Source organism: Perna viridis, chromosome 14 (genome assembly GCF_037379345.1).
Source record: "Perna viridis isolate PV_CMFRI_1.1 ecotype Kerala chromosome 14, ASM3737934v1, whole genome shotgun sequence".
Taxonomy (NCBI): Eukaryota; Metazoa; Mollusca; class Bivalvia; order Mytilida; family Mytilidae; genus Perna; species Perna viridis.
Window position 1 is genome coordinate 19,133,542 of NC_142458.1, and position 144,179 is coordinate 19,277,720.

A 144,179-nucleotide genomic window follows, 5' to 3' on the forward strand; every position below is an offset into this window, starting at 1 on the left:
AAATGATATACCACCTTGATCAATTAGTTGCAAACGGTTTCAATATCTTAGTTTACCTCCATCTTTCTTAGTACCTATCAGATCTACACCAGATTTAAAGTTGACATCATAAGTTGCATCAGGTTCCATATAATGGCTTGAGGAAGAGTGAAAAAATTAGTAAATTTTCTTGAAATTTGATATGGAAGTGATATAATGTGAGTATTTTTGCACAATGAAAGATAATGAGAACTAGGGGAGATAATCCGACACTTAATACCTTTTAAAATCATGAATCATAAACTCATTTTTTAAGGACAATTTTTTTGAACAATTAATTTTTTGTTTTGATTTAAACTAAAATCATTTTTAAGATTGAAGAAATGAAACTTTTTTAACCAGTTTTCACTGTAGAGATTTTTTTTTTATAAATGCACCAGGGGCCAGTGAGGTAAAGTTCTGTTTCAGTGATGCCTTTGTGCATTTTGTTTTTATTTTGAATGAAATGATGATCCTGTCCTGCTGTGAACTGTGCTAAAAGTAATCCCAGTTTTCAGTTGCCATTCTAAATTATTTCAAGGAATAGAATGCAATCATTTAACATTTTAAACAAATACCTTCTGCCACTGTATAATTCATCAATTTAGGCAAGACCATTAAGGCCATACTAAAAAAATAAATCTTGCAGTTTTGAAATAAGTTAGAATTCTTCAGGCTTGTCCTTGACCTTTATGGAATCTCATGTGTAGTATAAGTTTCATATACAGGGATGCAAATATGGAAGAAAATTTCCAATGATAATATTACATAATAGCTGCTCGCGAAGGAAAATTTATTTATTTTGTTTTCTGCCAACAAATTTCAAAGATATGAGGGTGTGCATTTAACATATTTTTAAAAATATTTTGTGAGATTTTATATCATATAAGTCATATTTTGATTAGTAACTACTAGAAACATACATTTTATGGTTTTCGATTATCAATGCTAATGGATGGAGAAGTATTCAAGGACAACATGTACGATTGAGTGAAGTTGAGCAGTTGTAATGTTGTAATTGAGCAGTAAGAAATACTATCCGTACGTGTTTCTATGCCACATGCCAAGATTGAACACTGTGACTACACCATGAATACTCACAGGGTCAAATTGGAAGCTGTGGTAATGTAATAATCTAGGTGAACATTTTACAATGCTTGACTCTACCAATATACCTCAATTTCTCCATACATTACCATGATTTTTTAAAATCTTGTATCAGCAGTGCAAGATTTTTTAAATTTCTGTAGTTGCCATTCAGAATAACGACTCGTATGATCTGAAATCTGCAGAAAGTATTTCATAAAATATGCATAAAACCTGCTCAACTACATGTAAAGAAGTACTGTTAAAAATGATATACCACCTTGATCAATTAGATACAGATATTTTGAATATCTTTAACCTCCATCTTTCTCAGTAAGCATCAGATCTGCATAAGATTTAAAGTTGGCTTCATTCATTTTAAGTTGCATCAAATTCCATATATTGGCTTAAGGAAGAGTGAAAAAAATAGAAAATTTTGTTAAAATTTGATACTAAAGTGACATGTGTATTTTTACATTCAGAAAAAAGTGATGAGAACCAGGGGAGATAGTCTGACAAGAACAGTAGAGTCCATTTAATCACATACATGTTAATAATTTCATAGAAACTCGAAGAACAAAAGCATTTCCCAGAATATAACGAAAGACCAAATGTTCGTTGATTATTTTACACAACATTTTCTCTTTCTTTTGAGTAGACACTACAGGAATTAATCTAATTAGACGTTATATATTTATATATGGTATTATCCCTTTTAATGAATTTTTGTTAATTTATTGGTTTTTTTTCTGACAAAAAGGCTATGTCATTAACAGAAATCCACTGTACATGTTTTAGAATATGTATTATATAAAACATCTGTTTTACCTTTTAGATTCATGACAAATGAGCACACTTTTTTTTTAAGCATAAATATTTTTGGCTTTTGATTTTTGTTTTTATTAAAATTAGAATTGTTATAATTAAAGGCAGAAGCAATAACACTACACAGGGAAATATTTTTATAAGGATTGACATACCAGTGACTAATGTATTATATTTCAAGTGTCATGGTCAGCATCTGTGTTAAAATTTTCATGTTAAGTTGTTTTATTTAAGGCCAGATCAATATGAACCACTTGTGGGAGGTCCAAACCATTTGGTACACAGTTGTATTAACATCATACTATCAAAATTATCTTACCATTTTATGCGTATAGCCCCACAGTTACTTCAATGTATCGACTCCAATTTTTTTAAATTTCATGCTAAAAATTCTAATGCTCATTACTTTTTCTGATTAGGTCAGTTTAAAATGAATCCTCTTATGCTAGCTCCATTATATATGGTATGAAGTAGCACTCTGATTCTGTGTGTGTTTCATGCATAAACCCCCTTCAGTCACGGTCTATTTATTTTAAAATTTCTACTTTCAGGTTAAGAATTTATGTCCAGTTTTCTGATTTTTGATTTCAACCACTTATGCTAGGTAGGTCTATACTGCAATTGTCTTGTCTGTCTGTCAGTCTGTTAGTTACACTGTTCTGTAGCAGATATGTCCACTCCTTTTGGTGTATTGATTTTGCATGATAACTTGTACTGGGTCTCTATTTTTCAGGTTCATCACTTATCCACTTCCTATTTTACCGATCAAATTAGCAATTTTAGAAGGTGCATAATGGAAATTTTCAGAACAGAAATAATTTTTTTCAGCTTCTAATGAAGAGAATCCTTCGCTGTATGGTGTATTGCTTGTACTGGTACTGCCATTTTCAGGTTCATTGCTCAGCTTTTTCCTGTTTACAGAATTTTAAATAACTATATAAACTTATCTGAAGGATTTAAAAATGCTGGAATTCCTAAACCATGCCTCTACGTGGAGGACGTAGAAGTACTGGTGTCTTTGTGTCTGTCCAAGACACTCAAGTTTGGGGACACAACTCAAATTTGTTCAAATTTTTATTACCGTATAAAGATGACCATATCACACTGCCGTTTTGATTGGACAGATTTTACAGCAGTAATAGGATTGAAAGTTAAATTTGTACCATTTACACTATAGGCATTCTTTGGACGCAACTTTTTGGAAGCCACTCGACAGATTTTGTCATAAATTTGCAAGATGGTTATTCACCATATGTAGTTGATCCTATTGCACGACTATTTTGATTTGATGAATAGTACAGGAGTTATGGGACTTACTTGAACTTGTACATACTACACTACAGGAACTCTCATTGGCTACAACTCGTCACAGACCGCTGTCGGGATTTTGCTCAAACTTTGCAGGATTTTTAGTCGCAATATGTAGTTGTGCAGAAGGTTGCATATGTCAACACATAAGCCTTGTTTACAATGTACAATGTGCATACATTTATTCAAAAATAACTCTTGTATGGGATAGATTATTCAGCAGAAATGTCAAACACTACAAAAATTGGCTGGTCTTAAAATTTGTGTCAGAATATTGAATAGATTTTCAGATAACATCACAGCTGAGTGAACTTTTTACACCAGGTATAGGCTTGTTGTTTAATTGTATTTGAAATCAGGAATAATCTATTTTAATCTTTTCTTGTTTTGTTTTTTGTTTTTGTTTTTTTTTTTGTTTGTTTTTTTTTTTGTAATTTTATTTATTTTCATCTTTGAGAATAATTGGGATAATCTGGGCAAAAAAAGTTTGATCTGAGATGTAAGCATATGGATTTTTGGCAGGAAAAAGATTTCTTTGGATTTTCCATAGGTTTTGTATTAGTAGGTTTTATCTATTTTAAAAGCCAAAAGAAATAAAAATATAAAAAAAAAACATTTTGAGGTATGTTTAAAGGAAGATGATTTTTTAAATTTTTGATTTAATATATACAATTAAAACACCTCTTACAGTCTCATTTGTCTTAACTGGAGACAAATTGGTTCAAACGTGCTGATGACCCGAGCCATACAAATTTTAATTACCCATGTAATTATGAAAAGATAAGTGGGTGCACTGAGCGAAAGCAAGAAATATCTATGCTATTAAAGAGATAAAACCAGAGGATTTTGAAAATCTGACATAAATGACTGACATAAGCAGTGACCATCTTTAAATGAGATGTAATAAAACACAACTTTTAATAACATCTAAATTTTTTAAGTCAAATTATAACAAATATTCTTCTTTTTATTTTTCAGGAAAAATATTGCTTTCTTAAGAAGGTAATTACAAGTACTGTGGAAATCAGATAAAATGTCATGATTTCAAACCATCATGAGGTACATGTATTACACTGTGCCAAATTAGTGTTTTTGTCCCCGGTCACAACAGGGAAGGCTCATACGGTGATTGAAGGATGAGGGGGAGGGGTATACTGTTTTACCCTTGTCCATATTTCAGTGTGTCTGTGTTTCCTTTCAGTCACATTTTTTTCTGAAACTACTTATCACAGCAAATTTAAAAAAGCAGTACGTTCTTTCTGTAAGTAGGTCATATGGTGGGATTCTTTTTCAGAAAAAAAAATTAAAAAAACCTCCTGTTTACTGAGGACTTTGTTTATTTTTTACATTTTGAGATTTGAAATGTTTTTCCTAGCAACTATTCATCGCAGCAATTAGATATTTTAATTTTTTTTTCTGTAGGTGTGCTATATGGTGGGATTTTTTTTTTTTAAATTCGAGATCCGCTTCCTGTTTACAGAGGATTTTGTTTAAATTCCTGATTGGTGATTGAAAGCTCACAGATTTCTTGCCATACATGTTGAATTTTAAAAGTTTTATCAAATTAACCAATAGTTATGTTTATTTTCAAAAAAGGACTGGTTGACCAACAACCCATTTACAAGAAGACACAGGTTGGTATGGTTTGCTTAATTTTCATAATTTTTTATATGACCGTGTTAACTTTTTATCTATTTACAATAATTTATCCAATCCTTTTATTTTTGGTTTGGTTTTGAAACTTTAGCTAACAATTGTCTCCAAACCTTTTAATTGCAACAAAAATAATGAAGGAGTCCATTTTTAGGGGGGACACAGTGAATAATCAGCAAATCTTATTGCCTGGATAACACCTCTATTTTTTTTGGGGGGAGGGGGCAGATTTCTTTCAAACTTTAGTGTAGGACTAGTTCCAATAAAATCGTGAATGGGTCTGATTTTCACAGAAAATTGGTTAAGGTGTGCCACTCTTTATTGTGAAATTTTACAAAAATATTGCAAATGGTTGCATTTGGGGTATTGTAAGCATGCTCTCCAAGGTTCCTTAGTTGATCATATTGTGCTGCAGTTTTGATTCGACAAATTTTACAGGAATTAAAGGGTCATTGTTGAATTTGTACATTACACACTTTCGGAACACTTGGTGGACACAATGGCCTTGAACACCACTGGTTCAATGTCATCCATTAGTGTATTGTAGAGACTTTGCTAAGCAGCTCAGGTACTTGTTACTCCTGCTCTGGAGGAGATACGTAACAAGAGTCATAATGACAAAGTACACTGTATAGGTAAGTAACAGAAGTGTTGCTGACACTGTACACTATAAGTAAGTAACAGGAATGGTGGCGACCCAGTACACTATAAGTAAGTAACAGGAGTAGTGCTGACACAGTACACTAAGTAAGTAACAGGAGTGATGCTGATACAGTACACTATAAGTAAGTAACAGTAGTGGTGAAGACCCAGTACACTATAGATACGTAACAGGAATGGTGGAGACCCAGTACACTATAGATAAGTAACAGGAGTGGTGCTGACACAGTACATATAGGTAAGTAACAGGAGGAATGGTGCTGACACAGTACATATAGGTAAGTAACAGGAGGAATGGTGAAGACACAGTGCACTATAAGTAAGTAACAGGAGGAATGATGCTGACACAGTTAACTATAGGTAAGTGACAAGTGGTGCTGACACGGTAAACTATATAGGTAACAGTAAGTTGACAAAGTACACTCTGTATATAAGTAACTGGAAAGGTGCTGACACAGTACACTAGGTAAGTGACAGGAGTCATACTGACAAAGTACATTGTATAGTTAAGTAACAGAAGTGTTGCTGACACTGTACATTATACAGGTAAGTGACTAGTGGTGCTGACACCGTACACTATAGATAAGTAACAGGAGTGGTGTTGACAAAGTACACACTGTAGGTAAGTAACTGACAACAAAGTACACTTAATAGGTAAATAACAGGAGTAATGCAGACACAGCATATTGTATAGGTAAATGACAAGAATGGTGCAGACACAGTACACTATAGGTAAGGTACAGAAGGAATGGTGCTGACACAGTACACTATAGGTAAATAACAGGAGTGGTCCTGACACAGTACACTATACGTAAGTAACAGGAGGAATGGTGCTGACACAGTCAACTATATAGGTAAGTAACAGTAGTGGGGATGACACAGTATACTATATAGGTAACTAACAGGAGTCATACTGACAAAGTGCACTATATAGGTAAGTGACGAGTGGTGCTGACACGGTAAACTATATAGGTAACAGTAGTGGTGTTGACAAAGCACACTGGAAAGATGCTGACACAGTACACTAGATAAGTGATAAGAGTCATACTGACAATGTACACTGTATAGTTAAGTAACGGGAGTGGTTTTGACACGGTAAACTATAAAGGTAACGGTAGTGATGTTCACAAAGTACACTACATAGGTAAGTAACTGAAAACACAATACACTATATGTAAGTAACTGCAGTGGTGATGACACAGTACACTACATAATTAAGTAACGGAAGTGTTGTTGACACTGTACATTATGCAGGTAAGTGACGAGTGGTGCTGACACCGTACACTATAGATAAGTAACATGAGCGCTGTTGACAAAGTACACTCTGTAGGTAAGTAACTGACAACACAGTACACTTAATAGATAAGTAACAGGAGTAATGCAGACACAGCATATTATATAGTTAAATGACAGGAATGGTGCAGACACAGTACACTATAGGTAAGTAACAGGAGGAATGGTGCTGACACAGTACACTATAGATAAATAAGAGTAGTGGTGATGATACAGTACACTATAGGTAAGTAACAGTAGTGGTGCTGACACAGTCAACTATATAGGTAAATAACAGTAGTGGTGCTGACACAGTACACTATATAGGTAAGTAACAGGAGTCATACTGACTAAGTACACTATATAGGTAAGTGACGAGTGGTGTTAAAACGGTAAACTATATAGGTAACGGTAGTGGTGTTGACAAAGTACACGCTGATTGTAAGTAACTGGAGAGGTGCTGACACAGTACAATACATAGGTAAGTAACAGACGTGTTGCTGACACTGTACACTATACAGGTAAGTGACGAGTGGTGCTGACACCGTACACTATAGATAAGTAACAGGAGTGGTGTTGACTAAGTACACTCTGTAGGTAAGTAACTGACAACATAGTACACTTAATAGGTAAGTAATAGGAGTACTGCATACGCAGCATATTATATAGTTAAATGACAGGAATGGTGCAGACACAGTACACTGTAGGTAAGTAACAGGAATGGTGGAGAGACAGTACATTATAGATAAGTAACAGGAGGAATGGTGCTGACCCAGTACCCTAAGTAAGTAACAGAAGTGGTGATAACAAAGTACACTATAGATAAGTAACAGGAGGAATGGTGCTGACACAGTTAACTATAAAGATAAGTAACAGGAGTGGTTCTTACACTGTAAACTATATAGGTAAGTAACAGAACTGGTGCTGACACTGGACAACACATGGGCAAGTAACAGAAGTTCTGCTGACGCTGTACACTATATAGGTAAGTGACGAGTGGTGCTGACACGGTAAACTATATAGGTAACAGTAGTGGTGTTGACAAAATACACTTTGAAGGTAAGTTAATGATGACACAGAACACTATAAAGGTAAGTAAAAGGAGTGGTGCTGACACAGTACACTTTAAGAAAGTAACACGAAGAAATCCATCTTGAGGGTGCTTTGCATGTTAAACACCATTCCATGTAAAATTTACAAAATATGTAGCAGATGATTGGATATCCTATTATTGTAAGTTTTATTAGTAATTTGTTTACATTTCTATACACAGAATTTGAAGTTGTTTTGACACACTTCCTTTTAACAACTTGGCATGCACTAGACGTAAAGGAGATAACTCGTGTCAGATCTATACTTTTGACACATGTTTGGTTTTATGGGGCCTTATGCAATCTTTTCTCATAATGAATTTTAAAACTTTATTTTTAGGCATTGACCACCCCTTTTTCGAATAGTTAGACTCTATTAATGAAAAGCAACTTTACAAGTGATACAACTATTGAAGATGGGGATGCACCAATACAAATATTTGTTCTGCGAACTCTTGTCAGCAAGTACAGATAGCTGTACCCAAACCTGGCAAACATGCGAAGATTCATTTGCAGATAACAAGATATCAGACAATCATCTACTTTATCTGACACAACCAAAGAGATGGCAATGTCATTACAAGGCATGCGAAACTAGCCCAAACCTAATATTGTGTTATGATGAAGGAGGAATGACAGCCTTGGGTTAGCGAAGAATATTCATACAGTACAGTGTTCATGGTGTCACAATGTGATCTCCCAGTTGGTTTCCAGGTAAATATTTCAACAAATACCACACGTTTTTTTTTTATTTTGTATATAATTCTGTCAGTCATTATTTACAAATACTTAAATTTATGGGTTTTTTTTATAGGATGCTGGCCTAATTTGTTCAGCCATACGAGGACAAGTTCAGCTCACAGATGATTCCCAGCATAGAGAACAATTACCAGGTAGATTATAGAATGCTAAACCAAAATTACAAGACTTCAGTGTCAGATTGAAAGGAATTGGTCATATAGATGTATTAAAATGCAAGATAATATTATACACACACTGCCTGTAGTTATGCTGTAGTATAACCCGAGACGAAGTCGAATATGATATATTTACAGAGTGTGATACGATGCGTAACACCCTCTACTACAGGCAATATGTGGTATATTATACTGAATACGAGAGTGTGATATATCATGACGTCGAGGGTGATATATTATAGAGGAGAGTGATATATCATGATGTCGAGGGTGATAAATATAAATAATATAGGTTACCAATCTCATAATTGCGATGGTTGAAGCTAAAAAAAACCACTTTTTTTCAATATTTAATAAGATTCTGTGAGGTATATAAAATTTCTTCAAAATTTGCATGATAAACACTTACATGACATTCTGTCAAGTTTCAATAAGAAATTCCTGTCACCAATCTCCTCTTCGAATGAATTTTCCCATCAACCATCTCCCCTTGGAAGAGGCTTTTTCAAATTAATGCATATAATTGTAACATACAAATTTTAATGACCAAAATTATTTTAAAATGATTTAGCAATATTATGTTTACATCATTTAAAATACTATTCGTTAAATGAAAATACAATGTCTGTACAATTTTGCTAGATGACACAAAAGAGTGCTCTGTGTGATAGGTATTGTCTAGCTTAAAAATATAAATATAATTTATATGTCTTTTGTTTCAGGTTGATGAAAATTTTATCTCAGCTCACATTGGCAGCATCACTAAAAGATTGCCTGCTGACACAGCCATAATTTCTGTTCATCATGTTATGATCCTAGGGTCTGAAGAGTTTTGAGGCATTTGATCTTGAATTCTTCATCATTTACAGAATCCAGGTAATGCAATAATATTTAATTAATCCCAAACATTATACACATTATACACTTTTGGAAGACTTGGGGGACACAATGATCTTGAACACCACTGGTTCGATGTCATTTATTAGTGTATTGTAAAGAATTTGCTAAGCAGCTCAGGAAATTGTTACTCCTGCTCTGAAGAAGATAAGAAATAGGAGTACACTATATAGGTAAGTAACAGGAGTTGGGATGACACAGTATACTATATAGGTAACCAACAGGAGTCATACTGACAAAGTGCACTATATAGGTACGTGACGAGTGGTGCTGACACTGTAAACTATATAGGTAAGTAACAAACTGGTGATGACACTGTACAATACATGGGCAAGTAACAGAAGTTCTGCTGACGCTGTACACTATAAAGGTAAGTAACGAGTGGTGCTGACACGGTAAACTATGCAGGTAACAGTAGTGGTGTTGACAAAGTACACTTTGAAGGTAAGTTGTTACTGACAATACAGAACACTATAAAGGTAAGTAACTGCAGTGGTGCTTACGCAGTACACTAGATAAGTAACAGGAATGGTGCTGACACAGTACACTATAAGTAAGTAACAGTAGTGGTGCTGACACAGTACACTATAAGTAAGTAACAGTAGTGGTGCTGACACAGTACACTATAGATAAGTAACAGGAATGGTGGAGACCCAGTACACTATAGATAAGTAACAGGAGTGGTGCTGACACAGCACACTATACGTAATTAACAGTAGTGGTGCTGACACGGTCAACAATGGATAAGTAACAGGAGTAGTGCTGACAAAGTACACTAATGTATCTACTGTCCACATTTGTTGTTAGTGCTCCTAAATTGCTCAAAAGGTTTTGATGACATTTTTTGCAGTAGTTTGTATTGGGTGTTCGTATATAGATGTACAAAAAGAACAAATACTTTGTTAGGAATTCACAGGAAGAAATCCATCTTGAGGTGCTTTGAATGTTAAACGCCATTCCATGTAAAATTAACAAAATATGTAGCAGATGATTGGATATCCTATTATTGTAAGTTTTATTAGTAATTTGTTTACATTTCTATACACAGAATTTGAAGTTTACTGGTTTTGACACACTTCCTTTTAACAACTTGGCATGCATAAGACGTAAAGGAGATAACTCATGTAAGATCTCCACTTTTGATACATTTTTGGTTTCACTATAGAGTGAAGAAAACTTTAGAATCATAGATTAACTATGGTGGAATTTTGCTTCCTGACTTGGAAATCCCAGAAAAGTTTGGGGCCTTATGCAATCTTTTCTCAACATAAATTTTAAAACTTTATTTTTAGGCAATGACCACCCCTTTTTCGAAGAGTTAGACTTTATTGATGAAAAGCAACTTTACAAGTGATACAACTATTGAAGATAGGGATGCACCAACACAAATATTTGTTCTGCGAACTCTTGTCAGGAAGTACAGATAGCTGTACCCAAACCTGGCAAACATGCGAAGGTTCATTTGCAGATAACAAGATATCAGACAATCATCTACTTTATCTGACACCATCAAAGAGATGGCAATGTCATTACAAGGCATGTGAAACTAATCCAAACCTAATCTTGTGTTATGATTAAAGAGGAATAACAGCCTTGGGTTAGCGAAAATATTCATACAGTACAGTGTTCATGGTGTTACAATGTGATCTCCCAGTTGGTTTCCAGGTAAATATTTCAACAAACACCACACTTTTTTTATATATAATTCTGTCAGTCATTATTTACAAATACTTAAATTTATTTTTTATAGGATGCTGGCCTAATTTGTTCAGCCATACGAGGACATGTTCAGCTCACAGATGATTCCCAGCCTAAACCAAAATTACAAGACTTCAGGGTCAGACTGAAAGGAATTGGTCATATAAATGTATTAAAATGCAAGTTAATATCATACACACACTGCCTGTAGTTACGCTGTAGTATAACCCGAAACGAAGTTGAAGGTGATATATTTACAGTGTGATACGATGCGTAACACCCTCTACTACAGGCAGTATGTGCTACATCATACTGAATACAAGAGTGTGATATATCGTGACGTTGAGGGTGATATGTTATAGAGGAGAGTGAAATATCATGATGTCGAGGGTGATAAATATAAATAATATAGGTTACCAATCTCATAATTGGGATGGTTGTAGCTAACAAAAACCACTTCTTTCTATATTTAATAAGATTCTGTGAGGTATATAAAATTTCTTCAAAATTTGCATGATACACGAAACAAAAATTATAATTATCTTAAAATTAGGCCTGTTGTATGTTGAAATGGTAGTTCAGTGTCTTTTACGATTAGAATCTATGATTAATGTGGTTTTTGTGAAAATAAAAAAATACTGATGTTTAAATAAACGAAGCGTTAAATGATCATTGACAGGTTATTTCACAGATGAATACTATATCATACACTCCCTTTAAATAATTGGGTAATTATTCCAAAAGAATACCCCCTTCCTCATTTGAAAAAAAAATGTATAACTGATTTGTTCAAAAAGAAGTCTTTGTAACTTCTTCATATAATTTATATATATTTTGTTTCAGGTTGATGAAAATTTTATCTCTGCTCGCATTGACAGCATCACTAAAAGGTTGCCTGCCGACACAGCCATAATTTCTGCTATCATGTTATGACCCTAGGGGCTGAAGATGTTTTGAGGCATTTGATCTCGAATTCTTCACCATTTACAGAATTCAGGTAATTCAATAATATTTTATTAATCCCAAATATATATAATTTTTAAGAAATTGTTTCTTAATCATTTTTTCAGACATTGACAACCCATTTCAAAGAATAATCAAGGGAGACAAGATTCTGGCAGAAGTCCGGGACAAAGACCAGGCAAGGAAAACGGACACTCAAAACAAAGAACATAACATAACCAACATATCACGTACAAAGCAACAAAAGCATATGTGCAACTTGGACTCCACTACAGATTTGAGCATGGACCAGTTGCACTGATAGGGTAAGTGCCCTATGTTACACTATATCGATGAACAGGCAACTTTACAAGAGTAACAATTATTGACAATGGTGATGCAATAACACAAAGACAAGAATTGTAAATTTGTACTGTGTAAACTTTCATCAAAACTGCCAGATATTATGAAACACCAATTTCATATTTAATCCACATTTAAGATATCTAATAAGATATATCAGATATCTTATAAAATTATGTTAGATATCTTTATTAATGTGACATTTCTTTACTGCAAAAGACATCTCGTATACTAAATAAATTACACAGATGAATGAGTCACATATAATAATTAACATATGATTCACAATATCTTGTGAAAGAATAATCAAAGGAATCCAGGTATATAGCGGTAATCAAAATAATGTAATCCAGGGTTATTCAAGACCAGACATGGAAAACAGACACAACAAAGAACATAAAGTAACTAAAATTATGCATACAAAGCAAATGAGCAGACTCCATTAAAAACTGAGAGCATTGACCAGGTCCACCGGTAGGGTAAGCGTCCTATGCTTTTCTAGAAACACCCGCCGAGTTGCTCATAAAAAAGTCTTAGTCCAGGGTAAACAAACTATATGACTATTATATATCAAATATAATAAATAACATATCTCAATTAGTATATAAGATATCTTAAATACTTTATAAGTTTCATTTTTAATAATAAATAATCTTGTATAGTAAATAAGATATCTGATATTTGTGAATAAATATATAAACTGCATGCCACAGAAATATTGTTGATTAAATTGCAAGTAGTTATGCGTATTTGTCAGGTCGTTTTAATTTGAATAAAATGGTTTCATTGAAATGATTTGATATATAAAATGTAACATCACCTTTTTTCAGATTTTGAGAGTGGTTTTTCAGTGGATCAGCTTAAATCAGAAGACTTGGAGTATAACAAAGTGGTTGACTTGTGGAATAGCCAAAATCAGAAGACTTGAAGTATAACAGAGTGGTTGACTTGTGGAACACTTAAATCAGAAGACTTGGAGTATAACAGAGTGGTTGACTTGTGGAATAGCTAAAATCAGAAGACTTGAAGTATAACAGAGTGGTTGACTTGTGGAACACTTAAATCAGAAGACTTGGAGTATAACAGAGTGGTTGACTTGTGGAACACTTAAATCAGAAGACTTGAAGTATAACAGAGTGGTTGACTTGTGGAACACTTAAATCAGAAGACTTGGAGTATAACAGAGTGGTTGACTTGTGGAACACTTAAATCAGAAGACTTGGAGTACAACAGAGTGGTTGACTTGTGGAATAGCTAAAATCAGAAGACTTGAAGTATAACAGAGTGGTTGACTTGTGGAACACTTAAATCAGAAGACTTGGAGTATAACAGAGTGGTTGACTTGTGGAACACTTAAATCAGAAGACTTGGAGTATAACAGAGTGGTTGACTTGTGGAACACTTAAATCAGAAGACTTGAAGTATAACAGAGTGGTTGACTTGTGGAACACTTAAATCAGAAGACTTGAAGTATAACAGAGTGGTTGACTTGTGGAACACTTAAATCAGAAGACTTGGAGTATAACAGAGTGGTTGACTTGTGGAACACTTAAATCAGAAGACTTGGAGTACAACAGAGTGGTTGACTTGTGGAATAGCTAAAATCAGAAGACTTGAAGTATAACAGAGTAGTTGACTTGTGGAACACTTAAATCAGAAGACTTGGAGTATAACAGAGTGGTTGACTTGTGGAACACTTAAATCAGAAGACTTGAAGTATAACAGAGTGGTTGACTTGTGGATCACTTAAATCAGAAGACTTGAAGTATAACAGAGTGGTTGACTTGTGGAACACTTAAATCAGAAGACTTGGAGTATAACAGAGTGGTTGACTTGTGGAACACTTAAATCAGAAGACTTGGAGTACAACAGAGTGGTTGACTTGTGGAATAGCTAAAATCAGAAGACTTGAAGTACAACAGAGTGGTTGACTTGTGGAACACTTAAATCAGAAGACTTGGAGTATAACAGAGTGGTTGACTTGTGGAACACTTAAATCAGAAGACTTGGAGTATAACAGAGTGGTTGACTTGTGGAATAGCTAAAATCAGAAGACTTGAAGTATAACAGAGTGGTTGACTTGTGGATCACTTAAATCAGAAGACTTGGAGTATAACAGAGTGGTTGACTTGTGGAACACTTAAATCAGAAGACTTGGAGTATAACAGAGTGGTTGACTTGTGGAACACTTAAATCAGAAGACTTGGAGTATAACAGAGTGGTTGACTTGTGGAACACTTAAATCAGAAGACTTGGAGTATAACAGAGTGGTTGACTTGTGGATCAGCTTAAATCAGAAGACTTGGAGTATAACAGAGTGGTTGACTTGTAGAACACTTAAACCAGAAGACTTGGAGTATAACAGAGTGGTTGACTTGTGGAATAGCTAAAATCAGAGGATTGGGAGTTCTACAGAGTGGTTGACTTGTGGAATAGCTAAAATCAGAGGATTTGGAGTTTAACAGAGTGGTTGACATGTGGAACAACTAAAATCAGAATAAGCTGGACATTTGCACTGTTGTTGACAAAGGGTTTCAAAGCTTGTGATATTAATTGATATGCATGTTATCAAAATCATTTGACTGAAAAAAATGTTCAAATATATTTACTGTCAGCAAGTATTTCCTTCATGTATAAATATCAGCCATGTATGACCCTGACGATGAGTGTTCATGGCCTAGATGCATCACATGAGCTTCTATTAGCTCTTTTGTTGCGAATATAATTCAAAAATGCATGGCAAGCTGTTTTCATAATAATTTAACTTTTAAGATATCTATGAATATTACTTGAAGTATCTTTTATATTTAAGATGAGATATCTTACATTTTATGTCAGATGTTTTGAGATATAACATATCTTATATGGTAAAGGAAATATCTTGTGATGTATAATATTAGATTATTTATTATTTTTTCAACTAGATGAGCATGAGAAATTCCCGCAAGTTGAAAAAAAAGTGTAAGATATTAGTTTTATTTTTATTTTCCTGACCTAAATATGTAAGTTTTGTAAGCGCTGCAAAGTTTCCTTTCAGGACTATTTTTCGGCGACATGCTACGTGACATCATGTATGTTTTGCAGCTGTGATACACAGCATTTGAAAAATCGGTTAACTATGACGGTCGCGTTTAGGGATTTATTCATTCTTATTGGGTAAGTTACTGTATTTCATCATTTTCCATAATAGACTAGAAAATAATGTTACAAGTTAGCCATTATTTCATACACAGTAAACAAATAGATGGTTATTTAGGTCGTCAAATATTCCTACGCTGTTGCTTGTATGTCAGGCGAGGACATAGAAATTAGCGATAATTTTCATTTTACTCGACTGGTGTGAGATTGAAAATTATCTTATAGTGAGATCAAAGGGATTTTAAACAAAATAGTGGGAAAATATATGAGCTGGGATTCATAAAAAATTTCAAATTGAGATTTTCCTCAAATCTTTCCTTAACTCTAAATTTCAACCAATGCAATCTGCTTGTTTTAAATTTTAGAATCATTGGATTGAGGAAATGTAAATTTGAGACTTCTTTTATGAAACTGGGTCCCTATATTTTATGAGGTATCTTACATGTTGAATTGATATTGGTATAATCATGCTTGCCATATTTATTGACATATTAGATAGTTGTATTCCAGTATAAATAAGAAAAATTCAATGGTGGAAGGATGAGTTTACATGTAGATAAAATTACATGTAGTAGTGGATTATCTGGGTTTGCACACATCTATTTTATTGGAAAAAATGGCGAATAATGTCCTAGCAAAGTATCTGGAGCCACCCCTGTGATGATAAAAGTTATACATGTTTAATTTTCCTTTTTGTTTGATTTCCACCCATGAGGGAATGTGAAAATTAGTGTACAAATGTGACCAAACAGAGAAACTTAGCTTTTTCTGTATATTTAAAAGGGATGGGAATTACAATGAAACAGGTACAACGAAATTAGAAAAACTATTGTAGTAGACTGGATAGTAATGTTATAATAATATTGGTCTAGTAGGAAATGGTTGGTAAATAAGTCAAAAAGACTAAACTACAATTATAATAATGACTACGCATGCAAATGTGCCACACATGAGAATCATATTGTTTGCATCATATGAATCTAGCACCAAATGTTAATCATGTTTCAGTTTACATATAATTGTGGAATGATTATCACATTTGGCTATGTACATATGTTGGAGAAATTTCCAATGAAGATACTAGTTTATGTAGCCAAACTTTTGCAAATGTAACCTAAGTAAACATTTTACAGGCCACCATTTGTATACATTGCTTATGAAAATTGACGACTGAAGTTACCAATGCTCTAAGTTATCTAAAAACTTTGACTATAGCCAGTAATGCAATAAAGCCTTAATTCTACCCTAACTTCCGCGTGCTATATCAGATATGCAAAACATGTCCCAGCCATGGAGTTGTTGAGTTGATTCATAGCATGGCTGCAGGTTGGAAGTGACCCTTCATTTAAAGGGCTTAAAATTTTGAAAAAAATTATTGATTGAAAACAAATATCAATAAGCGATTCACATGAAATTGTACGATCATCTGAAGGTGGATTTTACCATAACCATAAGACAGGTCACTAGGCTTGAAAATCCTATTACCAATGGACTTTTAGAATGCTTATAACATAATTGTATAATTAGGTATAGACACTTATAACGATACGTAGAAAAGGGATGATATTAACGAGTGATGGCAAGGTGATAAATGAAAATATAAATGCCAAACCTATGTTAAAATGAGTTCAAATCTACCCCAGGAAAGAAGTATTTATTGTCTACTATGACAAATATGGTAATTTTTGTGATAAAAGTTTCCCTATGAGTAGCCAAAATAACGGCTGTTCCGTTTAACCTGCCTCGTATGGAAGTTGGAAAAAATTTGTATATTTATGTCATATGTATTAAATATGTGTATTTATAGAATTGATTTCAATTAGATAATCTCTCGGCCATTAAATCAATGCTTAAACGTTTTTAAATGAGTGTTGTGTCTCAAAGCAACAGCGAGAGAAAAGAGACAGTGTGCAGATGCTAAAGGTGGGGGTTGTACTGACCTATATTGTTTGACAGTATGAATAATCATATTAGAATTATGCTTAGTGTACTTTACAACATATTATACTGTATGCATCCCATATGAGCCCAAACCACTTATTATAGTTGACTATTAAAACTATTTGAATTTGTATTTGGTGTGTACACAGTGATGCTCAGGATTTGCATGTTATTGCATAAAATGATTCACCTTGAGCTTAGGTGTTACATATGGTGTTATTCTTGGTTATCTATCATGTACACAGCCAAATGTGCCACACGAGAAGCATATGGCTTTAAACATGTGATTATCATATGATTATCATATACTCTTCACAAACATGATAATCATTTTGTGTTCAATTTATATGATTATCATATGAATCGAGTATCATATGAATAATGATTATCTGTGGTAACTTTTATCTGTGTATATCAAGGATATTTTATTAAAATCTACATCCCCCATTTGTCTGCTCACCTGTATCAAAGGTTGAAGTGATTTTTGTTCATTATTTTTAAACAGCTACCAGTTATCAGAAACTTGTTTAATTTAAATGTTAGTAATTTAAGTAACTAGATCAAATAGTGCAATAATATTACTATCTTTAATAGTAATATTATGTATACTGTAAATTACTGTCATGTAATTTCCAGAATACAACACTTTGAAATATTGTGCTCATTTGAGGGTACTCCTACAATGTAGGAGGTTGGAATTCCGTTCCTCCATTCCAAGTTAGAAGATAGCTTGCTAGACAACCTTTAGAATACTGGAGTAATTTAAGGCAATGTTATGTGCTAGTTGTTATAGAAACTGAGAGTATTAAGGGTTATGTCAATTCCTCGGTTTTGTGTGATTTTTATTTCCACTCGGGGAAAATGTCATAAAGATGCTGAAAATGAATTCATATTTCTGTGCAAGACAAAAATACTATGTACTCAACAAATTATTAGATTTGGTTCATTTTATTTTTTTTCCCAACAGGAATACTTTTACCCTGAATATTAACATGCTTTTTGTATATATGTAGCACTGATGTATAAACCCTTTATGAAAAAACTGTTGAACTTAACACTTGGTACATTTTTGTATCCCATGAAGAAAATTTGTGTTGGCTAACTTCCGGTACACATTTACTGATGTAAGTGCTTTCCAGTGCCAGAGTACTATAAATTGTTCTTATTGCTGTCAACAACCATTACATCACTAAAGAGCTTTATTGTGGTTATTATTGATAATTTCAGAAATAGATAAACATAGGAAGATGACACTCTAGACAACGTTGATTAGGTGTGAAACCAATTATCTGCCCTTTGCTTTTTGTTAAATATGAATATATTTCCTTTTAAGGGTATTTTTTCTTTTCTTTTTTTTTTAAAGAAACGCTTCCTTTTGGACTTTTGTACTGAATTGAAGAATAAATTCCTTTATTTAATGTATTGAAATGAGGAATTTGACTTTTTTGACTTTTAGGTTGATGATCACCAATTTAAATATCTGAGTACAACTTAACTATTATCTGGTCACACACTGACAGTTTACCCACTTAACTCTGTTCACGATACAAGCACCCAATTTTCTGTAAACCTTTCTGTGTCTGCTTTCAGGAACAGTGGTTGCGGTATTATACTGGAATTATTCACAGAAGTCCCATCATCTTTCACCGCCTGTAAACAACCTATGATGGAATATGGTGTCAGCTTTGGTGCCGTCTTGTTAGTGATCTTGTAGATTCAATTGGATGCAAGTTTTTTTTTAATCTTCTTCATCTAATGAAACTGCTTTCTCAAAAACAAGACTTTCAACCATGGAGTATGACCTTTTTTGAACTGTCTGGCTTGACCTTGTGGCTTCTTGTTGCCTTCGTTGTGTGGAATATACAGCAAACATCTTGGAACTGTTCTTGTTTTATGGTTGGTATAATTGTAGTCTGCTACCATTTGGTTTAGTACAGTCTTTCATGGTGCTAGTAGGACAGTAAAACCAATGTATGATAGTGGTGAAGCCAAGCTTTCAGGATACCTGACCAAAGACCTGTGGGTGTTGAACCCAGACTGGAAGCTAGTAAAATTTATGTCCCTTTTTTCAATAAATTTCAATGCTTTCTATGTATTTTATTTCTCTTCAATTGTTGCAGTAATTAAAAACTAATATTTAGCTCTGAGAAATGATACATTTGTGGTATTCAATTAATGATTTTTTTGGTAAACAAACCATGTCCTGGTTTTTGCATGGACAACCTCTTAAAAACTACTGGTTATTTGATAAAAGAAACTAATTCTAACACAATATTATCGAGGAAAATTTTTTTTGAAAATATCTTTTAAGGAGGTAGACCAAGGGTTAGGGACATAACTCTTGAAATCAGCGATATGTTTGTATCATATTCAATTTCACCAAAGCCTCTCAAGCTTTCATTTGAAGCAGAATGAAATCAATCCCAAGTTACTTAAATGAGTACATGTAATTGGAGTAAATTTGTGAATACAAACATTCCAGTGATTTTAAAGAGTTGTGTCACTTACCCTAGGTCTACCTGCTTAAAAACCAAAAATATTGTTCCAGTAGTAAGAAAAGTGGTCATGCCAAATATTTTGAATTTTTCAGTTAAGGAAGAGCTGGCAATGGGTTTGGGTAGCTTAATTTTAAGGTTGATTTGTGAACACAATAAAGGGCTGATTATATTGAAACTTTGCTGAATAAATGAATATATAATGAAATACCATAATAAATTCAGAAATCAATTGTTATGTTGTTTGTTTTGCAAAAATGTGATTAAATAAAAAATCACAATAATTAAAACTGCATTATGAATTTTTTAACTCTCTTACAATCACAAAAATTGTTTAAAATGACAAAATCACAATAATTCATGCACACAATAATATTTGAATATACAGCAACAGAAAATAAAAATATTGCAACTGTGGTTTTGAACAAGACCACAAATATCTGCCCTTAGATTTGCATTGTATACTAATATAGTTCTTAATATGAGGGGTATTTTTTCATGATTTTTTATAGAAACACTTTCTTTCAGATTTTCTACCACTTTTTGTGCTGAAATAGAAGAGGGATAATGAAATCATTTTTTTTAAAAGACGTGTTAACATTAGAAATGTAATTTGAGGTAAAAAAAAAGAAGCCACTTCGGGTCAGTTTTTAGGGTAACACATTCCAAAATGAGAATATGATATTAAATTTTATATTTTTTTATTATTATTTTGGGTTATTAGTGGAATTCTTTTTAATAACCAAAAGGCTGTAATGAAATGATAGTGGGAAACTTGAATAGAGAAAGTGAGTACCGGTGTATGTAATATGAAACAAACACTTCCTTCAAATCATTACAAGTGTTTTTGATGATTTAAAATCTTTAGAATGGTTGGCAAATAAATTGATATAATAAAATACATCTTTGTACTAGAGTTATTATTTTAGTGGTTCTTTAATCTTAAAATATTTAATTATTGTGTGTGGCTTACAGCATCAATGATGTGGGTGTTATTCCCTTTTGTAATTCAGCAAGTTGAGCACCATATTTCAATATGTTATGCAATATTAAGTTTTGGCCTCATCTGTTGTCATTTAGGTGCCATAAGTTTCTTTCATGACTGTATGCGTGTTTGTTTGCCACATGTTGAGTACTAGTCCACATGAAATTAAGACACTGCCAACAGTTCATGGTGTAAAAAAAACACCCAAAAACAAACAATGCTTTTTCATTTTTTTTTTTACATTTTTATGTAATGATAGCCCTTACTGTATTAAGATTTTGTATTTATGAGAAAATCATACATCCCACTTTTAATCAACTAAATCTAACCAAATCAAGAACCATAAATCTTGCAAAGTTCCAATTTCATACACTTTTTTTTCCAACAGCATATCAACCAATGAAAAAGTACGACTAAGTATACGATCAGTAACTGTTTCCGAAGTGAGTTCTATGGGTTTTGACATGCATGAATTGCCTCATATCTGATTTTAATATAGACTGCTTATTAAAATATTTCTTCACAAAACTTTTGGAATCTGTTTTTTACTTGGTTTGCAGATTTAGCTTAATGGGTTGTACTGTGATAAAAATTTCAGACTCGATTGCCAAAACTTTAGTTGCTTTAGGGTTTCACAACTTTTTGGTCCCAATCATCACAACAATCCTCCGAATATTTGTTTTAAGTGTAAGCTTAAGAAGGTGACATAAGATCATAATCATAATCCGAGGACCAAGACAAGACAAATTAACAGAACACCTGAAAAAAAAACCACACACACTCGAGGAGCAATACAGTTTATCTGGACATACAAACCAGGTGGTGCACTGGCCATCAGGATCAACATCCTCTTGCTCTTCTAGAGTGCAAGACTCATGGTCATACATGTAAATTGCCTCATTCAGGTACTTAAGACTTTAATATTGGTAGTTACAGCTTCACCACTAAGGAAGCTGCATATATATAAAATCATTACACCTGGTAAACTCAGAATATTGTGGCTGAGTATGCATGTCTATGAGCAGTTTGTTGCCTGTGTACAACTTATCATAATCTGGCTAAGTGTGTTTAGTCTGAGTCATACATAAAATATTTGAAATTACAGCAATAGAACGTTAAAACTACAATCAAAATTGCTCCAATGATGTCAAATCAAGTGTCATACTATATTTTGACCCCATGAATATTGACCAAAGGTCCATCATAGGAAAGGTTTGACCCCTCTTATAATTAATACTTCCCTTGCATATTTCAAACCCCTATTCACTACAAATTGAATAAACATGGGGAGATTATAATGTTAACCACACTGCTCTGATATTAAACTTCACGTCCTTATGACAAACACCCCTGCAACAATAAATTAGCCCCCATAAATTGGGGGAGTATGTATTTATGAATGTCGGGGTCAAAATATCATGTGACACCAAGTTAGAAGGAAACTAAGCGAACATATACACAGACAAGAAAACAGTGGACTCCCTTTTCTACAGAGCTTAGGAAAAAGGATCTGAAATCCATAAAAAAAACAATGCAGCAGAGCAAACTCAGTATTTCCAGGCATTTAAAATACTGTTAAGGTTCAGCTAAAGTCAATATCTAGGACATTCCTTAATGAAATGTTTCATTCATGGTTTTAATAATACATTAAATTTAGCACTGAAACATTGCTAAATGCATCTTTATATGTATATGACACACAAGCACAAGTCAAACTTAGGAACACGTTTTGTAACTTCTATACAACTTTACAACAAAAATGTATACAACATATTTTAGAATAAATCTACAGCGGTCAAAAACAAGAATTGATGTCTGAAATTCATATAGTTCTGTTCCTAAATGAATAATGCAGTGCAAGCTAGCAATAATTTATGACATATTGCCAGATTTGAATGAAAACTTAAATAATTTATGTTCATTGGTGTTGGTATTTAGCTGGATCATGGTATAAAATATCTCAATTCATCTAAATTTAAATTTTAATGCTAGCTTGCCCTGCATTAAACATATAGGAACAGAACAATATGAATTTCTGACTTCAAATCTTGTTTTCGACAGTTGTAGATTTATTCTAAAATATGTTGTTTACATTTTTGTTGTTAATGTTATATAGAAGTTACAAAACATTTGTTCCTAAGTTTGACTTGTGTTTGTGTGTTATATACATATAAAGATGCATTTAGCAGTGCTTAATTTAAAGTATTCTAAGAACTATGAATGAAAACATTTCATTAAGGAATGTCCTAGATATTGACTTCAGCAAAATTGAAGGTTTTGCTGGAGTTGCTCATTTACTTTTGTTACTTTGTATGTATGATTTTAGTTACTTTGTTCTTTGTTGTGTATTTCTGTTTTCCATGTCTGGTCTTTGTCCCTGGATTACATTCTTTTGATTACCGCTATAACCTTGGTTCCCTTGATTACTCTTTCAAAAAACAAATAACTAGAACAAAATTATATCTGGATCTCATCAATATGCACCAGCATACAAAAAATCGCCTTTGGAGCAGGAGAATATAACAGCTTGTGGACCACAATATTACCTTTTAATCATCCATGAAAGCTGTTTGGTACCAAATAAATGTAAACTTAAAGAAATCAAGTAAGCACTGTCAGAATATGCCATATGCCCTCATATGTAAACTTCGGAAAAGTCAAGCCCTATAATACAAAATAAAGCACAAAATAAGAAATTAAAGGAGAGCGAGAAGTACTCCCCCACCCTTGCAAAAAAAAAAATGAAGTGCAAAAGTCTAATAATTCCTGTAAAATTTTACCTACAGTAATTGAAATGGCAGCACAATATGATCACCACATATGGTGCCAAACAGTCCTACAAAATTCAAACAAAATACTTTCATGGTATGGGAGGAGTTGCATCCATAGTGGTCCTATAGTGCATCATGTACAAATTCCATAACTCCTGTAAAATTTGTTGATTTGAAAGATCAACTACATGATGACTTACAATCCTACAAAATTTGAACAAAATCCAAGCGGCTTCCAAGAAGTTTTGTCAAGGCACAGAGAGACGCGTATTTTTCTGACCCCTTCCATGTGCCCCTTATAACTCAAACACCATAACGTAGGGGTTATCTGAAATTTCAAAGCCAACAAAACGTGACTGTAGGAGCAAATGCATGAAACAGTGATATAGATTTGTGATGCAATGATACTAAAACAGGTTGACCAAGCAAAATGGGTTGTCTTAAAATGACATTATAAATGCGTACAGTACAGCTGAATATAAAGTTTATTTCACCAATAATTTATCTGAAAATAAGGAAAATGCCTGTTTCTGTCCCCTAATTCCTAAACAGTGCAAGTATATCATCAATCCAAGCCTTTATATTGTGATTTTGGTACAACTTCAATGAGACGAATCCACTTTTACTCCACCAAAATCAGTTTTTCAGTGCAAAAGAAGTCACTCTCCTAAAAACTTAAATTTAATCAGCTCTCTAACAGTTGCATGTTGATAATCTTGATATCTGCACCATGAAAACTGATTTGTTCATGGTGTCATAGTTTTCCCTTCCTCTTTTGTCTACCCTGAACTAGACTTTTTACAAGCAACTCAGCAGATGTTTCTAGAAAGCAGAGGATGCCTATCCTACCGGTGCTCCTGGCAAATGCTCCCAGTTTTGTGTTTGTCTGTTTTCCATGTCTGGTCTTTGTCTCTGGATTACATTCCTTTAATTTCTACTATAATCTTGGTTCCCTTGGTTACTCTTTCATCATCTCCAAAGAAATAATTTAAACCAGTCATAACTGAGAGAAAAATCTATATGTACACATGTATGGAAATGTGCTTTGATTATTCTGTAAATCAGAAGAGGGTTAAGGGGGTTGGCACCCCTCCTTTTTGTGTAAAAATGGCAAATAATGTCCTAGTATCCCCCTTTACTGAGGAACCTTTTCGAAGTGCCTTGATTCACACCTGGTAATTGAGTTTGCCTTTACCAATACAGTGACACAATGTGATACATGCAGGTAACGAGGATCCAAGCAATCATACCACTTGCAGGTAACGAGGATCCAAGCAATCATACCACTTGCAGGTAATGAGGATCCAAGCAATCATACCACTTGCAGGTAACGAGGATCCAAGCAATCATACCACTTTCATAAAGTACATTTTATTACAAATATACAATTATAAAAAAAGAAGTTTAAAAAAAAACACATATGTACAGGATGTGAACAGGCCTTCAAGGTCTAAAAAATTAGTCATTTGAAATACTTACTTTTTTTTGCAAGATTCAAATACTTGTTTGGGGGGGTGTGTGTGTGTGTGTTGGGGTGTTAGCCAACGAAAAAAAAGATGAATATTTATAATAAGTCATAATGATAATTAATAATATGAAGAAAAGTGATTTTTTCAGGGGAATAGTAAGAAATATGGGAAATAGAGGACTGCTTGAAGGCCTGTGTACAATACAATTCCAAAATATAATTCCAAAACAAAAATATAAATTAAAATATATTTACAATAGAAAATTATAAATTCACCCTATGACAGTCTGTCACAGATAATAATTCAAAGAGGTGTAAAACTGACTGTTACGTTTATTACAAGGGTAAAGCGAGGACAAAACACGAACTGATATGCTTCAGAATTCCCAGCCACCCCCAACCCACTGCTAAATTACTGCTGCATTCCAGGGGACCTTTCCAACCTACATGTATAGACAATATCACCAAAGCCTAGCTATCACCAATTTCAAGAATTATGTCCCCTAACCTAGGTCTATCTCCTTAAATACGTACATAAAAAAGGTGGGTGCAGGCACTAAATGTGCAGCAATTCAAAATCTCATGGAAATTCTTTCATTTACACTTCATTTTTTCTACCAATGCCCCTGCATACAATGGCTGGTACAATAAATTCAACCCCCCGTCACCTTAGTTTGTTATGCTAGTCTAGCTCCTACAGGTCAACTGTGCCTATGTAAACTTGTTCAGAAACTATGATTTTGGCTAGTAGGCTGATACAGAAACTAGGATTTAGGCTAGTAAGCTGATACAGAAACTATAATTTAGGCTAGTAGGCTGATACAGAAACTAGGATTTAGGCTAGTAGACTGATACACAAACTATAATTTAGGCTAGTAGGCTGATACAGAAACTAGGATTTAGGCTAGTAAGCTGATACAGAAACTATAATTTAGGCTAGTAGGCTGATACAGAAACTAAGATTTAGGCTAGTAGACTGATACACAAACTATAATTTAGGCTAGTAGACTGATACACAAACTAGGATTTAGGCTAGTAAACTGATACAGGAACTATAATTTAGGCTAGTAGACTGATACAGAAACTATAATGTAGGCTAGTAGACTGATAAGGTACAATGTTAGAGTAAAGACTAACTGTTTTATCCGCTTTGACAGGATTGAAAAGTTAACTATGCATGTATGACTAAGCTTTTCTGCGGAGGGCAATTTTTCAAAGAAATAAAAAGATAATATTGAAATTGTTCATGGAACAGTACAAACACAAGTTAGCGAAGATTTTGCCTTAACTTTTGGCTCAATGCATTACATGTCAAAATTAAGAGATCCTATCATTGTCACATAAAATCCTATTATATAACTTATTCCAAAACTCATCTACTTCCAACTTCAAGCCATAAAATTAAGATTTTGAGCAGATTTATTTGGATAAAGGGGTACACAACACATTGGGGAAATAACACTACGAGTTATTTTACATAGTGACATTCTGATATCAAACATAAAGCATCTTAGTGATCCAAAGTTTTTTTTTCCAAGTAGCTTTTACATGCTCATTGAAATTATTCCTATGAACCATGTGGTAAAAAGTTCTAGTTATTTGTAGCTTCTTTTATCAAAAATAAAGCACTGAATAAAATTTCAAGAAGTTTTATTTACTATACCGAAACAATAATTACACTGGTACTAGGTTTTCATAATGCTGTCTGTATGTCTGTTTGAAATATGAATATTCATATGGAAGTTATAAATGCATTACTATCTAGGATTACTATCAATAAAACAAGAAAAACTGAGAAAGTCCCCTTCCCAACTTCAAATGGCCATCTCTGTAAAATTTTGCAGGATTATCTCCCTTTGGCATCATCCAACAGTAATTATTGTGCTGTATCACTTAAGGAAAGATAACTATCATAACTATGTATAGTATCATCATCATTATCTCCCTTGTATCAACAGGAAATATAGAATATACATGTCTACCTTCAATGGTTTTGTTTATTTTGGGTTTAATCCCGAGTTTCCCCGAGGAAATTATGGGAGGATTTAAAACGTCAACGAATAAACTGTAAGTCAAGGATGTCTTCCAAAAAAATTTATGTGCATGGCAGCGATAAGCCATTAACTGTTGCTGGTAGTTTTACTACAGATATGCATATAAATGACCATTCATTAAACGCTGAATTTTTTGTAATTGAGGAAAACGAACAGGCTTTGCTTGGACATAAGACAGCTGTACAGTTGGGTATTGTACAAATTCATCCCAATCAGGCCTTTACATAAATTAATGCTGTACATGAGAATGACTTTAACGGGGCAATGGTCCACAAGTTTCCAAATGTTTTTCAGGGAATTGGAAAATTGAAGGATTTTCAGCTGAAAATTCCAATCAAAGAATCTGTATAACCAGTTATCCAGCCACTACATCGTGTGCCATACAATTTACGAAACAAATTAGACGAAAAACTAGTCGAGCTTGAGAAACTGGACATTATAGAGAAAGTCAAGACCAAGTAAACAGGTTTTGCCAATTGTTGTAGTACCAAAGAAAAATAACGAAATACGCATTTGCGTCGATATGCACCGTGCAAATACAGCAGTCATTCGTGAAAGGTACCCCATAGCAACTGTAGACGAGTTGTACATGGCTCATCTGAAGTAGAACACAAGCAAAATTTAGAAGCTGTGTCAAGTCACCTGCAGTCTGAAGGAATGACACTTAATGCAGACACATGCCACTTTAACATGGAGAAAATAGAATTTATGGGATACGTCTTATCAGAGCATGGAATTGGTGTGGTGGAAACCAAAGTACAGGCTATTCGTAATGCAAGAGTACCACAGTCTGTAGCTGAAGTCCGTAGTTTTTTTGGACTTGTGAATTTTACAGGCCGATTTATTCCTAACATGGCAACCATTGCAGAACCGTTGACTCTTGCGTAAAGATCAGTCATTTGTCTGGAACAAGGACCAAAATGACGCGTTCAAGAAACTGAAAGACTGCCTAGCAAATGCATCAACTTTGGCTTACTTTGATGTGAATGCCAAGACTCAAGTTATAGCAGATGCCAGCCCAGTCGCTTTAGGATCTGTACAAGAACAACAAAGGAAAAACAGGATCATTAATTATGTAAGTAGGTCTCTCACGGACATAGAAAGGAGATATGCACAAACCAAGAAGGAAGCACTGAGCTTAGTATGGGCATGCAAAAGATTTCACATGTATCTGATGGGCAAGACTTTCGAACTTTTGACTGATAATAAGCCATTGAGTTTATCTTTTCGCCTAAGTCAAAACTGTGTGCCGGAGTGGAAAGATGGCTATTCCGAATGCAAAATTACAATTTTACTGTCAGACATATCCCTGGAAAAGAAAACATAGCAGATGAATTATCAAGAATGTTATCGCTTGAGAAATCAAACAAAACGTCTAATGACACCAAGGAGTACTTGCACATGATTGCAAATGAGGCTGCACCAGTAGCCATAAGAATCAGTGACATCGAGGAAGCCTCGATTGAGGATGACGATTTCAAGGACATTTGTCAGTGCCTTGTATCAGGAAAATGGTATACTTTGAACAACAAGGACTATTTGACAGTTAAGTCAGAATTGAGTGCAGTTGGAAATTTAATTCTGCATGGAACATGAATCATTATACAGAAAGAATTGTGTCAACAGATATTGGCACTTGGACATGAGTGGCATCCCGGTATAGTCGTCATGAAACAACGTTTGTGTTCAAAAGTTTGGTGGCCAAAAATAGACACCAATATCGAACAGTGGTGTAAATCATGTTATGGCTGTCAAATGGTTTCACTGTCTGAGAAACCCGAACCGATGTGTAGGACAAAATTACCATCCCGTCCGTGGGAACATTTATCAGCTGACTTTTTAGGACCATTACCGTCTAGTGATTATATTTTTGCACTAGTGGATTATTATTCCAGGTGGACTGAACTAGCTATACTCAGATCAATTACTTCAGAGAAAGCAATTGAAACTATGAACAAGATATTCACAACACATGGACTCTCTATTTCTGTGACAACAGACAATGGACCCCAGTTCATTAGTGAACAATTCAAACAGTACTGTAACAACAATGGAATTATGCACTGTTGTGGCCGCAAGCCAATGGTGAAATGGAAAGACGAAACCAATCGATATTGAAACGTCTAAGAATCGCAAGTTGAGAAGACTGGAAATCCGAAATTCAGATATATTTGTTGATGTACAAATCGACTCTGCATTCAACAACAGGAAAAAGCCCTGTGGAACTTCTATTCGGTCGAACAATTAGAACCAAAATACTTGATATTCAGAAATACACTGATGATCATCATGAAATCCGTGACAAAGACACCGAGAAAAAAGAAAAGGAGAAAGTGTATGCTGACAGTAAACGTAGAGCTGCATCAAATGATATTACACCAGGAGATCGTGTGTTGATGAAGAGGAATAAAGAAAACAAGTTATCTGCGAATTATCATCCGAATCCGTTGAAAGTTCTGGAGAAAAATGGAAATAGTATTCTCTTAGAATCACAAGATGGTGTGCGTTACAAAAGGAATATCACTCATGTGAAGAAATTTGTAGAATCGAAAGAAAGTTCAAATGTGTCAAATGAAAAATTAGTTGATGATTGTGAATATAAGCAAAATAAAAGTCAAAGTGTGTCAAATGAAAATTCAGTTGTATATGAAAATAATGTACCTAATGAGGAATTAGAAGCAAATAATGAAAATGTCGAAATCGAAAATTTTAGTGTTCAGGATAGCAACGATTCACAAAACGCGACCGAAACACCAGAAAGATCCAACCGTCCTATTAGACGAGTCATGCCGGCCAAGTTCAAGGACTACATTATGTCATAAATTTTCAATTTTGTACAGTTGAGTTGTTTTGAAATTAAAAATGACAGTATTTTGAACACAGACAGTAAAATTAATTTTTCTAGTCAATTTAGTCATTCTAGTCAAATTTGTTTAATCGTTCTAGTTCAGAAAGATTTTTTTTTTATTAATAAGTTTATTCTAAGATACATTTTGTTTAAATTTGAATTTGGAAATTTTATAACTTTAATTTGGAAATAGGGAAGGGATGTACTGTATCACTTGAAGAAAAAGAACTCTATCATAACTATGTATAGTAACATCATTGTTATCTCCCTTGTATCAACCGAAAATATAGAATATATATGTATACCTTCAACGGTTTTGTTTACTTTGGGTTTAATCCCGAGTTTCCCCTAGCATAGACATTACAATTATACTAGTTTAGGCACATCTACATGACACCCAACTCCTCTGAAGTTTCATTAAAGTGCCTAGAGCAGTTTAGGAGGAGTTGCACTTACATCCTTAATTTGGATTATCTCCAAAAAACAGCTTTTAAATAAAAGTTTGATTAAAAAAAAAAACAATAGTGAAAAAAAATCTTTAAAAGACCATTGAATCATTTGTACCCCAAAGTCTTAAGGTATCAAAACTAGTGGGATATATATATATATACCAATGAGTTCACAATAATAAGAGAGTTTCGTAGGAATTATCCTAGATTTCATCTTGGCTCAAATCTTGACATTTATAGATACCAAAAAAAGGGGTCAAGAAAAAAAAGAAAAGACACATAAAAATGAAGCTTTTAATTTTGTATTCTGGTTTTTAAACTTTTTCCATTAAAATATCAATTTTTTTTTTACAAAAGTCCAGAAGGAAGGCTTATTTCTTTTTAACATGAAGAGGTATTGACAAAATTTAGAAACATTGAAAATTGCCTGCCAACATAGAGAGGGTTATAAAAATAAAAGATAGACATATGAAGAGGGCTTCAAATTTTGTATTTTTTTTCTTTTTTTGGAAGAAGGTACCGTATTAATATTTGTTTTTCAAAATCAAAGATCAAAAGGGGGAGATAATTTTTATCACATTGTGGAAGAACGGTCTTATTGTTTAATTTTAATAGTAGATGAACACAAGGCAAGATAAAAGGAGTTGCTTTCAAAGATAGATAGGAATCTAACAACCCTAATCAGTTAGCCTTGGTGTACCAGGTGATCACAGAGTGGCAGTACTTAAAGCTAACTGAGCAATAGGTATCTACTGTGATAACCTGGTAACCCAAAGGGCTATCAGCAGATCAGACTGGTGTTTTTGGATTCCCGAATTCCATCAGCACCACCTTCTTTCGACCTTGTTTCATGCCAACTAAACTTCAAAGTGATATTTGCCCCATAACTCGAAATGTAACAGATATCTGAAATTTGAATGAAAAACGCTGGCAGGGATTTTCATGAAGAATCTGAGAAAAAATACATAAAATTAGACCAAAAATATACTAGAAAAACGAGTTAGTGATAACCCCCAATTCCCTTGAAAGAGGCCAAAGCAAACAAAAGAATTCAAATGGAAAAACAAAAGAGAATGTGCACAACGAATGGTACCATGTGATAGAAACTGAATATTTCATCAAATTCCATTCATCCAATATATAAAAAAGTTGGGAATTAGAATAGAGTAGGTGACATTATCATATGTTTCATTTTGGCTCAAAATCTGTTGTTAGGAACCAGTTATTTATTGTGAAAAGTAGGGTCTTTCTGGGGTAAAAATATCAGGCACATAAAGGGGGCTTTTAATTTTGTATTCTTGTTTTTAAACTATTTCCAATTTAAAGATTTAAAGGAAGGGATGAAATTCTATAAAAGTCAAAAAGAAGAGCTTGTTTTTTTTTTTTCGCATGGAGGGGTGTTGAGAATTGAGAACACTGAAAATTGCCTGCCAACAAAGAGGGGTTATAAAAGGGTAAAATATATAAAGTGGGGCTTTGAATTTTGTTTCCTAATTTTTATAGGAGGCATAATTTTTTTTTTTTTCAAAATTAAAGATAAAAAGGGGGAGATAAATTTCATCAATATCTGGAAGAAAGGTCTTATTGGTTAAACCTTAAAAGTAGATGTGCACGAGGGCAAGATAAAAGAGATGCTTTCAAAAATAGACAGGAATCTAACAACACTAATCTGTTAGCCTTGGTGTACCAAGTGCATATAGAGTGATAGTGCTTATGAAGCCAACTGAGCAATAGGTATCTACCAATGTGATAACCTGGTACCCCAAGGGCTATCAGCAGATCAGACTAGTGTTTTTGGATTCCTGACTTCCATGAATACCATCTCCTTATGACCTTGTTTCATGCCAAGTAACTGTAATATTTGGCCCTTGCTAACTGGAAATGTAAGAGTTATCTGAAATTTGAATGAAAAATGCTGGTAGGGATTTTCATAAAGAATCAAAGAAAAATACATAAAAATTAGACCAAAAATAAACTAGAAAAGCTTTGATTTAGTGATATCTACAATCCCTTGAAAGAGGCCACAGAAAATAAAAATTCAAATGGAATAACAAAATAGAAAGTGCACAATGGCACCATGTGATAACAAAAATGTAAAAATATCATCAAATTTCATTCATCAATTATATAAAAGTTGTGGATTAGAGGAGACTAGGGAAAATATCCTAGATTTAATTTTGGCTAAGATTTGTCGTTTATAAGGGACCAGTTATTTTCAGGGGGAAATAGGGTCTTGATATTTTGGGTAACCAAAAGACAGGAAGAGGGGTCTAGAAAAAATCAGGCACATAAAGGGGGCTTTTAATTATGTTTTCTGGTTTTTCAAATTTTTTCCAATTAAAACATTAAAAAGGAGGGATGAAATTTTATAGAAGTCCAGAAGGAGGGTTTGTTTTTTAATTGAGGGCTGTTGAAAAACTTGAGAACATTGAAAACTGCCTGCCAACAAAGAGGGATATAAACAAAAGTAAGATATACACAGGGGGCTTTGAAATTTGTTTTCTTTTTTAATAAGTATTTTTTTTTTAAATCAAAGATCAAAAGGGGGAGATAATTTTTTTTTCAAATTCTGTAAGGAAGGCCTATTGGTTAAGCCTTAAAAGTAGATGCGCACAAGGCATGATAAAATGAGATGCTTTCAAAGGTAGACAGGAATCTGACAAGCCTAATCTGTTAGCCTTGGTGTACCATATGATCATAAAGTCACAAAACATTGGTGTGGTTATTGAAGAGTTGATCTTGGAAAATTGAAAACTGAATGATTAGATAAACAATGATGGCCAATTTGTTAAATCAAATGAACCAGAAAGGTATCAATTGTAGAAGATTTTACAAACATCACTCCTATAAACTATGATACAAATCACTCAAGGAGTTAATAAAAAATGTTAAAATATTACAGACAACAGATGCCAAAAGCATGATCAACTTAACAAGTCATCCAAGCAAATAGAAATGATAAATAAATGTTGATGTTAGAAGTTTGGCAACAATTCACTTCAAGCCAAAATTATACCAATTTTTCTAAAATAGTGAAGTAAAACAGTGTTAAAAGGTTGTAATTGAATCGGCCACACCGAACCCACATCAGACCCTGCAACTACATTACCGGTATTAGTAATCCAAGGGTAAAATATGAGCTGTGGCAGATCTCTAGGTGAACCTCGCGCTGCATGACTTCACTTAATTGGAACCAAAGAGCTCCAATTCTTTTGAGGTACAAGCTTCAAATCAGTTGTTGTCAAACCTCAACAATCATCAATATTTACCACCTTCCATTTTAAAAAAATCATTTGACTGTTTCTTTTCATATATTCTTTCTGCCTCGGTGAAGTACTCAAAATTTGTATCCATACCCTAGTATGGCCCCAAAAATACCAATTAGAAAAGATGTACAATCTCAAAAATACCACAATATGTAGGTTCCCTAAAAAATACCTTTTCCCCCACACCAAAAATATATCTTTTCACAACCTCCAATAGAAAACAAAAGATTGACCAAAAAATTAGTCCTAGCTTATATATGGCAAAAAATCTGAGCAAAAAAGATGTGCAAACCTACAGACTACAGCATGTCAGCAGAATTAAATGCTAGTATTGGTTTTTCTTTACCCTACTTAAAAACCTCTAAACTGACTTTATCATACAGTTTCATGAATAATGTAATTTAGAGCTTATGTTTGTATGAACCCTTGATATCAAAGGTGCCAATGTTTTGAAACTCTAGAGATGGTTACCTCCATGCCACCTCAAAAAGGACCATGCATGTTTGATGTGGCTCAGTTATCAATATGTTTCTACCACTATTATTTTCTAGTATCCAATGGCTACCAGCAGATCAGACTAGTATTGTAGGATTCCTGCCTTCTATCAAGACCACCTCCCTGTGACCTTGTATCATGCCAATTTACCTAGGCTCATTTGACCCCCTTATAACTCAAAACTGTAAAGAGACATCTGATGAATCTTAGAAAAAATATAATAAAATTAGAAAACTAGAAAAAAACTGAGTTATTTATATCCCCATTCCCCTCCAAAGAGACTACAGAAAACAAAATAATTCTGATAGAAAAAGAAAATGGATACCATCCCCCTGCTCCAGTTGAATGTAGAAAATTCCATGTTTTGCACCAGGATAAGGATTTCCAATGAAACTCTCACTATTATGGCACTCTACTTAATATGGAGATGTACATTATCACAAAAATTTCATCAAAATTAACTTTTTCTCAACTTTTAAAATGAATAATTCAACTTACGTAATATATGTATCTGAATAATAAGTATTTTAATGCTTAACAACTGAAATTCAATGTTTTGACCCAAAAGAAATCTTCAAAGCCAACTCCTCTCCTCATCCCCTTAAATAGTCTAGTCATAAGAACGATTCAAAAATCAATGCTGGCGTCCTGCCTTTATTTTACAATATTCCTAATACTAAATCAAATGGGTATTTTAGGAGGTAAAAAATCACTCCTCTATTAAATCTATAATCAATGAAAGTCTGAACTTTAATTTTCACAAGATTAACATACAGATGTTTATCAATCAGATCAGAACAATTTTTTGAAGTGACAGAAAGAATTACTTGTAAAACATCAGGAAATAAAAACATAGAAAAAAAGAAAGACAGTACATGTGTTTATAACCAAGGTGATTGATGGGTCGATCAGGATATGGTAAAAAAAAACTTCATTTCACAGTAAACAACAAATCAGCTCAACATTTATATACACTATAGAACCTTTACTTCAAATTTTTTACTATTTTTCTTTTAATTCTTAAATTTTTATTTAATTTATATTTTTTCTAATTTTTTTTTATTGTTTTTTTTTTTATTTTTATTTAATTTATATTTTTTCTAATTTTTTTTTAATGTTTTTTTAAAATTTTTATTAATTTTTTAAAAAATCTTCCGATTTTTTTTTTTTTTTTTTTTTTTTTAATTTTAAATTTTTTTTTTTCTTATTTTCTAATTTTTTTAATTTTTTTTTTCTAATTTTCTAAATTTTTTTTTAAAGAAAATTAATGAATTCCAAAGTACTTGTCTATATTTTCTTTATAGCAGTACCTAACAAGAACTTATCTGTGACCATACACTACATCTGTTAGCATTTAGAAATAAAAAAAAATAAAAACTAAATATCATTGTTCAACAGCCTTAAGTCAAAATCCACTTACAACAAATAGAAATAGTGCCATCGTACTGATTGCCTAGGTTACCAGGTAGTTAAAATGCCACTCTAGGAAGAAATGCATCCTATATTAAACCAATGTGTTCAACTTTATTACCAAAGAACACCTGGAATCTTTTGGACACAGTCTTTGAAGTTTGAATAGCTCAGTCAAATATGACAAGATTATCATAGTGCCTATTTCTACTTAGAAGGCTTGTGGTTTGTATCTCAGTCCATTGCCAGAAATGATCATACCTGGAGTGCTGAATTTTTTTACCTGTGGACCTGAAGCATGTGAACTAGCATACCAGAAAGTATATCTGACATAAAATTACATTATGGGTCTAGGTATACTCTCATCCTTACAGGAAGTAGATATTGGACAGAACCCTAAATTGCCTACAATTTATTTAATCCTATCTGAAAATAGCCACACACCAAATTTGAAATAAATCCATCAAATGTAACTGCGATAATACCTGCTATGTTACAAGTCCAGTACAGGTGTGACAGATAGACAGACAGACAGTATCAGGATATGGTAAAAAACTTCATTTCACAGTAAACAACAAATCAGCTCAACATTTATATACACTATAAAACTTCCACTTCTAATTTTAAAATTTTTTTTGATTTTTGATTTTTGATTTTTTTTATTATTATTATTTTGAATTTTTTATTTAATTTTTTGTTTTTTCTAATTTTTTTTTTATTTCTTAATTTTTTTAATGTTTTTTTAAATTTTTTATTAATTTTTTGAAAAATTCTTATTTTTTTTTTTTTTTTTTTATTTTTTTTCTAATTTTCTAATTTTTTTTTAAAGGAAATTAATGAACTCCAAAGTACTTGTCTACTTTTGGACTTTAAAAGTCTTTTCATTGAGACAGGTGTTTGATTACCCAAGATTCAAAATACATCATGTAGACATGATTTTACTAAGTCAACAAAACATTCAGAAATTGACAAAATTGATTTGAATAAAAAGTAAGAAAAGAAATGTTGCAGTAAAATCCAAATTGGAGAAAAAAATCATGTCTGTTGATGTAAAGGGACTTCATTAAGTTTACATTTACAGGTTTTGGGATTATTCAGGGTTCAGTTTATACGGGAACATCAAGTTTCCTGGGGCAGTCGCTGCAATGTAGCTGATTATGGTCAGTTCTGTGATATAATAAAATGGCTAAACAATATATAGCCATAAATCAAAGAACTTACAATACAGCGTACAAATACATACACAATAAATCTAATAATCAAAAATAAATATAGTACAAATACGAAACACAAGAGAAAAATACAAAATATGCATAAATGCAAATTATTAATATCTTTGAGCACATAAAGTACATTGAACTTACTGTAAACATATGCTTCCGCTGTTTTCTGAGAGCAATGGAATAGCCAGCATAGCAAAATGTTTAAAGAGTCGTGGAGACAAGTACATTATTACAGCTACAACCAAAAGGAGCACAAGCAGCTGCTAAGTCAATGTCATATCCTGAATTTCTTTTCATGTCAGTTTTTCACTATCAAACATGTACTTCCAACCATGATCTTGATATTGTCTGAGCAGTTCCATAGGTGGCTGAAAGCTATGAGCATGACTTGCTTCAGAAGGTTCCAGTCATCAACGAGAATAATAATCCTCTTATCATGATGCACCCCTGTTAAAAGAATAGTTTAAGTCTAAATCAAATAGTACATATTCATATTTCCAAACAACAGACACAAAACACCAATAACCATGAATATAAATTATAGTAAGTCAGATTTTGTATAAATTTCAAATTAAAATAAAAACAAAACATGTCTAAATGGAGATCAAATGTCATTGATAAGGCAAGTTGTTGAAATACCTAGCTTGAAAATATGCAGTATGAGTTTCTAAAAAGCCTGAATTGTTCACCTGGCTTGATGCCCAACATTTTTTATTTTGTAAAAGTGGTCATGTTTTTTCTCATGGATAAAAATTTCTAACACTCATATCTAAGGAACAATCGTAACAACTGTCATTAAAGTCTGTCTATTAGTTTCTGAGGAGAAAAACTTTTAAAGAATAACATTAAAAATAACAAAAATATGAGACAGTGATAGATATTTTGTAGATATGTGAAAAAAACTGATGTCTGACCCCTACCATCTACATCTAGTAATGGTTGCCACTGTTTTCAAGGATAAAAAATCCTGCCTTATTTGTATGCAAAATAACCTACAGATCATTCAGACAAATTTTGGTTCAATTTGGCCTTATAGTGCCATAGTAAGCATGATAGGAGAAGATCTAGAACCTTTTTAACGTTACAATTAAAATAGTAAAAAAATTAACTCCAACATGGCTAAACAGATTAACATGAAAGTTTGACCATAGATATATCTTATCATGCTTAAGGGTTTTGAAGATAAATGTAAAAAAAGCTTCTGTTCATGAAGTAAACGTCCAACCTCACATCACAATACCTCAAGGTACATTCAAACAAAGTTTAATTCTAATTGGTCTGGTAGCGTCGGCAAAAGTATTGAAACATGGCTCTCCAGGCCAGCTAAAAAGAGGACTAACTATATTCAAATACAAAATACACAACTGTTGAACGCAAAATTACATCAGTTCAATTGTTCTACTGATAATCACCAGAGACTATTGTCTTAATTGTGGGTTGTTGGTAAGAATTTGTGACATACATTTCCACAAAAAAGGCTTGGGATAGTGTATATATGTCATGCAAAAATGCTCAAATTTAAGGCAAAAAGGTCTATGACTCCAAATTTACATATTCTGCCAATGTTTATTCAATTAAATTGTCAGTTTCTTAATGTCTATCTTAAATAACTTTCTTGTGTGTTGTTTTCTTTCTATTTCATATCATTGATTTCATCGACTCGGATGCTTTTATTTTACTGGAAACGGACATAATTCATGCATGACATAAAAATCTACTACTAAAGTTACCTTGGCATCTCTGGTCATTTAGAAGTACATGTGTATAATATTCCTGCAGTCTTTCAAAAAACAAACATTTTGCACGAGAAGGAGGGGGAGGAGCTTTACTGGGTCCTGGTTAAAACTGGACTGGTTACTCCTCATGTTAAAAAAACAGGAGTGATTTCAGCTGCATACAACCAAGTGAAGTAACTTTACTGATCTAAACCTAAAAAAAGATAAGAATTGAAAAGTACATGTAGCATATTGCAGGTAGTTGTTAAGCATTTGTGACAAAGTTTGAAAAATAAACTTATAAGAATTTTTCAAGGATTTATAAAACACAGACTACACCTATTGAAGCTATGACATAATTCAAAACACTGTCTAGAAATGTTTCAAGGACCTGTTTGTTATTTCATTGGTGGAAATATATGTCACATGGCAGGTCTTTGAAACATTTATCAACTTCATTGAGCATAAAACAAATACACTGAACTTACCGTAAGCATATGCTTCCCACTGTTTTCTGAGGGCAGTGTTCTAGGATTCCCATTTCCCATTACCCCGGGCAAGTGAAATTTGTGTCAGGGAAAGTTAGGTACTTAGTTACACTTTCCCATGGCAAGTTGAAAACTTCATATGCTGTAAGGATTTGTTTTGTTAGGAAAGCAGTCATTGACTGTGGGAAAGTTGATTTTATATGGATTTTTCCCGAGGAAACCTCAATTTCTGAAAAATCCTAGAACACTGGAGGGTAAAGCAATTTAGTGTAAATTTCATATAAAATCAAAAAATGTATAATTGATGACCAAATGTTATTGATATGCCAAGTTGTTGATATACAAAGCTTGAAAACATGTACCTCAAGGTTCTCAAAAGCTTGAACTGTTCACCTGGCTTGATGAGCAACATTCTTTATTTTGTGAAAGTGGTCATAGCTTTTTCATGGATGAAAATTACTAATTTTGCTAAACCTAACAGTTTTGTAGATATATGCAATAAAATGATGTCTGACCCCAACCATCAACTTATATAAATGGTGGACACCTTTTTCAACGGATCAAAAATCCCTCATTTTTACATTAACAACCTACAGACCATATGTGAAAATTTTGGTTAAAATTGACCATATTTTGTTATTCTGCCAATGATTATCAAAGAAATGCTGCCATGTCACTTCTTTGATTATAATTTTAACATTCTTGCCTAAGGATCAATTATATAAACTTTCATCGAATTCTGTCCAGAAGCTCAAAAGAGATGGAATGGCTCACCTGGCTTAATGAGCTAAATTCTATTTTTTCACAAGCTGTCCTACTTTTTTCTTGGATACAAAATCCAAGCACTAATACCCAAGGAACAATAACATAAAATTTCACTGAATTCTATCAAGAAGTTTCACAGAGAAGTCTTAAAAGGATTAAAAATAAAAACAAAATATAAAATTTAGCAATAACTCCAATATAGGTAATCAAATTTAACCACAAACAGATTTTGTCATGCAAAATACTTTTTATGTGTGAATGTGAAAACAATCAAATTATTTGAAGTGGTTCATAACTATTGTGAACCTCCATAATTCAACAACAGGAGATCCTCAATTATTTCAGGAGGTCCTTAAATATTTCTGGACCTCAGCAATTTGATTCTAGGACCTGTTCATTTCAGGACCACTATAATTATTTCTGGAGCTCAACTTTTTTTCATCTAGGCAACAAAACTACATCAACTTACTGTGAGTGGTGTGATGACAGTCTTGATAAGGCTTGAGGTACTCATATCTATACACGTGTAACAGACATTCTGACCATACAATTGTCCATCTCTACATTCCAGGAATATCACAGCTTATTGTACAATTCAAATGTTCTCCAAACTGGGGCTACCTGTTAATTAAATGGTTTATGTATAACAACATTGTAAGGCCATCTAATTAAAATTAGACCTATTAATTTTTCCACTGAGTCATGCACTGCATGTAGGATCTAACAACTCTCCATTCTAGTTTCAGTTTAGACCAAAGGTCTGGAAATTCTGAGAGGCCATGTCGGACATTTTATCAAATTTCAGCAGACGTTTGTGTCAGTCTTTTCCCTGCCTTTTATAAGGTCAAGAATTGACTTTAAAAAACCTTTTCTGTAGTAATTTAAAGATAAATATTGAACTTTGCGTTATTCCATCACTGTCTTTTACAAAATATCTGAATGAGTGAACAAGTTCAGTTCGACCACACAAGGATGTTCTGACATGTAAACAAAAACATAGTGTCTCTCAGACTTTTTCATCACATCAGCAAAAAGACGAAAACTTCCAAGTAATGAAAAAAATGTTGTTATTTGCAAAAAAAAAAGAAAAAAAAAAGCAAAACATCCTTGAACAAGCTGACACTATTATATTCTTATGTATCCTACCATGCTTATTACAAGTTTGACCTTTGACCCTTAATTAATATTTGACATTTACCTTAGACTTGACCATTCCTGTGTTCATGTCTGGACATCTGTTTCGACCAAGGCGAACAGGTTATATAGCTCTGGCTAGTTTAGGTATCACCTGTCTTACAATAACAGCCAACTCTGTCAAATCCTACAAAATTTACAAGACTGTCAAGTCCTAAATTAGCAAGAAAGTAAAATATTGGAAACAAATACATTCAGTACCGAGGTTTGATATCATATTCTAATCTATGTTAGACCTAATCAATTGCCACATTGCCAAATATTGTAGAAAATGACCAGTAGCCAATAAAAATTGTGTGCCGGTCCCAACTGTGGCAAAAGAATGCGTCGGTTATAATTTTGAAAGTAAAATAGTTTCTGGTATGGAGCATGTAAATTCTGAAAACAATGTAAAAAGATATCAAGATTGACTACCAAAACTTTTATACAATTTATTTTTCAATAAATCATTCTGTTTTCTCGCATTAAAATAAGAAAAATAATAATAATAAAAAAAAAAAAAGAAAACAAATAAAATTACATTAATAATGTCTAAATATGAAACTGCAATCTACAATACTAAAAAAGTTCCAACTAAGATTACATAAAACCTAAACAATTTTATCATGACACAATTGTGTTTCCTCAAGTTTAAGAAAAATTTGCTCTGGAAAATAGAATTTTATTTTCTCTATGACGACTTTGAAGACTATTAGAAATATTTTATGAATAGATTGTAAACACAGATGTGAGTGTTCTCTTGGCCTAAGTCTACATGTTTAATATTTGCAGGTTTAGATTTTATTGTATTTGAGTTTGGTGTTACATTTATTTAATTTCAAAATTCAAAAAAAATAATAATAATAATTTTTTTAAAAACCTACTGACCCTACAAAAGTTTTGAGGATTGATCAGAAACACAAAATTATATTTTTAGGCCTTATAATTATGAGAGAAATGTAGTTATTTCGAAAAAAAAATTAGGCAATTAGAAAAAAAATTCTAAAATTTTGCAAAAATTCGCAGAAAACTGGTCAAACTAAATTTTAAAACTTAAAGGGACACAACTCCTTCAAAAAAACAACAAACCAGAAAAAACTCGAACTTTATCTGCAACTCATCAATGTACACCTGACTACAAAAAATCATTTCAAAATCTCAAGGCATTTAGAGGAAAAGTCTGGAAAAGTGTTCAAACAGCAAAATTTTTAAAATTTAAAGGGCAACTCCTTCAAAGAACCAGAACAAAACTCAAACTTCATTTGTAACTCATCAGTATACACATGTACACCAAAAATCACTTCAATTCCAAGGCGTTTAGAAAAATCTGGAAAACTGGTTGTCATGGAAAGAGGAAATGCAGGATAAGGGTCCTAACAGCTTTGTGGCAGGGACATAAAAATAAAATAATCTTCCAACCTACCTAACATATTTCACTTTTCATAGCAGGGAATATAAGACTTAATTCTGTTTGGCCTAAACTAAAGAATGGATCTTACCATCTTTCCAAGCCTTTGCCAGTACAACAAACTACATTTCACCAATAGCATCAAAACATTTCTTTAGATAAGGCCGTACAGCCAAAGGATTACGTGTCTGGGTCAAGACCTCATGCAATTCTTCATTTGCTAGAAAGTTTAATCTGAAATAGAATGTATATATTTATTTACTCCATGGTTCCATACAAATTTCCAATTCTTTTGAAACTCTTCACTTATATAATTGAAATATCTCATTAATCAATATATACTGTATAGGTATAAGCCATATGTAGGAGTGGATTTCTGTGATCTAGCCCTGTGTCAAATATCAAAAACCTACATTGAAGGACAAAAATATTACAGCCTTGACAAGAGTTTGTAAACAAAAAAAAGGAATTTGACCTTGAGGTCAAAGGTCAAGGTTATAGACCACAATTCATGGTATGCAACACATTGTCTTTAGGTAATAATCACATGCTAAAGATCAAAATCTCACATCAAGACAAAAAAGTTCCTGCCAGGACACAAGTTTGCTACAGAAAAACCAAGATATGACCTTGAAGTCAAAGTTCAAAATTGTAAGCCACTATCCATAGTACGGGACACGTCATTTCTGCATGATCTACCCACATGCTAAATATCAAAAGCCATCATGGAAAGACAAAAGAGTTGCAGCCTGTACACCAGTTTGTAATGAAGAGCGATCAGTCACCCCTTTTTATGGCAGGGCCCTGACAAATATTAATAATCTGTGTTAAGTGCTTATTTGGTTGCATTCTAGTTTATTCAAGACTTTTAGGTTTTCATAAATTGCCCATGTGTTAAACTGATTTACTAATTTACCGATTCAGAGTTGCTCATTTACTTTTGTTGCTTTGTATTATTTTCGTTACTTTATGTCTTTTGTTGTGTATGTCAGTTTTCCATGTCTGGTCTTTGTCCATGGATTACATTCTTTTGATTTCCGCTAGAATCTTGGTTCCCTTGATTAATCTTACAATATTTTAAACAGGTTTCAAAAATTTAAAATGATAGATACATGTATATCTCGCCTGTAACACATGAATGCTGTTATTCAAAACCTGCTTCATGGTGACTGTTACTACATGTGTTTATATTATGGACAATACATAATAACAGTTCAACTATTTGACACCTCTGGTATAGTTAAATATTGTTTACAGAAATGATAATAAGTGACTAAGTAATAATCTCAAAGTCAATAGACCCTGACTGCTGGGGAATTTGCACAAAATGGGTACAGAATTGAGGTATAGAGATGCTAATGCAACTGAATTTTGTGTTTATATTCTTTTATCTTTTCTTGTGGAAACAGGTGCAACCATTACTAAAACTAAGAAACTATCCAAAAAAAAAATCATTAATGAGAAATTAAAAGAAATTGAAATCGACCTTACATCAATATAAATAAACAAATCACCAACTTTCATTAACATTACATAGCTGCATGGGCTTTTGAGTAGTAGTCCAAAAACAGAAATATTAACCAACTTTTGTATGCATAAAGTCCCTATAGTCAAGCCAAAGAAAATTCTAATTTTCTATATCAATGTTAAAGAAAAGGGAGCTCACTACACATCAATGGGATGAAACAATTTCAATAAAGTTTCAACAAAATTGGGGGCATACCTTTTTGGTGATTGTGCTGTGGAAAACTGTCACTGTGTGCAAATTGGTTCTCATGGCTCAGATGGTCACACCATTATAAATTATGTATCATCCTCACTATTTAACCTCCATATCTGTTTGGACCAAAATCTAAAATAGGTGATGTACAATGGGAACTAAATAAATATTAAAATCTGTGAAAGTTTCATTCAAGTCCATTCAAAGGTGTAGAGTAATGGATAAGAGATTATGGGTTGCCTGTGCAATGGAAGCAGGACAACCCTTCCACTATAAACCCCACACAGATCGTTTTAATAATGATAAAAAATTTGAACGTTTGGGGTTTCCATAGAATTTTGATTCATACATAGAATGACCCTTGCTTAATATTTGACCTTTACCTATTTTTTTTCATATACCATGACAGATTTTCCTAGCTTTTGTCTAATTTTTATCTTTATTTTTTATATGGATCATTTGTACTAGATACAAACAAACAAAAATTTCTATGATAAATCTAAGTTTCAGTTATAATTTTACAGACACGACAGTAACGATGTAAACAACATACTTCAGAATTTAATGTAAAAAGCATAGGTCACCAAACTAATGATTTTTAGATAACTGAGCCTTAATATAGTCATTTTTTATAAGACTTTATATGTATTCAGTAAAGAATTTTCACTATTTTGCTATCTATTAAAAACTTATACATACAAGTTTGTACATATATAGATTTTTTTTTAAATTGTGTACAAAAAACTTGTTTTTTCATATCAGAATATTTCAAAAAGAAAATTGAGGGTCATAGAACTCTTTTAAGTAATATCAAAACAAATAAAATTTCTATTACATTTTTATAAATATTTTTCTGCCAATTATCTCCCTTTGAAAAAAGGCTTTTTGAAATTAAAGTTTTTAATTGTTACCTCTCCCTAAAAAAAAAACAAAAAAACAAAAAAAAAACAATATACATTCAATGAATACTTTATTACCGGGTTAATCGTAAGTGAATTCTTGGTGAGTCTGCTGAATGTAGATTTGTCAACCATTTAACAAAATTTACCTTTCTCTGCAGTTTTGATTAAATGGTATACGCATGCATCTGCGACACCATTGTGGCATTGGTACAATTAAGTAATTTATAGTTAAGGCTACAGAATAATTTTTACTACGTTTTAAACAATTTTTATGTTATTACAACAGAGTTGGAATTTTTGTGCCATATATGAATATATACAAACTACTGCCCCTACACCTCTATTTTTTGAGGCAACCTAGTCAAATAGACTAACTATAATAAACCATTGATGAATTATATGGTAAGTTTGACACTTTACCAGTGGCCATGTGGTGGAAGTTTGATATTAAGTACCAGTGGCCCTCATGGTGTATCCAAAAATCAAATAGAGAGTAACATAAGGGGATGACTATTTGATTCTGAGGGGGCTGACATTTTTTTAAAATAAATATTCTGGCCCTGGCAAAAATTCTGATCTACATCCCTAGAAAATACATTTTTCTAACCTTAACCTGTACACTTTATACAGTAAAATGGAAAGAATCTAGTCCTAATGTGCTTGGAGAACAGTTTTTTCAAAAATAATTGTTCTGTCACCCCACAAAATTTTCCAGCCCCACCACAAAACAGAATCAAGTAGTCAACCACTTTGGTCATCAGGGGGGTCCAAGAGGACTAAAAATGTACACCACTGAAGCATTCTCAAACCCACCATTTTAATTTAGGTCTATCAGTGCAAACTCCTTTCCAGAATTTCTGGATCCACCGTTTTTTTTCTATGTAAAGACTTGCAAGGCCTACATTAATTATTATCTGTATATATTTTGTTAGTTTGCCCTTGAAATATAAACACACCCTTTAGAAGTCCCTGTATACAGTTTGTTTTTTGGGGGTTTAAAGCCCGAGCAGCAATATTTCAGCTATATCTAGGCGACCCTGTATACAGAGTTGGTAACTCACCTGTTTATTTTTAAAGGGAATTCAGGGAAAATGAGATTTTTCCGAGAAACAAAAAGTCATTAATTGAATTTTGTGTGCTACATTTGGGAATGTATACATGTATCAGGCGAGTTTTTGATATAATTTTACACAAAATGGATTAAACTTTCTCATATCTAGAGGATGCTATGCCTAAAAATTATAATTATAATTACCTTACTAAAACCTCCCCTTCAGCTCCATAGTTGTGTGGTGGCCGCATGGTTGACAAATAACATACATGTGGATCACGAGCCGACTTCAGATTAATGGCGCGAAATCGGGTATTGATTTGCTACAACATATGACTGGCGCGAACTCAGGTATTTACGGCAACTGCCATTTGAATTTTAGGGGTGACTAGGTTCAAAATCGGAACAAAGTTAACACAAGCTATAAGAAAAAGCAGGATCATAATATTATTAATATCATAATATTTTTTTTTGTCAATATAATATCATTAAAAATTTGATCCTAGCCCCAACCTATTGATCAATTGTTTCAGTTTTATGTTACGAAAAGGCCGTAAAATCCATTAAGCCGGAGGAGACAGTTGTATTTCCTTACTTCTGGGCATTTTTTTTTATTGGAGTGAAGAAAATGAAAGCAGGAGTTAAATATATATTTTACTCCTTGATGAAAGATACAAAAAAATCTACAATCCGAGTCATAACAAAAAACCTATGATCAATGCCGTAGCATGGACATATAACTATCTATTTCAAAGCGGTGAGCATTTGACTTATAAAAAATAAAACCTGAATGATTTGGCTTTTTGTGATTATGCTTTCAACATTTATTTTTTTCTTTCCATCTTTTTTTTTTCAAGGGGAGGGTCTTGTCTTGATAATCATGCGTCTTAGAAAAAAGGAAATGTGTACCAAATATGCAGTAAAGTGCATTCATTTTTATTTTTGTGTTGGAAGGCTTTATCTTCTCAAACACATTACACCAAACAAGATTAGCTCCTTCAATAATGCACATTCGTGTCTAGGCACTAGGCCGTCTATTTGATTACGCGTATCAGTAGATATACAGCAGAGTAATTTCTTGTAAGTGAAGTTTCTGTTAGTCGTCTTCTATGGATTTTATGATTTGGGCATTCACCCTATACGTTTTTTCCACTGTATGTCTCCTTGGTAACAAAAATGAAGCATTCTAGATTATCTTTATGGGAAAGTTAGAATTTACGTTCTCTCTGAGAATAAGATATTGTCTTTATTGCATAAGGGGGCTACCATTTAATTTTTATGGGGTGCTAGGATTAAATTTTAAAACAAAACACACAGGATTGATATTTTCAAGAAATAAAAAAAAAACCAAAAAAAACGGGACAGATTATAAGAAAAAAGTCAGAGTCTAATAGTATCTAATCACTGTATTGATATGTTTGTTTATACATGTATACCCTAAAGATTGCACCGTAGAGAAAAAGCCAGTACCCATATTTTTTTTTTCAAAATAAAAAGGCCGGATAGAAAATTTGATCATAGCCCCCCCCCCCCAAAAAAAAAAAAAAATCAAACGGATACCCCCTAAAGCTTAATAATCTATTGCCAACATAGTTGTAATTATGTATATGTATATGAGATACAATAGCGAATGAAAATTGCATTACATCATGCTTATGTTCATTGTATAAAACCAGGCGCGGATTCAAGGACGGGTGTGCCGAACGTAAGCCCGTAAGAATTGAAAAAAAATTCTATAAAATCTTGATTTTTCACAAATTTTAATTTACCCACAAATTTCTTTAGTTTTATTTACCCCCCCCTCCCCCCCAACAACAACCCGAGAACAGCATAATCTAATGGTAACAACTTATTTTCCCAGTGACGAATCGAGAGGGAAGGTGCATGCAGGGGGTCGGCGCACCCCCTCTTTTTTATTGCACAATTTGTCTTTTTCTTGTGTAAAAGTGACAACAATGGCAAATAATGCCCTAGGACAACCTTATTTCTGAGGAAACCCGGCTGGCACCCCTCCTTTTCAAGGTGTCTTGATTCACCCGTTTTTCCACTTATTGTATTGGATCTAAGCTTAAAATTTTATCTGATCTACGTAATAAGTTGTTTTTTTACAGCATCGTGATTCTGAAACTTTAATAATATATACAAATTATTAACACCAAGTCATCAATTATATTAAAAAAGGTTAATATTAAATTCTGAGTTGTCTATAAGCTGGACAAACCAGAATAAAGTAATTTACATTATCTACCGATTTTTTTAACAACATGTATGTATACTCTCTATCTAGCTATAGGTGTATAAGAGGACAACCATTTGATTCTGGGGGAAATTGCAAATTTTGTATGATCGGAAAATTTTATTTCTGAAATTTTGTGCACCAGAAAATTTATTTTTAATAACATTGGGGGAAGATTATTTATTTTCACTTCACTGTATAAACTATCTGCACTTGCTGAGGCCAGAAAATGTATTTATTTTCTAGGAGGTGTAGACCAGAATAGTTATTTCCAACTTTTTCAGAGACAGAATAATCTTTTCCACATTATACCAGCCACCTCCCTCATAATAAAATACTCGCTCCCATAGTATAACGTCCCTGTTTCATTATTCTGAATCTTGATTGCGACAATAAACCTACAGTTATATCGCTAAACAAGTGCTTTCAGTTCCAATTCATTTTTTACATTAAATGTAAAGTTTTTGTGAAACTTGGGCAAAAAGGAAGAAAAAATCAGAAACATGTATGTAAAAGAAAAAAAACACCGATCTGACAAAATATGCTTTCTGTAGAATGTTAAGAAGTTGAGGGGTTTGGCAGAGTAATCTGCCCCTTGAATTGTTTATTTTCAGTGCGTTTCAGAGCAAACATAACTCAATTTACCAAAATGATATGCAAAATCTTGTCTTTCTTCACTGATTTTTATGAAGCGAATAATCAAACTAAACTTTCAAAATGGTGTTTTTATACCATATTTCTCACCCACTGCCTGATTCTTACGGAGACTTACACTTAAAATATAGACTGAAAAGATACGTACGGTACCAGCTTTGATAAAATTGATCTAAAAAAGCGAACATTCAGAACCTCATAATTCACCACATTATAGTAGTTGTTACAGAGGGGCGGGCGGGGGATGTTTGTCCCCTAAAATTGAGTTGTTTCACCTGTTCTAACCCCAGCCCATAATTTTTTTGCTTTGGTTCGTCATTATCAGTTATGTTTACGCCCCCTCTAATCTTTATCTTGAGTCCGCCCCTTCTGATATTTTATTCTATTTAGGTGTTGTTACAATATTAACACAAAGCGCGGAGAATCTCAATTGGTACGACAAACGTAGTCACCGAGTAAAATCCCCTGGTTTTTATTTTTTTTTTTACAAAAATTTTAGGTATTGCATGACGTACCAACAAAAAGTATTGGTACTGCTCCAGCACCAGCTCAGCAACTACGCCACAGATACTTCAACAAACGTTACGTTCTTAAAATACATATTGGAAGAATAAAAATCGCGAATTTGCACTTTGCGCAAGCCCCGACAAAAAATCCTCGGTAATTAATGACAATTCTTACTAGTCAAGTGAAAAATAACACAAAGACAGGGGCGGACCCAGGACTTTCTCAGGGTATGTGTGCGTGTGTGTGTGTGTGTGTGTGTGTGTGTGTGGTGGCGGTTTGGGGGGTCCAAATTAAAAATATAAACTTTTATGTTCTTTAAATACATATACTGATGGTCATTTAATAAAAGTGACTCGAGCTCCTTCTTCCTTGTTTGGCGTCTGCCAAAACTGTCCACTATTCTGTCCATATCTATAAATGCATATCATCGTACGCATAATGGACGTGCTTTGCGCCAGAGCCATTATATCAGCGGTGGGGGTTAAACATCAGGCCATGTAAAATTGGGGCAGTAGGTGAAACATGGTTTAAAAAAAATGTTTTGATAGTGTAATTTGACTATTTGCATTATCCAAATCAAGGAAAGCGGACAAGATTTTCCATATGCTGGCTCATTGAGTTACAAATCACTGAAAGGCACTGAAAGAGTAATCAAGGGAACCAAGGCTACAGCGGCAATCAAAAGAATGCAATCCAGGGACAAAGACCAGACATGGAAAACAGACATACACAACAAAGAACATAAAGCAACTAAAATCATACATACAAAGTAACAAAAGTAAATGAGCAACTCGGACTCCACTAAAAACTGGGAGCATGGACCAGGTGCACCGGTAGGGTAAGCGTCCTCTGCTCAGAACTTGATAAGAGAAATTCGTTCTTTCAGTTTCCAAAGCATCATTATAATAAACAGAAAAGTCATACAAGAAAGTAGAAATACAGTTACTATCTGGATCCAGGAGGGGTTTTGAAATAAAAAAAAGTTATTCATGTCTTCAGCAAAGACAACTTAAATGAAATATGATAAGTTATTGGTAGCTCTACACAAACAGGTTTTATTTAAAATAAAGTATCAATCACTACAAAAAATACTTTATTTTGAATGCATTTGTCATTAACATGTTTATTATTTTTATTGAAGTATCTGAAAAATAAACTGCCGACGGGGAGTGTGGTCTGGCTCTACCAGACCAGGATAGGTTGTACCCCTTCCCTAGAGTGTGCATCCTCCACAATGGAGCTTAATACATGTATATAATTGTTGGTAAGAACATAGATATTAAATATATACCTGTGTCATTCTGTGAAAACAGATTTATGACCAATAAGTATGTAAGTCACAGTTACACCTTCAGTAACTTTCTTCAGGTTATATTCACGTGCATGTAACGTGAATGTGACAGAGTCTAGAAGTAGTTAAATATGATTATTATCCTTTGTACATATTGTTTTATAGTACAATATTTATTGTTTTATGGAGTTGTCATAGTTAATTCTTTTAAATCTGCAAATGACTCTTCTAATTGTAGATGATAGTTAAGTGCAAGATGTTTCTACTGGACATCCCGAAGGAGATGACGAGTGCCCTTGTCGGGATGGTATTCGGGATTATATCATTGTTGGTTAGCATCAAAGTTAGAACCCACAGGAGGAGACTGATTTAGAGGAGGATGAGAATGGAGACTCCTATCTCCATGCGTCAACTTACTCTCGCCGCATCAACCCCTAACTTATCATACATGGTTTAGTGGTTGATGTATTGTGTAATAATGTGCATGTTTTAGGTTTTACTCATAGATACAAATCCCTGGTTTTATGTTTCACTACTTGTATAAGTTATATTCCTACAATATTCATTTGAGAACATTATTTTTTTTATATTTTCAAAAAGGCTTTACTCATTATTTCTTAAGCTATTTTATTTCTAAATTTCATTTCCCAGTATATTTAAAAGTCAACATTCAGCATTCAGAGTAACGTAAAACTGAAACATGCATATTCTTTCACAAATGTATCTTTTTAATTGTTTTGATTTGTCAGGTAGACTGTATTTTATGTATTTTTTTTATCATGACTGTGTATTTGTTTTTTATATGTATAACAGATCCCTCCAATAGTACATGTTGTAAAAAGTATGTCAAAGGTTTTATTCAAAAGACTATTTCTGTTATAAAAGGATTCTGCTACCCAGGTTTCTGACATGAATATATCATAACATTTCAGATTTTAGTACTTTTTAATATATTTCAAAAAAATTATGCAGCATTTTAGAATTAGATAAAACCTTCAACCTGCATATTTTCTTTACTAAGTTTACTTTTCATTCTTCTTTTATATCTATTACACTCTATTTTTCTTATTTCTGTAACTGCTGCATGTGTTTTTATGCACATTTAATTATTTTATGCCTATCATTGTATTTATATTGAGGGAAAAAATGTATTTTTAAAGGTTCACCTATACTTTTGTTTCAATTAAAATGTCCACGAACACTTTTTTAAAAAGCATTTTATGGTTATTTACTGTAGAAATCTTACGTATACTTTAAATGTCAGTTATACATGAACAATCTATTGAAATACTCCTTTTTATGTAAAAATCCGCACTTTTACCTCAGAAATACATATTTCTGAATCAACTTTTATTGATTCTCATGTTTTTAATTATGTCTATGAGACTATGTTTTGGTACACACTTTTTATATACTGTTCATGTATATTCATGTATATCCATGTTACAAGTGCGACTAATTTTAATAATGTTTTTTTTTTATATTTTAAGTCTGTTAGAATTTTGATTTTCACTGTTTATACAATAGCTTATGAATTACTGTTTTAATTTTCGTCATCTCTTGTGTGTTGGGTATGACACCCTGTCATCTAATATGTAATGTTCGTTTGTTTGTTTGTTTTTTTTATTATTTTAATGATTTCCTAACTGTCTCACAGTTTAACAGATCTATATGTATGTTCCTTTTTCATATGAATGTTTTGAGTCCTTTTTATTTAGTTTTAGTTCAAGACAAAAAGAGGTGGAACTTCTTGATACGATTCCTGCTGATAAACCATTCCAACATGCAACCATTTTTTCCCTTAAGTTTATTTTACTTATAATTCTGTAAGTTTAGTCAACACGATAAATATGCAGCAAAAATGTAATAAAGATGGTAGTTTGTTTTTAACATTGTTTCTCTTGTTTTTCATGGTTTCTTATATTAATTATCTCTCTCTTTTTTCTTAATTTTTACATGTTTTTCTTTAAAAAAAACCCTGTTTTTAATATCACTTATCGTTGAACATTGATACCGTTTATATTTTGTATACCGCTATGCTATATAAAGTTATCTGAAATATTTAATTTTGAAATATTCGTTCGTTATCCAGCTTTGGACAGTTTAGTAATGTTTTTTCACTATCACTGAACTCTGAAACATGTTACGAAAGAAAGCTTGTATTAATAGCGACAACAACAAAACAAGATAAAACCGTTTAAAAATGACGATAACACTTCAAGTACAGATGACAAAGAATTTATTGTAAAACTAAACAGAACGAAAACAGGTAACACAGAAAAAAACCCAGTGGGAACCCCTTGTAAAAAGGAGTCGAAAACACAGAAGTTTCTTTCCTCTTTGCAAGATAGCCACTGTGTCCAACAGTCGAATAACATGGGTATTTCCTGCTTATGCTTTCTATTTTTGATACTTAAAACCTGCATTCCATTTCAACGTTTTCTTTCTACTTATACGATAGATTTGTGTTTGGACGATGTATTTTAAAAAGTACATTTGTAGTAGTAATATCAAATCCATAAATGCCCTTTTCTTATAAAATGCAAGTCAGTGTATGCTTTTGCCATCATTTCTCATAGTATTGTTTTTTTTTATTTTGTCATATTGATCTTGTATATAAAATAAACAACAGTCTTTCTAGTCGGTGAAACACATGAGGGAAAATAAACTATTTTAATTTTGGTCAGCAAGCCATCTTTCTTGTTGAATATATTAGAAGTTTCTGAGTAATTACAAATCTAAAACAACCAAATATGTGTATAAAAAACTGCTAAGCCACAGATATTAGACACACAATCACCCAATATTGATACTGAGAGAGTAATCTAGGGAACCAAGGTTATAGCGGTAATTAAAAGAATGTAATCCTGGGACAAAGACTAGACATGGAAAACAGACACACACAACAAAGAACATAAAGTAGCTAAAATCATACATACAAAATAACAAAAGCAGATGGGCAACTCGAACTCCACTAAGAACTGGGAGCATGGACCAGGTGCACGGTAGGGTAAACGTCCTCTGCATTTCTAGAAACACCCGCCGAGTTGCTCATAAAAAAGGCAAGTCCGGGGTAGACAAACGAAGAAAGGAAAACTATGACCCGTTGACTGAATCAGTTTTCATGGTGCAGATGGATACACCATAAAGATCCACGAGTTCATGATGACGACCATAAAACTTCTGTAGTGATGACTTCAATCTTGTAGCAACATAACCCTGTTCCAGAAGCCTATTTGTTAGAGTTCTAGCGCGATACAAAATATCATGATTAAACTTAAAGTAAACATTAAAAAACATCACAAAGGAAACGGGAATGACTTCAAGTGCTGGGGATGGCTTTAATACTTTAAGTTTAAGCATTCCTCCTTCTACTGTGGCTTTCGTAACACTTTGTAGGCAAATTCGTAGTGCAAGTCCAATAAAACAAGAAGTTTATACTAGACAGCAACCATGTTATATTTTAACGCAAGCCCATTCTATACTAATATAAAGCAGTATACCTGATTTGACATAGATACGTTTAGTGACAGCAAAGATGTCTCTGACGAAATCTTTCCCTATCACTCCGTATATAATAAATGTCTTAACCCTATAGATCAGGACAGCAACCAATGTATGCCTTATCTATATAAAGCCTTACACCAAATTTGATGTCAATCCATCCATTGGGTGGGGAAAACTGCAACCATATTTGGAGGAATTGACGGACGAACAAGGTGATACTAGTTAACCACCCTAACAATTATTACTCCCTGAAAGGTTCTTATAAGTATTTTTTTACTTCCTCTTCAAGTTTATACAATGCAAAGAAAAACAAATAGAAGTAGTCCCAGATGAGTACTGTTCACATGGAAATCTCAACCGAAACAAATAAGAATATAGTATTCAACAATCCCCTTATTTGAGGTTAAAACAAGTCCTTAATACATTCCAGCAATATGTCGTTTCCGGAAAAAGGAAAAATATATTTTCGAAAATGATTTTAATAAACCGGACATAAAGAAATAATGAAATTTTAATAAATGAAAAATACAATTTTCTTCTATTTAGTTGAAAACAAACATAAAATCTAGCAAAAATATATCACAGATGTTAGAAAAGAGTATCAATTAACAGCATTCATTGACATTGCATGGCAAATAAAAGTGCTAATAACAATTTTTTTCGGTATGAGTTTGCCCTTTTTCTCTTAATTTTGCTTCAACTTAATATCTTATACCGTAAAACTGTTCTTCGATATTAACGCTTGTTTCTAACTGAAATCAATCTACATATCATTAAAGTACTTTTTTACAATTGTTTCTTCAAGTAATAATTCGATACTATCAAAAACCTCGAAAATTAATACCCCCGAATAAAACAAATCCACAATAAATTTTCAATATGTCAAAAAAATCATTTTCTGTTTTTTTCTAATTCTGCAGTACTAAAAAGAAGAGCCACAGTGTTTCAAAGACAGAACTCGTCTAAATGAATGTGAGCTCATTGGAAAACATATAATTTGTAACAAGTCATGTCTTTAGTGATAAAAAAAACATTGAGAATATAAAAAAGTAAACATTTTACATTGTAATAGATTAAATCATACGATAGAACAAACACATCAGATTCAGTAAAAATTCAATTAAATTCATCACTGAAAAAGAAAAAAAGTGCATACATTTAAGTTATTAGCTGCCAAGTGATCGTCCATGATTATTCGGCTGGCTGTCGAAATAATCATAGACAGTTATGGAAGATTATTACATTTTTGCATGATTTTGCTTGACCACATGATAAGAAATAAATAATCTTTGTATCGAACTTTACTTTGGAAGTCATTCAGCTTATACTATGTTTGTCTTGGCGTCCAGGTCATATTATTGAAAGAACCAAGGACACCAAGGTTATAGCGGCATTCAAAAGAATGTAATCCAGGGACGACACATGGAAAACAGACATACACAACAAAGAACTTGAAATAGCCAAAATCGTACATACAAAGTAACAAAAGCGAATGACCAACTCGGACTCCAATAAAAACTAAAAGCATGGATCAGGTGCACCGGTAGGGTAAGCGTCCTCTGCCTTTCTAGAAACACCAGCCGAGCTGCTCATAAAAAGTCAAGTCCGGGGTAGACAAACGTGTGGAAAGGAAAACTGCGCATAATTGTTTACTTCCGGGTACTCGAATTGCTGTATAACAATGCAAAATCTTCTATTTTATGTTACACAAAAATATTTTTTATCCTCGACACTGAACGCAATGCTTTCTAAATGACAAATCTCCATGATTTTGAAATCATGAAATCACGAGGTCACATGACGAGAGTTACACACCCGATACACATTCACTTTGCGCACCATAATGCATTTTTGTCGTTTTGTGTCATTATGGCTCATTCTTGTTCATGGAAAGGAAACACTACTTTGATAATATTCTATAAATCGTTTTTCCATAAGAACAAATACGCATCTGACACTTTTAAAAATTGCATGCTTTTTATAACTATATGATATACATCTTTTTGTTTGAAGAATTAGACCATAGCTTATAGAGAAATACATTTACCCATTTCTGAACAGCACAGCATCATTTCTTTGTTTTCTTCGCTAAATAAACAAATAAGGAATATAAACATACATAATACCACTTTTCAAAGACTAATGACCGATATCTGTAATTAAATAAATACTAAGCATGCAGACATATTATTATTTATAAGCTCCCAAATTATCGTCTAAAATTAATTAGACATTCTGATAGAGAATGAGGCGCTAGCTGACTGTATAAGTGATCATAGACGGTACAGGAGCTTATAATATTTTTATACGATTTGGCGTAACTATATCATTAGGAAATAAAATGTGTTTTGTATCAAACTATACTATTTCAAAATTTATTTTGAAAGTTTTTTTTCAGCTGTTTCAATAATTGAAATTACTGACTGATTCTACAAATATTGTTTTTATTGGTTGGCGATTTTCCCTTTATGACTATTTTCACCAATGGTGGATGGATTTAATATGTATGGTCTTCATTTGTACATTACTGCTTCGGTTATTTGGTCGAATGGTCAAATCAACGCTATATCGTACAACCACATGTGCCCATTGAAAGTCTGTTCACCTCCTCGAGTTGGATGTATACGAAGTTTTAATTCTGTTATATTTATGGTATTGAAGACTTAAGTTAAGAACATTAATATAAGGAAGACGTCGTTCTTAAACTAGAATATGCAATTGTGCCTGCTTTTATCATTAAAACTCAAAGCTACAATATGAGACATAAAAAAGAAAATACATGAGAAGAGAAAATTAGTCAAAGTATAGGAAGCACTGTATCATAGTATAATATATCTTCAAGGAACATCAATTTTTGCCGTATTTTTAGTGGACAATAAGACCTTGGAGGTTTAATAACATGAACAACAATATTGTTTGACGGAACTTCACAGCATGTGAAGCCACTTATATTGCGTTGCTTTTATACTTGCAGTATTTGTGTAAATCATATCGATGGAATGATTTTGTAGTTCAAAAACTTTCTTTTAGTAATACAATTGGCTGCATAAACGGTGAATAGAAAAAGTATGTTGTGTTTAGGAACACATTTACTTACGCCTCAAGTCAATAGTTAAATGATCTGACATTAATCTGACTATTTAACTCTTTCCCTATCACTGAATTGTAACAGTAACTAAATAACAGTATCATTAAATGAGGTGTCTGACATAAGTTATACAAGATACCTGAACAAATTCTTGCCCATTGCATGTTTTCGAATATGACTTGACAAGGCATACTGGCGTTGGCTAAATAAAAATATCATCAAGTTATAAGTTAGTCCGCTGTCTTAATGATAAAAAGACAAAAAAATCCGTGTAAATGATAGTTCTATGTCATCTTGTTAGTAAATGTTTGACATGTATTCATATTTGAATAAAAAAGTGATCAAAATAAGCAGAAATGTCATAAAAATAATGGGTATGTTTTTCCCACATCTTAAAACTCATTAGATAGGTAAAATAAGCATTGAATATTCTATCATTTAGATTGAAAATATAGTTTAATATTTTATTTACATTACATAATTTGAGGACGGGGAATATCTTGAAGAATATGCATTTATTATGATTATGCAGTATTAAGTTTATATTTTGACCTACACTTAGAAATCGATGTTAAAAGAAAGCCATTGACCAAACTTTACAACAAAAGTGATGACTTTTCATTCAGAATTGTCAATTTTCCTTTCATCTAGGGCAACATCCCTTCAGCACCTGCGTATGGAGTGTTCATATCACAACTCATACGTTATGCCAGAGTATGCCGCAGACTTTTTTTATCGCGCTAGAATTCTAACAAATAGGCTTATGGAATAGGATTATGTTGCTACAAAATTGAAGTCATCACTACACACGTTTTATGATCGTCATCATGGACTCGTTGCTTGCTACGGTGTATCCATCTGCGCCATTAAAACTGATTTGTTCAATGTGTCATAGTTTTCCTTTCCTCTTTTGTCTACCCCGGGCTTGACTTTTTATGAACAACTCGGCGGGTGTTTACAGAAAAGCAGAGGACGCTTACCGTACCCGTGCACCTGTTCCATGCTCCCAGTTTTTAGTGGAGTCCGAGTTGCTCATTTGCTTTTGCTATTTTGCACGTATGGTTTTAGTTACTTTATATTCTTTGTTGTGTATGCCTGTTTTTCATGTCTGGTCTTTGTCCGTGGATTACATTCTTTTGATTACCACTATAACCTTGATTACTCTTTCAGTGTTGGATTTAACTAAACTGCATTGTTTATTTCCATTAACAGATTGGAAGAGTTTTTTGCAGTGTTTGTACATCCCTTTTATATTTTTATACATTGTACATCAGGTTCAACTTTACCATATATGATGATAAAATACTTTAAAGTCTGGTTTTCCTTATTACTGTTTTATTGAATCTTCTAGATGCAACTAGAGGCTGTTAGGGATAGGTAACACACGCATGTTTGTTATATCATTGGGACTGAACAATATGATTCTTATAAAAGAAAATATATGAAAACAGGAAACTATTTAAATTATAGGAAGCAATATACAGTTGTCAGGTATGTGATATAGGTCTAGGGGTGTGATATATAGGGTATGCAATATAGGTATGCAATACTTGGTTTAAACAAACACTTATAATGCATGTACAAAAAGTTATATTTTAATCTAAATATATAAAATTTCATAATATTAGATATCTTCTACAAAGATCAAATTGAATTATTTCTATATTTAGATCTTTTTTTTTAAATATAAGACGATAACGGTCAATAAGACATTGGAGGTCATATAACATTACCATCAATATTGTTTCACGGATCTTCACAGCTCTTGAAGCCTCTAATAATGAATTGCATTTTACTTGCAGTTATTTATGTGTAGCATAACTTACACACTCTTAAACAGAATAGAATAATTTTGTAGTTCTAACAAATTGAATGGAAGTTTTTTTTCTTTAAGTAACACTGTTTGACTGCATAAACGGTGAATAGAAAGTGTATGTTGTTTTTGCGAACACTTATATCAATGCCTCAAGTCAATATGCAATTGATTAAGGACATTTAAATGACTCTTTTTCTTCCCTTGAATTGTTAAGTTAATTAATAAACATAACATTAAATACGGCGTCTTACATAAGTTATACAAATTACCTGAACAAATTCATTCCCATTGTTTCTTCTGGAAGAAGACTTGCCAGGTGGTTGGAGCGTAGTCTAAATAAATGATAGTCAAGTCCAATATTTTAATGATAAAAATACCAAAATAATCTATGCGAAAGAAAGTTCTGTTTCCTTATGTCAGTAAATGTTTTACATGTATATTAACATGTTAGAAGTGTTGTTTTTTTGTTTTTTGTTTTTTTGTTTTTTGTATATCCCTTTTATATTTTCATACATAATAAATCAGGTTCAACTTTTATAAATATAATATACTTTATATTATGTTTTTCTTTATAACTGTTTTATTAAATTTTCAACTAGAGGCTTATGTGAATAGGTAAAATACGCATGTATGTCATTTTTAAAATATCTAAAACACCGAGGATTTATTCCTTGTATTAAACACGGTGCTACAATATTATTGCTCCTGTAAAATGCTTAGGTAGAAGTGGCTTGATTTGGCTTCTTATTTTAATATTTATTTTGGTTTTTAGTAATTCGTGTGTATAAAAGTAGTTCCAGCGTCATTCGCAATTTCCAGAAAATTGCGAATTATCTGTTAATTGTCCATTTGTGTATTCCAATGATCTTGAACATGCTAAATAAACTGCTTATAATGTTACTTTGTTCGAATTGTGATTTCATTTAAATCATCTGACAGACATTTGATTTTTGTAAAAGTTAAATGTGACTGTCACATTGGTTATGGACACTCAATATCAGTCATGTGACTACCTTAAAGTCTTGGAAATGATGATTTCCTATTGACTAAATATAAGCGTTTCTGTAGTTTATATTCCGAGCGCTAACCTCTAACTAAGAAATTGGCATATACGGCTATATGAAGAAAAGAGCTCGGGTAAAGAAACTAAATTTCCATACACTAGAAGGAATGGAATGTTACGAAAACGAAAGAAGTTAACAATGGGGAAACGATGTCATCGCGTTGTCACGAAATGTCAATGACTGTTTTCCCTTAAGACAATATGAAGTGGTATGTCACAGGCAGTTCAATATATGTCTGTTTGATCCTTGTATTTCAAGTTGTCTTAGGTAAATGTGATAATTACAGCAACTAATAGCGGTAAAAGATCATCTGTATTGGAAAGTATTTTAAGTTTGCATTATAGATGTACGGAAAATGGTATGCAAGTAGAGATCCATATCTAAAGCAATATATAATACATATTTTTCTGTAGATAAAATATAATCTACTAAAGTTGTGTTCTCTCACAAAATGCTTAAGATATTAACGGTTTCATCATAACATAATAATGACGGGTATCTGTAATTGACAGACCAGACATATATTAAGTTATTAGCTTCCAAATTATTGTCTATTGTTATTTAACATTTAGTAAATCCTGTTGGAGGTTGAGGCGTTAGCCGAATCCCTCCAACTTGTCTACTAGCCGTCGAAGCAATCATAGACGGTTATGGGAGCTTATAACATTTTTGTACGGTTTTGCTTATCCATTCTATGGGGAAATATGTTATTTTTTGTACCAAACTATATTTCTTTTTTTAAAGTCTCTCATCGGTTTCTATTTTTGTCTTTGCGCCCATGTTTAATTACTGCATAATAGACAGATTCTATAACTATTGATTTCATTGATGGGAGATTTTCCCTTTATGGTTTATTTCACATGAATGGGTGATGAATTTTATATGTTTGGTTTTCATTTGCTGCTCCGGTTATTTGGTCAAATAGTTTTATCCGATTAGTCCACTCAATGCAAAATTGTACAATCATAAAAGCCCCATAAAAGTCTGCAAACCACTTTCGAATTGAATGTATATGAAATTTTGATAATGTTTAAAGTGCTAAAGAATGAATATAGGAACATTAATGTAAGAAATCCAAAATCGTTCATTAGACTTACATAAACCTTTACATTATTTTACAAAACATTATTCTTAAACTAAAATATGAGCTTGCCTGCTTTTATCAATTAGTCCGAACACTTCTATATATATATGCGTATATATGTATGTGCGTCTTAATAAACGAGGGGAGAAAATTAGTCAAATTATAGGAAGCAATATATCATAGTATCAGATATCTTCAAGGAACATCGATTTGTTTTTTTTTTTTCTGTTTTTTTAGGGGTCATAAGACCTTGAAGGTCTTATAACATGACCATCAATATTGTTTGACGGAACTTCACAGCACGTGAAGTCACTAATATTGCATTGCTTTTTACTTGCAGTTATTTGTGGAAAGCATAACTTACACAATCTTAAAAACAATGGAATAATTTTTGTCCTGTTAACTTTTATTGAAATAAATTTTTACATAATAGACTGCATACACGGAGAATAGAAAGTGTATGTTGTTGTTAGGAAATCCTTTAATAATTGAATCGTGTAAGTATCATTAAATCATGTGTCTTACATATGTTATAAAAAATACCTGATAAAAATCATGCCCATTGTTCCGTTTGTACGACAACTTGGCAAGGCATCAGGAAGAGGTCTATATAAAAGATCATTAAGTTATAAGTTTGCCCAATATCTTAATGATAAAAAGACAAAATGAATCGTTTCTTGGTAAATGGGATTAATAAAGCAACTTAATATATGATTATTTAACGGTAAAATATCATTTACATCCTTTTGGATGAAGTCTGAATCAAAGAAATGCAGGAAAGGGTAAGCAAGTAGAGATTCACATCTAAATCAATGTTTGATACATACTTTCATTTTATAAAAAATAATAAACCAAATTTTAAAAGTATGTTTTCTAAAAAAAATGTTAAAATAGTAACAGTTTCGCCATCTTTATATTTGTTTATGCTGAGAATCACTATGCACAAGGTAAGCTGTCTTGGGCCAGTCACGGATAGTCGTACCTCAAGTGCCGGTGATTTGTAAAAAAGCCGTGCTGAAATATTGTTATTAGTATTTATTGAAGAAAAATGTAGAATAGTAGAATAAAGATTGCAGAAATAGAAAGCGTTCATACTACATCATAAAGAAAGCAATTATGATCTTCAACGCGATATAAGTTAATTTTTTCAAACTTAGGTAGCTTAGATAGAGGTTGATAAATGAACATGGTTGACCCTTTCGATGACCACACAGGTGCAATAATGGAAGATGGGAATCTTCGCTTTTCGTTGAAATGCCAACGGAAGAAAAGCTTCATTAGTTCATTATATAAATTAAACTGTTACTTTATATATTGGAATAGAATAGATCAAATATCTCACTCCTTACATTGATATTATATTGACCTTTATCCAATACTACTAAGAGGTATAAATGAGTTGCACTTATGAGGTTTCAACACATAAATCATCCCTGAAATTTGTTTAAATATATTTGAAGTCACATTTCTTCACGAACATCTTCATTTGATGTCCAACCATAACTTCAAGAAATATTACATACGAATTCCGGAAACGGTTAAGGAGTAGTTGCTTTAACAGTCACTGTGAATTGACGAACGGACTAACGGGAAGACAAACAAGCACGGTTATTCATACATACCACCAAACTTTGCTTCGAGGGGAAGTTTGATGAAATGGATACATGTATTAGAATATTGCCTTTCAATAATATTTGGGCACTATTTGATACTACGTAAAACAAACGCTGATTCGCTAACTCTGTTGACATGCTTGTTCAATATATAGGATTTTGGTTCTGTTGTTAATTAATTTGTATCGTATTGTGTCTTTCTTTTTTCTTTAACTATAATCAAAGATGCAAGTAATATTATTTTTACCTTTCATTTGCAAAAATTAATGCAAGAATGCGGTTATTAAAAAATTACTTACGCTATGTCAAATTCTGTTGCGCTTTAAAAAAATAAATAAATGTTAAATGTTAATAAGTAAAAAGTCTATGAGTTGATCATATCAAAATATGCCAAATGTACTCATCCCTACTAGAATTACCAAAAAAGCATTGTAGTTATAACAAGAAATGAACAAAGAGTAAGATTTATCAAACGACCCTTTAATCAGATATGGTAGCGGTTTCTTAATACAGCAGTGTTGTATAAAGAGTATAAAAGTCATAACTATCTATTGAATCATAGGACTCTTGAAAGATATGAAGCTGATTTATTACTTCAAATGAATATTTGATACTCCAAAAAATAGTTAACACCATTATATTCTTAACATTTATCGCAATAATTTATAACAAAGTTTTTAAAAATAGTTAAAGTAGAAGTTAATAATACATCAGTATTAGAACATTTCTTTGAAGATGAAATAAAACGTAATTTGAACGACTTTTCATGAAGTTTTTGTGTCCAGTATAGAGTCCGCGCAGTCATATGATCGGTGTAAATACACAAAAAGCAGCAGATTTATAATAATCCAGTTAAAAAAGTACATTGAAAATTTTATCATTTATATTGAGAAACAGTAAAATATTTAGTTTAATGAGTTGAACTTATGAGGTTTCAACACATAAATCATCCCTGAAATTTGTTTAAATATATTTGAAGTCACATTTCTTCACGAACATCTTCATTTGATGTCCAACCATAACTTCAAGAAATATTACATACGAATTCCGGAAACGGTTAAGGTGTAGTTGCTCTAACAGTCACTGTGAATTGACGAACGGACGGACTAACGGGAAGACAAACAAGCACGGTTATTCTTACTTACCACCAAACTTTGTTTCGAGGGGAAGTTTGATGAAATGGATACATGTATTATAATATTGCCTTTCAATAATATTTGGGCACTATTTGATACTATGTAAAACTCTGTTGACATGCTTGTTCAATATATAGGATTTTGGTTCTGTTGTTAATTAATTTGTATCGTATTGTGTCTTTCTTTTTTCTTTAACTATAATCAAAGATGCAAGTAATATTATTTTTACCTTTCATTTGCAAAAATTAATGCAAGAATGCGGTTATTAAAAAATTACTTACGCTATCTCAAATTCTGTTGCGCTTTAAAAAAATAAATAAATGTTAAATGTTAATATGTAAAAAGTCTATGAGTTGATCATATCAAAATATGCCAAATGTACTCATCCCTACTAGAATTACCAAAAAAGCATTGTAGTTATAACAAGAAATGAACGAAGAGTAAGATTTATCAAGCGACCCTTTAATCAGATATGATAGCGTTTTCTTACTACAGCAGTGTTGTATAAAGAGTATAAAAGTCATAATTATCTATTGAATCATAGGACTCTTGAAAGATATGAAGCTGATTTATTACTTCAAATGAATATTTGATACTCCAAAAAATAGTTAACACCATTATATTCTTAACATTTATCGCAATAATTTATAACAAAGTTTTTAAAAATAGTTAAAATAGAAGTTAATAATTCACCAGTATTAGAACATTTCTTTGAAGATGAAATAAAACGTAATTTGAACGACTTTTCATGAAGTTTTTGTGTCCAGCATAGAGTCCGCGCAGTCATATGATCGGTGTAAATACAAAAAAAGCAGCAGATTTATGATGTCCACTTCTGTATAATATTTACGTCATAGTATAACCAATTTGTTAGCTGCTTTATCCACCGGGCCAAAATTCTTTTCTAGCCTTTTTTTTTTTTGGATAGTTTTTCTCTTCTTATAGAGATGCGTGTCGAACGATACTTAATACTTTTCGTGATGTTTAATCATTTAATCAACAATGATAATAAGCGTATTTTTGAAATTCTCCAGGGTGTTTTTTCTGCTTTTCCCTTTCGAATCCATTGCTTGCAAACATCATTAAATGAATCTTCTATGGTTTTGCGACACTCCTTCCAGTCAATTTTAACTGGAGGACGATATTTGTGTTCTGTTTTTCAAATTTGATATTAATCGGTTTTCAACGATATTTAAGTTCTGTAATAATATGACCACTGGATGCATACTAAAACGTAAAGAGAACGGGCCCTATTGTTCATAATGAATGAATAAACGCATACGATTATCACATAAAGGGCTATTTTTAGGGATCATCATTTTCCTCAGACTATAGCGAAGGCTGTAAACAAGCAATGGGCGACACGAGTATGTAGTTTACTATAATTGTTATTGAAAAGATCACATGTAATCATTTTTTTTTCATTATAAAAACAACTTTTTAAAACGTTTATATATGTTGCAAAAGCGAAAGACACCATCAAATTGAAGGTAAAACATAACATAATCATACACAACAAAATGAAGCGCACTTCCGCATTGCATGTCCAGACAAACTTCGAACAACTACGTCCTTTTGCAGGTCCGAATCTAACTTGCTTTATCTTATATTAAATGCTTCAAATGATAACTCCCATTAGTTTGAAGAGCACAATTTATATGGATATCAACTATAAAAGAGCATATGAGTTTGTGTCTGATAAATTTCTTCCAGAAAAAGTATGTGTCAAAATCTTGACCATCATATTTCATTTGGTGATACATACATAATACAAAAGAAAAAAGGCAAAAATAAAAACATAAAAACATAAACGGTAAGAAACAAAGACATATTGTTGAACCAAATGAAATAATAAAAGATAATAAGCTGTTTACGTTTTTGAATAATTTTGACTGAAGTATATAAGTCGCAGTCATCCACTGTGCTTATGGTAGTAATATTACGTCAATATGTAAGTCACTAATTTTCTCATGGAAATCAAAAGTGCTCGAACTCATACATTTTGCAAGAATAAGATATTTTTAAGGAACATTGACTCAAATAAATGTGTCACAGCCACCGACATGATAGTTATATTGAAAAATATAAACACTTTAGTCATTAATTTTAGACCCTAATTGAAATTAAAAGTGTTTGCACTCATACATTTTGCAAGAATATGACATTTTTAAAGAATTTTGACTCAAATTAATATGTGGCAACCCCTATATGACAATTATAGTGAAATATTAAGCATTTTAGTCATTAATGTTAGACCCTCATGGAAATTGAAAGTGTTCGCACTCATACATTTTGCGAGAATATGATATTTTTATAGAATTTTGGCTCAAAATGATGTGTCGCAGACACCATATGATATTTATTTTGAATAATTTAGCATTTTAGTCATAAATTTTAGACCCTCATGGAAATAAAAACTGCTTGCACTTATACATTTTGGAAGAATATGACATTTTAAAAGAATTTTGGCTCAAATTAATCTGTCCCAGCCCCGATATGATAGTTATATTGACAAAACTAGCATTTCAGTCATTAATTTTAGACCCTCATAGAAATTAAAAGTGTGGGCAATCATACATATGATGGAATATGACATTTTTAAAGAATTTTGAAAGAAATATATGTGTCACAGTCACCCACTTGATAGTTATATTGAAAAAAAAGTATTTTAGTCAATAGTTTTAGACCATTATGAAAAATAAAACTGCTGGCACTCATACATTTTGCATAACTATTAGAATTTTTACTTGAATACATGTGAGACAGTCACTAATATGAAACTATACATTTTTAATTTCTACATTTTCTACATATAAGACCATATAGGTAAATTGGAAGTGTTCACACTCATATTCGTTGCTGAAAGTGGTATTTTGAAGAATTTTGACCGAAATATATAGGTATCAGTCACCCATTTAATGCTGCAATTGTCAATTCTAACATTTTTTTAGAATTATTTGTGACCCTTATGTTATTAAAGGTAAATTTCACTCAAAAAGTACTTTGTTAATCTTGAACTTCGTGAAAATTATCAAACATCTGAAAGTTACTTGTATCGGCTACCACTTTTACTCTTAGAACAGAAACATAGACATTTAATTATATAATTAAATAATTTAATTTAATTAAAATCACAGGTATATGACAGAATGTAAGAAAATTACACATGAAACAACGATAATTTTTAAACGATGAGTGACTGGACCGTGATCGACGAAAATTAGAACATGAACGAAGATCGAGTGATTGTTGGATGATGATCACATCGAGCTTTCTATATATAACTGAAAATTTAATGTAAATTTTGTGATCAAGATTTTTTTCCTTATCGGATTTGCTAATTTACATTAGTCACACAATTTCATTTATTAATCGCGGACTTCCTGTTCTAAATTACGTCACACAGAATAGAAAGATTTAGTGTCAGGAACTGTCCAGGGGTATGACAGTTTATAACAGCTTTTCGTATTTTCTTTGTCACGACCCAGGACAGTTTCTGTCAGGATCTGTCAGGGAATAGGGCAAAATGTGTCATGACCCAGGACAGCCTGTGTAAGACCCTGTCAGGATCTGTCAGGATTTCTGTTATATCTGCTGTCGTAAAACAAAAATCCTGACAACTTCTCACATAATTTAAGAGAGATTAGAAGTGATCGCAACTGTAGTTATACTTTCTTTGCAAAGTTTGAAACCGTGAATGTGGAAACAAGTAGCGTTTTTCTATATCATTTTCAATGGAACACTAGAAATAATCCATGTATGCAACGCTTTATGATTTATATAATTAATTAATACAAGCTTCAATTTTAACAATATTCCACCGTTATACTTACCTAAAGGCGATATGATTAGGCGGTTCCTCTGTGCTACAAAACAAAAAAGATTTCTGTTCAAATCATAAACATACAATCTTTATATACGTTGATATACATTACAAAATAAGTAGGTCATTCAAATTGTATAACCACTACGTTTGTGTTTGTTAGTTCAACTTATTGAATAACGATTTCAATTCTATTCCTATTTGTCTTTAGCGAACACGAATGAATTCGAAAGATCATCTGAAAACATTGAATACAAGTTTATTATAAAAATATAATAACATTATCATGATCTATAATTTTCAATTGTTTTACGACTATTCCCAGCTACAAAAAACATTACACATCGGTGTTACTCTAAAAAGATAGAAAACCTAGATTCAAATAAGTGGTACTTGGTAGAAAGTATTCATAATTTATACAAATTAAGGCAGTTCCAAATCATTTTCTAAATATACCATAGAAGAAGATGTTGTTAAAATACTGAAATATCTGATCGAAAACATAAATTACATTTGTCCTATGTGGTAGTCGAGTTTGTCGACAGACGGACGGCATTCAAAACGGAATTAATTGTGCTCCACCCACTACTCGCTGTGCTGATCTATTAATTTAATAATATAAGGCTAACTTTATAGCTGATCTCATCCAAAAGAAGGAACATCGTTTGTTTAATTGTTTTCTGCTCAATAGATGACGTGTTGTCTTCAATTAATTAGTTCAAGAATTTTATTGACCGCATCTTTTCTAAACAAACTTAAGATAAGGAACACTTTAGACAAAAAGTGTCCGGTCTCGTAAATTGAGCTACTTTAAGAGATTAATCATTATGGAAAAGGAAAATTATACGACGGTGACGCAATGACTCCTCGTTTATTAGTGTGACAGTTCCTTGTATCTGTACCAACCTACTTTCCGCACCTGTGCATGGAATTTCTCATATCATAACTCCATAATACGTGATGCCAGAGCTTGCCAATCATTATTCACTACGCAGAATTTTTGTATCGTGCTAGACCTCTTATAATTAAGCTTCTGAAATATGGATATGCCATTATGGTTGTTTCTGTTTGTTTTTTTTACGTATGCGTCTTTTTTTACTCTCTTGTCTTCATCATTGGATTATATTATTTTATAAATTTTAAATATTCTTTTAATAAACATTTGCACACATTTGATGGCACAAGAAAGTTTATATTGTTTTAAAGAGTAATCAAGGGAACCAAGGTTATAGCGGCTATCAAAAGAATGCAATCCAGAGACAAAGACCAGACATGGAAAACAGACATACACAACAAAGAACATAAAGTAACTAAAATCATACATACAAAAGTAACAAAAGCAAATGAGCAACTCGGACTCCACTAAAAACTGGGAGCATGGACCAGGTGCACCGGTAGGGTAAGCGTCCTCTGCTTTTCTAGAAACACTCGCCGAGTTGCTCATAAAAAGTCAAGTCCGGGGTTGATGAACGAGGAAAGGAAAATATGATCCGTTGAATAAATCAGTCTTCATGATGCAGATGGCTACACCATAACGATCCACAAGTTCATGATGACGACCATAAAACTTCTGTAGTGATGACTTCAATCTTGTAGCAACATAACCCTGTTCCAGAAGCCTATTTGTTAGAGTTTTAGCGCGATATAAAAGTCTGCGTAGTTTCGGCAAGCTCGGGCATAACGTATGAGTTGTGATATGAACACTCCATACGCAGATGCTGAAGGGATGTTGTCACAGATGACAGGAGACTTGACAATTTTGAATAAAAAGTCACCACGTTTGTCGTAAAGTTTGGTCAATAATGAGTATATGGACATTGTTTTGTTTCTATGTACGCATGTATATGTGTCAAATAAATATTATTACATAATATTATCAAAGGATTACAAGTGACTCCCTTTATTAAAATTCAAAACATTCAATGGTTGCCACGATGAATTTTATATGCTTTTCGTAGTATTCATCATAAAGACAGTTGATGTACTTCTCATTATATACTTTCAAACCTATTAACTTGTAAAATGTTTACTATGTTAGCAATACTCTCCTTTTCCAGAAGGAAAGAAACGGAATATAATTTGATTCATTTAAACTAGTAAAGCTGCTATTATTTTAGCAATATTTTTAATTTGTACAAATATTCCTCGTAAAATGTCCTTAACATAAGGGGACACAAAAATATATACACATCAGAAATGCCATAAAACAGTGACAATACAAATTTTAATATCAACAATATCAATGTCCTATACGCGTTCACCAAGTAATACACTGACGACTGGATTTTCTAGATTAGAATAAAAATTGTTCCTATTTGTAGACTATGAACAATTATATTTTTTCATAAGGAGAAATATATTAAGTTTCGATCGACTGTTTTTACTTAAACATTTTTCTCATCATATCTTTTCTTACCTTTGTTCCTGCTTTCCCACTCTTTTTTCCAGTTCCCTGTACCTTTGAAGCAATAAATATCATTTATGAATAATATTAGTACGACTTACTCATCTAAAGACAAAAGAAAGCAACTCAAAGAAACCGACGAATTAGAAAAAAATAGGGCAGGAGCAATTAATACCAGACACAGTACAAAACAGATAAATGAAAAGTGCCGGAAAGTAAATGCAAAAGAAGTTTGATTTGTATAATTTTATTACAAATTTACCGGGTACCATATTAGAATGGCACGATAGAAAAATACTTTTGTTGGGTTTTGAAATGTAATGACTTCTTACTCAGTTTGTAATCGCTTAGTACAAATCTACACAATCTAAAATACATGACTCATAAATGTCCAATAATATAATGCAAAAATACGCTACGTGTAGGTCAATTGTTTATGTTCCTAGATTGTGTTGGTTTGATTTCCTTTAGATTCTAACATCTCATCATGTTATTGTCTTGCTTAAATTATTATTTCTATTGGAGATAAATATAATACAAGTAATGATTTGTTTTTTATTTGTGAGCAGCGAGCTAAAGACTGGTCAGTATAACCATTTCACCTTGTTTTGAAATATCCCACACACAAAAGATAATTGTTTATAGAAAAACGGAAAAAAACCTTTGTATTGTCCGAACTCAACAATCATTTATTAACTGGATGAACGTCATGATGTGATTGATCATCATGATATAGATATAATAAGTGTGGTGCCGACGTTGATACAGTTGACCCAAAATGAACAAAGTTTTTGGGGATTAGGTCTGGCAAAACTCTTTACAATAAATGACAAAAGCAGCTATTACGAGTAACATGTGATCGGTATGCTAATGATTCTGTTTGACAATAAATTTGTCACTTTTGGGAATAGTCCCTCGGAACAAAGTATCGGCATTCCTAAGGGCACTAAGTGTACCCTTCTACTAGCCAATGTGTTCCTTGCGCAAGTCATGACAGATAAAGGGGCTTGATCCTGTAATGCCACTTAATGATATATTGGTAATGTTCTCTTCAATAATCATCCTAAATTTCTAAATTTCTAAATGTCTCTCATTGCCTTGGAGACAGGCTTTTAGACCAAGGATATGAAGATGCGTCTCATAAGCAGCCTTAAACTTTATTTCCGATTTCCAAATTATCAGACAAACATAGGACACAATGTAAATCAAAGGGGAACCCATTTGTGAATCCTATTTGATAGACTAAACTGCGTTTTTGATTTTATGTGTTGCATCAATGATGTGCAATTGAAACCTTAAAAATACATTGTCTTGGTTCATTCGGTACTCTTTAAATGCTTTTTCATGTACATATTTTAAACAAATCTTCAATTGCAAAGTTTTAAATCCAACATCTTCTTCCTGTAACAAACTGCACAAACTGCACAAACTGCATTAAATCTTGTTTTGCATTTGGGATAAAATAATACTTTATATATCTATAGGTTACTATTCAATCCGTCACACATGTTAAGTTAGAAATACTTACAGAAATTCATAGTATTTTTGAAATCCATTGGCAAAATATTTAAAAATACTCCTGGTAAAAAAGAAATAAGCGGATTAAATGTATAGTTATATTGGCGCTTTAATGTATTTTTCTTATTGTGACTTACACGGGAGTGTACATGTTAAACAGTAAAATAGTATTGAGAAAAATAACACTAAGCTTAAGATTATATCAGGCTAACACTAAAATCATGACATTCTGAAAATATTCAATTTGGTATTAGCTGGATGTCGACCAGATTGTTCCTTGATTAAGATATTTTCCCTTATTGTTTTTTTTCCACTATTTACTTTGACATGGTCCTGTTTCGTCATCTTTAAAAATATCATTATCGGATTAGCACAATATACTTCATGTAGGACTTTTACAGAATGACTCTGTTAAGAATTTCGTCATCCATTATAGATGTTGTCTCCCTTTATTGGCGTTTTTTTTTCAACATAGGCCCTCTATTCATTTTTAAAGATAGCATAATAATACTTGACTAACAAATATACATCATCATGTTCTAAAATGAGATGACCCTGCGAAGGAAGTCACTGTCTTCTTTAAGAGTTAAGTCCCTTTGAAACGATTTACTTCAATCGTTCATTTATTGGAAATAATTATAGATAGAATTAATCTGATTACAAGTACATAAATAGATGATCTAATGAATCATTATGGATGTGTATTTTGTTTTTATATTTCCCATGAGTATTATCACTTGAAATATACTTAAAATTTGAAAAATCATACTTTGAGAACTGGAAGTCGTAGTCTTAATTTAAGTTTTCAAAAGCGGGGTATATAATTAAAATCTACAATAGGTACACAAATGACCTTTACACAGAATGAAAGATCTTTTCAGGTATATCTGTACGACACAATAAAAGACTTATATAAATATCAACGAAACTACCACTTGCAATTTTCATATTTTACAGTGGTTTTGTTTTTTTCAATAGTAACTATTTATTGAATTGATATTGCATCAAGTTTTTTATTTCATCGAAGGGTGATAAATTAAGTTTGAATATATAAATAAGCACAAAAATCAAAGTCCCAAACCCGATATTTCATACATGTTCAAAGGGATAGAGTCATTAAGTGGACATGTTAAAAGTTTGAATGTTAGGTTGTCGCATATCAGATGAAAGGTCTTAAAGCGTACATCCGAAATCTCGATGTTTTATCTCAAACAAATGTTGGGTTGGGTCTTTAAGATCAAAAACTAAATTGTTTATATTGTTGTGTTATTGCGTATCAAATGAAAGATCGTAAACACAAAAAATAATTCAATTTTACCACATAAGAGTCTGATTGGGGTTAATAAGTGCAAAACGTTTAAATTCAAAATTTGTGCAAAATGCTTAAATTCAAAGAAAGTAGGATGGTTGCATATCAACTGGAAAGCCATCAAATGTTCAATACAAAAATCATGATGAAGACCTCGACAACTGCATGTGAAAAGTGCAAAAAGGAAATTGTTGTGAATATTTAGTTTGTGATTTATCAAACAAAAGGAATTTACGTGTATATTACAAGGAGAAAGCTTTGAAGGGAAACACCTTTTAATTGTTTACAAACAATTGACTAACTAGTTTACTCGTCATTTTTGTTTGAAAATATGATGTTTGATTACATACATTTTTGGAAAACCTAGAAATAATAAGGGAATCATTCTAACATTTTGCAACCTTAATTGTTGGCAGAGAGATAGTTTAATCTATTGGCATTAGATCTGCTATTTTGAAAAATGAGACATGACCGCAGTCTGAAAACAAAAATATTCAAGATCAAGTTAGGAAGACTAATTCCTTCCTAATTCATTTAAATGAATGATTTAAATATGACACCCTGTCAAATCCTACCCACTCCCCTAAATAGTAGCTATTTTTTATAGAAAACAATAATGCCAATCCATGTTTCAGGAAGTTTTTAACCCTAACGCGAATCAAGTTGTCAATTCTGAAACAAATATCAATCCGAAGATCTATTTTTATCAAAAGCAAAAACAAAACAAAACAAAACATCGAAATTACTTTATAGAACATTTTCACACAAATTGTTGCCCCTTTGAAAGAAGTTTTCAATTTTCTATTAATAGTTTTATGCCTTAACATGTATTAAACATATGTTGAAAAATAAGTTATTTTATGATATTCAGTTCTATTGGCTCATCCAAATTACATATTTCTAAACAAATTCATTAGATGCCCGAAAAAGATGACCTTTATATGTTTTTTTTAAATATAATTTTTGCATTATTCACACCTTTTTCGTTGAAGCAAAAGGGCGTGAAATCACATTTTACTTAAATTGTAAAACTCATCCACAGACTTGCGAAAGATAGATCATGACAATAACAATGTATGTAGAATATGATTTCCTATGTCAGTATTCATGAATAGCACTGTTCTATATTGGGAGAAATACTTTTTTTTAAGTTTACGATGTGCCGGAAAACGCCTTATCGAAACCGATCCTTTAACTGATAGATGAGGCATGTTGTTACGTCAAATTGGTGATGCCGTTATGCTCCCAACATCGATAACGATAAACCTGTGCCAGGACAGCAGTTATATTTTCTTTTTTGTTTCAAAGTTCAATAGAAACATCGGCGAAATATTGAGCAGCGTTTGTACATTTACGTCTAAGTATTTACATTACAAGTAAGTTTGCTTTTGAACACTCTAAGCACATTCGAGAATTAAGTGTTTACACAGCCAGAAGATAGAATTTGCACTGCTGAACTTGCCATAAATTATCGTCGGAACAAAGTGCTCTTTACTAGTAACGAAAGAAGTTGTCACTTGGAAAGTAGTGATATGTAAAATTCACCCTCTTCGATTAGAAATGTTTTGTTGCAATTCTGGATCCGTCCTTGTCTGTAATTAAAATATTTCTCGGTCGGTCGTATGTTTCTTCAAATTGTACAAAGAAAGCATTTATCACATATCACTACATAAATCTAATGATTTAATAGCAGATTAAATTAGTCTTAAATTATTTGTAAATTCAAACATTATCATTTCTTTTTCAATCGGTACATCCTCGGCCACTCCCGGCTATGCCCAGAATCAAAGAGATTGGCCGATAAGTTGTGATTGATTTCTTTTTATCGTTTACTTTCTTAGTAAATTCAAAATTTTACAGTAATTTACCGTAAGTTTACTGGATACACTAAGTTTATGCATTTACGACTAGTTTACTGTTTAGTCGATTTGACGTTTACAGAGGATTTACAACACTTTCTATTTTCACGTTGTTGGTAGAAATAACTTGTAAACTAAAACATACTGCAAATTCAACTTAGTTTGATTCCATATAAAAAGGAAATATGAAAATATGACTATTTGAGATATATTTGCAGATTATTGCATTCTTTATATCAAGTATAATACTTATTATACAATTTAAACTTCATTTAGGATATTTGGGTTTTCGTCCTAACACGACTTGTGACGTATAGTTTTCTGAATAAGTATGTGAAACCTTTGCCTTAAAACATAATTTTATACAAGAATGTGTCTTTGTACCTAAGGTTCGAAAAAGGAAATTGAAATCGCGTGTCATGCGTAATTTCCTGATGAAAATTATAAGTAAAAAAAAAAAAATTTACTGCGTCAGCTATCTTTCTTTTTAAAGATAGTACTTGTTTTATTTCCGTTGATTAATCTTTCAACATTTGTTCAATGATAACGTATATTACAGAGTTAAGAACCATACAATATTAAGTAAGTCAAATAAAATAGCTGACGTTTTATTTCTAGATAAAGCATTATCATACATGGCAATACACTATCCTCTACATACATGTATCTACAATACTTAAAAAAATTCAATTGGCAAATAAATGTTACAGGCATAAAATCAGTCAGAAGATGCACACCGATGATGAAAATAAATTTAATTCTAATGTTGTTAAAAGAATATAATATAATAGAATATTTCATTTCTCCAAATCATTGGGCCCATATAGAACACACTCTTTAGATACGATGATTTAAATAATTAAGCAAACTGAATAAAATTAGTTGACAACTTCAACAACAATTTTAAAATTAAACTGGAATATTTAGTATTAATTATTTAGGATTCAGCTAAAATACAAAAATTCCGATAAACAAAATATGTGTACTTGCAGTTGAAAAAACTCAACCATAAACTATTAACTCTGATTCCGTGGTCCTTACCAATAAGTAAGATTGATCACTGAAAACTTATTAATTACATATATGAAATATAGAGTGGTGTGTCCTCGATATTATATTAGGTTTGTCACAATATTCGTCCTGAGATAACTCAAGAACACTCTACAGTAGTATCTCAAAGCTACCGTATCTATGCATGGTGCGTGTTCAGTCACTTCATTTCATTTGTGTCAAGGAAGGCTATTTATAGCATGAACTTGACTTAGAGATCGTCGGCGAGTGGGATTCAACCGGAAGTGGGATATTGCCACATGAGACCGCCTAAATATTCCGCGGTCTGTTCTCTTTACCCTTCCACTTTTCAACCTTGCAAATTTTAAGTTAGTATATCGCTCCGCCGCCGATCATTCAATTATCAACACTACCGTGACAAGCATAAGCATAAAGCAAAAGCATAGAAGATTTATTTAAACTTGGTTTTACATATAACAATACAACATAAGCTCTGTAGAGCTTTTATCAGACATACATATATGACAAGCACAATACACAGAACACATAAAACAGTAAGCACATCATGCAAAGAATAAATAATGTTTTTAAGCACAGCAGTTTGTAAGCAAATTTAAAACATATAAAGCAAACTTAAAATTCAGATAAACTAACATTCATGCAATAGCTATTATATAAAGCACTAAAAGTAATTCAAGCATTTAAAACACAAATGAAAAGTTATGCATCAAAATATAAAAGCCAGAGTATACAAGATAAATAAATAAATTAATAAATGATCTACAACTCACTGAGATCTGCATTAGGAACACTGACACGAACAGCCCTCCCAATTACCAACCAAACTTTTAAACTGACCCAAAGGCATTTCGTCGCTCATCTCATTCGGCATTTCGTTCCAGAGTTTGGCTCTTGCATATCTGAAAGAGTGTAGGCCGTGGGTAGGTGTCCTTACCCTGGGAACATCTGCTATGTTGTTATTTCTAAAAGAATAATTACTTTTTTTAATTTCAATAAGTTCATGTAGATATAATGGACACTGTTTATTATAATTTTATACACCTCTATTGCTATCATTCTAATTCTTCTGATTTTTAAACTTTTGATTTAATCAACAGTTGTTGATAAGAACTACAATAGTCTTCATATATAAATCTTAGGGCATTAAACTTAAGATGATAGTCAATTGTTACAACAAGTAATTTCACTTCTTTTTCACAGTGTATGATATTACCATCTAGATTAAAAGAAATATTTTTATGTTCAGTTTTCTTGCTAATGGCTATTTCCTGAAACTTGTCAGGGTTGGCCTTCATATGATGTAAACTAAACCAGTTAATTAGCTCTAAGCTTTCTTTTTCTAAAATATTTACAACAGTGTCTATATCAGAATGTGAATAAGATAAAGTATTGTCATCTGCATAATTATACAATGAACTGCTTGTTACAAAATGAAAAATATCATTCAAGAAAATATTAAGAAGTATGGGTCCTATTATAGAGCCTTGCGGTACACCTTTATATATATCTTTCCAGGTACTTATATTTATACCAACGTTTACGCATTGTTTTCTTTTACTTAAATAGTTGTCTATTAAGCTTAAAGCTGATTCATATAATCCATATGCCTTTAGTTTTCAAGTTAATAAATCATAAGGAAGGCAGTCAAAGGCTTTCGAGAGGTCCATCAACACAGCAGCAATGTATTGATTATCATCAATAGCCTTCTTCCAATCCTCAATGATTTTCGAAAGTGCTGTCCATCAGCCGTATCCTGCTCTATAGGCAGACAAATATGGGTAATAAAATATTTTGAAAAAATCAACTAGCTGTCGGAAGTTTAATATGTGATGTTTTATTTTTCGTAAGAGATGGAAGTGTTATGAAAGCTTTTGTAAGATTTGTTGAATTGCAATATTTCTATGATTATGTGCTTATTTTAAACTGTTTGAATTTTGTCTTAGCGAGAAGGACTATTTTTTTCCTAATTGACCTGACGCAGGTCAAACACTGTACCTCCAATAACCTGAAAACAATATGGCGTCGGAATGACAAGTGACTATTTTCAAAGTACTGACGCCATATTGATTATTACAAACTTTCGTTAGATCGCTAGAAAGTGCTGGAATACTAATAAAAAACTTATTTGCAAGTGAGCAATTATACCACCCAAAAACGTTATTATTGAGGTTGGCATTCCTCCTTTTTATGGGAAAATTGAAATTTGCATGTGCAAAATTCACAAACATGACAAATAATACCCTAGCACCCCCTTTTTTCTGAGAATCCCTCATTTTCAAAGTGTGTGATCCGCCTGTGCCAGATGGGTCCTGAAGGTTTGAAAGTGTTCTATGCATAGTGTTTGTAAATTACAGGCATTTTTATGAACACTTTTGATAAAAAATATTATTACTTATGCTAAGAGTTCTCTAGTTGTTTTATATTTTATACATATTGTAATTTTAAATGGATGTAAATCCTATATATTCCATGTGTGTTCGATTTGATGCCAGGAATTTAAAATGCAAGCAGTGTGTACATGTACCTAAATAAACATACATGTATCAAACAGTATGAAGTATTTAAACTAGAAAATAAACATTCAAATCATGAAATTGTTAAATTAATATGATTTCAAAGCAGGAACATAAATATCTGTTTCAAAGTTAAGAATGAAAGTTAATATAATTAAAATTAGATCTTAATTGCTCCCCCTTTTTTCTATGTTACATGAGGTCATGCGACAAAGAAAAAAGTGGAGCAATTAAAATCTAACCTGAATTAGACTGGGATGAAATAAGACCATGTGGCATATTTATCACATTCAGTAGTTGATCTTGATCTATCAACAAGGGGAATATCTAGTAAACTTTAGGTATTTGTATGTAGCCAAACAACATTTTAAGGCATTAAGAGTCCCCGCTTATGACATTCCTGCTGAGAATTTTCCTAAATATGTTAAAATGATTTGATTACATTTTGATTGTATTAGAAATTGTCCAACTCTTAAATTTTCAATCATGATCATTATGGCCGACCTGCGATTTAAATACCCTATATCACGCCCCTAGGCATAGACCTTGTTTGTGTCTTGTATAGACAGGTTCCGTGTCATTTTCATGGTATACATGTAGTAATCGGATATAGAGATTTTAAGATTGGTTGCAGAAAAAGAACTGAATATTGCAGGTTACTACTTGCTCATTTGTCCCACATTTTGTATGGTCCTCCTGTACCCGCCACAGTTATATCACTTAAAAATTATCAATATTCTTTTTTCTGTGAAAAATATTTAAAGTAGTAAACAGGAATGCAACTATATCATATTGTGCTTCATGTGCAGCCTAGAATAACTATACATACTTCATATTGATGCCACTTTCATTCTCCGTCTTCCATTCTAAGGTATTCTGCGTACCCATTCCTCACAGATTGCTACAAAAATTTATATTATATAAAACAATGATTTTAGGTGAACGTGTGCCCGTGAAAACGAATGCTTTTTTTTGCTCTTTTGTCAATGGGAGAGAATAGGTGGTCCGTACTCATCGGGTTTGTTCGTAAAATTAATAATTACCCCGATTAGGAAACTTAATGGACAATATACATAATTATTTAAAAGAGTTGTTCGAATATTCCACTGCAGGGTGTACTGAAATGACAAAGGGCCGGGGACGCTAGAGTACATGTAACGATAAACAAAATGTTTTATTTGAATGAGTTGATAAATAAATATGCTACAGACTCTTCATAAGTGAATTAAAAACTTATTAGTTGTCACTAATATACATTTAGCAAGAGGTCATGCTATCAGCATGGAGAGGGTCAGACTCGAGAAATGATCACATGAACAATGGCGGATAAAAATAGGATGTGAAAAATACTATGCTAAAATCTGTTAAGCTAAGTCAAATATCTGTGTTAACATAAAACTTGACCGCTTTAATCGTGTCTATGAATATAAAAATTTCTTGACGAAATGATTGGAATGTGGTGTTATGAAACTTTCGAACAATGACGAGGATGCACGCGATATATTCCGGAAGTGCATCTTTATCGGCCTGTTTGTGGCTATTCATTTTTGTTAGATTACCGATGGGTAAAATTTTACTTTTATTTGTAAAGAGTATATGATATATGTACGTTTTGAACAGGAAGTGAAAGCGGGATACTGGCAAGGTTCATGTCTATAAAGGTGGTAAATGGAAGAGGTCGTCGTATATTTGATGAACGCAAATCTCAATGTGACTTTTAACAGTAGTTTCAGTAAGTTTCACTTAATTTTTCATTAATTTTACCCCTTGTCCCCTGCACTTTGTAATTCAGTTCCCGCAATTTTATTCCCAGAAATTGAACCAAATTATGCCACATGCATTTTTTTTTTCTAAAAAGGAACTCCATCAAAATGGTGGCTGATGTCTTAATATTTTTCATTCCACTAGCGCACAACACCAGCCTATTTATACCCCACTTGACATATACAGCTTATCAAGGAACAGGTGCAGAAACTAAGAGCCTTAAGATTTCTGCATATGAAATTTATGAAGGCATAACACAAAATGGATGGTGTATGTGTTTGTCATTAAGTTAATAATAATCTTTTTTTTTCAGTGTAACTATGAACAAATGAATTAGGAATGGGAAAAAAGTGAGGGGTGTCTTGTCAAAAATGCAATATATCCATGCATTGGAAATGTTATGTGAAATCAATGAATGATTCAAGTAAACAGTTTTGTTTATGTGTACATTTAGCATGATCACTAGAAATAACAACTTTTCAATTAACTGATTTTTGCTTCAGGTATCAAAGAAGGTTGTGCTACCATTCTCCTGGCATCACCAGAATATGTGATTAAAAAGCACTAGAGAGACATCCTGTTAGAAACATATTCTGAAAAAATGTTTAGTTGCATATGATGAGGCACACTGCATATCAGAATGGTATGTTGTATATAGTGACAAAAAATATGTATGCAGTACAGTTAGAAATCTACATGAATGTCTTGTTGATGTACATAAAATGACAAATACAACATCTAACATTTGAAGACAAAAAGCCGTTAAAACTTATATCAGCATAAAGGAAAATGAATCCCAAATCGAACTAGGTATGCACTACCTACACGATTTTAACATGAAAGTCGAAAGAAGCGCGTGAAGGGCGATACTTCGCGGTACAACTGAATCTCCAACTTTTTGTATGGCACATCGTTCTGACCCCAACCCGACATATCAATATCCAAATAAAAAAGAGGAGGGTTGCGGGGTCAGAGGAAATTCGGACTATTACCTTCTAAATAATAAGCGAACATACACTGAATTATCCGGGCTGAATTATAATTCGTGCACCGAACGAAAATATATCCCACATCCATTCATATTAATGTTTACATGAAGTTGAATTTTAATAATAAATGCGATGTATCTTGATAAAATTTTGTACAATAATCCAATGATAAAAAACATACATACTGCAATTTATGCCGGCACTACAGTCTTCTGAATCCTAAATTTTTGGGAGGCTTGTTGATCCTTGGTTAAGAAGTTGAATTACAATATCCTTCTTATCTAAGCCCTGGTTGGTTGTCTTCCATTTTCTTCAGCTGTGATTGCATTTTGCTTTTTCTTTGATCAGAAAGTCAGTCTGCAAATCCTTAAAAATATTAATGGACAGTTTATTTCGTCACTTTAAATGCCATGTTGAAAGGGTGTGCCATCTAGGTTTATCTATTTATACACAGTTATACTCGGAAAGGCACAGGAAATTAAATCAAATCACGGGAAATAAAGTTACATGTGTACATACATGTATGTACAATTTTATTGACAACCTGAAATACAAATGTTTAGAATTGGTAATTTATCTTTCATTTGTTTTATCTAATATTGAAATAAATAATTTATTTTCATATTGATGTCTTTGGTATCGCCTTAAAATGTTTGGTTTACATCTAGCCAGTCGTCATGGGAAAACTGTTCAATATCGAAGTTTTAATAGTACCATGTTAAAAGAGGTGTACTCATATATATTACACGTCGATGGTCATCAAACTGTTATAGATACATGAAATTTCACAAGTGCATTCAAACAAAACAGCTTGAAACAGCATGAAACATATCTTTGTATGCGAGGGTTTCCACGTCGGGGTGCAATAAGCAATACTGAGTAGATTATTACATAATGATACAAGAAACGATTTTTCGAGAATTTCACTCTCGGGGCTATAGAGGTTCCTAAAAAATTATTCTTTACGTGCATAAATAGAGATCGTCTAATTCTACAATTATACATGCAAATAAGGACAAATGTGTGGTCGGACGTTAGGAATCAAGAAAGCAGTTATCATTGACAATAGTAAAAATTGGTGATACTGATAAGTCAATTTAAAAAAAAAATACTCCTTGATCGCTGACAATGCAGTCCGAAACATGGCTCTGAACTGTACAAATGCGAGCAAGATTGTAGACATGAGTTTATATGACTTTTCTTAAAAATAAATACATGTATCTCAGAACAGTTAATATCAAAAGCTTGTAGATTATTATTTAAATGAATCTAGGCGTCAATGGTCATTAATAATAGTCATGAGTGGTGCGTTCAAACTTTGGATTCAACGTTACAAGAAATAAAAATATAAGTTTCAAAGTGAGATCATTTACCCATTCCCTACCTTGTATGATATTTCATTTTTCAACCACTGCGATATTTTGACCTTCTTACAGAAAATTGAATGTTTTTGTGTGAAAATGACATTTCCGAAATTCTAAAACACAAAATGCACTTATACATAAATTACACCATTTTTCTAAGTCAGTACGTTATAGCGAGCACAGCTAAAGCTGTGGCAAAGCGGAGAGATCTACAGCAACATGCACGTTAAAGGTAGCAAGGTGCAGATTGCTCGGAAATAATACACGTCACAGATTGGAGAAAATGTAAAATAACAGTAAATGTCCCAAATAATTTATCTGCCATGGGACTTTCACAAAATTTGCCAATCAGTGCCAAGACTTTTTTCAAAATATATACAAGAAAGTCTTTAGCAGAGACGTCTTCTGTGTTTCAAGGACTTCTGAATTTGTCCTTCTCGCCAAAAATTTTATCATTCTAAATGTTCATGCTTCAATCATTACTTTTACTAAAAAAATATTGGAATTATTTCTATCACATTGATAAAGAGGTTAGAATGAATGACCATATATATGTATATATTTTCATTTTTTTTTTTTTTTCGGTTTGTATTTATGTCTACATGTTAGTTTGCGCAATTTCAGAAAAAAGGGTATTTGTCGAAATTTATAACCAGCAAAAATATCATAGAAAATAAAAACCTGCTCAAAATAATACCACCTTCCAGTTGTAAGGACAACAGTCTGTTCTGGCTCACGAACTTCATATACTAGTATAAAGTCGCGTATTTAGGTCTATCACTACAGTTCGCACAAACGCGCTGCACACTACCAGTGACATAGATTACGTTCGTATTATATGTCCCTGGCACGACTCAGGACTGTATCAGAAGGATTCGATCACCAGTGTATGAATACATGTTACAAAACATGTGTTTAATGTTCTTTGGATGGTTTAGAATATCCGATAATGTATTTTAAGGTCTATCATATCGTTCCTCATTCCCTTCCCAAGCTATATTGCGGACAGGTAATTTAATAATTAACTAAAAGCAATTGTTTTTCATGTATATGACAGGCAATTGGATGGTGTTATACCGCATCCTGTATACAAACTGTGCTGCATGATTTGTCTGTGTACATGTATAGTGTACCATTTTTAAAACTAGTTTAATTAACAAACTGTAGCAAACCAAATTGAGTCACGCCAGTCACGCCCGTCCTTTGGACCCGTGCCTGAAGATGTTTTTTTTTTTTTAGAAATTCGTAATTTTCGGACAACTGACGGTAATGCCGTATTTTTTTAACCTGAAAACCGTAGCAGTCTAATTAAAGTATAACCCTTCCGTCAGTATCTTAATACCAGAGCTGATTCAGACAAATAGTTTAATAAAAATTCATATATTAATGACGCGCGCAATATTTTTTTTCAATTTAAATGGACTTGAAAAGTCAATGTTATCTGCTATTGATACTGGCCAAAAAGAAATGCTGTCCTCACTTAAAGCAGGGAGCGTGTTCTTATACCTGTAATAACGTACTGACTTCGTGCTAAGTCCATAATCGATAAATTTACAGTGAATCCTGTCTAAACTGAACATCGTCATTACTTTGACTTACCCAGGTTAAAAATTCATAATATTTGCAATGATGTAATAAGATAACAATATATGTAATAAATAAAATGAGGTATATCTTACTTCATTGGTTGATCCTGTTGCCTTCGACGTGCAGTCTTCATTGGAGGGAGTCGTTGTTCGGCTACCTGTAAATGGCTGTAATGCCCTTGGTACTGGTGTGCTGGACCTGCTCGTAGAATCTCACAGAGATGGTGTGCTTGTTCGGCTAGAATGTCTCGGTGTAGTTATTTCACTTAACTGACTTAAACTGATCGAATTGTCTGGTGGCATGTCAACCTGGCCACCACAGGCTCCATCTTCATTTAGTTCTTTTCGTTTTGCTAAACTTTCATCTTCACTTGACGCGAGGTACTAAAGATGAAGACTTTCATTTGTAGTGACATTATCAACTACATCAAAACCGCCGTCACTCGATAATAAAAGCGATGAATACATTTGTACTTAACATAGAACATTCGAGGAAATGTAGAAAATGAATACGAAGCTCGGCTCAATTTACCATTATATGTTATTATGAGAATTAACTCTTGAGTTTGCCGAAATGGGATCTCACGTTATAGTTACGGTAAACGTACAGGTATTTATACCACATTCATTGTTCCTTGCCCAGATTTGTTTCTAATCTGTTGTTAACAATAACAGTGGCCCGTTATCCTAAATATTTATATAAATGTTTTATCAGTAATTAATTGTATGAAAAGATTGTACAAGGAAGGAAGGATCCATATAATGCCATTTTACAGGATAAATCCAGTATACAATTCAAAAGACAATACCAATAAGATAAGTGAGCAACTTGCACTGTATTAAATTCTTGGAGCATGCACAGGTGTAATTGTAAGATATATTTTTATATCTTCATGAGAAATTTCCCCCATGAAATGAGTTTTAAGGGGAGAATATACATATGAGTAACACAGTACCGAAAAAGACGTTAACAGAATAATTATAATTATACATGTGTTCTCTTATAAAATCTTCGAACTCGTACCGCTGTGACATCTGAGGCAACGCCGCCTGCACAAAGTCCAGCGCCCTAGACCACTACTCTATCCTACATAATAACATCTAAATGAGCTGTCCCGTACTACCATACATCGTGTACTTAGTGACAGCCCTAGAATAATCCTACGAGGAGGAATGACCCGGCCAGCGAAAGCTATATTTTTATATAGCCTAGCTGGCCGAGTGGTCTAGGGCGCTGGACTTTGTGCTGGCAGTGTTGCCATGATAGATGTCACAGCGGTACGAGTTCAAATCCAGCAGAGGGAACGACTAAAAATTAGCATCGCAAATTTGGCAGTCCTAACATCGTTGGGAATTTTTCAGACCTTTCTTCCCCTCTCTCTCTCTCTCTCTCTCTCTCTCTATATATATATATATACAAACGTCTCAGAATGAGACGACTCTATTCGCTACACTCGTCCATCGGATCAAATTGATACAGGAAGATAATGTAAACGTATAGAAAGGTCTGAAGGGTCAACACCGCCTGCACAAAATCCAGCCTGGTCAGTCGTATTGTATGATACAATTGAATATAATTAAATAAAAGAAATACAACAATCGGGAAACACAGAATAAGTCATTACTCACTCGAGACCAAACGAATTATATGCGCGCATCATACATGTACTTAATTTGTATTGTGAGCACAAAGTACATACAAAATGTTTCTTATACTAACAATAATCCCGATGTGAGGCCATAATATGAATGAATGGGCACATATGCATGTGTACATCATTTCATTGCGAAAAAAAAAATATTGTGCACTCAAACTTTGAAGTTTTACGATCAATATACATATGCACGTGTGATATTTGTTTTAGCTTCCAATTGACCATATGAACATGTTCAAAAATGTAAAGTATAACTGCAATGTATAATTGCATATATTCGTTTTTATCATTTACAGACTATGCCACCGAAGCGTAAACTATGAGCTCAACATGAACATTTTTTGAAAAAGAAAAAGAGTAAAACATGTCCAATATGTGGTGTCGAATTCGTTGACAAGCATTTTGAAATTCACAAAGTGAATTTCTTTTGGGAAAACAAATGGAAATGTAAGAAATCGAAACATTCTGAAGAAGAACAAGTAAGTCAAGAATAGGAGATACACGTAGAACCAAGTAAATGTATAAGTACAGATGATGGAGGTCAGCAAACTATCGGATTTGAACCACAAATGATGGTGGTTAGACGGAAGGAAACTAAAACAAAGTTTGCAAATGCACAGTGGACAGGACAACTTTTCCGACTCTGATGACGAAAATGAAGAACTTTGGGCCGATGTCACACTAGATGAAATCGATATGGATATTGCACCTGTGCCTCTGAACCTTGTGTTGATGAACATAAAACAGAACCAGTTGGGGTCATAAGAATTATTGCAATTTTTCATTCAAATTGCATTTTTCTATGTTGTTGGCAGGCATTCCATATCTTAACTGACGCAGCCCTGGGTAACATCCTTTCATTTCTCGCAGCCGTAATTCGAGCCTTCTCTGCTGAAGATAATGCTTTCTCTGGAATAGCATCACTTTTCCATGTTCCGTGTATATGTTATACACAAATCTCGGCCTAAACAATGATAACTTTACAAAATATGTTATCTGTAAAAAATGTTTTAAACTTTATAATTATGATGACTGTATTATCATAATTGATGAGCAAAGAAAACTACCAAAGCATGTAAAAATGTCCTTTTTCCAAACCATAGACAAATAAGCCGTAGGAATGCTTGTGATGAGCCTTTACTTAAGGTTGTGACATTAAAAAATGGGGCAACTAAAGTTTACCCCTACAAAACGTACTGTTATAAGCCCGTCCACGAAACCCTATCGAATATGGTGAAACAACCGCGATTTGAAGATATGTGCGAGAAATGGCACCAGAGAAGACAAGAACCGGGTATAATGACAGACATATTTGAGGGAGAGTGTGGAAGGAATTCAGTGGCGACAACAATAGAAATTTCCTAAAGAGTGAGAGAAATTATGGACTCATGCTTAACATCGACTGGTTCCAACCATTTGATCATGTCAAGTATTCGGCAGTTGCTTTAAATTTACCCAGACAAGAACGGTTCGAAATAAAAAAAACCATCTTGATTGGTATCATTCCAGACATGTCTAGTGAGCCAAAAGTGCAGACTTTCATTTCCCTTCTTGTAGAGGAAATGAAGACTGCGTGGAAAGCCGGTTTTTCTTTGAGTTCCTTCAAAAGTCCAAAGACAAGTTTAACGTTTAAACTGGCATGTATATGTGTAGGTTGTGATATTTCAGCAACGAGAAAACTTTGTGGATTTCTTGCCCATGGCGAAACAGTTGGATGTTCCAAATGCACAAAACATTTTCCCGGAGATATTGGCAAGAAAAACTACGGTCGATTCGATATAGAAACTTGGACCCCACGAACATTGTCAGACCAGCGTAAAAATCTGGACAAAATCAAGTCTGCAACAACTCAAACGGAGAAGGAAAGATAGGAGAGCAAATATGGCGTACAGTATTCTCCTCTGTGTGAACTAGAGTACTTCAATCCTATCCGAATGTCAATTATTGACCCAATGCATAATTTATATCAAGGAATTACAAAAAAGAATGATCAAGATATGGTTGGAGTTTAAAATTCTAGATGGCGACAAACTAAAGCAAATAGAACAACGTGTTGACTCTGTTAACGTTGCAGCTAACATCGGAAGCATTCCAAGAAAATATTCCTCGTCATTTGGTGGTTTTACAGCCAACCAGTGGAGAACCTGGACAAACATTTTCTCCGTGTTTGCCTTAAAGGATATTATACCAACTCGAGAACTAGAAGTTTGGCGAAAATATGTTCTTGCTAGCCGATATATTGCAACAAAAAAAATCATTTCTACCATTGACATTCTTAGGTACGAAGAGCTAATTTTAAATTTTGCAAGGGTTTTGAAGATTTATATGGGGAAGGCAAAGTTACATCAAATATGCATCTACATTGCCATTTAGGAGACTGTATTCGTGATTATGGTCCTATTTATTCATTTTGGCTTTTCAGCTTTGAAAGATATAACGGCCACCTTGGATATGTACCAAACAACAACAGATCAATTGGGTTACAGATAATGCTGCATTTTCTCCGAGTCTCATTTATTAACTCATTAGATGGACCCTCTGAATTTAAGGAGACATTAGATGAATCTATCTTCCTGAAGGAATCATCTTCAGATTCAGAGAACATGCCTGGCAGCGTCGATATTTCTTGTGTTATTTATACCTCGAAGAGAAATGCCCCAATCTCCAATCAACCATGAAACAACATAAAACCCTATACAATACCTAAAACATCGGTGGACAGTCTGTCATCAGAGGAGCATGAAGCATTAAAAAATGTACACAATATTGTACCCAAACAAAAATGATATGATAATCCCAATGTCAAGTAGACGTTGTAATTCTGTATTCGGATCTTGGTGTTCAAGACACAGAAGATTATCATATATTATGGCATACTGGAATGATTCCGACGGAAGTATTATTCAGTATTCCGCGACTGCTAAACTCACACCAGGAATTATAGAAAAGTTCGTTGTTCACAACCTTATTATCGATGGTAAAAGCCAAGTTCATCTCTAAAAATGGTTCTTACCCTTGCCCACCCAGTTTCGAAATTATTGTGCCGATCCGGTTGAAGCTTGGAACAAGGATGTTTTTTAGTGTTTTGGTCCGTCTGCATTTATGCCCATACAGAGACTTTTATGCAGATTTGTTCGAGCTGATGGGTTTATATCAAATAAAAATGTATCTTTTGTATGTCCCCTGAATAATGGATTGAATGTTAGTATTTTACAACATGTATACTTGTACACCTAATTTCAACTACATAACTGAATATACGGTTCATTTTTTAATATTGTATAACGTCATTTTTATTAACGTGTTTCTTTTTTCTTTCTTTCTTGATCTGTTAACTACATGTAGTAACATACATGTATTACATGTATGTGTCATGATATATCAAATATTCATTTTCAGATAAAAGAAATAAAACGAATACTTCTATTTTGAACACTATTACGTCACGTGTTACTCTTTAAGGGGAACAGATGTATTATGCATTCGGTTGCAGTCCATGTTGCCTTAATTCAACAGCTGAGTTTGCCTTTATTTTTGTTTTTCTCAAATTTTTTATAAAACGAGTCACGCATGTATGCTGTTTTTTTTTTTATTTTAAATAATTCTTATCATTTTGTGTACATGTATGTATATATATACAGAATATATAATGTTTTAAGAAAGTCTCGTTAATTTACTTTGATAACATGGATATTCAGGTCTCTGAACAGTTCAATCAATTTTTTATGGACAATTTCATCCTTTTTCATATCCACTTTACACTCCGCCTCAGAACAAATATCGTGGAAAACTTAAATAGAATATTAATGAAAACGTTCTTGCAAATGGGAGCAATAAATTGACTTAGTATCTGACTGATCATTTTAGAAATTGTTCCTAGTTACATTATAAAGTAATGGACAAAGGTGTTTGAAAACTTTGAAATGAAAAGATTGCGAAACAGTACAGTAACTATTTATATATTAAGAATGGTAATGATGAATGTGTCAAAGAGACAACGACCCCCATCGGGATGAAAATACAGTGGCGGATTTAGACACTTCGAAAGTGAATAATGCTGTCCGGGGTTCCTCAGAAAAAGGAGTTCTATGATATTATTTGCCTTTTTTTTGTAAATTTTTCTTATGAAAATAAAATAATATTCAAAATACTTTAACCCTGCCGCTTTTTTTTTTTGCACCTGTCCCAAGTAAGAAATGTCTGGCCTCTATATGTGTTGTTTCGTTTTCACCTTAAGTTTATGTTATTTGAGTATATAGGGACAGCGCTTCCGCTGTACCTTAGTATAATTATGCTTTGGGGCCACCTGCAGCCTGTCCTATGGTATGAAGATTTCTTCGTCGTTCATTAAAAATCAATGGGTGGCCTTAAGTTGACATTTTCATCTTGTTTATGTTGACAGGAGCGGATCCAGGATTTTAGATTAATCGGGACGCATAGTTAAAATTTCGCCTAGCATAGTGAGGCGGAAAAATATTTTGAGCTAGGTTAAATTTTTGAAGTATTCTTCTAGAGTAAATGCAATGTGATGTCTTTTGTGGTAAAGTTAGCGAGACATTATAGCTTCAACCTAAAATCGCCTAAATCTACCCCTGACAAGCCATGCGTTGCTAATTTTAGGGGGGTGACACCGGCCACGCCCCTGGTTGTTATTGACATATACACCATACTTATTCTCGTTATATTAATCAAAAACGTTAATTAGGCATATGAATTAAATTAGCAATGAAAAAAAAAACATTTGTATTCTGCGTGAAACAAAGCATTCAAAGGAATCTTGAAGATGTCATCTTACAGACGTAGAGTTTCAACTCCCGCATTTGCTTTTTTTAGTATTTGGCCAATATATACATGTTATGCTAACCAATTGTAAGACAGTCAATACTACTATCTAACAGCTATTAACTTTAGGGTATTGGGATGTAGTGTTGTTGGACTATCCGATATCGGACTATTTGAATATCGAACAATCAGCGTATGGGACCACTTTTGGATTAGCGCAATCTGTTCGGATGTTTATGTATATAGGCTCACAATTTATAGTTATAAATTGTTATATTCCCTATGTTAATGGCTTGAAATTGTTTAATAGAATACAAGCAGCATTTTCTGTACGTGTATTGATATCGAGAATTGTACAATATCCGAGCAGAATACATGCATTCGATACCTGACTATCTGTTACCTAAAAGGACTTAGTATAGATTCTGATTTATGATTGTTATCAGGTTTTTACATAGGCCATGATAAAGAATCACTTAAATATATGTATAAATGTTACGGTTACCGCACACAGGTGAACACGTGTTAATGTTTACAAATCATAAACATGTTTACTGGTACGACTATAATTAAGTGTGACGTACTGATTTGTATACCTGTAAAACGGGTATATGCTTTATTTATGAATACTTGTTTTAACGACTAACACCCATGTTGGCGGGTTCATGCAAAGCATGATCTTCTATTATAATGGTATAAATAATCATGTTCATAGGATGTTCGTCATTCGAAGCTTTGCCTAGTAGCACACAGGTTACATCACCCCACCCACCACCAAAATTCCTTATCTGAAATTATGTAACATCTAATTCTGTCGATTATGAAATATAACGTTTATCAGAAATTAAATTTTATGTTGTGTTTTTTAGAATGTTTATTATGAATGCTGTTTTTGATGTCTGGAAAGGCAGTTAGTGTTGTTTGTAGGACATTCTGAGTTATAAAAGGACTGTATAGAGTCGGGACCGTTTTGGTCTTGGTGACGAGACTATTAAAATAATTGGTTTTTGTAAAACAAAAGTGTGCTACTCTGGATAGGAGAGCTCATTTCTATAAGTGTCTAGTTTTAATTGTTTAAATAATTTATGTTCGCTTGAGCCAGGCGAACTAGAACATAATAATATATATATTTATGCATGCATGTATTACAGAATACCGCCCAGTTACACAAAGCGACATACGGAAGCGTATTAAATCTAGAGTCACGTAAAACAAATTTTTACGTCATATTGCAAATGTTTGCGTTAAAATATTTTCGTTGTTACGCAAATATTCGTGTTATAAATAAAAAGAAGTTAACATGACGCTAATACGCTTCCGTACCGACGCGTTTAGCATCTTTCAAGTCATGTTAGATGATATTTTATATGAATACCAAGAAATCACCCACAAAGAAAACATAAACTGTACTGACATGGGGGCGATCTCAAAAATAGCCAAAAAGAGAATGACCTTGATCGGACCACTTTATTATTACCGATCAGTTGCCGATTCTGCCGACCTCTACCCGACTTTAACGCAATCAGTTCTGGGAGGACGTCGATCTGCTTCAAGATCAACTCGCTAAATATTCAATCAATACGATTTTTTATGTGAATACATGTGAATAGTTAAAGACGTTTAATCTACTTCACACAAGAGAAGTTAGTCCATCCGCTGCAATACAAGTCTAAAAATATATTCCCCCAGCTCCAGCTAGTTCAAAACTACATTTGTACTTCCTAAAGGGTGAAGAAAGATATTTCTAAAACCCCAAAACAGGTTCAATTCCACTCTGTAGGGAAAGTCTATAACAAGATGTGGTTTCTTTTGAGAACGAAATTGTGAATATGTTGGAGAAGAAATGTATTGCAGTCCCATATGTTATTATATGCAAAAGCTAAATTTATATGAAATTAAATTATAATGTAGACCCAGGAATGTTCTTATTACCCCTTCTCTGATAATCATCAGTTGAAATCAACTAATCGGCGCTCTGTATTTTGATCATGTGAAGACGGTGAATTTCCGCAATTTTTTAGCAATACCTGGTCAGTTATCATTTTTTAGTTTACTACAACCAAAATGGCGACCAAACGTTTTGCGTCGCTTACGGCGGACGATATACAAAAAAGAGAAAATAATGGTGAATTCAAAGGAAACCATTAAAAGTAGAAGAATATCGGGTATAAACTATTTTTATTCGTAAAAAAAAAAAAAACAAAACAAAACAAAACAAAACAAAAAAAACAAAAACAAAAACAAACAAAAACAAAATCATCGATGGGGTAAATTTGTTACATATTTATTGAGTGGCCGTGTACAGAATTTACTCTGGTCAGTAGATTCCATACCTGGCTCGGCTGCGCCTCGCCGGATATGAAATATACTGACCAGGGTAAATTTCTTGCACGGCCACTAAATCCGTATGTAACTAATAATACAAGACTGGGAGGACATGTATAAATGGGCGAATATTTGTTCCTCTTTGACGAATCATCAGCCGTTTTTTAAAGAGAAAAATATCATCATATTAATTAAAGGGAGGTATGGGTGAAACCCCAGGTACATGTACTACTAGTTTGTTAATTGCATTTAGAAAAAGATAATAATATAGAAGGGAAATCTGTTTATGAATAAACATAAACAACAAATTAAATATTTTTATACATAACAAAATTTAATGCCTTGAAAAGGTTTATCAACATTTGTATGAAAAGAAATTGTCAAGAATCGACTGCACTAATTAGCAAAATAGAGACATATAAGACAATAAAAAAACCTGCATACAAAACAGAGTATTATTTGAACTTTCCCGAATAAACATTCGAAGTCTTTTATGTTAATTTAATATCAATGGCCATCCTCTTGTGATAGAGTAAGGGAGATGCAAAAATATTACTGGAAATCTTAGACTTTGAATATCTTGTAATACTATTGATGATGAAATTCATTTCTTTCTCAAATACAAAATAAAGAAAAATATCCGCTCAAAGTTAAAAAAAAATATTCAATTTATTTTGCATTTTAATAAAGAAATGAACTTCATCATCAATAGTGTAACAAGATGTACATAATCAAAGGTGTCTTTTAATATGAAAAGTGAAGATGACAAACAAACTAAATTTATGCATCTATTAAATCCGGGTTCGATGCAACAAATGAAATCTTTGAGCTCAATAAAATAGTCGGTATAGATGAGGACAGGGGCACCTACATGTAATTATCTGTTGGCAGGCGCGTAGCTGCCGTTAGGCAAAAAAGCTTTTGCCTCCACTTAATTTTGCCATTAAAGGGGGAGGGGGGGGCTCCGCCTTCAGCGGCCCCAGACCCCCTGCCGTAATTTTGCCTACACTTCAATTTGGCCTCAGCTACGCGCCTGGTTGGAGATCTGTTTCTAATGGTCAATTATATGTTGAAATTGATGTTTTATGTTTGCCGTATTTGTAATTGTGTAATATTTGTTTGACTATTTATAGCCTTTGGTCTGGTAGGGCCAAATTTTTGCAAATAAATCATTGATATACCGGATTAAAGTCGCACGTCGAATGTGAAGTCTTTCATCTAGTTTAAGTCGTGTTTAGTCGGGTAAAGTTAGAATGGGCTCGACCAAATAGCTTTGATATAAGTTACAAAATGTACATTGAGTTAATCGGGTTGGTCTGATGTGGAAAAAAAATGGGTCATTTTTTATCCTTGAAAATTGTCTTTTCAATGTTTTAAGAATTCATGTACAATAAGAATAGAACGGGGACTGCATGCTCTTAGTTTCCACGTATTACAATATTAAAACCTTCTATGCATACGCACTTGATTTTTCCATCATTGTAATTTGACTAAGGACATTTTATTGAAGTGTAAACAGCATTATTTCTGTTCTTGTTTAGCAATAAGATACGTATATTACAACGCAACGGAGTCTTATATATATGAGAATTGATAAGAAACAAACAATGTAAGAGTATTTTTTTTATCAAGGATTTTTATAGTATTCTACTATAAAAAAAATCCTTGTTTTTATTCTATTAACCGATGTTATTGTAAAGATATGCATAAAACATTTTAATCATATAATCATAAGTGGTTGAATAGAAGAGGCAGTAAGTACATTTGATAAAAGTGAAATAAATATTATGTTCTCTCGAATTTTGTCAAGGAAAAATTCTTTGGTATGTTTCAGTAATGCTCAAAGTACATGCATTCCCTAAGTAAATGGTATACAGTGTTTTAAAGAGTTCTGTATGATTTCGAACGACGTTTTCTAATATATTAAATAGGTTTTTTCATTTCTGTATCACATTTTAATATACCCAAAGGAAAGCAAAATCCACATACAAATTCTATCCGGTTTCCTGGCTGATAGTGTAGCGCTGATTTTACAACATTTGCCTCAATGGACTGTTGTCACAAATTATAGCATTCTAGTATTTACACAATGTGCATGTATTTTAATTTCAAGTGCAGTTGTCCTAATTCACAGCAATACTAAAGATTATAATATAAATGCTAGTAATATTTTTGAGTTTATCATAAAAGTGTATGTAAAATGAACGAATGTTAATGAACGTCAAATAGCTCATAAAAATGTGTGTTCAGCTATGATCGAAACCAGATAAGATATAATCAAAGTAAAACTTGTATTATTATTTGTTATGTCCGGATAAGGTGCTTAAATAACACTACACAATCTTTATGCAAATATCAATTATGATATATAATTATCATAATGTTTGGTAGATAATCTACAAGTAAATGTCCTTAAATTGTAATACGATGAAATCTAACATCGTAGTAAACTTAAAATCTACATGAATAGGTAAACAAATATGTACACAAAATTACTGCCAACATAATTGAGTTAACTGTAAAATTTAAGTGTTATCATTAAACAAAAATAAATTTGAAATTTTATCTAAATTAAATGTCATACAATCTTTATTAATTTCATTAAAGCCGGAGTAAAATCAACAGTAAACGTGCAGTAAATTTTTATATCAAAGTAGAAAGAAATTTACTTTAAAAAATAAACTTAATTAAACGCTTGCATTCATGCAGTGTTACATTCAATTATATAATTACATTTATGATTGAAAAAAAGTAAAATACTTACCAGGCCGTATCCCACCATCCGCTATTATCATTCATTTTCCTATAAATAAAAGATACAAATAAAAATAAAATTTCAATGTTAGTCAGGATAAAGATATCGGTAATGTCACCATATATCACACTAAGCTAACATGTATATTGCTTCCATATCATTTATTCACAATATATGTATGTAACTCATACAGTATTTTGACCGACTATAGAAATACTATTGTTTTCCAAATTAATTTTATAATAAAACATGTTTTATCGATTAAAAAAGGCCTTTAACACTAAGCTGACACGGAAACTATGAAAATTGTTAGATTTTTTATTTTAAATTTTAGCAGAATTGAATGGGTGCTTCAAGCCGTGGCCCAAGCAGCTTCAATGACGTTGCCCAACTCTGTCAAAGTAAAAATGATTTATCGTTTGTAGTCGTTTTTGTATATATTATTTATGAAAGTCTTTTCTTTTGTATTCGTTGAATTAATTACATCTGAACTGTAATGTAATTATATGTACTCATCACCTTTGAAAAGTTAACGATATTGCTGAAAAGAATTACCTATAATACTTGACTATCATGGCAGGGAGGGGTATTTTTTCGCAAAAAAAAAAAAAAAAAAAAAAAAAAAAAAATAATACCATAATATATTTGTGTAATTAGACATAATACTTATTAAAAGAGTGGCTCATTATTTTGTTCTTTCAGTGTCAATATAGTTTTGCTATTCGTTCGGTCGCTGCCGTTTTTTGACAGAATTACTGATTCTCATTTTTTTTAATCATGTTACATTCCTTTGAACTATGAAACAAAATTACTTCCGAATAAATTTTGCAGGGTGGGACTAATCAAGGCATTTGCGAATACCACGGCTAAAACATTTTGTTTGTGCAAATACCACGCTAGGTTTAAAAAAGCCCGAAATCTTTAAAATATGTATTAAATACACGTTATCAGCGAATCAAAATCCAGAATTTTTATATAGGGTGTAATAAGAGAGTATATTTGTTACTAATTTCTTGTAATAATATAATAAATATTAGTAACATATTTTTTTCTATATTAAGAATAGCATATACCAAATGTGTAATACATGTAATGCTTTTGTTTGAAAAAAGTGACTAGCTAAAATATAGTGTTAAAGGGTATTCAAGGGAACCAAGATTCGAGTGTTAACCAAAAGAAGATATTCAAAGGAAACAGACTAGACAAGTAAAAAATATAGACACATACAACTAGGAACATGCAGTTACCAAAATAACTCGTACAAAGAAATAAAAGTAAATGAGCAACACTGACTTCACTAAAAACTGTAAGCATGGACTTTGAATCTTTTATCTTTCTAACATTATTTACAATTGCCCTGTTGTCAATTTCTATTCTTGTAGAAAAATTTACACTTTCGAGCGATAAATCATCTGACATATACTAAGGTTTTAAAGCGTACTTTGGTTTAAACACGGTGCGTTGACATGATATCCCTATATTGAAATATTTTTAATAAAATTGTACACTGACAAAAACAAAACAAAAACAAAAGCCAGTCAAGTACATTGCATGTACCCATAGTAAAGCTGCATTAAATGTGATTTGACTTTCTTGATGTCATTTGTTTTATTTATAGAAAAGGCGTCCATAAATTATCATTCTAAACAAAAACAACTGTCATTTGTACTTATGTTTTTTATAGCTGTATAGATGTACAGAGTTTTTATAAGGCATGTAAAGCAGTATGAAAGGACAAAGATGTTAATCAATGCGGAGAAATGTATTTAGAGTCAGTGTGTTTACAGCAAAAGATTATTAAATGTATGATGAAGACCAACCTTTTTAATTGAATCATATAAATTTACTATTTCCAAATATGATAATGCTTCGCATACCTCCCCATACAAAAGCACATTATTTAACTTAAATGCATGTTTTTTGTTCTTTAAGTTGTACAGATGTACTTATTAAATATATTTTAAACATGATTTATTCGCGTTTGCAATGATGGTTCCCTACCTGTTTGTAATTTTCAGTATAAAAACTATTATGAGAGAATGTTGGAAGGTGGTGTTTGAAGTAAAAAGGCTGATACTATGTGTTCTGTTCGCTTTATGCAAACATTACACTCTTTCGCAATAGCGTACAAAAGTAATATCGACGAGTGTTTAATTAAAAGCGACTACTATTTTTTAAAAGTCAACAGAATACATATAATAATAAGAAACACAGAATGTGCAAGATTGTACCCATTTATTGATATCTTATTCAAACATTCAAAATTCCCTTTCACAAACTAAAAAAAAAAAACATTCCTGGACGTAATCCCAATAACCTCAATCGTCCGACTTCCTAACCCTTAATATCCCTATATCTGCCAAATTTGTCCACTATTCCAACTGTAACATATTATTTATTCATATTTAATAAGATAATCTTAAATGCCTCCCAAGAAATGTTCAAGAATTTCCTTCTGCCATACTTATTTCATCCGATCGGAACTTTTCATTACGTCTATGGACAAGTCACTGTCGCAAAGGTAGGTCAGAAAAGCCTGACAAAGTTGTCTTACAATTTTGTCAAAAGTTTTTATAATTTTGTCAACAGTTTTCTTTTACCATCGATCTCTAAGTGTAGGTCAAGATATGAGGCCAACCTCACATTGTTGTATCCTTTTTCTCAAGTTCTTTTGTATAGATGCGACGTATTAAATCCCCGAAACTAGTATTATTGTTTAACGATAATTCGTCATCTATAATTTATTATAAACCGGAAACCGCGATTAAAGGATTTAGCTGATCCTTCTTTTGGATCAGATCAGCTATAATGTCAGCCTCATAAGAGTAATCAAGGGAATTGAGGGGAACACAAAGCAACCAAAATCATATTCATGAAGCAACAAAAGCAAATGAGCAACTCGGACTCCACTAAAAACTGGGAGCATGGACCAGGTGCACCGGTAGGGTAAGCGTCCTCTGCTTTTCTAGAAACACCCGCCGAGTTTCCCATAAAAAGTAAAGTCCGGGGTAGACAAACGAGGAAATGAAAACTATGACCCGTTGAAATAATCAATTTTCATGGTGCAGATGGATACACCATAACGACCCACGAGTTTATGATGGCGACCATAAAACTTTTGTAGTGATAATTTCAATCTTGTAGCAACATAACCCTGTTCCAGAAAAAAGACATACATAACAAAGAACATAAACAACTAAAATAATATATATAAAGTAGCAAAAGAAAATGAGCAACACGGACTCCAATAAAAATTGGGAGCATGGACCAGGTGTACCGGTAGGGTAAGCATGCTCTGCTTTTCTAGAAACACCCGCCGAGCTACTCATAAAAAGTTAAGTTCAGGGTACTCAAAAGAGGCCTAGGAAAGGAAAACTATGACACGTTGAATAAATCAGTTTTCATGGCGCAGACGAAAACACCGTAACGGTCCAGGTGTTCATGATAACGACCATAAAACTTCTGTAATGATGACTTCAATCTTGTAGCAACATAACCCTTCTCCAGAAGACTACTTGTTAGAAGTCTAGCGCGATACAAAAAGTCTGCGTAGTTTCACAAGCTCTGGCATCACGTATGAATTGTGATATGAACACTCCATACGCAGGTGCTGAAGGGACGTTGCCACAGATGAAAGGAAAGTTTGCAATTCTGAATGAAAAGTCATCACGTTTGTCGTAAAGTTTGGTCAATAGTTTTCCTTTATTATCGATTACTAAATGTAGGTCAAGATATGAGGCTGACTTAACAGTGTCTGTAGTATCCTTTATCTCAAGTCCATTTTGGGGTAGATGCGATGTATCAAATCCTTGAAATTAGGATTGTTTAAAGATAATCCGTCTTCTGTATAGCGGAAACTGAGATTAAATGATCTAGCCAAACGATATTCTTTCCTTCGGATCAGATCAGCTATAACGTCAGCCTTATAAGAGTGAAGGAATAGGTCAGCCAATGGAGGAGCACAATTTGTGTTCCCATTGGAATGCTGACCGTTCGGTGATAAACGCGTACACCACACTGGACAAATATGTTGTCGATTAAAAATTCTAGCATTGTGTAAACAATTTCTGTATATTTGGAAGATAGTTTGGAATTTTTTTTTTTTTAACGTATGAAGAATCTCTTCCAACAACTATATATTTGTATCTTATTCATGTACCATCTTTTTAGGAAAAACAACGATGTACAATGATGTAAATCGGGATGTCAATTGCGTATGGGGAATAAAAAGTATACAGTGTTGAAAAATCATAGGTTTTAACGCTATTATATTCAGATTATGGTATTGGACTAATTGTCTCTAAAATATCTTTCGAATTTTTCATGATCCACATTGAATTAATACCACTACGGGAGTAACGCAACAAGTGTTGTGGTAGGACTGCAGACCCTCTTTGACAGTTGTGAGTATAAAAGTTAAATGTGGTTTGGTGGTATATGTTACAGATCTAGCTATAACACGTTGTTTGTATGGATTCTTGTGGAGTTTAGGATTCCAGTGCATAGACGGTAATTCAGAATCATCGTCTTTGGTAGAGAGACCTAAAGAGGATAGCACAAATTTATGGTTTCCACAATCTCTTCTCTGGAGGTCTTTTCACTGCTATTATTTTGTATGTCTACCTCTAATAATAAACATAAGATGTAAAACGTTTTACAGACAAAAATAATTTTTGTTTTTGTTTTTGTTTTTGTTTTTGTTTTTTTTTTTTTTTTTTTTGGGGGGGGGGGGGGGTTGTATGCTGGTACGACAGCATATTTGTCATGTATATTAGACAATGTCTTTGCTGCATCGGGGTCTTTGATGTAGCTTTGGCACTCATTGACCTACTTAAAACTTTCATTTGTTTCAAATTTCAAGACCTCACTGCTTTTAACCACTCTGACAGAGAATCAATGTCTTCTTGATCTCGTTTTTATCTATTTTCTTGCATCGTCCTCCACGGCATCCATGAGAACTTTAAAGTTATAATTCCAATTTATGGAACATGGTTCACGGTACTTGGGACCTTAAGAAAGGATACTACGCAGAGATTCTCTTTCATTGATGGTTAAATCTTCCGTAACGAAGTGACCAGAAGGACCATATTTGAATGGAGAGTTTTTGCAAGAACTGTCAGGTGGTTTAACTTTAAAGTCCTCAATCTCGAGGTTCTGCAAAAGCCTTTTTTAATTAAAAAAAATTGATGAAATGGGTGAAGTATAGGAATATAAAATAATTGGTATAGATTTATCTTTAAAATATGGGGGAATTTTGTTGGTAACGTTTTGGTGATGGAGGACGTTAGCCAAATGAATTGCATCTATACCTTTGTTGACAAACGGTAGTGAAAGAAATTATAGTTTTTCTTCATCTTGACTCTTGACACAAACTGGTTTAAAGAGTCTGTGGAAACAAATATCCAAGATGATGGCAACAAGCCTTTATAATGATGGGGTGGGTCAGAAACAGGAGTGTCAATACTTGTTTTGTAAAGGGAGTGTAGTAGAGTGAGAGGTATAGAATAAAGTTTGGTTCTAATGTGATGAAGTCCAAGAGGTTTTTGTATGAAATGAAGGAGACTATCTATGGAGACATCATGTAACTTAGGTGACGTATATAGTTAAGTAATGAGTCAGCAGGTAGAGGAGCACAATTTTGTCCCATATGAGTGCCGAACGTTTGTAGCAAAACGCGCCCATCGCACCGGCCAAAATGCTTCCTTTTTCGATAGTTTGGTTTTGAGAACTTCTTGCATACCACTAACATTTTGATTAATATCTTCCTACATATTTACTACGACGTATTGTTTTTAAATCGGAATTTTAATTGAATATGGGAAATAGAGAAGTATAAAATATTAAAAAGTCATAGGTTTTAAAGGCGTTGTATTATGATAATAATCTTGGATTTAGTATTTTCAGAAGAAAGACAACTTAATAAAATTTCATTAACTAACGAATAAAAAAAATGAATCATCTGAAATGCTTGCAATTATTCTATTGCAGGAGAAATCGTATTTCTATGGAAAAAATCCTTTTTAAAGCAGAGCTATAAAATATACTAATGGTTATACAAGAGAGGTTTTATGTGAATTAAATAGTATTGAAAAGAAAAAAATATCTACACCTTTCACGCCACAAATCATGCTCGGGGTTGAATCATTTGCCTTTGAATTTTATTTTTTCGATCAATTTGAAATCAGACGAGTTTTCAAGATAACGGAGTAATTCTGTACAACTCATATCTCAAAGCTATAACCGAATTGCATATTAAAAGGCACGTTTGTCAAAGTCTCAGAAAAAGCTATGGAGTGTTCATATCACCCACTCATACCTTATGCCAAAGCTTGCCGAAACTACGCAGACTTTTTATATTGCGGTAGAACTTTGACAAATAGGCTTCTGGAACAGAGTTATGTTGCTACAAGATTGAAGTCATCACTACAGAAGTTTTGTTGTCGTCATTATGAATCAATATGGTGTATCCATCTGCCCCATGAAAACTGATTTATTCAACGAGTGATAGTTTTTATTTTCTCGTTTGCCTACACCGGACTTGACTTTTTATGAGCAACTCGGCGGGTGTTTCTAGAAAAGCAGAGGACGCTTACCCTTACCGGTGCACCTGGTCCATGCTCCCAGTTTTTAGTGGAGTACGAGTTGATCATTTGCTTTTGTTGCTTCATGAATATGATTTTAGTTACTTTATGTTCTTTGTTGTGTATGTCGGTTTCCATGTCTGGTCTTTGTCTCTGGATTACATTCATTTGATTACCGCTATAACCTTGGTTCCCTTGATTACTTTCTAACAGAGACTGACACTTAAGACACTTCTATTTGGTTCAAATTACTTTTCATTAAAATGGTATATCGTATCGTAATGAAATACAATCGTTTTGGGACAGAAATAATGTAATTCGAGACTAATGAGAAATTCTCTATGTCATTGACTTAATTACCAGCGGTAATATTTCCCGGTGAAGTCTTATATCAGACGTTTGTTTCTTTCCTAGTGCGTTGATTTTGTTTTATTCTAATTTTGACACTCATCTTTTCAGTTTCTTTTATACGCTTGCAGGTGTATAAAAACATTTTTTATAAGTCTTAAAAGGGAACGACCCCTTATTTCATTTTCATCACTACACATTGCATAAAGTTAATACCATTCTATTTTCTTGTTTTCAAAATTGAGATACTATGTATTAAACTTACCAGTACAGCAAAAAGTATCCCTGCTTTTTTTTGTCATTAAAATAGCTTTCTGTCGATCAAAATGATGATTATTTGCACAATGATAACATTCTTTTCGTGTTTTCGATAAACAAAGGTCCCTATAAAAGCCAATGTTTACATTAATTCAAATTGTAATTGTATAGATACGAAAACATATGGCAAGTCAAGGTGGACAAAAATGGCTATTCATAAATATTTATAAACAATTATAAATATTTGCAATTCAATGATAAATATTTATAATTCATTTATTAATATTTATAATTCATTTATTAATATTTATAATTCATTTCTAAATATTTATAATGATGATGTGATTTGTAAATATTAATAATTGTCTGATATTTATAAATATTTATAATTCATTTATTAATATTTTTAAATCATATATAAATATTTATAATTTCTTTAAAATATCTATAATTCTTTATAAATATTTATAATTCATTTATTAATATTTATAATTCAATTATAAATATTTATAATTATTTATACATATTTATAAATAGGCATTTGTGTCCTCCACTTTGGATTGGATTATAAATATTAATGATTGGATTATAAATATCTATAATTCATTTATAAAAATTTATAATTCAATTATAAATATTAATAAATGATTTATTAATATTTATAATTGTTTATAAATATTAATAAGTAGGCATTATTGTCCACTTTGGCTTGCCATAAAAACATGAATAACAATAAATATCCATCTTTGATATGAAAGGTCTTCTGACTTTATAATTAATATGTTCTATTAGTGGAAGTGTCAATTGTAAATATGAAATCGATGCAATACCATTTAATTTAGTAAAAAGTCTAAAATAGAAGCGATATTTGAAATAAATCACCAAATATTCAAACTATACAATAGAGTTATTCTATTGTGAAGCAGATATGGAATAAAATCTGCCTAATTGCATTGCGAGTGAACACATTTGCAGACAAATGTGGTACTATATCAACAGTTGGAAGATGATAACATTTTTTTAAATGTATTTAGATTCTGTTTGAGACTCATACACTCCAAATTTAAGTATAATATCTTGCGAGCACTATGTACTTATATGTGTATGCATGTTCTTTCTTCCATAGAATAGCAACGTTGAAAGATACATTTGATAAAAGGTATTACTTTTGTATGTGGAATCATAGCAAATTGTAAAGCTAAATGCTTCTATTCCAGTTGCTATTGTTCTGGAACAGATCTTTTCATTTGTTTTATATTCCACATGGAAATTACAACACTTTGCATGGTAATATTAAAGGAAATTTTTGACACTATTCAGAATGAATGTAATCATATTTTTAAAATCAAATGGTTACATGATTTTCCAAATCGAATATAATGCGTTTTATATGGATTCTTGTGTAGATGTTCGATCATTATCGCCTTCATTTGAAGACAGATTATGGAGGTAGACCTAGGGTAAGGGTCACAACTCTTACAAATCATGTGAACGTTTGTATTCAGCCTCTTACATCAATATAATGTAAGCATCAAAGTAACTTGGACTGATTTCATTCTGTTTCAAAGGAAAATTTGATAGGATTTAGTGAAATGTAATGATACAAACATATCACTGATTTCATGAATTATGTACCTTACCCTAAGTCTACATTTTAAATGAGAATAAACAGCAGTTGCTAAATTTTATTTTTTCGTGAATGGCATAGAAATATGGCATGGATCATTTCCAGATGCAAGGTTTAAGCTGCGTTTGGTCAAACAACATTTTAAGTTCAATTTTCCATATAGGTTCGTTATATTTATCATTAGGTTAGTGTCATTATAACTACATACAAAGTGTTTTAGCACACATCCGTTCACGTTAAGTTTTTTTGCTGTTTATAAACGACACACAAGACCATTACTGCTCTGATTTGCGCAGTGCACACATATAAACTAGCCACTCATACATTTTTTTGTAAATTTAGATAATGGGCAGTTTATTTGGACACACTTGGAATGATTGTCTGACGCATGAAAAGACTTGTTATGCGACATATTCCATTTACAATCTGCAATTTGTAAATTAAAGTTTGTTTTAAATGTATATGTGAATACATGAAGATACACTTCAATTTTATATTTTGCGTGAAAGAGCTTACTTCTTTTTTTTAATATAATCATTTTTCAATAGCGTTCAAAGCGCCGTAACTGTAAATGTTAGTTTGTTTAAATCCAGTTTTTCCCTTTTCTCGCAATGGTTATTTAACAGAAATAGCGGGAAAATGTACACATAAAATATGAAAACCAAGGCCATCTTCAATAACATTAAATTTTCTTAAATATGAAGTGATAATCAAATATTAAAGTTTGTCTTTCTTTTAATACTGAAAGCTATCGTTTTTTTTTTTTTTTTTTTTTTTTTTTTTTTTTTTTTTTTTTTTTTGCGGTATTGAAGGTGGATATTGTTTCTTACATTTACTGTTTGCAAGTGATCTTTGACGTTGAACTTTTATCTATAAGAGTAATCAAGGGAACCAAGGTTATAGCGGCAATCAAATGAATGCAATCCAGGGACAAAGACCAGACATGGAAAACAGATACACACAACAAAGAACATAAAGCAACTAAAATCATACATACAAAGCAACAAAAGTAAATGAGCAACTGGGACTCCACTAAAAACTGGGAGCACGGACCAGGCGCACCGGTAGGGTAAGCGTCCAAACGCAAATATTGTCAGGTACATTACCATATAACGCTCTACAACAAACCGACCGCAGGAACACAATAGGCAACAGATTTATGTTTATAATTCAGGAAGTGTATTTTTAAACTTATACTACTATTACACACTTTAATATATGCGATGCTCCCTTGCATTTGATTAAATACATTCACCTCTGTGGTTCTCCTTTAACAAAGATTGCTACGGACTATTTCAATATTATTGAAACTGGAGTCTTTCCCGTTTTACTCACTTGCAATGTTGAAGACTTCCGTAGATACTGTGTCGTTCCCCTATAGTCGGAGTTCATATTACAAGTGTTTTAGTGTTTCTTGGTTCTCTTAATAACTCGTTCTTCTTTTGTAAAATCGTTCTATAATATTGAAAATTTACAAACTGAAAATACCTGAATATCATATCCTTACCAGATTAAATAAACACGTTTTGTTCTTCTAAATTCAGACTTCAAAAAGCTTCTTCTGTAGCTGTAGATAAAGGACAGTGCAGACACTAAATTGACTTACATTTAGAGATTGATTGAAAAAGAGAAACGACCACACGTATCAACAAACACAGTGACTTCTCGTTTGCACCTGCGTATGGAGCTCATACATTATACCAGAGATTGCTGTATCTACAGACCTTTTGCAACTTGTTAGACTCCTTGGCCTCTGGAGCTGCGTTAACATTGCTAGAAAATTGGAGTCATCACAACAGAAGAGTTACTGTCGCCATCATGAACTCGTGGATCATAATGATGTATCCATCTGCACCATGAGACCCGATGTCTTCATCGTGTCATAGTATTCCATTCCGCTTTCGTCCTACCCGGACGTGACAGTTAACTTGGTGTATGTTTGTTCCCAGAAAAGAAAATCACGTTTACGTTACAGGTACACCTGGTCCATGCTTCCAGTTTTTAGTGGAGTAGGTTGCTTATTTATTTATATTTCTTTATACCTGTTTATTTCGTGATATCACGTTATTTGTTGTATGTGTTGGTTTTGCCTGTCTATTTTTTAACCTTTTATATTCTTTTGAGTTCCATCCGAATCTTGTTTCACTTGATTACTTTACCAAATTTATTTTCGAAATGAAACTTTCTTGTAGATGAGATAATTTTTCGTCGAACCAAAATATTAAGCACACTTTTTGTAAATTATTTTACTTGGAATGTAAATAAATGTGGTACAACATTAAAACATATATGTCGAGTTTGGAGCTGTCGTGTTTAATTTATATTCTAAAGAGTAATTTATTTTCAAGACTAACAGTGATTCAGAGAGGGTAAAATCATATAAAATGGACAGTGCACTTGCAAGGCCTAGTGGCTGGCAGGACCATTGTCATATGTAGCAAAAAAAAATGGAAATAACGATATTTTGGGTGTGAAATAACTGGGCTGATAATGCCAAAAACTAACTCATTCCGAGTTCCAACTGGAGCAAAAATTAAACAGACATGACAATCAACATATAATAGAACAAAAACATCCACTACATATCATAAATGATTAAGTAGAAATTATATTACATTTGTACAATTTAAATCCTATTAAACTGAAGGTTTCGGTCCTTTTACACAGACCTTTGGTTTCAGTAATGACAACAAACCATGACTTCGACGTCGCTTTTTTGATACCTTTCTATAATAGATTCAGAGCCAGATCTTAGGTAACAAAACAACACTATATCCATAAGTTCACTAATGTTTCTTTTATAACCAAGCAATATTTATATGTTTTGGTAAACAAGTCTATGAAACGACAAACGTCAAAGCGTCACTGATTTTAAATATCAAATTGTTGAAAAAAAAATTGCAACAGAAACTATTGTCTGTATATCAGTTTCCAGTTTTGAGAATGCATTTAGATTAATCGCTTCCACCAAGTACAATAATCGTGGACCTACTTAACGGTCAACGGTAGATTGTGGAATACCTGTTTCTCTTTTCACAAAAAGGTATTGGGTGCATTTCAGGGGAATACAATGTATATCCTTACTATGCTTGGTAATGATCTTTCACAAATTCAATGATTGCAGTTCACCTCGAACATTTGACTTATGAACAGGTGATTTCAACATTTTATATTTTTATGATAAGACTTTTTCAGTAAAAAAAAACGTATAAAAAAAAACAAATCAAACACATCAAACGCATCCGAAAGATTTGATTGCTTCAAATAAACTGACCATGTCGTATGTTGTGTTTCATTTGATGCTAACATTCATGCTAATATATACTTAACCGCTTATGGATTTTACCTGTGAACTTAACATAAAAAATAATTTTGTAGTCAATGGAAGAGAACTATCGTGTAATTCATCGAACAAACACTATATGCTTAAGTCAAAAGCTCGATACGTACGTATAAGCTCTCTTCAATTAAACGTCACGAGAGGAGGCACATTCTATATACTAGTATATACAGACGTGCCGTTGGAATGGGTTTGTTTTTCTAGAGTTGGAATTTATGATTTTTGGGTCATAGACTTTTTACTATGTTAATTGGTTGTCATTTCTGAACTGTACTATTTCAGTTGGTCATTTTTACAAATTAAATATAGATTTTATTGCTACGATAAACTTTCCGATTATCACAAATCATTCTTTAATTAGTGTTTTCTCTTAAATTAAATCGATGTGGTAGAAAATATGAATTGGTATGTATTTTGCACTGAAAATATATGAATGGGATGGATTTCATTGCCAGACAAATGTATGAATTCGAAAGGGGTGTTTTTTCAACTCCAAATGCACCCCCGTACCGTATTATAACAAAGGTAATCCCCATGTTATGTCCTTGAACCGATCCGCGCAACTTTGACCGGTGACTGATCTGATCGCAGTTTTGTTATGTAAAATAACGTAAGATCTGTTCAAAATAAAAACAAATGTAAAATAAAAGTATAAATTGTTGTTTAAATCTATTAAATTATGTAAATATGCGTAAAATTGACAAAGAAAACAATAAAAACCGTAAAATACAGTGCCCGCTCTGTGGTCACCTGATGCGATCACCGGTTTAATGGATCGGTTTGACGGATCGATGACTGATTGCTGTATTGTACAGTCCCTGAATCGGACTGCGCATCGATTTGACGGATCGATCACAACTGACCGATCTAATCGCAGTTGTGTTATGTAAAATGACGAATTATCTGTTAAAAATTAGACAATTGTAAAATAAAACTATCCATTGACTTAAATATACTGCACTATGTTAATATGTCTAAAATTGACAAATAAAACAACGGAATCCGTAAAATATATTGACTGCTCTGTGGTCACGTGATGCAATTTTCCTTTTCATGGATCGGTTTAAAGGATCGATGACTGATTTGAAACTGATCGGTGATCGATTACTGTTCGCACTTTTTGTTGCAAAGATCGTTTCAGGTACTGCACATGTACAAGGAAACATCAACCTTTTTGTCGATATCATTTTTCTCCCATCTAAAAAGAAAGTCACAACGGTTTTGACTACGTATTGTTAACATAAAAGTCCACAATTTACCATTAGGTGCGTTATTACTTTGCTTATAATGTATATTGTAAGCAATATATGTATTGCTTACAATGTATATTGATCAATGCATATTATAGTGAATCGAAACCTTTCTTAACCGAACCCCTTTTACACTTTAAAATCGGTTCGGTTTAGACAGGTGTTCAGTTTACCAAGGTTCAGAGTACATTTAAACTGATATAAAGGACTTTAAAAAGATTCTGGTAGGATAGGTATAGGTAAGTTTTAAGTGTTCGATGTAGGCTGAAATCTTGTATTAAAACCTTTATGAGGTACATTTTTACTTCAAAGGTAACAAACAATTGAACATATATCATCTGTTCATTTTTGTTATCAAATGTAGTGAACACCTTTGTCTTATGAAGATAATTTGAAACGGTATATTATGTTAAGATGTTGTTTTAAGCTTAACAGTTTAAGTATCAAAATTTCTCTATTTTTATTAATCAAAGAATATACATATTGATAAGCAAAATTTAAAGTTAATTTGATACCGTGTTGCGAAACATACCAGTTTAATAAACATGAGTTAACTTCACCATCACAATCACTTACAACAAAACATCTACACAAAAAGTTCTACACAATCAGGGTACATTGAGAGTACTTTTATTTCTTTGATTCTTAATTAGTCATGGTTTTCTAGTAAGTGTTGATGAAATAGTTGTGCCAACTAGTTGTGGGGGATACCTGCACTAGGAAACAGACAGGGTATGATATAGAGTAATCAAGGGAACCAAGGTTATAGCAGTAATCAAAAGAAAGTAATCCAGGTTTAATCCAGGATAAGTTAGCAGATAATATATTATTTACTTGTTTACTGTTTTTGTTGACTGATTTGTTTTAACTATTGTCTAATCACTTGCATTTTCCCTCTGCTGATTAAATCCATTCACTCATCACAGTTTCAACTTGATCTCAAACAACCAAAATCTTCAGTCGATACTTGTACATGTAAAACGTGGTCAGAAAATTATCACATTTTGCTTATAAAATGGCAGGTCATGGGTAGACGAAAGAGGAAAGGCAAACAATGACACTTTGAACAAATCGGTTTCATGGTGCTGATGGATACACCGTAACGACCCATGAGTTCATGATGACGAATATAGCACTTCTGTAGTGATGACTCCAAATATGTAGCAACTTAACCCCGTTAAATAAATCTAATCGTAATAGGTCTAGTGCGGTACAGAAAGTCTGCGAAATTACGGCAAGCTCTGGCATAACGTATGAGTTTTGATACGAAAAGTCCATGCACAGGTGCTGAAGGGATGTTGACTCAGAAAGTTGGCCAGACGGAATGAAAAGTCATTGCGTTTGTTATTTAGCTTTAGGTCAATAGTTTTCCTTGCCCGTCCATTTTTAAGGGTAGGGTATGACAATTTGTCTTCACTAGACATATATAGTGATGGTCTTACGCTTCAGTCGTTGAACAAACTATCAAACAGTAGTTTTACAAGTCTTTTTTGTCGAAAGGTGAATTTGTTACACTGAATATCATATCATTGTACTTTTCAAGTATTGCGAAGGAATCACTGTGATATATTGGTCATTGAACACTTATTTTGATGTTTTTCTAATGGTTTTCAAACAAGGAAATTTGGTTCCAAACGAAAAAAATTTGTTTCGATTTATTTGATTGGTATAACCGACAACATTTCCATCACCCAAACAAAATCAGCGTTTCCATCCCCAATCAACATTCCTACAGCTAATTATTTTTTTACTCCTTATTACCAATATGCAACAGAAAGGAAACTTTTCATCGTGCTATTACGCTATGTACAGCTCCAAACTGTATTTGTAAATCAAATCAAAGAGTAATCAAGGGAACCAAGGTTATAGCGGTAATCAAAAGAATGTAATTCAGGGACAAAGACCCGACATGGAAAACAGACATACACAACTAAGAACATAAGTAATTAAAATCATACATACAAAGTAACAAAAGCAAATGAGCAACTCGGACTTGGAGCATGGACCAGGTGCACCTCTGCTTTTCTAGAAACACCCGCCGAGTTGCTCATAAAAAGTCAAGTCCGGGGCAGACAAACGAAGAAAGGAAAACTATGATCCGTTGAATAAATCAGTTTTCATGGTGCAGATGGATACACCATAATGATCCACGAGTTCATGATGACGACCATAAAACTTCTGTAGAGATGACTTCAATCTTGTAGCAACATAACCCAGTTCCAGAAGCCTATTTGTTAGAGTTCTAGTGCGATACAAAAAGTCTGCGTAGTTTCGGGAAGCGTTTTTTTTTTTAAGTTTGGTCAATAGTTTTCCTTTACTATCGATTTCTAAGTGTAGGTCAAGATATTAGGTTGACTTTGCAGTGTCTGTAGTATCCTTTATCTCAAGTTCTTTTGGGTAGATGCGATGTATCAAATCCTTGAAATTAGGATTGTTTAAAGATAATACATCATATATAAAGCGGAAACTGAGACTGAAGGGTCTAGTCAAACGATATTTTTTCTTTCTGATCAGATCAACTACAAGGTCAGCCTCATAAGAGTGAAGGAATAGGTCAGCAAGTAAAGGAGCACAATTTGTTCCCATTGGAATGCCGACCGTTTGTTGAAAAACACGTCCACCACACTGGAGAAATATGCTTTCGATTAAAAATTCCAGCATTTTGTAAACATCTCCCTCTGTATATTTGGAAGATGATTTGGAATTATGTCGTATAAAAAAATATAGCATATGTAGACCAAAAAAGCATCATCTGATCCATGGGTTTTTCTATACCATGAATCACCCCACCACAGGCAGAATTTTATATGGATTGGTACTTTAACTATTGAAACACTAATTTAAAACAGATTTCAATCGATTTTTTTTCAATAAAAAGTAACCAAAAGATAGGTATAAAATACTGACTAAAAACAGATTACTTTTGTGTATTTTAATTACATATTCCTTCTTATTTAGAATATAGTTATAAGTGAAAAAAACTGAATACATTTGGTCAAAACCCAAAGACAAAGGCTACATTTACAGATCACAAAGATTGGCAATACACCTACAGTTCAAGAAGACAAATACAAAACAATGGTTACTTACTTTGCCACTTCTTAACTTTGCAGTCTTCTGTATATGTATATTTAACCCCATTTACATTGTAAATACAACTTCCACCATACAAACAAGGTGTAATCAAACAAAAAATATAAATAAAGAATTTGACATCTGTAATGAAGATCGTTGTGACCAGTGTGGTAGTATCGGGGTCACGTGCTCGTATTGGTTGAAAGGCCGATCATACCAGACTTTAAATGTGATGGGTAGAAGCATGCAGTTTTTCGTAGCAAAGTGACGACTGGTTGGATTAAAGTCGTAATGTTATGTTCGAGTTTGGTGATATGCCTACCGGTGGACTGTTGCTTCTGTGAGCTAGTGAGTTCCGAACCACAAGTACTCATTCAATCAATCAATTAATCAATTTCATTTTTGCATTGGCCAATTTTTGCAAATTTGGTCAAGTAACGTTTTGCAAGAATTCATTTTCGCATGTTAACAAATTAGGGCGTTAAAATCAGTCGTGCAGGTAAATGTATTCTATTACGCACAGTCTGTTCATGCCGAAACTAGCAGAAATCAGAATGCATGATCCTGAAATGGGCATATGTAATATATATTTATCTATATATACAATATTTATTTTTATTTTTGTTGTTGTTGAAATATCGGTAAAATACTATCTCCTTGTGTTGTATATGACTTGATATAAGAAACGCTTTGCATCATTTTGTGACTGACACCAAATTCTTTAACGTGGTAACTGTCGAAGAAATTTAAATTGACTGGAAGCCTTACGGAACTATCTAGTTTTTATGACAAGATAAAAGCATCCATATTTTACAATCGTAAATATCTTCAAATATAGAAATTTATATCCAAAATTGCATAGATTTTCTGTTCAAAAGATCATTAAAGACGATATTTTTTAATAAGTAAGATAGCTGCAACAGATGTTGCGTTCGGGGTTCTATGTAAATTGATTTGCTTAAGAGACATGCGAAACATCTCCTCGTTACACCTCTTTTATCTGTAAGTGCTCGGAGTTTCGGAAAAGATAATAAACTGGATGTTCTTACACTACGGAAATAACGTCTCACGCTAAATGATTTTGTTGCACTCCATCAAAACATAACAAATCTGAAGTTTGGCAGAACATGGTGACACCGTCCGTGAATGTACGTTTGGATAGTCAGGTAATTTTCCTTTTTTGAAGTTAAGAATTGTTGGCTGCAAATTCAACAAGTTCAGTCTTTACACCAAGATTTGTTTACGAACAACTCCTCCAAAATTGTATTCTGAAATTTATTCACGTTGCTGGCGTTCTTCCGTCCTATTTGTAGAAAAGAATGTCGTGAACTGATTGTTCAAATAAACCAAGTAACTGAAAATAAGTTTTCAAATGGTCACATGATTCAGTAAAACGACGGGGACAGCGAATAAAACTATGTCTGATGAGCACTGTGTTGGCAGGACTACCAAATATAAATTCAGGTCAAATGACACATGAATGACGTGCTTTTAATTCTATTCTTATTTACAAGCAACAGCTGTATTTGTATCCTATAAAAGTTTGTATGATATGAAGAACAACAATTTATACTTACTCCATGTTTCAATTTTACTTTTTTACTTTCTGCATACCAATTATGTGAAAAAAAAAATAGTCAAATCAAGAAATGCAGTAAAGTAATATAATTATTGTGCACTGTCTACAATCTGCGTTATATCCTGTGTCAGGATTTTGAAAAAGGATTTTAAAAACTCACTCATCGCACACGAACTCTAAGATCAAATGACAGCAAAAAAGAATAAATTTAGAACCTCCGCTCACAGATAAAATCCAGGCATCCATTTCACAAAAAGTCGTAAGTGTAAAGTCGATCGTAAGTAATGACGTCCTAACAGAAAATAGGATTGTTACGTCATCACTTACGATCAATTTTGCACTTACGAGTTTTTGTGAAATTGACGCCAGAACCACTGACGCGAATGTTAACAAAACATTTAACAACTTTAGCGATACACCAAATTGCTGTCTACATTTATCATGTGGAAATTTGACCTCCCAAGACCTTCGCCTAATTTGTTGATTGGCTATATAAATTGGTTGGTAGAATTTTTCAAAATCAAGTAAAATTGACTTCATTATTGCGAAAGAGACATAAGTGGAATTTATTTGGATTTTACCAGTTAAATATATCCACACAGTTGCAATCCATTAACTTCCTAACAAGGAGATATTTATACTTGACCGATTTATCAATTGTTTTTTTTTTTTTTGCCTACGCTTTCTTTATTTGTCACGTATAATTTTGTATTCCTCTACAATGTTTTCTTATGCTAATTTAATTTATACAGTCGTTTGATGATTGGACGATATATGTGAAAAAATAGTCCAAATTCTCTTACCTTATAAATTTAAAACGCAATGCAGTGAATGTATTTCTCTCAATTATTTGCATAAACGCATATTGTTATTGAAATTGTCAATAAAATGAGCACCAAGCTTTCTCGTCGATAAACAAGAGTACCAGCAGCAGAAGGAACAGATGAGTTTTAATTATCAAAGGTAGGCCATCTTTTTCCAACATTTTTGATGAACTTCAATAACACCCTGAAAAAGATATAAATTACTGCAACTAAATATCGACCAAAAATACTCAAAATAGACGAATTATGACATCGAGTACAAGTGTTCAGCATGGTGAGATCTATCTGTCTTAAGATTTTCGAGAGAATCAGAACTAACCTCCAATAAAAACATGGTGTATTGCACATCACATCAAAAGAGGTGGTTACCGACATAGTGTGTTCTATATTATGCTTGCATAATATTTTGAAAAAAAACAAATGTGCTTTATTCATATAAATATATACAGTTTCGTTTAGGGGTCTTTACACATTGTAGTTAATGCCAGATGATACTGAAATATCGATTTCGGATGCAAAAACTACTTTTACAAATAAACCACTATATTTGTCCCTTTTTTCTAACGCGAAAATGATTAAAGCGTTCAGAATATGGAGACAAACATGCCTTTAGCCCATATTTCAATTGATTTATAAACATTCAGCATCCTATAATGACATCGCAGTAATCTAAAAACAGATTCGACAATGCAAACGACTTAAATAATTTGAGATTTGTCAAAAAATGACTGGCACCAAATCAGTTTAAATTTCCTGCTGAATAGGTGTTCGGTGAAATGTATAACGGTATCATGATTAGTAAATGGTCATGAACTCGTGGATCGTTATGGTGTATCCATCTGCACCATGAAAACTGATTTATTCAACGGGTCATAGTTTTCCTTTCCTCGTTTGTCTACCCCGGCCTGGACTTTTTATGAGCAACTCGGCGGTTGTTTCTAGAAAAGCAGAGGACGCTTACCCTACCCGTGCACCTGGTCCATGCTACCAGTTTTTAGTGGAGTCCGAGTTGCTCATTTACTTTTGGTCTGTTGTATTGTTTTGGTTTTCTTGTATGTTCTGTGTTGTGTATGTCTGTTTTCCATGTCTGGTCTTTGTCCCTGGATTACATTCTTTTGATTATTGCTATAACCTTGGTTCCCTTGATTATTCTTACATCAAACGTTGCAGTGTTTGCTTTGTTACTGTGTTCATAATGGAGTTCCTTAAACTAGCAATTTTCACGAATACGGCATTACAACTTTTCATTGAGTTTCATGATAATGAGTTCATGCAAGCAATCGGAACTAGTCAACCTTTCTCGTCAGACAGGTTATTTTTCGTTTTTTTCGCATACATTGTTAACACACGTATATTTAAAATGAACGTAGTCACATGACAACAGATATTTAAATGTTAGTCTGGCAATTTTTTTGGTCTGCCTTTTGCTCCCGGTTCATAAATATCCTGTTCCTCCATCTAGTTCAAGGTCTCTTTCATTTTACTTGAAATATTATAAACTTTACATCGGAATATTGCATACCTGTAGTATAAGTATCGTTTATTTTTCAATTTGTCAATATTGGTGTTGTTTATCTTCAGATTTTATGTCGCTGTGTTTGTTTGTTTTATTTTGTTCGGTATGGTTTTGGGGTTCTTATTTGCTTTGTTTTGTGTTGTGTTTATTTGAATATTTTACATTACCCTTTCAGTCGACTACACAATGAATAAATTTCCTCAAGGCTACCGAAGAACATTGCCGATTCTAATACAGAAAAGATCAAGTATTCAGTTTCGAAATTACGGCCATAGAAATATATATTCAGACAGAGTGTTAGTATCAAAGTCAAAAGATGTTTTTAGAAATTTAGCCTTAGAATACTGGTTGCGCCACAACACAAACTTAACTGTTGATGGAAAAACATCTTCTATCCTTTTTATGTGGACAAACAAACCTGCAGTTGTCATTGGGCGAAATCAGAATCCATTTTTGGAATGTTGTGTATGGAAAGATAATGCCATTGATTCTTGTCGTCATGAAGGTAGCGATCGAGCAGTGCAAAGTTTGGAAAACAAAATGGAAGAGCAATCTGTCAATTTTGCGCGCCGTGAAAGCGGTGGTGGAACTGTCTACCATGATGAAGGAAATGTGAATTTTGCATTTTTTAGCCACAAAAATCGGATTCACAGCGAAGAAATAAATGCTAATCTTCATCTGATATTTGATGCGATAGAAACACATTGGAAGATTGAGCACCACTTTAGGATCCTTGATACACACAATGTTGCTGTCAACAAAGATGGTCAGTTGACAAAGGTAATTAAGAGTGAGTGTTGAGGGTTTTGAATATTTATTTTTGACAAGCTGGTATTGACCCCGCCATAAAAAAATATTCTTCTTTTTTTTTCATGTTTCTTTGTCTTTATTTGTTAATGGATTGGCACATTGTTTCTCTTATATATTTTGCTTATGATCGCCTAATGAGTGTATAAACCTGTTTTAGATTTCAGGATCGGCTGCTATGGACGGAACGTTTAACACAAATGCCACTCATTATATCTCATTGCTGGTAGATGCAAATTTAAAAAACCTGTACAGATACCTGAAACCTAAACCTTTTGGGCAGGTAAATTTGGTTAAAGAATAAATATAATTTTCCATAATAAAATTAAAAAATCGTTGGGTTTTTTCTTAATCTATTTAACACTTGGTATTATTTGTTGCGTAGTCCAATGCTCTTTCTCTGTGCTCGTAGTCATATGCATACTATGGTTTACTCATTCATTCAAAGTCTCCTGCTAACTTCCTTAGGCAATTTTCTTGTTCCTGTTTGTATTGCAATATAGCGAAATAATTTATCGTTTGGACGAACTGGGACGTTTAGCGACGGCGCCCTTCAAACCTGGTTTAAGCCGCATTTTCTATTAGAAATATCTGTGCCAAATCATGACAATTGTGATTGCGTCAAACTTATCGGTTTTGTCTTTGACGATTAATATTTTGATTTTTTATTCCTTTTGACAATTACCCAGAGTTTATCATCTCGTTAATTTTGTTATAACCCTTCATGTGTTTATTTTAAAATTATGTATGATGAATTCGGTTTTGATTGTCTGTTTCTTTACATATTTTAAACTGATCTTTTTCGTACTTTATTATTGATCTATAATATGCTCATGATATTCCTAACTATGCACCTTATAACCGTTACTAAGGACTTTCATTATACCGATTATATTTTTGTATCCGAAACTATCCAGCAATTTTGTGCTTACAAGATTTAAACATACGATTGCAGACATTGTAGTGCTTAGTATGTCCTACTCGAACAAAGAAACAGGAATTTGACATTGTAGAGCGACTAAAATCTTTTACAATTTATACCAAACGTTACGGGGTCGAGGAGGGTGGGGGCGTTTTAGACGGGACGAGATATCTGATGAAATGGGGACGGAATGACGGACGAAGTGATTTTAAAATACAAATATTATTTTAATTAACCTCAGAATAATTCGAGTGGATGCCGCTTAGTTAGAGATTCGTCAATTTACTTTTCTCTGAATTGTCTTACTAATTATTTTTATTCGTCTTTTTAAGTCTTTACAATGTGAGGAAGAAACCAATAGGAGTAACCCTAGATCTGTAATCAACCTGTCAGAATTGGCAAAATATGCTGATTGCGATTCGGTTATTCAACTGGTTGGGAAGAAGTTTCTGAAAGATGAAAGTAATGTAAGTAAATTGTATATGTCCCGACACAATTACTCAAACTAAGAGGGAGTTTGATTGATAAGTGTTCGATTAAACGAACTAATCGATCAATTACTGATAAATTTGTTACCTATAACTGATCGATGATCAGTTTAAACGATTAATTATGTCGGGATATGTACATGTTGGTTAAATGTCACTTCATGGTATTCGAGGAGGTCATGGATAGTATGCTATAAAGATTACCACCGGCTTATCGGCCAAAAAATTAATATTTTCATTTCAGGGTAAGAATAGAAACATTATTACTGAACTCGATCTATAATCAATTAAAGTCTAAAATAAATCTGACAAAATTTATACTATATCACCAGAGTAGCTGGTCCCACAATGGTCCTGACATTGTACATGCATTTTAATCGAAATGGTAGGTTTAACCTAGGATTTACAGAACGCCAAACCTCCCTCTTCTTCTCCTTTCAAGATATCGGTTGTGATTAAATAGCATTTGCGTGCTATACTGTCATAATCGGTAAATTCAAGGAATTGACGACTAAATTGAACCTGAACCTGCAGAATTAATGAATATGGAATACATTTTCATAGAAAACTTGAATTCTTGTTATTAACTAATTAAGTATTGCCACTAAAACAATAGTCTAGGATATTCACATGTAGCATTTACAATTATTTCAGCTGCAAAAACATAACATGAAATATGCCTAACATAAAAATGTTAATGTCCCCATTACCTTTTTTGCATGAAACAGAAAAAAAAGCAATAAAATCTATTCGACTTCCTGAATTCGGCTAAATTGAATTTGATAAAAGTGTGATTTCGTTGTTGGGCTATTTAAACACATTTTTAGCACCTAAAGTTTTAGCAAATTTACTATATTTTGCAGAAATTTAAGATTACTTACTTTGTAATAAGTCAGTACAAAAACGCAAGAGAGATTCATGTCTTAGTTAAAAATCCCAAATAAGTTACTTATTTCTTTTCTCAAATGATAAGCATATAATTAACGATATGAGTGTGGCAGTTGACAAGAGTTATCGCTTTTGCTTTGGTCCTAGAACGGGATGAATACATGGCTATCTATAAAATACAGATTTGCATATGGAAAATACTTTAGTTAATATGAAATACAAAAAAAAAAACATTATTTCTTCGTTGGGTTTTTCTGCACCATAAATTAACTCTACCATTGACATTGCCTAAATTTTATATGGATTTGTACATTAGTTGTGATGACAATGGTATTTAACAAAATAATTCCATTCAGTAGGTTGATCTGCTTCTTGTCAATTGACTTTAAAAAGGGATGATCATTGGAATTAAAATTGCTTCTTTAAAATACATATGCATTGGTTCTTCAATGAACCATTTGAATGAAAGCATTATCACTAAGATATTTATGACCAAACAAAAACTAAACTTGAAACAATAAACTACAAGATAAACAAAAACATTTTATGGAACACTGATAGTAAAAGACCATTTTGTTTTTTCTTTTTTTCGCAGGAAACTAATTTTTGTGAGGTCAACCCAACCGATGAAGAGTTTCCAGGCTTGGAGCAAATTTACAACGAGTTGAAAAGTTGGAAATGGGTTCATGGAAGTACACCGAATTTTTCTGTTCTGCAAATGAATTTTAGAGGAGACTCTACCAGTAAACCGGATGTCAGAGTGCATATCACGGTTGAAGAAGGGTTGATATCTTCTATAACAACAGGAACAAAGTTTGATCGTGTATTTCAGGAACATTTATTAGGCGAACGTTTTTGGTATGATCAATTAAAAAACAGTTTAAAAGCATGTGCAGACAATGACAAATTAACAGAAGAGAAGGGTGCCAATGTTCGCAAATGTGTTGAAGAAGCATTATCTATTCTTAAATGACTATATTATCTTATTAGCCCTGAAATCTTCTTTTACTTTTGAGTTTGGTTATCGAATGTATACTGCATATTACTTGGCATATTGTTAATTAGTAATTCAGATGTGTTTGTGTGACTTATTCTGTCTTGTTGTCTTTTTTAATTTTAGACTGTGTTTTGTCCATGAACTTTGTTTGGTTTTACAAAAAATTCCATATTCACTATTTATTATGGGTATGATTCTCGTATTTTCATTGATTACCCCAAATTATACTTTAAATTATCTAATAAGAATATACAATGAATTGTAAACTTCATTTACAACCTAAGGTACTTTTTTGTAGGCGTTAATGTGTTAATGGGCAACACGTGAAAACAGGAACAATGTATATTTACAATGAAGCGAAAAAAAACAAATACAATTACAAATGAAACTGAAGATGTGGAGAGCAATACACTGCACAAAGGACTATTTTAAAAGCACTTGCAATATGAACTCTCACACAAAAACACTGGGGGTGACACCAGGTGGCCTGGAAAGGTGATGAATGATCTCTTCGTAAATTTACATAGATTTCAAAATTAGAGGCTTGACAATGGATAGGTTTGCAATACAAAGCCTCACCGAAAAGGAGAAAGATATATTGTTTAGTTGAATTGAATGGAAAACTATTTACATGTATGCCTTTTATAATTTTCAAATTTTCATAAAATGTTTTCTTTAGTATTTGTTCTACCGAAGTAGAAGTGATAAGACCATAGGGAAAATATTTTCATAATATATGTAAGCATTAATATTTGCAACTACTCATGTCACTGAAGCCATGATAGCTATCATTTGATTTCAAGATTTCAAGATTTTCAATATTTCAATATGATAACGCAGACATTATGAATATATAACATGATAGTATTGTCATATATACACATAAAATAATACATTCAATGTAATAAAATAATAATATAGTATTCTTAATAACAATAGACAACATAATTATGCATGGTTTCAAAATAATGCAGCTATTCTTTTATAAAAAATACAAAGTCGTTTGTAAACCTGGTTACAAATTGATAGCAAATCTTCCATTTTAACTAAACTTGGATATTTGATATAGTAATCTGGTAAAAATCTATTTCTCAAACTGACAACTACTTCATTTTGACATATAAATAACAGATGAAATTCACCACCAATACCATTTTCACATAGAGTACAAAACCTTTCATGTTCAGAAATATTTTTCCACCTTCTTTGAAAGAAAACCGATCATTAAGATTTAACATAAGTTTAAAAAGAATACTGCTTCATTTAGATTCATTAGACATATGTTTGCTCCAATAAAATGCCATTCTCATTTTTACACGATAATCTAGTGGAAATCTTCGCTATTCTCCATAGACATAAACATTTGGAGTAGTATTTCGTACTTTCCCTTGATAACTCTTTCAATATTCGCTTACAATATTTTAAATGTACATGTTCAATCAATTTCAAATTTTCATAGCCCCAGACTTCGCAACCATATAATAAAATCATTTAGAATCATTTGATAAAGGTACTATATGTAAGAAGACCTGTTCTTGTATTACGCAATGATTAGGCCAAGTACATTGAGTACATGCATTTACGATAATGGCCGCAGATTAGTCCAAATGATCTAGAAAAAAACAATTAATGATCATTCTTCCGGAGTACTCGATTACTCTTACAGTTTGTAACAGGGTTCATGCTTCTCGTTTCCGTTTGAAGATAATGAGAATTGGTAAACACGTCAAAGAGACAACAATCCCACCTGGATTAAAATGGGTGAAAATGTCAGGCTACGGTCAAACATTGGTCTTCAATGAACGACGAGGAAACCCTCACAACAGAGGGCAGGCTGCAGCTGACCATATTACACCATTATACAGAGGTACAGCGAAAGAGTTGCCTCTTTTTACTCAAGTAACATAGAAATAAACTCAAGTTGAAAACGAGACAATACATACAGAGGCCAGAAATTCCTAACAGGCGCAAAATAAATGCAGCGTCGTTAAAGTGCTTTTGCGTGATCATAACCTACTTTAAAAATGGTCAATGTAGAAAAAAAAATTACATAGTTAAACTCACCTAAAAATCAGTTAAAAAAGGTCTGAGTCCCTTGTTACAGTCTTTACACCTTTCGCACGTTCAGTCTGCAGACCGTCAATTCTAGTACGAAAATTCAGACTATTTCAAAATAATAAAACTATGTTCCATCACGTTCAATGATATTTTTAATTACAACGATGACGAACCACGTTGTACTCTATTAAAATGTGCAACAATCATATAACAGACTTTTACTTCTCTAGTTCCCTTACAAACAAAACCTTTCATACAAGAAGTAACAATGACTTTAGCTGCAAATCAACAACCTTAATATATGGATTAGAATGCAACTTATGCAGTCTAGTATATGTCGGTGAAGCACAAGATCGGTTAAACAAGCGAATGTGTGGTCATTGTTCGGAAATTAATACCACCGAATTCCCGATCAACATCTTAATCAAAATTACCATCCAACGAACGGTCCCGTTCTAAGTAAAACCTATCGTAGGGAAAGAGAGAAGTACTGGATACGCAGATTAGGTACTGCAATACTTTACGGATGCAATGACAACATCAAAAGTATAGGAAACCTTTCAAGCCAATATAAAAATAGCATAAATGTGCTGAATTTATATGAAAAAATCAAAGACGGGAAAGGAGTCATGGCAATCGCCACTATACGTCACCTAAGTTACATGATGTCTCCATAGATGGTTTCCTTCCTTTTATACAAAAACCTCTAGGACTTCATCACATTCAAGCTCTATTCTATACCTCACACTCTACTACACTCCCCTTATAAAACAAGTCTTGACACTCCTGTTTCTGACCCTACCTTATCATTTCACAGACTTGTTGCCATTATGTTGGATATTGGTTTCCACAAAAAAAGTCAAGATAAAGAAAAACGGTCATTTACTACCGTTTGTCAACAAAGGTATGGATGCAATTATTTTTGGCTAACATCCTCCATCACACAAACGTTATCAACAAATTTCCCCCATATTTCAAAGACAAATCAATACCGATTATTTCATATCCCTGTACTTCACCCACTGCAAAAAATTAATTATAAAAGGCTATTGCAGAACCTCGAGATTGAGATTTGAAGGCTAAACCACCTGACTGCAAAAACTCTCCATTCAAGTAAAGTCACGTGGTTACAGGATATTTAATCATCATCGAAAACGAATCTCTGCGTAATATTCTTTTTAAAGGTCCCAAGTACCGTGAACCACGCTCCATAAATTGAAATTAAAACTTCAAAGTTCTTATGGATGCCGTAGAGGACTACGCATGAAAATGGATAAATCGAGAACAGGAAGACATTGATTCTCTGTCAGAGTGGTTTAAGGGTGCGAGGTCTTTAATTTTGAAATGAATGAAAATTTTAAGTAGGTCAATGAATGCCATTGCTACATCAGTTTACAAAGACCCCGATGTAGTAGAAACATTGTCTACTGTAGGTGAAAAATATGTTGTCGCACCAGCAGACAAAGCCCAAAGCAACATTGGTTTTTTTCTGCAAAACGTTTTACATCCAATGTTTATTATCAGAGGTAGACGTAGAAAATAGTAGCAGTGATAAGACCTATAATGCTACGACACCGTTCAAAGAAGAGATTGTGGAAAACCATAAATCTGTGATATCCTCTTTTTTGTCTCTCTACCAAAGACGTTGATTGTGATTTTCCGTCTATGTACTGGATTCCTTAACTCCACAAGAGACCATACAAACAGCGGTACATAGCTGGATATGCAAAATGTACCACAAAACCGCTTCCAAAATTTTAACTTCTATACTCACAACTGTCAAGGGAGTCTGTAGTCCTACCACAATACTTGTTACTCCCTTAGTAGTATTGGTTCAATGTGGATCATGAAGGATTAGAGAGATTTTCTGTAGACCATCGGTTCAAGACTATTATTAGAATATAAAAGCACTAAAACCTATGATTTTTCAACACTGTATACTTCTATTATCCATGCTCAGTTAAAATCACGACTAAAAACATTTCTCATACTTTGTAAGGAATAATTCCAATCATCTTCAAACTATACAGATGTTTACTAAATGATGGAATTTTTAATCGACAACATATTTGTCCAGTGTGGCAGACGCGTTTTTGAACAAACCGTCGGCATTCCAACGGGAACAAATTATGCTCCTGTACTTGCTGACCTATTCCTTCTCTCTTATGAGGCTGACTTTAAAGCTGATCTGATCCGGATTTAATACATCGCATATACCCCAAAGAACTTGAGATAAAAGATACTACAGACACTTTGAATTCAGCCTCACATCTTGACCTGCACTTAGAAATCGATGGTAATGGAAAACTATTGACCAAACTTTACGAAAAACGTGATGACTTTTCATTCAGAATTGTCAACTTTCCTTTCATCTGTGGCAACATCCCTTCAGCACCTGCGTATGGAGCGTTCTTATCAGAACTTATACTTATGCCAGAGCTTGCCGAAACTACGCAGACTTTTTGTATCGCGCTAGACTTCTAATAAGTAGGCTTCTGGAGAAGGGTTATGTTGCTACAAGATTGAAGTCATCATTACAGAAGTTTTACGGTCGTTATCACGAACACCTGGATCGTTACGGTGTTTTCGTCTGCGCCATGAAAACTGATTTGTTCAACGTGTCATAGTTTTCCTTTCCTAGGCCTCTTTCGACTACCCTGAACTTAACTTTTTATGAGTAACTCGGCGGGTGTTTCTAGAAAAGCAGAGCACGCTTACCCTACCGGTACACCTGGTCCATGCTCCCAATTTTTATTGGAGTCCGTGTTGCTCATTTTCTTTTGTTACTTTGCATGTATGATTTTAGTTACTTTATGTTCTTTGTTGTGTATGTCTTTTTCCCATGTCTGGTCTTGTGATTTTTCATTGTTGTTTTTTTTAAAGTTTACCCTACATTGAGCATTCGTCATTTAAATCTGATCTCTTTTTTTTCTTGATAAATCAAACTTTATTTATTTGTCAGTATCTGTAAGAATCAAAGAGGCTATTTCAGATGGTGTGCAAACAATCGACCAGTGTTTTATTTTTACTACTTGTATCAAAAGCATCAAGGAAACCAGGCAATATTTTCTATATCTATGTGTTAATTTAGAAAAATGAATTATAAATGCCAGGGTTCTCCATGCGCTGTTTTACCATGATGCCACAGCTGAATTGTCGTCCGCCCTGATTAAATTTTTACCATAATCGGCTTTTAATTATTTTACGTTTGAGTAACCCCTCAATTACTGACTAAGAACATGGAAACCGGTTTATCTTGACAAATTTATGACTTAATCCAATAATTATGTATGTGCCGATAATTAGTTACTCCTGGAATTAATTTTAAAGGAAGTTCTATCAGGTTATAATATTCATTTGAGACATTCAAAACCGATAATGGTCAAAGGTAATTCAACCTTGGCCATAAGCACGTGGCTGTGGCTATTTTTATATGTCCAATTGAATGAAGGTTGAATATTTAAACATTTCTAATATAAAAAAAACTGATTTACCTAATTAAGGAACAAATACCCGCTCCCTCCCCAAATTGTTAATTTCATCTTATTTTTTCTAAAACAACACTTTTGTTGCGTATCTTCCCCCAGTGTCTGGAGCACACGTGTGTTTGGCGAATAGAAAGTGACAAAAAAGAAAGCTTTGGATCCGTATAAGTTCTACATTCATGAATGTAGGTCAGGTTTCTATCATGAATGAACTTCTTATTAATATTCTCTTATGTGTTAACTTGTATAATTGATTCAGCACCTTTATATGCTGGTTTAATTATAATTGGTTCTGGAGATATATATTTAAGGCCAGAGAAATACATTTATATGATATTAGTAATATTTACTATGCACACAAAGAAGTTAAGGAAGAATGAAATCAATAAAATGAATATCATATTCCAAAAAAATATGGCTTTTTGTTAGAATATGATATTCATTTCAGTTAGTGTATTCTTCCCTAACATTTTTTTAGTCAATGTTATATCTTGATTCATGAATGTTTCCTTGTCAGCGAAAGCTGTGCCGTAAACTTTTCCTCCATGGTTAAATTTTTATCCGCGGAGAACCTTGATTGCATTTAAATGCACTTTAAATGAACAATTCAGGGGTTGTTAATTGTGTAAATATTTAATGAAAATTTACAGTCATGTTAGTGAGCAATTAGTGATCATTGCCAACAGAGAAGTTTTCCATGAGTAAAATTTGAATGTCAGATCAGCTGTGTATGATGAATCTTTCAGATGTGTCCAATTTGGCCTGATTTTTTCAAAACCTTGTAATTTTTGAGAAATGAAACCTAAGTGTAATTTTCACTTGCTTGTCATGTATTTGTTCAAGTTTTGTTGTATTATGTATCAATCTCATTAGTTAAATCCGAATTCGACATATTTTTATAGTTCGTTTTATTGATGTATTTCCCCATTAGTGTCCAATGTTAGGGGTAGTGTTGAGCGCTCACAAACATGTTTAACGCCGCCAAATATTGTATGTGCATGTACCAAGCAATGAACCTATAGACAAGTGGTTGTTGTTGTCTTTATGTTCATTGTTTTTCGTTTAACGTTTTTTTATTCTATAGAGTAGGTCGATTTTTGTCTTATATGAGTAGTTTCACATCATTTATTTTGGAACTTTTTGCAGCTTGCTTAATGTTTTTTTTTTCCATTATTAAAGAAGTGGTGACCTGTGAAAAATTAATTCTTCGGTGTTTGACATTTTGTGGATGATTATCTCATTGGCAACCATACCACATCTCCTATTTTTATACTACTTACGAAATGGAGACTTTATTACATTTATATTGAAATATGTTGTTATTTGATGGCATGTTAAACTGGTACATATTTTCAGTTGAAAAAGGTTACACATATAACTCAAATCCTTTGATCAAATATACACTTATGTTTTTGAGAAGTCATTTTTTTTTATGGCAACATAAACTATGATATTTAAGGTTCCCGGGGAAGACCGGATATTACGCCCATATATTGATAGTAGTTTATGTTGTTGGTAAGACGTGGACCAATATTTGAAGTGTCAAATATTTCTGTATTTCTATTTATATAAAAGTACATGGAGATTTAATTTTAAATTTATTGAATACCCCTTCCCGGTTTTATAAGCATTATTCAGTTCATAAAGACATTTACAGACAAGAAAAAAATATATTTAAAGTTTGACAAAATGGAAAGTGTACCATGATTTTATATCATCAAAAATTCTAAAATTAGTTCCGGGTTTTCCAATTGTCATTTCGCAGAAATAGTTATTTTCTGAAAACTGTAATAGGTCCCAAGGACACGGTTAAATAGCATAGGTAAGTTAGTGCATAATACACATTTTACGTGTTTTCACATTTTCCGCAGTTTTAAAAAAATTGTTTACTGAATTTTCGTGCTTGATTTACATCTTATTTCCTCATTTGAAATCTTTTTTGTAAATGGGTGGGATGATATAAATTTTCCAATAATCACGTTTTAAACTTAAAGAGTAATCAAGGGAACCAAGGTTATAGCGGTAACAAAGGAATGTAATCCAAGGACAAAGACCAGACATGGAAAACAGACATACACAACAAAGAACATAAAGTAACTAAAATCATACATACAAAGTAACAAAAGTAAATGAGCAACTCGGACTCCACTAAAAACTGGGAGCATGGACCAGGTGCACCGGTAGGGTAAGTGTCCTCTGCTTTTCTTGAAACACCCGCCGAGTTGTTCATAAAAAGTCAAGTCTGGGGTTGACAAACGAGGAAAGGAAAACTATGACCCGTTGAATAAATCCGTTTTCTTGGTGCTGATGGATACACCATAACGATCCACGAGTTCATGATGACGACCATAAAACATCTGTAGTGATGACTTCAATCTTGTAGCAACATAATTCTGTTCCAGAAGCCTATCTGTTAGAGTTCTAGCGCGATACAAAAAGTCTACGTAGTTTCGGTAAGCTCTGCATAACGTATGAGTTGTGATATGAACACTCCATACGCAGGAGCCGAAGGGATTTTGCCACAGATGAAAGGAAAGTTGACAATTCTGAATGAAAAGTCATCACGTTTTTCGTAAAGTTTGGTCAATAGTTTTCCTTTATCATCGATTTCTAAGTGTAGGTCAAGATATGAGGCTGACTTCACAGTGTCTGTAGTATTTTTTATCTCAAGTTCTTTTGGGCAGGTGCGATGTATCAAATCCCCGAAATTAGGATTGTTTAAAGATAACACGTCATCTATATAACGGAAACTGAGATTGAAGGATCTAGCCAAACAATATTCTTTCTTTCTGATCAGATCAGCTATAAAGTCAGCCTCATAAGAGTGAAGGAATAGGTCAGCTAGTAAAGGAGTACAATTTGTTCCCATTGGAATGCCGACCGTTTGTTGAAAAAGGCGTCCACCACACTGGACAAATATGTTGTCGATTACAAATTCCAGCATTTTGTAAACATCTTCCTCTGTATATTTGGAAGATGATTTGGAATTATTTCTTACAAAGTATGAGGAATCTCTACCAAGAACGATATATTTGTATCTAGGAGTACCATCTCCTTTTGGAAAAACAACGATGTATAATGTTTTAAATCGTGATTTTAACTGAGTATGGGGAATAGAAGTATACAGTGTTGAAAAATCATATGTTTTAATGCTATTATATTCAGATAATAGTCTTGAACTGATTGTCTCCAAAAGATCTTTTGAATTTTTCAGGATCCACATTGAATTAATACCACTACGGGAGTAACAAGTAATGTGGTAGGACTGTAGACTCTCTTTGACAGTTGTGAGTATAGAAGTTAAAAGTTTTGAAAGAGGTTTGGTGGTGCATTCTGCAGATCCAGCTATGAAACGTTGTTTGTATGGATTCTTGTGAAGTTTAGAAACCCAGTACATAGACGGTAAATCACAATCATCGTTCTTGATAGAGAGACCAAAAGAGGATAGCGGAGATTTATGGTTTTCCACAATCTCTTCTTTGGAGAGAGTGGTAGCAGTGTAGGTCTTATCACTGCTATTATTTTCTATCTGATAATAAACATTGGATATAAAACGTTTTGCAGACTACTTTGTTCGGAAAAACATTTTTTTATGACATTGTTCTGATTTTAAGTATGTCCCCATCCTTTACAGAGAACTTGAACTTACAAGTCAACACAGCAGAAGGTCAGGCTGTACTTGGAGGAGAACCAACTACTTTTGTCTTCCAATGTCAAATCCCTTGGAGCCCACAGGCAACCACTTTGAAACGGATAAAATTCCAGGACAAAACAATGTTGAAACCATTCAAAGAGGAATCAATAGTCAGAAATACTCAGAATTGGAGAGTGCCACCAAAACACAGCTTACCATTACAAATATTGCCCAGAGTGACGATGCATTTTATAGATGTGAGGCCTCTAATGCTGCGGGCACCAGTCAAAATGCTAGTGCTAGGCTGATTGTTACTGGACGTATGTGTTAACTTTGTAATAATTTGACAACGATTGATAATTAAGCTGATAAATTTGGCTATTCAACTCTAGACATGATAAATGATATATTTGTATTTAGAAATCACAATGCGTATTGGAAGAAATTGATAGTTGTATCTAGATGTTCTGATACTTATATTTAATACAAAATAAAAGAATATGATGACTAAGTAAGTATTCAAATTACTTCAATAATTATTACCTGTAATCACTTACAATTATCATACAAATATTTCAATGGGCAAGTTTGTCTTTTTCAGAATTGCAAGCTACTTCTGTGAACCCACTACAATTTGAGTTGGTGGAAAATAATACTTAACACATATGATATATCCTTTCAAAAAAAATCCTAATTAGGCTGGTAATCCATAGACATCAAATGTATTGCATTAGCTTTTAACGAAATAAAAAATAACTTTCAAACTTCAATATGTTTTTGAAACAACAAAATGCATGTAATAGGCCAGGATCAGTGCCTTCTGATATTGCCGTTTGTCATATGACATTTCCTCCTTTTGAGTATTCCTTTACACTATTGCATAGTGTTTTCCTTTAGTACGCTAATTTTGCTTGTACCATTTACGTGGCGTATGATGTTCAGAGTTTTCATTCCTTATTTTACCTTACCGGAGCACCTGGTCGATGATCATGATGAACTTTTGTTGCATGTTTTGTATTAATGTGGTTATTGTTCATTCTTCATTGTGTATCTTTTAATTTCCGCTAGACTCTTGGTCCCTCTTGCATCCGTTTAAACAAGTTTTTTAGTGTTATCGTTTTGACGTCTTGTATGCCAAAATGATACGATATACAATGATCTAAAACCCCTCTTTCTAGCTATTACATGTATACATAATCCCTTTTTGAAAGCTATTTACATTTTAGGATCAAACACTTTTTAGTTATCCTGTCATAGTTGAGTAATCTTTAGTTGTTAGAACATAAATTTGCACGTGTTGTTGAGCTCACTTATGCCAGCTCATACAAGTTCAACGAAACAAAAAAATTATATTGGACAGCCACTAAAATATATTACAACGCATGTCCATACTTTACTGTTGTATACGTTTAGTGATAGCTAAGATGCATCTGACGAAAACTTTCCATTTCACTCCATATATAACAAATGGCTTAACCATACGGATCAGGACAGCAACTAACATGTGCCCTATCTATAAAAAAAGCCTTATACCAAATTTGATGCTAATCATTCCATTGGGTCTGAATACCAAATTCAGGCCAAATGACAGACGAACAAGGTGATACTAATAAACCACCCCAACGATTCTTACTCCCTGAATGGTTCTTCTGAATGGTTTAATGACTTCCTTTTTAGGTTCCTATAATGTGAGTGAGAAACAAATAGGAGCAGTCCAAGATCTGTCATAATTCTGTCAAAGTTTACGAAATATGTTCAAAAACATGTTCAATTTTTAAAAACTGAAATCATTGTAAATAAAGGGGTAAATTGACTCACACTAGTTTCAGGCCTAATATTTTGCCGAAATTTCAACTTACCATTTGAAATATCCCATTTGACCATTTCAAAGTTAAAATACAATTTGAATTCTAATATACAGAAGTACAAGCTGTGTCATAATTTAGTCACAGGGAGGGCACAAAACTCTACTTTTACACATTTTGTTAAAGAATTTGTACAAGAATGAGAAAAATAGGGGTAGTTTTTTTTAATCCAATAATATGGAGCGCAAACCATGAACAACAAAATATTTTGTCAGTAGTGGTTATGATACATAATGCTGTTTTTATATACATATTTGACAAATTCGCTAATTAAAAGACAATATCATTACTATGATTGTTGAATTTGGCACATGTAAAATTTATTTATTTGGCTATTTATAACGATAAAAAATTCGAGAATTTACACTTTTCTCTGAATAGGAAAACTTATACAATATGGGTGCATTGGTAAATTTAGATTTAAAACACTATCAAGTCATATATCATTGACAATTTCATGGTCTTTTATTCAATTGTTAACGTATTTTTTTTCTCTATCTGTTTTTTCACGAATTCTGTTACTTCTTGTCAAACAACAGGATAAAAGGTTTCGTTGACGGTAAGAAACTTAAATTCATTTTTTTCTATTTACAGCACCGTAAGAGGTATCATAATTAGAAATTGATCCTAAGTAAGATATAATTCTTAGCTCTCCTCCTTAATATGAGTTTAAGCTTATAATGATATATGTTTTTTAATTTGCCAAGGGATGCACACTATTTGGGTGTTGAATTGCAATCAAATAGTGTAAGTTACTCTGAACAGCCTTTATGCTTTATTCAAAAGCTTCTGTTCATTCTTGGCATATACACAATACCGGCAAAAAACTGAAGCGTCAGCAGAGGGATACTTCAAATACGTAAAAATAAAAACAAAACATTGACTTCCGTTTAATCTCTGTTACCGTCTTATTACTTGCTTAAAGGATGATAGTGTTTACATCAGTTTGGTCAATTAAAATGTAATTTATTAATTTTGAAGGATTTCGTATATGTACTTATTACATTTTATCCCATAAGAAACGCTTCAGCACATAGCGCTATTCATATGGATTACTTCCTTGATTTAAAACTTATCACAATGCTCAACGAATTACTTTGAGATAGTTAAATTTAAAAAAAAACACCTAATATTTCTGTAAACAAAGGCAACGATCTATTACTGGTTTTGTAATACTATAAAAAGAGAAACTATCTTGTTACCTTCTTGTTAATTTTTTTTTCTGTTTGTCTATGAAATGTATTTCCTAAACGCACATATAGTATTTTAGGCACAATTACACTGTCACTTATCTAAGTTGTTGACACTACAACACGTTAGTTTCAAAATCAAAATTCAAACCACTTCCAAAATTTAATATCTTTTTAATTCAAAACATATGCTCAATAATTTAACTATCAACTGTCACAAAGTATATTCTATATTTTATATAAAGAATGTAAAAAATGATTTTTTTTTATTTTCCTTTTTTTATTTAAAGTCGCAGATATTGAGTATCCAAAGTGGATCATTGAAGCAATTATTTCAAAAGTAAATTTATTTAGTCGCTTTGTTTTAGTATCAAACAAAGCCTAAGGTTAGACGCGGCCGTACGATTAAAAAAGCAATGCTCTTGCTTCATTGAGTTCGTTCTTCGATAATCTTATTCAAAGTCAGTTTTGTAGATTTTTCAGTACGTAGGGGTGGATTAAAAAATAATTATCAAAACACTTATAAGACAAATTCAAATGCAAACAAAAATCTCTTCATAAACGCAATATTTAAAATCAATCAATGCTGGCTTATATTTTAGTATATTTTTATAGCGTCAATAATTGGTGTTAATTGGCTTGACCATAGACAGCTATATCAACATTCATCTTAAATCTTTTACATGAGAAACCCATCCAATCCACTTACATTTTCTTTTTTTCCGCAGTACTAATCTTTTCTTGTCCTACACTTTATTGCTTCAGTATTTAAGATCTGTTCTGGTCAGTATATTTTACGGTGATACAAGACCTGTGGATGGAGGAGACTAAGATATTATTTTTGTCTATTCGAGGTTTCACTTCAAAATACCAAAGCATTGGATCTTTTTTCTTCGATTTGGCTACTGTATTATATTGATTTTAATTTATGCTAGGCATTTATGTTCTTGCATATTCTAGCCGCCTGCTTCATTTGTCTGCATTTGTTTTTTCTGCGTGATTCATTGCTCCACCAAGTTATAAGAAGTGCTCGACATTTTTTACTGTCATAATTTGAGCAAAATTTTTCGTTTAGAGATTTCTTTACCGGAAATACAAAACATATGGCAGCTTTTGTTTTACGTCCTTACCGATTACCCAAGAAAGATTTTATCCATCAACCACAAAAGTTGACAAGAAAATGAACGAAACCAAATTTTCCACATTTTTCTGAAACCTGTGTTTCTTACTTGAATTTTCGAACTAGTAGGTTTGTGTCTTTATACAAATAATAATACAAATCTTTATTCATTGTCAGGAAATCAAACAATGAGTGTACTCCATCAAGGTTTTACATAGACTTTGCTTCTGTAAGAACGATGTGTTTCTAGTGTCATTACACCATTCAGTATATCTTCAAATAGAGTGGTGGGTTCTACATCTAATGCTATTTACACAAATCTGGGCTTTGAAGACTGGTTATACAACAAAGTAACAAAAATCGAACAAGATAAAAACAGGCTTGCTGTTGTAATTGGATACGGCCTATTCTGTATGGTGAAAAACAAAGGTATTTCTTAAAAGCAGCATTGTTTTTTTTTAATTAATATTGCGTTTATCAAATACCCTTTAACGGTAATTGTTTAAATACAAATCCTAGTTCTAATAAAGAAAACTTCCAAGCTTCAAATTGCCCAAATTGCACAAAGCACACAAAGATCTGTCTCAGTTACGCTGGTGGTACATGTATATGTACTTGTCGTTATTTAGAACATACATAGTATAGCTTTAGTAACCATGCAAAAAATCAAGAAAATATCATTACATTTAAGGAACACATTGCTCTATCATATACTTGTGAAAACTTTTATAAGATATAGGAAACATTTTTATGTTAGCAAAAAATCGTCTGTAATTTGAAACAAGGTTAAATTGTATAGTGCTAAGATCATTACTCTTAAGAGTTTTACGGTAAACATAATCAGTTCATTTATTATGCCAAATAAGAAGAAATGATACAAATAAATGATATGATTTAAGTGAGTCACCGTGCTCATGCTTTATTGAATTTAACACATTGTCATTCTCTTGTTGTCGGGTTTTAAAGCGTCTCCGCTCATTTAAAGATTTCTCATGAGAATTGTGTTTAAAAACACACTCGTCCCGTCAGTCTGTATTTGTGAAAATACACGAAAACATTATTGACGATAAGAAATTTAATGTTTTCCTAGTGCATGTAATAAAGAAGGATGCAGTGTAATTTTCACAAAATATATATGTCATCAGAGTTTTAGACATAAGTTATGTAAATAATGTTGATGCATTTTGTCATAAAAATACAAAATACAAATCATGACAATATTAGACATTTTGGTATGCTGTATACATGTGTCGAGGAATAACCTTCATCACATGTATTTGAATCAAACAATTAAAAACATTCAAGTAACAAAACATGTACACAAGAATCGAAGTACTAATTACTAGATTATAGAAAAAAAAGCAACATCAAGCACCAATAGATTCTACCATGCGTTATACAAGGGATACATTCTTTCAGTAATCTAGAATTTTTTGCTTCTGCATATATCGACAAAAATATTGATATACCCTCAGTGTCAGGCAAGTCTGACTTCTAGGCTGGCTAATAACAGCAGTGGCATATACTCTGTGGGTTTGTTATACAAAATGCCAATCATATAGAAATTGCAAATTTCGATGTACTGTACACGCGTTTCAAGGATTTACATCTCATCAGCATCAATACAACCACACAAATTGGAAGTTCAACATGAAAGAAAATTTTAGAAAAAATGCTCAAGGCCAAAAGTAATGAAGTAGTAAGCAAGAAATAATATACATGGGTGAACCAGCGGAATAAAGTAAGTTTAAAATGAGATTAGTTTCAATGCATAACTTAAATATATATATTCATATTGGTATAAGAAGGCTTTAAACTTAAATGATACCATTTTACACTGAAAAAGTGACCAAAAATAATTTTTATTTTTGATAAGAATAATTTTATTGATAAAAAGGATCTGTGTAAAAGTTTCCTCCTTACCGAATCCTGTATTTGACATGTTTTATGTTGAGGAATGTCATACATTTCTTTCATTTGGATCTTGATATGAAAAAAAAACTCAATTGTACAAGGCGTATCAGAAAAAGAGGCATACTGTCTTTGCAAACTCTTGATTGGAGAAATCTTGTATTGTGTTTGAATGAAAGACATACAATTGATAAGTATTTCGATAGTTGTAGTTTTGAGTACTTTTTTACATACAATCAGTTTGATTGATTATGACTTTCCTATGTATTTGGTTCTAATGTTATTGATGAATAAAATAATGTATATAATATAAGATGATGAGGTTGAAGTCCATTAAATTGCGAATGTAGATACACATTATGACTTGTTTATCATTGATATCTCCTCTTTTTGCTCGTGTTGCATGTCTTACATGTATATATATTGCATTTATGTTGAATTGCTGTTTTAATTCAATGGATTATACTTTAAATCTCTTTCTTTCTATCCCTCATCCATATATATTTTGCAAAAGCCGTCAGTGTTGAACGATTGCACAAATTGTTAAATAAATACAAGTTTCCATATATCAAGTATGTAAGTTTACGTACATGTATAGGTAAAAATGACGGAGCATCAGTGATGCCATATATACATGTATGTAGATACCCTGAAATACGAAGGATCAAAATCGTTCTGTCGGAAGTGATACATAACGTGTGTTATAAGGGGTTTCGCATTTTCCGGTTGGTCGAGGCATCTGCAATGGAACAACAATCCGTAAAATGTAATAATATTTGAAAACAAAAATATATCCGTCTCTTATAGGCAAAGCCTAAACTCATATTATATTATAACTCCGGAAATTTTCCAATAAAACCACACAAAAGAAACCCTTATTGGAAACAAGAAAGAAAAATAAAGCTTTCGACGAATCCTAACATTTAAATAAGAGTAACAACAAAATACCCCAACAGTTATCCGATCAATAATCAAGTGATGATGCCAGTGAATGCACGCAATATTTTTTAAAGATACCGATAACATGCTTTCATTCAATGATATGGTTAATTTGTTGAACTAGAAGTGATCAAAATATTAGTTGAACCGTTTGACCTTTTGAACGATGCCCTTAAATAATGGTAGTATACTTAAGGTCGAATATATTAGAAACAATAAGATAATTGAAAGCTGAAAACATAAGTTATAATTAATCCTTAATTTGACACAAATCATTAACAATATTACTATTTTGTGAAATATTGATATTTAAATACTATAACAAAAATATTCGGTGCCAGTGTAAACTTCAGCAAAATTTGACCAAGCATCAATATGTTAACGTATCATGCATTCTAAATGTCTATTACATTTTCCCAGTTCTATATAAATATTGACTTTCAGTGGCAAATGTTTTTTTGTTGAAAAATCATGTATTGCAATACTTATCTTATGTATAGTGTGAAACGATTTGAATATTGTCAAATATCTTCATGCATGTATTCTGTCTGTCTGCGTGAAATTTTAAATACCATTGGATATCACATTACTTTTTAGACAGATACAAAATCGTTTATAGATCTGTAGAATACGTGAAACATTTCCAAACTAGCCATTCAATATATATATTGACAGCATAATAATGCATATGCATATATTTTTTCTATTCTTCTTCAGTAATGTTGATGCTTGGTGACCTACAAAAATGAGGGAAAGCTTTGTTAAAATTGTAGATAAAACTTGTACCTCAGGCACAAAAGCTAACATCCCTGATAATACTGATATACAGGATACATTCATCTTTATGATAATTTCCAGGAAATGTTGGAATTTCATGAATATTATAGAAATCAAACAATGTAATAAAATGTCAGTTTTTCTTGTCTTTTCATCTTGTACTGTTATCTAAAATGTAACTCAGAGATAAAGTTCTGAACATGTAATTTGTAATAAGGAATATGACATTTTTCTTCAGATAGAACTGTATATCAATTCTCCAGGCGTCGGTTTCACAAAAAGTCGTCAGTGTGAAATTGATAGTAAATCATGACGTCACAATGCTATTTTTGTTGTGACGTCATTATTTACGATCAATTTTTATATAATATAAAATCCAAAAGAGTTATTTTATCCATTTCAGATGATGTTTTCAAGAATCTAGCCTTAGAAAAATGGTTCCACGAAAAGGCAACTCTAGAAAAGCCTCTTCTGATGATATGGAAAAAAAAAGCCATCTGTTGTGATTGGGAGGAGACAAAATCCTTTTGACGAATGTGGCGTATGGAGTTTGGAAGAAACAGGAATCAATCTTGCACGTCGGGAAAGTGGAGGAGGAGCTGTCTATCATGATGCCGGAAACAATGAATTTTACTTTTTTCGACGCAAAAAAACCCTTTGTACAAATGATAAAAGACAGAACCTTAACCATGTTGTTCACGTGTTAAAAAAGGAATATAATATAGAAGTAGAAATCGATGATAACTTTACCTTTTAATTGGAAAGAAAAAGGTAAATTTTCCAAGTCTTGTTGAATTGTTGTCTCGTTTATACATTTTCCTTTCCACTTTAATTTCTGTTCAACAAAAACAATCTGAAGGATGATCCTTAAGAAATTGTTAAACCGTACCACTTTAAAAAGAATACATATCCAATGATATATGAAATAATTTTAACAATATCAATATTTTTGTTGTATAAAGGCCTGTTATAAACTGTAAATGTAAACGTGCATTACTAGCTTTAAGGATTTGTTTTAATTGATGCACTCTGCGAAAATGTTTATGCTTTTTTTCATCGTTGGCATCGGAGATGGTCAAATCAAGAAAATATTGCAGAATATGCTTAATAATGTGTGTTTATTCATGAACAAACAGTTGATGTCACGTATGTTAAAATTGTTGATTTAGTTTGGTTTTCCATTTCTTTTCTTTGTGACAATTTTGACAAATATAATTTTAAAACTACCTTTCCTGTTGCCTTTATTTCCGGTCGTCAGATCTTAAAATTCCTCTAAATGACCATTCAAGTCATTGCAAGTTGAATTGGAACAATGTGTTTTACGACAAATTTACGCAATCTGTAGTAAGAGTTTGTCAATAATCAATTCACCCGTATCATAAAAATGTGCCAGAAAGTCTTTTCCAATGGGTACGCTACACTTATACGTAATTGTTGGACCTAAAATTGGTACACCTCTTTCATACTATCTTTATAGGTATCAGGAACAGCCGCAAGAGAAGGAACGGCTCAGCCAAACTCGTATCATCATTTTACCCTTTTGCGAAAGTGAATGCAACTGGTCTAAACAGCACCTTAACAAGTCCATTCTCCGACGTAAATTATGTAAATGATAGTCATAGTAAAAAAATAAAATTACGTCAGTTGAAACTTCAACCTCTGATACAAAAACAAATAAATGGGTTTTTTGTCGACTTTGGAGAATTTTAGGTCAGCCATGTTTAAGTTATTGAGAATCTTCAACATAGATCAATATACAGTTACTGCACTTGCAATTTTCATAATATTACACCCAAAAAGAGTCAGTCGTACAACTCTAATCAAATACAAACAAAACGAGTATTAATCCAGCTCCTGATATAAGACAGTTTAATTACTATGGTTTTAGTAGGTTGATACGGATGATCAGATCTCTATTTATCATTCCAACCAACTTCTGTGCATTAGAACAACATGTGTTCAAATAAGAATAACACATTGATTTTCGCATTCTTTGGAATAGATTTTCTGCAGTTTACAATATAATCGGAGATTAATGCACCATGTAAACGTCTCTTACAGTAAATGAAATTAATTTGAGTAGTGATAGCTTAACAAATTTCAATTCTAAATTTTGTTTACTGGTACGTGTTTATTGTTGTTATTGTTGTTTTTGTTTGTTTTTGCTATTTCATGTGTGTCAGTTTTTCCTGTCTAATCTTTATACTACGTTTATATTCTTTTAATTTTCGCTTGAATATTCGTTTCCTTGATTATTCTTCAATAAAACGGGTCATTGGATATCTAAGAACTTATTCCAATCTGTACAAGAGTGGACAATTATTACGTAAAATAAAACCGAATGACAGTAGTGTAACTAAAATGACTGCGAACATTTTTCGTGTCAAACACAGAATTTAAGAGTAGTTGAAGTTTTGAAAATTTATATTGCTGAAGAAATACTATATCACGGACCACTTGGATGGCAGATTACAAAGCCCCTTCCTCAAAACAAAACAAAGGCAAAGCAAACAAAACACCAACGACATTAAGGTCATATTTTCTTAAGTAAAATGAGATATCTAAAATACTTTGGTATTATTTGATCGGAAAGTTCAATAAAACTCAATTCAGATATTTGTAACACTACAAGACTATCCATACATGCCAAATATATATAACTTGTAACTCATTTTTGCCTTTCAAGTTTGATTTTATAAAGAGTGGCCTAAGTGGTTCGATGTGACAATTCAGGATGTGACTTTTCAATTCGTTAGAGGATGTATTGTAAAGCAAAGAATTTTTAAAAATCTCAGAATGTATAGTTTCCCTGTTGGATGTGGCTGACTGAAATTACAGGCAAAGTATGCCTGCGTTATATATTTGATTTCTGTTTCCTTCAAGTACATATCAGATGGACATGTAAAGGCACCAAAAAGTAAGAGGGTGTCAGTACTGAGCTTATCAGAATGCATACTCAAGCCCAACGACAGTACACACAGACAGAACATTGAGTTTGACCATCTAGCTGAATTAATTGGAAGGACTTTTTTGAAAGAAGAAATAAATGTATGGTTTATTGACTCCAACACAGAACAATAGCTTCACAGCCAAATTTGAAAGTATATGGCAGAACTGGAGATGGTTCTCAACTATCGACTATATGATGATGTATACACAAGACTTCATCAGGAAAGTAAGATTTGAAACGTAGTTAAAATACAATGATAAACAAAATAATATTTTCATGTTGTAAACACCAAAGTTAATTACTTAATAGTATGTGTATTTAGATTTATCAATTAATATTTGCATATATCTTGCTTCATTGTATGTATTTCAATAGTATAATAGAGACTGCATAACTGAGAGTACAGTTGCCTTACAGTTTAAATTATGCTACAATTGTTTTGGCCATTATGGCGCTTAAAATATGTTTCCATTATTCTTTTCCCTATATCTTCTTACTTTCATACTTTTCACATGTGTATCCTGTTACAATTCCAGATATTAATTAGGATTATTGACACATACATGTATTTGCATTTGAAAGTTTGTACTGGTATTTATACTTCAATATTGTTTGTTTACATCTTTATTTATCAATGAATAATTGTGTGGTTTGAATATTCTGAGAAGATGTATTTAATATGATTATACTAAAAAAAACGTAATATTTGTTGTCTATAAATTACACATTTTACTGAAGATATACAATCTACTGTTATATCAATGTGAGGGTATGAATGATATTTTTCATATTTCATTCTAATGCAGGAGTAGTTGTTGTTTTATTTAATGCAAATTTTGAGTTTAAAGTCTTGAAAGAAAAGGACTCAAATGATTTTTTATAGTATACTTTATATCCATGTACGCACAAGTTATACCCAACTAGTGGTTTTAAATGGGATCTATACTTCTCTGAGTTTCGTGTTCGGTTTGGCTTTTCTGATTAAATTGTGTATTGACGTCTTTTGTAATGTGCACGTCTTTTTCGTATTTTACCTTTAATTTTTTTCCCGGTGAAGGCAGAATTCATCTGTCGTGGTAAAGCAAAACATCTTTCAGAAGTTTCTTCAAAAAAAATAAAAATGGCGCTGACTGTCTTAAACAAAACAACAGTATAAACATATATACACGGGAGAATTGCTAACTGCAGAAAATGTTTTTTAAGTTTTAAGCTAAGTGAGGGATCATTTATAGTGATTACATCCATGGAAGACATAATAGTCCACATCTACTAGCGGATACATCATCATAATTATACCGCGCACATTCATTTTGTAATGTATGATTATAGACAACATAACTACTAGGTCAAATCATGATAAGATACATCAAAATCCAAGTACGTTGGCTAAACGTGAAGACAAACAACAGAGTTGATCTCCAAAAACAGTGTAGCAATATACCATAATAAGGTATAAAAATACTGGTTATAAGTAAAAGATTACATCACATTAAAAAAATTAAAAGACCAGCAATATACACTCCCACAAAAACTGGTAGTGACATCTTGTGCTCCGCTCCGGAAGGGTAAGCAACTCCTACTCCCCTAGCGGCACCCATTACATCAAATAGTCTTACTGTTAAGCATACTTTCGTAACCACTCTGTCAAAGCGGAGAACATATAAAAAGCCCCCAAATAATAACAACGGGATAACTCCGTGTGCAAAACTTCTATTGTTTAGTTAAGATACATGGTGAAAATATGTGATTCATTTACCTTGTAATCACTAGACGTCTGTTGTTTTATGTGAATTTGCATTTTATGAACAGCTCGTCGAGTGTTCCAAGAAAATATAGCACGCCTACCCTACAAGTGCATCTTGTCAATGCTCTCAGTCTTTAGTGGAGTTATAAAGAAGATCCTTGTAACAAAGGGCAATATCAAGTTGAAAACTAGAAAGTTTGAAACCAGCTTAATAATCTGGTCTTGGTGCAAGCATTTCCGATTAATATAGTGGAACATGGTTTTATAACGGCCTTAACCTCACAATTCTATTACAGTAAGTCATTTCAGGTATACTAGAATATAAACAGGCACCATATGATTTTCACTTGGCAAAATTGGTAAAATCAGTAGTTAAAGCAGTGCAGTAGAAATGAATAATAAATAAGTGAAAATATACTTATTTTGAGTCATATCTAAAAGGAACAAAACAAATACGACAGTCACATTTTATCGACCTAAGTTAGGGCTACTTACATTAGCTGACTGGATGACACCCAAATGCCAAAGCAGACAAAAGAGAAAAAGTGAATTCAAATATTGATATGAAATGAGTACAATACAAAATAAAGGTAAGTAGGCACATGTTATTTTCTCGTCATATACATGAAATGGGGAAAACATAGTTAAACTTTCTAGTACTTAAGAAATGACTGTTATATGTTTCCGGTCTATGAAGAACCTCAACCACGTGGAGCACACTAAATAAGTAGCAGATTATTTTCATGTGTGCACCACGGGCATTTGGATTATTTCAAATAGACTGCAAAAATATAACAGTCATCTCTTATAAATTGACTTTAGTATCAAAATTCAATGAGTAAATCATTGAAAAAGATTAATGATGTCAAAGTCCAAAACGCAGTTTGGTCTATGAGATGATGGATTTTTTTTATTCAATCAGAAAGGGTGTTATTTCTGAAATTAAATTATAGCACAATATAATGAAGACAACATAATCAGCATAGTAAATGTTTAAATAAAAATTCTTGAACATAACATTGTCAGGGATGGGCTTGTAGTATCGCAATGTAACGATGCAATAATTCATTGCAGTTTCAGGTATAAAACGTATAAGCGTGGAGGAAACAATACATGAATGCATTATCAATAAAAAAAACTTGTGATTAGAGAGCGAGGTTGTAGTTATGAAATACAATATGTGTCACGCAAATCTTAATTCTGTAACTTTTGATTTTCCAGGAAAATCATTATGAGTATTTAAAAATGAGCAGATCTTGCAATACTGTTATACCCTCGCGTATACAGAAATGTATTTGTGTTTGTACCAGGTTCTCATTTCATTAATGTCGTCACAATATCTCCTGATGTCGAACACTTCTAGAATTTACAAATAAATACGACGGGCTTGTCTGTCTAATTGCTATGAATATCAATTTTGACTATAACAGACTTCTATTTGCAAATTTGAAGACAGCATTTAATATCAATGTCAGAGTATTATGATCCATCTGAAAACGTTAAAATCACGTGGATAAATCTATACTGTTAGCTAATACACATCTGAATGGTATCAAGGGTAACTTTCAAATAAAGAAATCGTGGGAGGTAATTTTACATAATAGCAAAATTTAATCATGTGCTACTCACATTGGATAATTCACTATGGCTGTGGTTACAAATGCTATTAAGTACGCCCTGGACCCATTAAAAGTATTTTGCGGCCAGTACGCCTACCGAAGTTTGGAGTTCACATTTGAATTACCTTTGTTATGCAACTCGCCTAAAAATAGCTGGTACATTTTCAAAAGGAGCTACGGCTTGTAATATGTGTCAATCAAAAGGTATGAATTTTGTT

General features: G+C 32.7%; 3 protein-coding genes, 1 long non-coding RNA gene and 1 pseudogene across 10 annotated transcripts; 3 read left to right on the top strand and 2 right to left on the bottom strand.

Annotated features, from left to right (window-relative positions):
* Positions 1-37,412: 37,412 nt before the first annotated feature.
* LOC148598518 (uncharacterized) lies at positions 37,413-43,044 on the bottom strand. The gene is made up of 5 exons (XR_015918578.1): positions 42,914-43,044; positions 41,440-41,562; positions 40,711-40,862; positions 39,004-39,202; positions 37,413-37,720 (listed from the first exon to the last, which is right to left on the bottom strand). It is a non-coding gene; the product is annotated as an uncharacterized LOC148598518 (long non-coding RNA).
* An 11,966-nt stretch (positions 43,045-55,010) lies between these two features.
* LOC148598519 (uncharacterized) lies at positions 55,011-103,479 on the bottom strand. Of its 4 annotated transcripts, XM_088560512.1 has the most exons (12): positions 103,364-103,479; positions 96,179-96,217; positions 72,247-72,297; positions 70,731-70,772; positions 68,325-68,357; positions 64,773-64,793; positions 63,655-63,675; positions 62,286-62,348; positions 59,864-59,926; positions 57,918-57,980; positions 56,738-56,778; positions 55,011-55,822 (listed from the first exon to the last, which is right to left on the bottom strand). In XM_088560512.1, exons 2-12 carry the CDS (start codon positions 96,211-96,213, stop codon positions 55,764-55,766), a joined length of 492 nt encoding a protein of 163 aa, XP_088416638.1. In that variant the 5' UTR covers positions 96,214-96,217; positions 103,364-103,479; the 3' UTR covers positions 55,011-55,763. The 4 variants fall into 4 exon arrangements, with proteins under 4 accessions (XP_088416638.1, XP_088416640.1, XP_088416639.1 ...); XM_088560514.1 differs by lacking the exon at positions 68,325-68,357; XM_088560513.1 differs by lacking the exon at positions 63,655-63,675.
* Positions 86,607-88,985, top strand: LOC148598520 (uncharacterized; annotated as a pseudogene).
* A 13,071-nt stretch (positions 103,480-116,550) lies between the features above and the next one.
* LOC148598521 (lipoyl amidotransferase LIPT1, mitochondrial-like) lies at positions 116,551-120,935 on the top strand. Its single transcript, XM_088561747.1, has 5 exons — positions 116,551-116,584; positions 116,743-117,347; positions 117,535-117,657; positions 118,629-118,763; positions 120,268-120,935. Exons 2-5 carry the CDS (start codon positions 116,754-116,756, stop codon positions 120,643-120,645), a joined length of 1,230 nt encoding a protein of 409 aa, XP_088417873.1. The 5' UTR covers positions 116,551-116,584; positions 116,743-116,753; the 3' UTR covers positions 120,646-120,935.
* A 6,959-nt stretch (positions 120,936-127,894) lies between these two features.
* Positions 127,895-141,596, top strand: LOC148598522 (uncharacterized). Of its 4 annotated transcripts, none has more exons than XM_088561411.1 (7): positions 127,895-128,034; positions 129,847-130,166; positions 130,448-132,270; positions 134,199-134,450; positions 138,052-138,419; positions 139,126-139,253; positions 140,532-141,596. In XM_088561411.1, exons 5-7 carry the CDS (start codon positions 138,386-138,388, stop codon positions 140,727-140,729), a joined length of 360 nt encoding a protein of 119 aa, XP_088417537.1. In that variant the 5' UTR covers positions 127,895-128,034; positions 129,847-130,166; positions 130,448-132,270; positions 134,199-134,450; positions 138,052-138,385; the 3' UTR covers positions 140,730-141,596. The 4 variants fall into 4 exon arrangements, with proteins under 4 accessions (XP_088417537.1, XP_088417538.1, XP_088417541.1 ...); XM_088561415.1 differs by having other exon boundaries at positions 127,923-128,034; positions 140,335-141,596; XM_088561412.1 differs by lacking the exon at positions 134,199-134,450 and having other exon boundaries at positions 127,898-128,034.
* Positions 141,597-144,179: the final 2,583 nt, after the last annotated feature.

Coding starts and splice junctions, on each gene's coding strand:
- LOC148598519 (XM_088560512.1), bottom strand. CDS start 96,213: ATGAATGATAATAGCGGATGGTGGGATACGGCCTG. Junction 70,773..72,246: donor CAAAAATACTATGAATTTCT/GTAAGTATTTCT, acceptor ATTGCTTCAAAG/GTACAGGGAACTGGAAAAAA. Junction 68,358..70,730: donor GTGGGAAAGCAGGAACAAAG/GTAAGAAAAGAT, acceptor TTTGTTTTGTAG/CACAGAGGAACCGCCTAATC.
- LOC148598521 (XM_088561747.1), top strand. CDS start 116,754: ATGAATAAATTTCCTCAAGGCTACCGAAGAACATTGCCGATTCTAATA. Junction 117,348..117,534: donor AAGATGGTCAGTTGACAAAG/GTAATTAAGAGT, acceptor AACCTGTTTTAG/ATTTCAGGATCGGCTGCTAT. Junction 118,764..120,267: donor TTCTGAAAGATGAAAGTAAT/GTAAGTAAATTG, acceptor TTTTTTTCGCAG/GAAACTAATTTTTGTGAGGT.
- LOC148598522 (XM_088561411.1), top strand. CDS start 138,386: ATGATAACTTTACCTTTTAATTGGAAAGAAAAAG. Junction 138,420..139,125: donor TTTTAATTGGAAAGAAAAAG/GTAAATTTTCCA, acceptor CTATCTTTATAG/GTATCAGGAACAGCCGCAAG. Junction 139,254..140,531: donor CATTCTCCGACGTAAATTAT/GTAAATGATAGT, acceptor GTTTCCTTCAAG/TACATATCAGATGGACATGT.